The sequence below is a fragment of the Trifolium pratense genome, linkage group LG4 (assembly GCF_020283565.1).
Source record: "Trifolium pratense cultivar HEN17-A07 linkage group LG4, ARS_RC_1.1, whole genome shotgun sequence".
Taxonomy (NCBI): Eukaryota; Viridiplantae; Streptophyta; class Magnoliopsida; order Fabales; family Fabaceae; genus Trifolium; species Trifolium pratense.
The window spans coordinates 39,838,268-39,960,163 of NC_060062.1; the positions used below are offsets into that span (position 1 = coordinate 39,838,268).

The 121,896-nt window shown below is 31.7% G+C and overlaps 9 protein-coding genes, 2 long non-coding RNA genes and 1 pseudogene across 26 annotated transcripts in view; 6 read left to right on the forward strand and 6 right to left on the reverse strand.

Moving 5' to 3' along the window:
* Positions 1 to 4,402, forward strand: part of LOC123922661 (protein LATERAL ROOT PRIMORDIUM 1) — a 6,989-nt gene extending 2,587 nt beyond the window's left edge. The window contains exons 2-3 of the mRNA XM_045975355.1: positions 2,201 to 3,221; positions 3,795 to 4,402. Of these exons, the coding sequence (XP_045831311.1) occupies positions 2,201 to 3,221; positions 3,795 to 4,156 (1,383 nt within the window). The 3' untranslated portion in view covers positions 4,157 to 4,402. The remainder of the gene's footprint in view (positions 1 to 2,200; positions 3,222 to 3,794) is intronic.
* Positions 4,403 to 20,288: 15,886 nt separating this feature from the next.
* Positions 20,289 to 23,093, forward strand: LOC123924670. 2 transcript variants are annotated; one of them, XM_045977630.1, is made up of 2 exons: positions 20,289 to 20,886; positions 21,383 to 23,093. In XM_045977630.1, the coding sequence occupies exon 2, from the start codon at positions 21,446 to 21,448 to the stop codon at positions 22,769 to 22,771; it is 1,326 nt and encodes a 441-aa protein (XP_045833586.1). In that variant the 5' UTR covers positions 20,289 to 20,886; positions 21,383 to 21,445; the 3' UTR covers positions 22,772 to 23,093. The 2 variants fall into 2 exon arrangements, with proteins under 2 accessions (XP_045833586.1, XP_045833587.1); XM_045977631.1 differs by having other exon boundaries at positions 20,580 to 20,886; positions 21,390 to 23,093.
* A 1,006-nt stretch (positions 23,094 to 24,099) lies between these two features.
* On the forward strand, positions 24,100 to 24,819 carry LOC123922662 (AT-hook motif nuclear-localized protein 28-like). Its single transcript, XM_045975356.1, has one exon. The coding sequence runs from the start codon at positions 24,100 to 24,102 to the stop codon at positions 24,817 to 24,819; it is 720 nt and encodes a 239-aa protein (XP_045831312.1).
* A 29,484-nt stretch (positions 24,820 to 54,303) lies between these two features.
* On the forward strand, positions 54,304 to 59,221 carry LOC123924601 (hydroxyproline O-arabinosyltransferase RDN1). 4 transcript variants are annotated; one of them, XM_045977545.1, is made up of 11 exons: positions 54,305 to 54,627; positions 54,832 to 54,865; positions 54,938 to 55,035; positions 55,112 to 55,389; positions 56,979 to 57,046; positions 57,130 to 57,331; positions 57,435 to 57,532; positions 57,691 to 57,760; positions 57,873 to 57,944; positions 58,040 to 58,153; positions 58,886 to 59,221. In XM_045977545.1, exons 4-11 carry the CDS (start codon positions 55,159 to 55,161, stop codon positions 58,955 to 58,957), a joined length of 927 nt encoding a protein of 308 aa, XP_045833501.1. In that variant the 5' UTR covers positions 54,305 to 54,627; positions 54,832 to 54,865; positions 54,938 to 55,035; positions 55,112 to 55,158; the 3' UTR covers positions 58,958 to 59,221. The 4 variants fall into 4 exon arrangements, with proteins under 4 accessions (XP_045833500.1, XP_045833501.1, XP_045833502.1 ...); XM_045977544.1 differs by having other exon boundaries at positions 54,304 to 54,627; positions 54,938 to 55,389; XM_045977546.1 differs by having other exon boundaries at positions 54,832 to 55,035.
* A 3,345-nt stretch (positions 59,222 to 62,566) lies between these two features.
* On the reverse strand, positions 62,567 to 68,979 carry LOC123924628 (protein SMG7-like). 2 transcript variants are annotated; one of them, XM_045977575.1, is made up of 8 exons: positions 68,755 to 68,979; positions 68,240 to 68,347; positions 67,002 to 67,604; positions 66,769 to 66,891; positions 65,658 to 65,890; positions 63,629 to 65,553; positions 63,400 to 63,528; positions 62,567 to 63,167 (listed from the first exon to the last, which is right to left on the reverse strand). In XM_045977575.1, exons 2-6 carry the CDS (start codon positions 68,309 to 68,311, stop codon positions 63,651 to 63,653), a joined length of 2,934 nt encoding a protein of 977 aa, XP_045833531.1. In that variant the 5' UTR covers positions 68,312 to 68,347; positions 68,755 to 68,979; the 3' UTR covers positions 62,567 to 63,167; positions 63,400 to 63,528; positions 63,629 to 63,650. The 2 variants fall into 2 exon arrangements, with proteins under 2 accessions (XP_045833531.1, XP_045833530.1); XM_045977574.1 differs by having other exon boundaries at positions 63,400 to 63,538.
* Positions 68,980 to 73,554: 4,575 nt separating this feature from the next.
* LOC123881975 (vesicle transport protein GOT1-like) lies at positions 73,555 to 77,520 on the reverse strand. The gene is made up of 7 exons (XM_045930748.1): positions 77,352 to 77,520; positions 76,082 to 76,149; positions 74,640 to 74,731; positions 74,433 to 74,513; positions 74,243 to 74,340; positions 74,075 to 74,156; positions 73,555 to 73,863 (listed from the first exon to the last, which is right to left on the reverse strand). The coding sequence occupies exons 2-7, from the start codon at positions 76,110 to 76,112 to the stop codon at positions 73,825 to 73,827; spliced, it is 423 nt and encodes a 140-aa protein (XP_045786704.1). The 5' UTR covers positions 76,113 to 76,149; positions 77,352 to 77,520; the 3' UTR covers positions 73,555 to 73,824.
* A 3,087-nt stretch (positions 77,521 to 80,607) lies between these two features.
* LOC123920060 lies at positions 80,608 to 82,303 on the forward strand (annotated as a pseudogene).
* A 701-nt stretch (positions 82,304 to 83,004) lies between these two features.
* Positions 83,005 to 92,016, reverse strand: LOC123924708 (rho GTPase-activating protein 7-like). 7 transcript variants are annotated; one of them, XM_045977670.1, is made up of 21 exons: positions 91,270 to 92,016; positions 90,388 to 90,424; positions 89,965 to 90,041; positions 89,640 to 89,710; positions 89,332 to 89,555; positions 88,884 to 89,003; positions 88,719 to 88,796; positions 88,580 to 88,635; positions 88,419 to 88,488; positions 87,452 to 87,539; positions 87,068 to 87,311; positions 86,756 to 86,977; positions 86,011 to 86,352; positions 85,366 to 85,415; positions 85,129 to 85,189; positions 84,963 to 85,046; positions 84,555 to 84,668; positions 84,299 to 84,468; positions 84,127 to 84,196; positions 83,664 to 83,867; positions 83,005 to 83,522 (listed from the first exon to the last, which is right to left on the reverse strand). In XM_045977670.1, the coding sequence occupies exons 1-21, from the start codon at positions 91,321 to 91,323 to the stop codon at positions 83,337 to 83,339; spliced, it is 2,622 nt and encodes an 873-aa protein (XP_045833626.1). In that variant the 5' UTR covers positions 91,324 to 92,016; the 3' UTR covers positions 83,005 to 83,336. The 7 variants fall into 7 exon arrangements, with proteins under 7 accessions (XP_045833626.1, XP_045833627.1, XP_045833624.1 ...); XM_045977671.1 differs by having other exon boundaries at positions 86,011 to 86,349; positions 91,270 to 91,927; XM_045977668.1 differs by having other exon boundaries at positions 83,664 to 83,894; positions 91,270 to 91,912.
* A 7,500-nt stretch (positions 92,017 to 99,516) lies between these two features.
* LOC123919490 lies at positions 99,517 to 102,105 on the reverse strand. The gene is made up of 2 exons (XR_006813225.1): positions 101,622 to 102,105; positions 99,517 to 100,075 (listed from the first exon to the last, which is right to left on the reverse strand). It is a non-coding gene; the product is annotated as an uncharacterized LOC123919490 (long non-coding RNA).
* A 2,086-nt stretch (positions 102,106 to 104,191) lies between these two features.
* On the forward strand, positions 104,192 to 106,359 carry LOC123919493 (pentatricopeptide repeat-containing protein ELI1, chloroplastic-like). The gene has a single exon (XM_045971411.1). It carries the CDS (start codon positions 104,395 to 104,397, stop codon positions 106,291 to 106,293), a length of 1,899 nt encoding a protein of 632 aa, XP_045827367.1. The 5' UTR covers positions 104,192 to 104,394; the 3' UTR covers positions 106,294 to 106,359.
* Positions 106,360 to 106,679: 320 nt separating this feature from the next.
* On the reverse strand, positions 106,680 to 121,097 carry LOC123919491 (WD40 repeat-containing protein HOS15-like). Of its 5 annotated transcripts, XM_045971409.1 has the most exons (16): positions 120,257 to 121,097; positions 119,740 to 119,823; positions 115,350 to 115,495; positions 114,785 to 115,222; positions 114,700 to 114,736; positions 114,088 to 114,185; positions 113,930 to 113,976; positions 111,878 to 112,028; positions 111,520 to 111,583; positions 110,037 to 110,195; positions 109,800 to 109,921; positions 109,301 to 109,375; positions 109,055 to 109,108; positions 108,872 to 108,945; positions 107,424 to 107,498; positions 106,680 to 107,182 (listed from the first exon to the last, which is right to left on the reverse strand). In XM_045971409.1, the coding sequence occupies exons 1-16, from the start codon at positions 120,450 to 120,452 to the stop codon at positions 106,963 to 106,965; spliced, it is 2,040 nt and encodes a 679-aa protein (XP_045827365.1). In that variant the 5' UTR covers positions 120,453 to 121,097; the 3' UTR covers positions 106,680 to 106,962. The 5 variants fall into 5 exon arrangements, with proteins under 5 accessions (XP_045827365.1, XP_045827364.1, XP_045827363.1 ...); XM_045971408.1 differs by having other exon boundaries at positions 114,088 to 114,182; positions 114,700 to 115,222; positions 120,257 to 121,096; XM_045971407.1 differs by having other exon boundaries at positions 114,700 to 115,222; positions 120,257 to 121,095.
* On the reverse strand, positions 107,666 to 108,861 carry LOC123919494. The gene is made up of 2 exons (XR_006813226.1): positions 107,889 to 108,861; positions 107,666 to 107,829 (listed from the first exon to the last, which is right to left on the reverse strand). It is a non-coding gene; the product is annotated as an uncharacterized LOC123919494 (long non-coding RNA).
* Positions 121,098 to 121,896: the final 799 nt, after the last annotated feature.

Consider the following 121,896-nt stretch of genomic DNA (forward strand, 5'->3'; position numbering starts at 1 on the left):
CTAAATTTTTTGCAAGACATCTGGTGATTACAGCTCTTCCCAATCATTGTTGTTGAAGATCGAATTGTTGTCATTCCTATAAAATCTAGTGTCAATCATCACCCGATCAACTAACGATTGATAGGATAACTTGATATTTTAATAGTCTCTTTAAACAATAGAAGAAGTGTTCACAATAATTCGAGTTTGAATTATAATTAATATAATTATTAATTGAGCCTTATTTTTTTTATTAAATTCTAAATTATTAAAGCCAATAAAAGTTTAAACAAACTGTCAAAAAAAAATAATTAAAAGTTTAAAACAGACACATTATTATTATTATTATTATTATTATTATTATTATTATTATTAATTGGATCAAATAACATAAGGACTATAATTGAAAGTTTCTATTTTCGCTTGGAGACTCTTGCGCGAGAGGTTGACCACAAGTAAACCTGGTAGCTCAAGACATCATTTATTCAGACGTTATTTTTGTGTATCCGGTTGTGGCCGTGTTGAATCAGCTCAACACTTATTCCTTTCTTGCAGTTTTTTCGGCTCCATGTGGTCGTTGATTCAGTCTTGGATTGATTTCTCGTCGGTTGACACTCAACAGTTAACTGACCATTTTATCCAGTTTACTTTCTCTTTGGGCGGTCTTCGTGCGCGACGATATTTCCTGCCGCTCATTTGTCTCGTATGTGTGTGGATCGCGTGGAATGAAAGAAATCTGAGAGAGTAATAAATAAGTGAAATTAGACATTTAAAACATTTGAGAATTGATCAAAATTTCTTATAAAAAATACCAATTTTTTTTCTTCCAAAGTGATCTTATAAAAATGACCGGAAAGAGTAATAAATAACATAAATTTAGTAAAATTGTCTTATTATATTTTAACAACATAGTACAAAGTTTTTTAATTATCATGTTATATGTTCGAAGTTTACACCGTCAATAACAATGATTAATCTCCGTAATCGAACATTTTTTGTTTGGTCTAATTTATTGTTAATAATCACATATGTTTTTAATATAGTATGCGTTAAGATCTTGACGACATTCATTTTAAAACTAATGAACAAATTAAAACCTATTTTCCCAACCCAAATGAATTGAACTCACGCGGATAATTAATGAAATTCTTTTAGAAGGAATCATTCAAAAAAATTTAAATTTAATTTCTAATATAACTTTTAACTAAATTTACTTAATTTACAAATGAACTATAAATTATCGAAATCCTTTTTCTTTAAATATTAGAAGGTTATTAAGCCACTAAGTTTGGTTTAATTGTGAGAGATTCAGGTAATATACATATGAGGTCTTAGATTCGACTCTCATTGTCAACACGGTAAAAAAAATTAGAAAGTTAAAAAAAAACTAATTTTCTTGTAAAATAATAAAAAAAAGGGTCTTGCTAACGAGTGCATCCGAAACACTCTTTAAACATTCTATTTAAAGAAATTTTTTATTAAAATAGTTAAACATTACAATTTTCAACGTGTTACGCATTCCAATAAAAATTATATAAAAACCTTACTATTTAAGGACTTAAAAGTACCCAGAAGTATTTGCCATAAAAAATCTATTTTCACCAAGGTTGATAATTGGGGAGAGAGAGGACAAACCCATCTTGAGTTTCACTTTCCAGTAAGCCCTATTTTAGAAATAGAAAATAAAATAAGCAGCAAAGAAGTTTATGAAAGAAGAACATGTTGATAGAAGAAAATGGTCGGCAACAACAATAAAAAAATCTTTACTAAACACCACATATAGATAGATAGATAGATAGATAGAGAGAGAATTTAGAATTAGAATTAGAAAAAAGGTCGTTATTGAATTTTCTCATTCATTCACTGCTCTTCCTCACTGTTAACACTGCAACCAACACTCTTCTGTTTCCACTGGACCCTCCATCCAGAAAAACTCAGCTTCTTCTTTCTTCTCTCTCTCTCAAAAACTAACCATAACCTTTTTATCATCCAGTGGAAAAAGCCAAATTGACAGTAGTAGTAGTAGCCACAATTACAGCCCCAACAACTACAGCAGCAGCAGAACAACAACCAGAAATCATCAGAAAACAACAACAGCAGAAAATCATTAGAAAAAAAAAAAAACAAAACACATAACCATTAACTCTTGTTCCTTCTTTTCTTCTTGTTTCTTTCTTCTCACACCCCACCATATAAGATCTACACCACCCCACCTCAATAGCATCCACACTCCACATTAACAAAAAATATTATATCATTTCAGATATTTTTTTTTACATATTATCAAGTTCATAAATTAAACAAAAAAAAATTCAAGAAAAATAAGAAAAAAAAAATTATAGTTGTGGCTACTACAAGGAGATTGGCATCAGATTCAGGAGCATTTGCTGATTGGGCAGCAACTTCATCATCAACAGTCCGTGCTGCTGCTCCGGAAGATCTTTCTCTCGGTTTCAATGCGGGTCCCACCGCCGCCGGAAACGCCGGACCTTCCACCGGACCCACCACCGGGATATGGCCTGGTGGTGGTGGTGGTGGTTCCAGGTCCGTTAATTACGGACCTGAAATGGGTATGTTTGTTGTAGCACCTTCTCCTTATCATCCTCATCACCACCATCATAGCCACCATGGTAACCACCATGAAGCTATTATTTCCGATCCTCATTCTCTTAACCCCGCTACCGCTCTCGGTGTTGGGGTTATACCTTTACTAACTGCTTCTCCTCTTGATAATGAAAGACAACAACAAGGAATTCAGTTTTGGCATGAACAACAACAACAACATCAACATCATTCAAACTATTTGAAAAAACACCAAGGTTTTCTTGATCATCATATTAATACTAGTCCAACAAATTTAGTTCATCACGGTGGTGGTGGTGGTGGAGGTGGAGGAGGGTTAACTGGTTCAGGAACAAGTAGTGGTGGTGGAACAACTACATGTCAAGATTGTGGAAACCAAGCTAAGAAAGATTGTAGTAATAGAAGATGTAGAACTTGTTGTAAAAGTAGAGGTTTTGATTGCCCTACACATGTTAAGAGTACTTGGGTACCTGCTGCTAGAAGAAGGGAACGTCTTGCTTCGGCGGGGACGACGACGGTGGTTGCTGGTGGTGGTTGTTCTAGTGGTTCAACTTCTGGTGCTAAGAAACCTAGACTTATTGCTTCACAAACTACTTCTCATACTTCTACTTCTAATACTACACCTCCTAGAAGCTTTGACACTACCTCTAGCCATCAAGGTTTGTCACACTTTTTCCATTCATAATAGGTTTTCTAAAATATCAATAATACCTAATGTTTGGAATTGCAGTGAATTTGACAGAATTACGGTCATTTTGTGATTTTATTGAGAGTAGTAGGTTTTAATCAAGTGTGATTTTGCCAAACTCATCGGAAATTTCAACATACACTATGTTTTGTATCATGGTGGAAATGTCAGAATTACGATGATTCACCGTGATTTTTTAAAAACTACGCTATGTATCTGATGCAAAATCACTTCCGACATTATTCTGGCATACCCACGGCGAAACTAAACATGGACTATAAACTCTTGCATGTTTTCGTGCAGAGTTGACAATGAATTGAACCAATTAAAAATGCGAGTTTGAGATTTGATTTTATAATTAAATCGGTTTTTAAATGAACTGAAACTTGAGCTGAAAATTTTGTTGGTCGAATAAATAAGGACAAACTCTAGAAATGTATAGTAGTTTCATTTGTTTGATTTTTTTTTTTTTTTTTTTTTGTGGTGTTTAGTGAAAGAATTCAAAGGGTTTTTGTTTTTAATTTAGTTGTGTTAATTTATGCAGATGCAGGTTTCAAAGAGTCAATGCCAGGTCAAGTACGTGCACCAGCAATATTCAAGTGTGTTAGAGTAACATCAGTGGATGATGGAAAAGATGAATACGCATATCAAGCAGTAGTGAAAATTGGTGGTCATGTTTTCAAAGGTTTTCTTTATGATCATGGTGTTGAAAATAGAGAAGTTTATCCAAATCTTTCTGAGCTTCATTTAGGAGGAGGTGGTAATAATAATAATGGTGGTGCTAATAGAAATGTAGTTTCATCATCATCACCAATGTTAGATCCTTCTCATGATGTTTATGCAGCAGCTTCAAGTGGTGTTGGAGGATTACTAGGAGGTTCAGCTTATGGTAATCAAATAAATTGAATTGCATTTACTAATATATATTTAGGTGATGAAAAGGGAATTAAATTAATTAAAGTAATTAATTTTAATTTTCTTTTATATAACCTTTGTACCTTATTGCATATGTCACTATTTTTCTGAATTTTTGAACTTGGTTTTTTTAGTTCTATTCTTTGTTCTCTACCAAATTTTTCTTTGTCATGAAATCAATGATCATTCAATGACAAAGGAGAGTATCATATCAGTATATTTTAACTGTTAGACAAATAGTTTATGTACCAAATTAACTCAAAATGGAAAAGCAAAGGTCCATTATTTCACTGTTTTGAAATTTTGATATCCATAATTTAATGTAACAACTGTGTTCACTTTCCTTTTCTTTGCCAGCTAATGTTTTTGTTCATTTCATTGTTTTATATATATATATATATATTAAATTTTGCTAAAAGTTGAAATCTTCAGTGTGATCACCTTGACAAAAATCTACAGTATAAAGTATAGTACATAATAAATTTGATTATAATCTTCATATTTTATGATTTTTTATAGAGACGTCTAAAATAGTCTTTGTTCTAAAGTGAACCTTATTATTTTTATATTTTTTTAGGATTATAAATTTTATTTTTTTACTAAATATAGTAATGGTTCATCTTGAGATATTTGTGAGAGGTCTATATTAGATGAACTTTTTTTATTAATTGGAGAATTATTATTAATTAAAATGACACTAATAGTCATTTTACAACTGTCATCGAAGACTTCTGAACTCAGTCCCTTGATCTTAACATGTCTAGTTCTTATCATCGAATGAATTTGAACTTGATCGCTTGATCTTAATATGTCAAATTCTTATCACTGATTGAGCTCTGTAGTGTTCTTCGTGTTCTTCATTCAATTCGTTGTCTATATAAAAATATTTTATTTTTAAGCATGATATAGTTTATGTTATTACGGTGGATGTATCAGAATCACAGTGATCCGTCGCGAGTTTTCAAAAGCTATAAGCTACAGTGTAACTTTTGAAAAATCACGGTGGATCAACGTGATTCTGATACATCCTCTGTAATACCAAACGTACATAAGCATAGTAAACTTGGTATGTTGGGTTGATTTTTTTTTTTTTTATGAATAGTCATACTATATATGCACTATTTACATGTTTTTATATTCTAACAAATGTATATTTTATATTGTTATATACACCAATTGAATCCTATATTTAGATTGCTTTGTTATAAATTTCATAGTCTAAAAATAAATGTTTGTATATACAAGTAGTTTCTACTTTAGACTTAAGCATTATAAGTAGTTGTAATGTCACCATCATTTATATATGTCTGTCCCTTTCAATCCTTAGTTCATTGGTCTTCTCTATGCGTAAGCAGCCTGCAAAGGTTTTCTGCATTTCATCAAGACACGATGTACTCTTATTTCCAATTGTTCTTCTTTATAACTCAGACAATAACCATTACATAGATACTTTTATTTCATCATCCAACTTTTTTTAAAGCTTTGTTTTGCAATATCTTTTAGTTATTCAAGTCTGCATTTAACTCTTTTGTTTTTCCATTTTAATGCTCTCATTCTGCTTTGTTATAATAATTCTTTATGCCTTTTTACACATTCTTTGTTGACAAAAAATAGTTATTTTTTTTGTCTCTCCAAATATGTCATTAATTCCTGTAAAAAATATTTTTTGGTTTTAGGCTTCACAAATATTAAACTTTTTACTTTTTGTTCTTGTTATTCTGTTTCAGTCTCTGGAAAACTTATTCTTATTGGAATTGGTCCGTATTATATGTAACAAAAACCAATTTCATCATGAATAAATTTTCCAGTGACTAAAACAGAACACAAAATAAAAAGTGGTTTATTTGCCTGGTTTTTTTTATAGGGACTAAAAATAAATAATTTTATATTTGTTAGGACTAAAATTATATTTAAAATAAATTATCTTTGATATTGTTTGGTATGTCAATTCATCTTATCAGAATGAATTATGTCTGTGTTGCTTTCTCAGCATTTAAGTTTATATATAAGTATTGTCTGGGAAGCTGTAGTTTTTTTGTCACATGATGTTGGCTAATGGATAAAAAATAAATGATTGTCTCTATTCATTGTATATTTAGATTATCTTTTCCTCCACATGCTGCCCCCTTTTAATTGTCTAAACATAATTTATATATAGCATGTGTATTGCATTAATACTTTTTATTTTTCTTATAAAAATGTATGTCTTGTCTTTTCCTTGCTATACTATACTATATAATGATATGATTATTGTAAACTTTATGATTTACCTAGTGACATTGTATTATAATTTATATTGAGCTAGGTTTGTAATCACATTTGTGTCTTGAACCTTAGTTTTATTTTGAATTTTTTGTCTCATAATGTTGAGCTGTCCAACACTTCCTATCTTGTCATTGAAAAAGTAATCATTGAGTTTACCTTTTCATATATGGGGTATCAATTATTCTATGTCTAGTTATAAATTAACTATATAGTTAGTATTATATATTGGAAAATTGAACAAGTTGTGTTTGTGCCCTAAAACATGTGTTTGTCATGTTCATTAATGTGGGACATTTTGTTTTTCTTGTGTTTGGTTTTTGCATTGCATTTCTTGAATTTTTGTTCTTTGTTTTCTTGTCCAATGTGAATGATTAGACAAAGCTATCTTTGTATTCTTGGTGTGATCCTCTATATTTGGGGGGGTTTTAGTTGTTTTTGTTGTTGTTAGAACTTATGATGCTATACAGCTTCACATGATTGGTGTAATGATGGTTGTACATATAGGTACATGTCTCCAGTGGTGGGTACATTTCCCTTGCATTGCTCAAGTTAAAGTCACTCATTTCTTGTTAGTATGTACTTTAGTTTTTGTGCTGCTTCTTTGTGTTATGGAAGAAATTGGCTTATATTGTCTAGATTGAGATTCATTGCAATAAGGGAATCCATCCGGTCATAGCAAGTCTGGACTATCCGTTCATACGATGACTCAGTTAGTCATTTAGGATCCGATAGTCCCAACTCAATGACTGCATGGATCTAACTATTACTTGAGATTTACAGGTGAGAATGTCAGAATCACGGTAATTCATAGCTTTTGTAAAATCACCGCGGATTACCTTAATTTTGACATACCTAACTACCGTGATATCAAAGGTAGACTTGATCTAAATTTTAGACTACATTTGTTTGTTATGTTGCCAATTTTCATTCCCCTAAACATATTGTCTATGTGCAGTGCCCCAATATTTTGGGTCAGACAAGTTTATTATCATCTCTCTCTTTTTGAAGTTTCAGCTAATTAATTAATTTTGCACCCTAAAAATACATATGGAACTTTGGAATGAATGAAGCTTCTAGTTTCATTTTCATATTTCCCATTCAATGGGATTGTGCATCATTTTGAATTGACCTTCAAGATTTGGCTTGGGTAATGTTGGTGGAAATTTATGTTGTTTATACCCGGTTTATTTAATTTGGAATTTATTGGGATGGTGATGTTTTTGGGGTTGCCAACAGGTTTAGAAAAGTAGATATTATGGTGAGTAAGATAAAATTACGGTAGTTTACTATGATTTTTCGAAAGTTATACATTGTAGTTTCTTCAAAATTATGGTTAATCATCGTAATTCTTAGCTATTTACTGTAATACTAAATATATGTTAAGTTCAATTTTAGGTTTTTTTTTTAACTCGTTCAATTTTAGGTTTAAGTAAGATTAGTGTGGACTATATGATTCTAATGTGATCCCCTTCTTTTCATGGTTATATATATACATATATATTAAACTTTTATTTAATAGTTTAATTTTTGTATTTTTTGTTGAGCAACTTTTTTTGAATTTGAATCTCTTTCAATTATTATTTTTAGAAGTTTGAATGAGTAGTTTTTGTTTTATTGTGATGTTACTTTTTTCTTTATATGAATTTTTAATTTATTTTTGCTTTATTTTTTTGTTGGAATTAATTTTGAGTCTTTAATGGTAAATTTATGTTTTCAATGTTGTTGAGTGTACCATCTTTTTGGTGGAGGTAGAGTTGTTTACAGCCTAGCATGTGTGTGCGCCGAAACCAAGTTCTTTACGCTATAGTTACCAGAATTAAATACCTAGCCGTTGATTTTTTGTACTAGTTGATGAGAAATTAGGTCCTATTTTTGGACAGCTAGTTTTAAGTATAAAGGCATTTAGGGTACAAATTAATTTTGCTTCTGCATGTGACTAACGTTTAGGTCAAACCTGGAATATGTGTGTTATTCCTACAAACTGAGCTAAGCTCACGGGAACTAACGTTTAAACAACGTACACTTATTAGTGATTAGTGATAAGTTTTGTTTAATATTTATAAGTAATATATGTCTTTCATTATGCATAATTTTTTTTAAGTAGTCTGGTTGCCATAATTTCAATATTTTAAAGTGAAATAATGGAAGCACTTAGAGTTCGAAGTACGATCCCTACATATTATATGCAATATTTCTATCAATTGAACTATATTCACAAAGACTGATTATGCATAATTTTATTTTACTATTAGATTAATAAGATTTAGTTCAATAGTAACTTATTAATTTAATTGTAATACAAGTTTATGCCAGTAAAAAAAAAAAAACTTATTTCAATTATGCACTATAAACTTGGCCTAGTGGTCTAGGTACTTCTTAGAAAAGCTTTTATAATAATAATAATTCACCTTTTATAAAATAATGTTCAAGCATTATATTAGACTATTTTATATACTTCACTTTTCATGAGACATTTTTATAGTTAATAATTTGGCTTTAAAATGTTTCTGTTTCAGCCGAAAGTGTAAAGTAATGTAATATATGTTTAGTGTGTGTTCATATACTATCCTTTCTGCTAGATCTAGTAGTACACTTTGTGACCTCTAAAATCTTTGTTGTCTTTGGTTAATTAGGGCACTATCACTTCAACGTAAATATATTTTATTAAAAATATAGTTTTGCATTTTAATGATTTTTAGTCTTATTAGACGACAAGTTTTCATAATGGGCTTGTTAAAAAAAAAGTTTTCATAATGGGTATTTTTGAAAATGTTATTTTTATGATATTAAACTTGATAAAATATTTTGAACTAGCTAGCTACTTTTTTATTTATATAAAATTTCATAAAGTTATTTTATGGATATAAAGTTTGTACTCCCTCCGTCTAAAAGTATAAGTAAAATACGGGACAACCAAATTTAGTATATTTGGTCTAATATTTATACCAAATTATATTAATTTTTATAATTATATTTTTGGACGGAAGGAGTCGTAAACATTAGCTGCAGCATAGTATACTACTAGTAAGTGGAATGATGAACAGAAAAATCACTCAAAATCCGGGAGTTTTGAATTGACAATAATGTTTGTGAAGTTATGGCATTTCCATTCTCAAACTAAGGCTGCAAACAGTTCTGAAAATCTGATAATTTTCCTAGATTTCTTATATTATGAACAAAATTTCTTGCATTTCCTAAGCAAAAGTTTCCATTGTGCTCTCATGATCATAAGTGTTTGGTCCATTTCACAAAATGCTTTGCAAAAACAAAATGAAAAAGTATAGTAGTATTTCATTTCCAATGCAAATTTTTCTTGAAATAGTTGGGTTCTATCAAATTTGGGTATATGAGCACAGTCTCTATATATGGTAGACAAAGACAATAGAACCTAGCTACACAAAATATAATTCACACCTAAATACTAGGTTGTCCTATCCACTAGTAAATGACATTACATTACATGCCAAACTTCGTACAAAAAGGAAATAAGGGAGGTGCAATCATATTTTGGCTATATTATTAAGGGCAGACAGACTAACTTTCACGTGATCATATTTATGTATGTATGTAAACAAAAACATACCTTATGATTTTTCTTTCTTTAATATGTGTAAAGTTTTTAATAAAATAGTTTTGGAATAAAAAAAAAATATCAAAAAGAAGTTCATGTAGATGGTTCTTGCCTTCTAGGTTGGGCTTTGTCATGTCAATACCAATAATTAGTTGTTAATTAATGTAAGTGGTGGGGTAAGCAATATATCTAAGGATGTTAATGTTAAAGAATTTTTTTAGGGTATTTAGAGTGCAACTTGTTGGGATACAACCCCATTAGAATAATAATTGCTTCAAGTGGTAAGAGTCTTGAATCTCTTAAGTATATAATTAGAAGTTTATTCTGGTTTATGTGTATGAAGCAAATTCGGTTGAGAAAAGCGAATTTTTTTTTAAAAAAAGAATAATTATAAACCTAAATTAGAATAATTTTAACACCGCAAATAATTTAGTTAATTAATTTTTTCTGGGATACTAGTATTTTTTTTTTTTTTTTGCTAAATTTTTTGTATCTCCTACTTCACTTCAATTGACGTATCTTTTCTTGGTTACTCAATGTAGAGATTAGTCTCATAGCTGATTTGGACCGATGCTTATGAGAATCTAAGTGGAGCCAATTGGTACCAAACTAATTATGGTGCTTTCTTACCAAATAATTATTTTATTGGTTTCACTAAGCTTTCACTAATTAACACTAGTATGATATAGAAACTTTTGATTGAGGGTCCATTGAGCATCTTAGTAATATGTATTTTAAGAGTAACTCAGTATCTTAATTGTTGAGAATCAAAAATAACTTTTGGCGGGCATGTGCACCAATACTCAATTGCTACTCAAACTTTTATAGTATCAAATTCCATGCTTAATTAATTTGAATAGAATCATTGTAAAAGTTTCTTTTGGGAGGTTAGTTTATTGATTAACTTTCTAGTAATAAATTGCACTCATATGCTTCACCGTAAGAATAATAGGTCTTGCATTTCTATTGATTTTTCGATGATATATATATATATATATATATATATATATATATATATATATATATATATATATATATATATATATATATATATATATATATATATATATATGTTTGTTTTTATATTTATTTGCTATACAATCATGACTAATAATAATAATAAATATTCTAATAATGACAAATAACATTAGCAACTCTGCGGTACTCGGCTTCTGCACTGGACCGAGAGAGGGTGTGCTGGCGTTTGGCAGATCATGAGATTAAATTATCACCAAGATAAACACAGTAACCAGATGTGGAACGCCTGGTGTCTGGGCAACCAGCCCAATCTGCATCAGTGTAAGAGACCAATTTGGTGACAGAGGAGGGATACAAGTGAAGTCCGAAATCAATAGTGCCATGAATATACCGAATTATACGCTTCAGTGCTGACATATGTTGTGTTTTAGGGTCATGCATGAATAAGCAAACTTGTTGTACTGCATAAGAGATGTCAGGTCTTGTGAAAGTTAAATATTGTAATGCTCCTGCAAGACTCCGATATTCAGTTGGGTCATGACATGGATTCCCAGAAGAGCCACTGAGTTTTGCCTTGGTGTCAACTGGGGTGGGTGATGGCTTGCAAGAGGACATACCTGCTCGTTCGATAATTTCCTATGCATATTTCCTTTGAGACAACAAAAGACCACATGTATGTTTAGTGACAGATATTCCCAGAAAATAACTCAAAGGACCCAAATCCTTCATGGCAAATTCGGAGCTAAGTTAAGACATAATGGAGTCACGAAGAGCATCAGAGGAAGCCGTGAGAATTATGTCATCCACATATAGAAGAATATAAGCAGTATCAATACAATGATGATAAATGAATAAAGAGTGATCAGAGATGCTGTGAGAGAAACCTAAAGTGGCAACATAGTCGGTGAATCTTTGGTACTAGGTACGAGGTGCTTGTTTAAGACCATAAAGAGACTTTTTGAGGAGACATACATGCTCATGATACCGGGGATCACGAAATCCAGGAGGGTGGTGCATGTACACAGTTTCGTCAAGATTTCCATGCAAAAAGACATTCTTGACATCTAGTTGATGGAGACACCATGACTTGGATAATGCAATACTAAGTACTATGCGAATAGTGGCTGGTTTGACGACAGGGCTGAAAGTTACACCACAATCAACACTTGATTGTTGATTAGCACCATTACCTAGCTACAAGCCGAGCTTTGCATCGCTCAAAAGAACCATCAGATTTCTTTTTGTGCCTGAAAATCCACAAACTTCGAATAACATTAGCATTAGAGGGACAAGGAACTAACTCCCACGTCTTATTTTCAATAAGAGCATTATATTCCTCGTTCATGGCCATTTTCCAATTATGATCATTTAATGAATCAATGAGATTTGTGGGTAAGGGAGAGATAGATGGGTGGGTTGATGTATGTAGGTTGAAAAGTTTACGGGGTTTAAAAATTCCATGTTGTGTTCGGGTTGTCATTTGAGGCGAAAGAGGTGCAGGAGGGAAAATAGGTGTCTGAGTAGGTGGAGAGGAAGTGGTAGGTGTTGTTTGTGTAGATGAGGTTGATGTTTGAGCGGGAGAAGGTGTTTGAGCCGTGGGTGTAGGCTGTTGGGCTGAGGGGGGAAAGATTGTTTGGTTCGTGGTTTAATGGGGAGAAGTTTGTTGGGCTGCTGGTGATGGTGGTTGGGTGACTGTTATGTTGGGAGATGAGGTTGGTGGAGGTGTGGTATACACTTGTGAGGTAAGAAGTGGGTTTATGCCGTCATATAAGAAATTGTAGGAGCATTCATGGTGGAAAAGGGAAACGTAATTTCCTCAAAAATAACATGTTGAGAGATAATGATTTTGCGACTTGACAATTCATAACACTTATAACCTCTATGATTAGACAGATATCATAAAAAGACACATGGTGTGGATCGAGGTTGAAGTTTATTCCTAGTGGTAGAGGAAATTAAGGGATAACAAAGACATCCAAAGACTCGCAGGTGTGAATAAGACAGATCTTTTTGATAGAGAATTTTGGTGGGTGATTGAAGAGTGAGTTTCTTATTTGGAAGTATGTTGCGTAGGTAAGTGGCCATTTCAAGAGCATAATGCCAGAAAACTAGTGGAATGGAAGCATGAGCAAGCTCTGATACCATGTAAGAATAATAGGTCTTGCCTTTCTATTAATTTTCCAATGATATATATACAATGTTTGTTTCAATATTTATTTGCTATACAATCATGACTAATAATAATAATAATAATAATAATAATAATAATAATAATAATAACTATAATATTCTAATAATGACAAATAATATTCTAATATTGTCGTACAAAATTCCAAATTCTTTGCTACTAGACCTAACCATTACTGTTTACCCATCTCTTTAATTTTTCTCTTCTCCTTTTCTACTTGATGCACTTGTGAGCCACTTCTCCTTCTTTCTATCAGTCCCTTTGGTTTAGGAGTAATCATAGAACAACAATCCCTTCGATATAAGAGTACATCATAGTATCATCATCCGTTCAGATTAATACTCCCTCCATCCCTTAATATAAGCTCCTATTGGGGTTTTTCACGCATATTAAGAAAAATTGGTAGTGTAATAAATGTGTATTTTTTGGATATTACAATTACTAAATTGTCCTTGGTGAAAAGATGTATTTGTAGTTGACTTTTCGAATTTCAATGTAAAGTTTGGAAGAGTAATAATAAACGTGTCTAGGGAATTGAAAATGGGCTTATATTTAGGGACAAATTTCATCTTTAAAATAATGCTTATAAATAGGGACGGAGGGAGTAATGATCATAGTATCATAGTCTCTTTGTTTTTCTTTTGGTGGAGCATAGTCTCTTTGTTTTAAGACTGTCAAAGTATTGTTGTCCCTCATGTGGTTTAAGAGTGTTAGCTAGTACCAAATTAGAGTACTAGTCATAGTACAATATGTTATAACTTATAGTGGTGAAAACACATACAAGAGTGACCTTTGTATCGGATTAGATTGGTCTTAATTAGTGTTATATTTGAGGGTGCATTTCTAGAACGAATCTTATAGTGTTGTAGGACTCCGATATATTTGTAGTTGAACTATTTTATCCCGGGAATGTCGTGGTCAATAATCTGCTTACATTTTTGGGTAGTGCTACGAAACATTTTAAAGAGAACAACCTAATGTACGATTCATCCTCGTAATTCCTTAGGTGGTTGAAAAATTATTTTTAAAGAGTTTTTAACATAAATAACAACAATTTTAAGATTTTTTTTTTGCCATGACTATCGAAAGATTACTGGCTCAAGTTCTAGTATTGTTGACCACATCTGACCATTTTTATTTGAAGGGAATCACTTCAAACATTGGCAACAGAAAGAGTTGCTAATATTTTGAAAGAGGATGTCTCGTTGTACTTGAAATGGGTGAACAAGATTATGTTTACACATTTTTTTTGTCAAGTAATCTAATGATTATAATATTTACACAAATGTTAAATCATATTTCACGAAATCGCATGATTATGATATTATTAATAAACTTAGTGCATTAGAATCAATTTTTTTTTTTTGTTGTTAATTTTCTAGTTTAATTTTTTTATGACCTTTTTAACATTGACCGTTTAAAAGTAAAATAAAATTGTATTGTAACAAATACTATTAGTGTGCTATATGCTTATAGCTATTGTTGAATATGGCTCATTGACATAGAGAAGGTGGGTAAGGGGTGGTCAGGGGGCTGAGCAAGCGTACTTTCATTAGGCCCAACCGCTTTGCAATGGGGTCATATCAAAATTGTAGATTTGTATGCATTGACTTGTAATACTGAAAACTCTAATTCATTCACGTTATAATATGAAAGTGCAACTTCTCTGCAATTGAAGATGTAAAAACACTTTTCTGAACTACGTAACCAAACAATCGAGACCAATATTTACGGTTTACGTATTCTATTTTTCTTATGTTTAGTTGTTTTACTAAGATATGAGTTGTTAGACCTCACTCGAATAATTTTTAACTTTTAAGCAATAATTACCATCGGTATATGATAAATGGAGCTATGATCATAGAGCCTACCACTTCACAAATCAAATATACAGTGTTATGAACAACTTTTTGGTTGTTCATAGATTGAAAAGATAATTGCTAAAAACTACTAACAAATTACACTAAGTTAAAATAACTAACTTCATTCATTCATTTTGCTTGCTCATTACATGTATCCAATGTCATTATATATAGCTAACAAAGTAACCAATGACTCATCATTCTTCTAAATCATTCTAGAACATGATTAATCACCTAATTTAACTAATGCAACTTGAGCTATTATATACTACTCCGACCTCTTTTGTAAGCAAAAATTTCTTTTTGCACACTTATTAAGGAGTACCCTTTTATCTTAATTTTATGTGATGTTTCTATTGAAATTCCTAAAATGACCTTACAATATATTAAATATGCATCGGGACTTTACAATCATGTTAAAAAGTAGAACAATTAATAAGAGTACTTTTGGAAGAATAACATTAAATGAAGTTGATTTTGGTAACTTTTACTTATATTTGAGGTCAATATATTTTATTGACTTTTGCTTATAAATAAGGCCGAAGAGAGTTTTTTCTAGGGCCTATATATGATTCATTACATCTAGCTAGTCACCCGAAAGTGAAAATATCTTCATCACCATTATTGCCAACTGGCTGGAAGAAGTTTTATTTATCCTGATCCCAATTTTTTCAGATACGTACCATGCCATAGATTCAAAGCATTTTGTCTATCTTTAACTCTAATGATCAGATCTTGACCTCAATACTTGTACTCATTTTGAACAATCTGCACCTACAAAGTTTTTTAATTTATTCACAGTAAGGTTCAGTAAGGTTCAAATCAATCAATATTATCGTAAAATGAATTAGTCCGAGTGGTAAGATTTTGATCCTCTTAAGCATGTGGTTAGTCCGAGTGGTAAGATTTTGATCCTCTTAAGCATTTGGAGAAAATTTAGTTGGAAGAGGAGAATCAGTATTGTGTGCCCCACAAATTCTCCGACAGAGATTTGTCAACGTTAACGACAGTGAAAATTTGTACAAATATCATGATTAAAAAAAAGTGACGAGAAGGTCGTAACCCTAATCTCCTATGAAACTTAATTAGATATTTTAGATTGACATGTAGTACTTCTCCAAGAAATAGAATTATGTGTTTATCATATTTATGCCCCAAATCAGATCCTACACTTCTTATCAATACGATCATAGAGAAAGACTTGGATAGGTACAAACCCAAATAATATTTTATTTGAGCACACACACTAATTCAAAAATTTAAATCAAAAGTAATATATATAATCACATCAATCAAACTCATTTTATTTCTTTTCTCATTTTTGCTTGTTTATGTGAGTGTGTCTAACACCTCATATTTATATTTGTGCCTATCAAAGAATTTTCCTATTATCACATACTATTGAGTACGGGGAGATAAGCCATCTTCATATGGTATAAGAAGGAACAGCACAAAATATAGACTTGTTAATAAGCATTACCGTCATGATAAATGTCGACTCTTCCAATTGCTATAAGTTGATTAATGATTATTCATTTTCGAGATAATAAATTTGAAAATGTGTTGAGTAACCTGCTTATGTAAAATGAGAACGCTAAGATTCTATCTTTTCATACACTGTATGAAAAGAGGAAGTTTTTTCTCCCGACCCCGCCTTTCTTTTATACCCCAAAAATCCAAGTTTGAGAAAAATTTCTGCTCTGTTTCTGTACCAGTACCCATTATTTGGTCAAACTGAACCAATTGGATAGTTAACCCTCAAAACAAAAATTATATTTGTATTCTTGACACCCTAAGCTTTCCAACGAGTGGTCGTTTACTCAAATCGGACATCGTTTAGTATTTCAAATAAATTGTGGAAGTTGAGGGTCTCATGCAGAATTTATGCAGGAAATCTGGAAAAAAATTTGGAACACAATATTTTGGTTTATATTAACCGAAATTTGTTAGCATGACAAAAAAATCCGGTTCGTATAAACCGCAATACTCCCAAAGACAAAAACGGAAATTCAGGGGGTAGAAAAGAAATGCGGGGGATCGGGAGAGAAAACTTCTGAAAAGAAATGTTAAATGGATCATCTCAAATTTATATATAGAAAAGTGGTCACCCACTAAATGGGCCTAACAATTCTGTCAAATATATATTATTGGTAGGCTATTGCTATCCACACTCCCATGTGAACTCCCTGACACAGCTAGCCATAGCTCACAGCATACACTACCATGTCAAAAGTGAGGGTAAGGTTATGAAAAAAAAGGGCACTGTAAAAATTTGTTTCCAAAATAGAAGCACAGTCTAAAAAAAAATATTATCAAAAGAAAAAAATATGACAAGAGTAAGAAATTTTATTTAGAAAATTAATTTCTTCTATGCTCTGAATACCTACTAAAATTGTTACAAGAATTGATTTTTAATATGCATCAACATCTGTTATGAAAATTTAATTTAGGATAAAATGAAATATTTATGAAAATCTATGGTATCCGGGATTGTAAAAAATAGTTAAACCTATGGCTTGTGGGAATTAAGACATTTTTCTTAAATTTTTGGGCTTATGCCCTCTTCATTATAAAAAAAAGGAAAATTTCAGATTCTTAAATTTCGAACTAGTGTTTTTTGAGCAAAATCAAAACTAATTCATTTCATTAGATAATAACGAGTACAATGATACTGGTATATCATGATAAATATATGGGCTAGTATAAGATAAAGATGCTCGAGCAATACAATGAGTAACCTTATTTGCTTGCCGCCTGACATACGTCACAACATAGTTGTTATTAGTGTACAAGAGAGTTTTACATTGAGTAATGATATCACCAAGATCACTATGTGGTGAATTATGAGATGAAAGTGCATCCACAACAGTTCTACAATCTGTTTCAAAGAAAATTTGGGCCACATATAGGCCAAATGCTACATAAGGAGGTCCAGTGTTTCACAATGTCCATGAATGTTTTCTCTTCCGAACCCATGATTCTTTTTAATCCCCCAATATTCTAATTTTGTTCTTGCAGAAAAATTCGTTTCGCAGAAATTGAATTTTTTTTAGTGCAAATTCAAAGAAAAATTCGGTTTCTAAAAACCGAATTTTTTTTTCAAGGCAAAAAAAAATCCAGTTTCTAAAAACCAATTTTTTTTGCAAGGGCAAAATTAAAAATTCAACGGGTATAAAAGAAACATGGGTTCGGAAGAGAAAACATCATGTCCATCACTCATTTGTAAGAACAATATTCTTTCTTTTTTTTTTTCTTCAAAATTTTGATCTTTTAAAAATCTAAGACACACTTAACATTTTTCTTCTAAATATATATATAAATTATTTTTGTGATTGTTATAGATATATTTGGAAAATATTTAGAATTCATTTGGATGGGAAATTTTTATGAGATAATGTAATTTTAGAGGGCAATTTAATTTTTTCATTGTAGAATATTGTCTGGATGATAAATTTGGAGAATTTTTAAAATAAAAGTATTTTATTGAATTTGAGGAAGTTTAAATATCACCTAAAAACTAAGAATTTAGAACTTCTTTTTTATTTTACACAATGTGAATCTCAAACCGGTTCTTATAATTTGTTCAACTTTTATTTTTTTAATTTTAAATTCATTATAAAAATAAATCTTGAAAATGATGAAAATTAATATTTTTTACCTATAATTTGACACATAAAAAATTGATTTTTTTTTGCTTATAAATTGGGACGGAGAGAATACCCTTGGAGCATTAGTTAGCATTTCTTAAAAAGAAGCTTTGAAACGTAGGAAGTAGAATTGTTGGTAGGTAAGATATGACTTTAATAACTCATAAGTCACAATGTAATGAGGAAGGAGCAAAATGATAATAACAGTTGTTCTCCACTCTACTATGAATTAGTGGAAGAAAAATCACACATTTTGCTAATGCTATTAATAATTAATGCATGCATGGAACAATTTGAAAGTGATGTGAAATTGGTTTTTTCTTTTCTAGCTACTCCCTTTCCCCTATTTATTCATGGTTGTTTTTTTCTTGGTATCTTTTAGAAATTCTTATATGGATGCATCATGCATGTAGTGAAGGTCTATTCTAAAGGGCTTGGAAAGAAACATGCAGATTAGCAGTCAAAGGTTATGATTTATGATGTTACACCCAACAATTGCATAGAAACTTTTCACATAATTATCATTCAAATTAAGTGTGGTGAATAAATTGCCAACAAGTCATTTTTTCCTTACATAATAAATGCATGGTCGAGAAAGCTTTCCCTTATCTGAGATAAGATAGAATATGTAGATGATCGGACATTGTATGTTATTATATGATCAGAGTTCGAACCTGATTGTTCACCATAAAAAGTGAAATTCTAGTCATAAGACTACTTGACCAAATAAAAAAAAATGTAAATCATCAAACTATTTAGGATAATTATTTGCATAAATTTACTAGAATTAGTCCAAAAAAATTTATGGAGAAAAAGATTTTTGTTGTTTCTTTTATAGCCACCCAAGTTAAAAGTAGTGTAATGATATGTACATATATATACCACTAAGAAAGGTATAGTAACACCTTTTTTGTGTTGGAAACTTGAAAATGAAATCTTTTGTTAATAGTTAATCAATTAGAACTATTTTAGGAAGCTCGAATAATACACATTTCAAATTAATTTCAAATTCTATTTATTGAGCTAAAATTATAAATAGTTAAATTTTCATCTAACAATTTGATAAATTGAATGGTAAGAAAATTATGACGAATTTGATATTTTGACCACAATCAATCCAAATCCGAAAAATTATATGTGGTAAATGGTTAAGATGTAAAAAATCAAATGCAAAGAACTTTAAATATCTTTTATTTTAGTGGTTTATTATATGATGATGTTTGGTAGACAAATATTCACATCTTAAATAATTTTCAATGTTTACAAAATGCAAGACCAATTATCTAATTCATTATCTTGGTAATGCAATATTTCCACATTTGACATAAACAAACACACATGGGAGATGAAATTATCGATACAACAAAATGAAATATTAGAAAAAGATGATTATCCACTTCTAACAAACTTATTACATTACCACGATATTAAAACAATTTGGCTTTAAGCCTAAAGTCCCAAAGGTAGAATCCCATTATATTGTCTTAAAGCATAGGGATGGTATCTATTGAAAGATTGAGTGGTATATGAGTGACAATGAAGATAGTGGCAAGTGGGTCCTCTAATGCCAAATTATGCACTAGAAATACGGAAGCTGCATTGTAAGCAAAGCAAACCAAACCAAAAAAACCAAAAGAAAGAGGTACGGTGTAAATAGTAATTTTTGTCCTTGAATGTGCAAATCATTGTCTTTATAGTCCTTTGAGTATATCAAATTTTTAAAAAATATGCTTGAAAGCGTGTTTTGTTAGTCAATTTAGTCGTCGTAAATTAGTTTAGTTCTCAAATGTATCTTTTATAAATTAACTTAGTGCATAAATTTCTAACGTAAAACATATTTAGTGGCGTTTTTATAATTTTGATATATTTAAAGACTATACAGATTACTACTTACGAGTACATAACAATCAAAAGGAAAGTGGCATACAACCAAATATGTAAATCATCATGCTGTTTCTCTATTCATTTTCATGCTCCACATTTCAATTTTCACCTACTACCACAAGCTACTTTGTTCTCCATTTCCATAAAGCAAGCCACTTCTTTGAGCTTCAAGTTTCTCCTTATACCTCCCTCTCTCTCTTTTTCTCTCATTGCTTGTTCCTCAATTCATGGATTTTTCTGACAAACATCATCAACCAACAAGTTAATCTAGTAGTATACATAATGAATCATATGATCAAACACCATGTTTCTATTCATTCTACTAGGTGAGAAAATTCTTTTCATCTTCTTTTTAGTCCTTTACATACTTTATCTCTTCCCAAATTTCCATTAATTTGTAGCTTTTTTCTATGATTGAACCTTCATTTTAGTTCTTGTAATATTATAAGATTAAATTAGTCCTTCAAATTTCTAAAATAGCAATTTAGTTCCTTAAACTGAAAAAACATCATTCAACTTAGTAATTTTTTGCAAAATTTAGCACCATAATTCTAAATGTTTTATGTTTGTCTTGAATCTTGATGCAGCGATAGATGATTCAAGTTAATATGTAGATCTTTTATTGATTTTGATAGATATTTACTAAAGAAATATTTTGATGCAGGGACTAGATTAATTGATCTCTATTAAATTTTAGAGATTATATAATTTCCTATTTCGTAAATTTGGAGGATTAATTTGTTTGATGTTATAATTTTGAGGATCGAAATGCTGATTTACTCGATTTCTATAATAATTCGTTTTAATTTATGTATCTTAAAGGGTGCAGATATATTGAAGTGTGAACATTGATGATCAAATATTCAAGGCAACAAATTGGTTGGAATGGATTCATTCAATCAAAGTCATCAAAATAACAATTTTAGGTACAATTCAAATTTGAACAGAACAACTCAATTACATAATGATGATGAAGATGCAGAGTTCACAGGGCTTCTTGATATCTTTGTTCATCATGCTAGAAACATTCATAACATATGCATCTATGATAATCAAGATGTATATGCAAAATTCTCTCTTACTTACAATCCAGATGAAACTTTTTCAACAAGAATCATCAATGGAGGTGGAAAAAATCCAACATTCAATGAAAACTTGAGGATCAAGATAACTCAAATAGACGCGGTTATGAAATGTGAAATTTGGATGTTTAGTAGATCAAGAATTCACATGGAGGATCAACTTTTAGGGTTTGCTTTGGTACCGATTTCACAAATTGTTGGAAAAGGTAAAGTCACTGGAGATTATAGTCTTTCTTCAACTGATCTTTTTCATTCTCCAGCTGGAATTGTCCAATTAACACTTTCTTTAGAAACATCTTTGGTGTCAGAATCGATAAATAGTTCATCGATATCATCAGAAGTTATTTTGCTTGATAGTAAAATTTCAGAAGTTATGTTGGATCCAATTGAGTATTCAAGAATTGAATTTCCTGATATAAGTGTTGTTAAGGAGAATCAACAAATGGTTTCTGAGTATTTCAATCTTGCTTGTGTGTCAAGTAACAACAAAAATTCAACAAGTTTTCTACCTTTTCTTCATCTTGGTGCATCATCTCCTCAACTTGATGATTATGATATGATGGCTTTGAGTTCACCACATGAGAATAATCAAGTCGATTCCATCTCTCCGAATGAAAGCATTCAGAACTCCGGTTTCGTAAGCTCTACTATCACAAGCTTAAGTGATGATCGAAACTCGGCAGATTCAATTGAGAAAAAGAATCATTTAGGTGCTGAATTAGCAAATTCGGTTTCGCTTTGTCCTGATACTCCAACTTCAAAGAAAGAAGGCGAATCAAGAGATGATGAGAAAGAAGCAAAATTCTCAAACAAGGAAAAAGAATGCAAGAAGGATAGGAACTTAGAAGCTACAAAGTTTGGACAAGTTTTTAATTCTCCATTAGGGAATATTAATATTGAAGCTGAGGAATGTGCTATGCAAAAGCAAATAGTTGACATGTATATGAGGAGTATGCAACAGTTTACCGAGTCCTTGGCGAAAATGAAGCTTCCGATGGATGTTGACAAACCGGAAAGAGAAGATCGTAGTGGTGATGTGATTCAAAATCACGAGAACAAGAAGTTAGAAATTGATAATAAGAAAAAGGACGGATCACGTGTGTTTTATGGTAGTCGTGCGTTTTTCTAATCGTAATTTCAAATTGTGGTAAGCAATTACAGCCGCGGATGCAATGTAAAGAATTTCAAAGGTTCTACAACCAGTAAGTGACTGCAATTGTGGTCGCATCGGCAACATTTTTTTCACAATGTAGCCGCAACCACAATTTAAAACAACGTTTCTAATCTCTAATCATCTTTGGATGGTGAAAATTAGCAAGACATGAGCTTATGAGAGTTTATTTAGTGATAACATGAAGTACTCTTGTTTCTTTAAAAATTATTATTGCAGATTTTATTTGGTTTGGGTTTGTTGGACCTCTCCTTTTGTTGATGACAAAAATATTCTATCATCGATATGTCTTTACTCTTTATCTTTAAACTTTGTGACTATGTGTACCCAAAAAAAAGGATTGATGATTATGTGCAATTTTTCTGTAATGTAATTGTAGCAAAGTTTTTATTAATTTACTATGTCATTGAAATCAATGAGTCATGATCTTGACATGTATTGTTTAATTTTTTATTTTTTTTTGTAAATCAAATATCTTGCGCCCAATTGCAGATACTACTCCATCGAGTTTTGTGAGACTCAAATGAGTAACAAACTCTCTCTAAAAAATTTAATACTTCTGTATGCCCAAATTAGAGATCCAACCTACTAGAAGCTTGAGTCCCTTAATTACTTGATTATTTATTTTATGGTTCAATTTATGGTCGGTACATATGAAAAATATATATTCAGAGAGTCAACCCTCTTAAATGCATCCATTTGTTTACCAAAAAAGAAGAGTCACAATCATCGATTTATTTTAGTAATTTTTTCAACTATGTCAAAAAAATTAAAGTATTCTATTAAAAATTATTCCATCTAGTCTTTAATACTTCCTCTAGTCCTTATTATAAGAGATGTTTTATTTTTTAGGTTAATTGTAAAATTAATGTATTTAGAAGATAATATTGTCCAGATACACTAGTTTGACAATGAACCTAAAAAGTGAAACTTCTCTTATAATAAAGACCGGAGGGAGTATAAGAGAAAATTTGCTTTTAGGATTCATTGAAAATCTAATGCATCCGATCCATAATATAGACCAGATACATTAGATTCTTAATAAATCTAAAAAACAAGTTTTCTCTTATATCAAAGGCGGGAGTATTATTTTTCAAAATTTTTAAATATTTTAACATTTAATATTTCATATTCATTTTAAAAAAATTCATATAATTTTCCCCTTAAACGATTAGCGTTACTTTAATCTAGAACAATCCAACTTTGGCTCCCAATGGGTAAGGTGCATGCACCCTAAACTATTATAAATAGTGTACAATATGTTAGTCTATTTCTCATAACGAAAAATGGTGGGAGACAACATAGGATACATGGTCTCTACCAACAACAAGAATTTGATGATGCCAACACCATCGTCGACACAATTGTCTATTAGTAGTCGTATGGGTCTTCCTCAAGAGCCAAGGGAGGAACTTATCACATCCTCCTCCCAAAGGCCTAGAGGTAGAACCTTCGGATCTAAGAACAAGCCAAAACCATCTGTTGTAATCAAGGAGAACACAGAGACCACCATGAAAACGATTCTCATTGAAATCCCTAGTGGAGAAAAAATTGTGGAGGCTTTAATCAATTGGGCTCGAAATCATCAGTCTAGCATAACATTGTTGGAGTGTTCTGGTTTTGTCACTGACGTTACATTTATCGACTCAGTATCTCGTGCCCCTACTTTTTCCACCGAAGGAATGTTCTATATGATATCTCTATCTGGAACATACTTAAATGCCGATTGTGGTAATGTTCCTTCACGATTCATCACTAATCCCGTATTTTCCTCTTTTTCCGTATGTCTTTCTCAAGGTGGTGGAAGGATGTTAAGTGGAATTGTTGGAGGAACAATTAAGGCTGTTGATGGTATTTTGATCACTGCTGGTCTTTTGAAGAAACCCCAATTTCACAGGCTGACCACTATGTATGGAAGAATTATTGAAATTGAAGAGAGTGTTGAATCTGAATCCAACAACAATGTCACTGGAAGCACTTCACTCGCACCGTTAATTATTGACTAGCAAAAAAACTCTAAAGTGTTTCAATTTTGTTGGTTTTTGTGTGTTTTCAATGTTTGAATAAAATAAGCATAATTTCTTGTTGTATTATTGTCTTATTGAAAGGGAGAATAATAGTTAACAAATTTATGTTTCACCTTAACATGTCTTCATCATGCTACTTAATTTCCTTCATTTTTATTTATTTCGTAGTATTGAATTATTTATACATTAATTCATCGATTGAGTTCTCAAAATTATAAACCTATAGGCTTGAAACGGTGGTAAAAAAACATCTAATAATGGTTTGCTTGTTTTTAGTGGTGTGTTCGCGGCCCCTATACATTTTAGACAATATCATAGAAAAAATTCACATTTTAGATACATTGAAAGATTAATGTATCTAGACAATAGCATAGACTAAATACATCAAACTTTCAATGTATCTAAAAAGTAAAGTCTTTTTATAAGATTATAGGGAGTAATTTTTTTGGGTTATAGACTGAGATAAAGACGTAATGATTAAATACAGTCAAAGTCAATCAAAAGTCAAAAATATATGTAATGATTAAATAATTATAGTTTATCAATAAGGTACTTCATCCGGTCCTATATATAAGGAAAAATTAATTTTTTAGATTCACATTAGAATTTATGTATTTAGACAATAATGTAGTCTAAATACATCGATTCTACAATGAACTTAGTCTAAATACGAGGGAGTAATTTTTTTTTTACATTTTCAGTGCATATTAATTAAATCTTTATTTTATTTAATGTATATAATACTACTTATGGTTTTTAATACATTGATTGACTAAATGTATTTAGTCTATATTATAGATCAGATACATCAGTTACTCAATGTATCTAAAAATTAACATTTCTATTATATTAAAGTATCGTTTGACTTGACTTTTCTAGGTCTTAGAAGCTATCTGAGAGTAAGAAGTGAAAATAAGAGCTTTCAAAAAAAGCTAAAAATGTTTGGTACTTGTTGACTTTTTAGCTTCGAAAGTCTTTTATTTATGTATTTTACTCAAAAATTAAGCAACTTTTTTCTATCAAGAACTTCTTTAAAATCTGTTTGGCCTAGCTTCTCCATTTATTGAGTAATTTTTTTTAAATAAGCTAGGCCAAATGGTACTTAAGATCGGAGGGAGTATATATTAATGTAAAGTTTTATATATACAAGTGGAGTATTCGGGTTCAAACTCCGACTCCTACATATAAAATGCAACATTTTTACTAAGTTTACGAGCACTTTTTGGTTTTGTTTATATTTTTTAAGCAATAGTTTAATGATATAGAAAAATAAATAGATTATAAAAAAGGCAAGGAAAAAAAAAAAGAAAAAAGGTGTCATCTTTGTTGTTATAACAACGCCCTGGTGTATTTGGTTAGAGTGGAATGTTAGAAGTTGAATGACTAAAACCATGAATATGCAAAAAAAAAAATAAAGCTCCAAATTTAGTGGTGGATTTTTTTAAAAAAAAAATTTGAAAATTGAGAGACTATATTTTCGAATTTAGAAGTTGAATGACTAAAACCATGAATATGCAAAAAATAATGAACAAAAAAGTGCATTTAAAATTTAGTTGTTGGATACTTGCATGCAAGAAGAACTTAAGACCAAATCCAATTTAAATTTCAAAAAGATATATCTATCCTTTTGGTCTTATTAATTCCATGTGTATACTGCAAATTTAGCAATTAAAAGTAACCATTTTTAATTTTTTTTTTTCTATAGCAGTCATATTCCCTTTTCCTTGAGACATATAATATTGAAATAGACTTGAACAACTCTCCCATTACAATTTGGTTTTGTAGAGAAATTTACTTAATTATGCCAAATAATCTTTTTACAATGACAATTTCACCCCAGAAAAAAACCTCTTTTAGTTTGGAACATGAGTTTACACTCCTTAGATAATTTAATAATTATTAAAGAAAATGTATTGGTATTTATATACTCCATGCAGATTGAATTAAATAAAACAAGGGAAATTTAACAAGTGTCTTTGAGGCAGTTATTCAGAACCAAATTAACAAGGTTGTTAGAGCATCTTTATTTCTAATCTTTAAATTGAGCTTCTTAACATTATTTATATTGGTCCTATTGTGCCCAGGGACGGACCTGGAGGGGGGCAAGCAGTGGCCAAGACCCCCCTCCCCCTCATTTACATACATACATATACATAATATATCATATTATATCATATAAATGTTGAATTATTAAAAATATAATCTTTTAATTAACAAAAAATTAGTTGTTTCAAGTGGTAAGAGTTTTGAGTCTCTTAAGTAAGTGGTTAAAAGTTTGATATTTGACTCTTGCGTATGAACAAAATTCAATTGAGGGGAAGAACTCACTTTTTGTGCCCCGCATATTTCCCGGAGACGATTAGTCATTATGTCACCATTAAACAAGAACTTCATAAATATAACACAATAACATAAATAAAAAATTACATGGACAGTGCAACAGAAAAATCTACATTCATTTTTATTATTTTACTATTTTCCGGTCCCCGATGTGATAAACTTCTGGATCCGTCCCTGTGCCCACATATGATTAAACAATTCTTAATGTTAAGTACTTTGTGGATGGAACAAGATTTGTGTTGTGTGAGTTCTTTAAGAATTGTTTAATCATATGTAGTACGGTAGGACACATATAATTAAAAAGTATGTTCATAAAGAATTGTTTAATCCTATGAGGCTCAGTAGGATCCATATAAATAATGTTTAATCATATATTTAAGAATCCATAATTTTTAAGGAACTCACATAAATTTAACAACCCATAATTCTCACAATACTACATATATTTATTTTTATGCCAAACATATATTTATATTATTTGGCAAAAAAAATTAAAGGCCCATCAACAACCTCTTCCAATTGCACTAAGAAAAATACGACTTGTTGCGATCTAACTCTGAGATGACGCAGTAGCATCGTCACTAGTTTTCTTTTTTTTTTCCCTTTTGCTCTGTTCTTGTTTTTGTTTCTTTCTTTAGCATTTGTACAAAAAAAAATTGCACTAAGAAAAATAAAATAAAAACTAAAATAAAATCAGGAGTTGTTGATAGAAGCATGCAAAACAAACTCTTCCTGAAATAAGGAGTAAGTCGTACCACTCTCTCCACCACCACTTCTCTCTTCTCTCTTCTGAATATTACATCTTTTTGTTCATCTCTTTCTCTAGATTTATGGATAAAGTTTCCATTTTTGTTATTGGATTTCTCTAGATTTGTTTGTTGGATATGATTAAGTTAATTTCTCCTTATTTCCGATGATGAGAAAAAATGTTTATTTTAATTTAAGAATCAAAATCGAAAAGATCCTTGCAGGAGCAACTTTGCTTAAAAATAAATATTAAGCAATGATAAATATACTCTCTCCACCGCCAATCAAATTTAAGGATTGGTTACTTAGTCTAAGAATCTAACTAAGTCCCTTGCAAGCTCTTACATTTTAAAAAAAAATATATATTAAACTAATTAATCTAAATCCGAACTTAGCAATGAATGTGAAATCTCAACATATAGGCAGCTAGTAGAATAGTATAATGAAGTATATATTATTAGTAAGGTTTTGTTTGCAAATTTGGAGAAAAAGTGAATGGAGGGCTTTGATGGAGGAAACTAAAGAGAAAATGGACAAATATTTCATATTTTTTTAAGAGAGTACTTTTATAAGAATGATAAATATTTGACGAAAACATTCTTAGGACTAAATTCATTGAACTCAATGACACCTCATTGGATAATAGGGTAAAATATGTTTTCAGTCCTACTTTTATATTGAGTTTTGGTTTTCGTTCCTATATTTTAAAATCACTCTTTTTAATCCTCAATTAATTTTAGTTTTGGTTTTAGTCCTAAATGCTAAGTCAACTAACAGTTGACTAATGGAAGTCCACGTGGCGTCGACACGTTGGATTCCATTGACATGAGGCATCCTCCGTGGACTGCTACATCATTTTTTATTTTATTTTTTAAAAAATTAAATAATTTTTTTTGAAAAAAAATTAATAAATAACATTTTTTTGTCAATAGTAAAAACCATTTCTTTTATTTAAAATAAAAACGGAATTATTTAATCAATATTTTTAAGATAAGGACTTATTATGGTTATAATTTTGTTTGTCTTTGATGAACATGTACGAACAACCACGTCCTTGAGCTTTCGAAATCGATGGTGGAAGAGAACGGTTCGCGAGCGAGAGATCGATGGAAGAGAAAAGGTGCGAACGAGTGAGAAAGAGTGATAATAGAAAGGGGTTAGGGTTCGTTTGTTTAAATTTTTTTTATTAAATCTGTTATTTTTTTTTTAGAAAAAAATAATCAATGTTTGTTTTAAATCTAAAAAAATATTAAAAAAAACTAACGTGGCAATCAACATAAGATGCCACGTGTCAACAAAATTCAATGTGGCAACGCCACGTGTATTTTAATTAGTCAACTGTTAGTTGACTTAACATTTGAGACTAAAACCAAAACTGAAAATTAATTAAGGACTAAAAAGAGTGATTTTAAAGTATAGGAACAAAAACCAAAACTCAATATAAAAAGTAGAGACTAAAAACATATTTTACCCTAGATAATATAACCGGGAGTCATCAAATAGCAAGAGACTTAGTTAAGGTGTATGCAAAATATACTCTAATATTCGAAATGTGATTATTATTATTATAGTCATATAGTGGATTAATTCCTTCATGTGTGAGGTAGACATAATCACTCTACTATGATTGGATACTTGGATTGGACTATCCTACCAAGTTTGATGGTAATCCATGATAACATAGTGTCTTTTTTTTTTTTTTATTAACATAGTGTCTTTTTATTTTCCCTTATATTTTACTTTCTCAGCACAAACTCTTTACGGTTTAACTTCAACCTTTCAATTTATTTTAATTGAAGTTAAATGATTTGATAATTTTTTCTAAAGGCTATCAAAAGTTTTTGTTTTTATCAAAAAGGCTATCAAAAGTTTAACAATAGCTTTTGCAAAAAGATTTTTTGCATTTTTTTTGTACAAATATTTTGCATTTATTTATGTTATAAATGAGAAAGATTTTCTAAAACGGTCAACACAATTCAAACTATCTTGTGCATATATGCATTTCACCGTTTCAAAGTAAAAGTATTTGTTGTTGAAAACTTATAAGATACTGGTTTGATCTATTTTGTGCTTTTGGGCTCGATTCTTTTTGTTTTAAAAATTGTTTTTCTTGAATTGACAAAAACATGATATTCAAATAATATATTGTAATCGTTAAATAGATAAAATGCATCACCGAATAATCTATTTCTCAGTAACAATATTGTGCTTTAAAAATAACTAAAAACTTTATTCCAAAGTTTTTTTTGGTATGTCTCTTCAATGATATTTTAAGTTGTGAATGTCAATTTTTCACTAAACTTGTCTTAGATGTTAATATGAAAATATATACTAATGCAATATAAGAAAATCTTTACACATGTGAATTGTTCTTAATATATCTAGAAAAGATGAAAGACAAGATCTCGATGTTTTAATATTATCTACTAATGCAATATAAGAAAATATTTCAACATGTGAATTGTTCTTAATATAGCTAAAAATTTAACACAGTTTCAGTGTTCTATGATATTGTGTCTTTTATATTTATTTGTACTGTTCTAAAAAAATTCTAGATGTATATCTTCAAAATTCTCTAGTGAAAATAGTGATTAAAAATCACTCAAATTAAGGATGAGAAATTAAAAGATCAAAGTTCACCTCGTGGTGAAATAAGGCTTTAAATACATCCAAAAAGTTGGAAGTGGATCATGTTATCATGAGAAGCCAAATCAACAAATTTTCTGTTTGTTTGGTTGGAAGGAAAGAAAATGAGAAGAAAGGAAAATATGGAAATCGAGAAATTGAACTTGGAGTAGGGGTCTCTTTGGTTGGAAGGAAAAAAAAAGGAAGAAAGGAAAATACGGAAATTGGGGAATGAACTTGGATTAAAATTTAATTTAAGTTCATTTCTCGATTTTCATATTTTTCTTTCATTGAACTTGGATTTTCATATTTTTTCAGTTCTTTCATTCGAATCAAACGGACCATAAATCTTAGTTTATGTTCATTCATCAATTTTCTTATTTTCCTTTCTTTGCATTTTCTTTACTAAACAAACTCTTAATTTAAGTTTACTCTTCAGTTTCCGTATTTTTCTTCTTTCGCACTTTCTTTCCTTCCAACTTCAATGACCTTTTTCTTATGCTGATTTTTTGTTTTTTGTGAAATTTATATGCTTGTTCCTTGAATATTGTTCAATGACAAACTGTCTAAATCTAAATATTCCACTCATGAGTGTATTGGATTATCCTACCCAAATTGATGATGAACCAGGATAAAGATACCATGTCTTTGTCTCTCTCCCCTTATCTATTGCTACTTGCTAGCACAAACTCTTTATGGTATAACTTTAACTCTTTATGTTGTTCAACTTCAGTTATTCCATCCAATATAGGACTTTATCTCACATTTGATATATTTCAATATATCCTCTTAAATGTGAGACTCTTCATATCTGTAATCCAACACAGGCTATAATATCATTGTTGGACTGTGAAGGAGAACCTCTTTGAATTGGATCAACACATTGAGTTTAGAGCAACCACGTTAATATTTAAACATCACATCTTCACCAAAAACATTGATGTATTGAGTTTACGAGTCATCTAACTTTTATTTGTTGTTTAACCTAACTCTTTAATCTAGCTAATATATAACTTTATCCCACATTTAATATAGCTCAACAATGTTCAATAGTAAATTGTAATTTATGTTTTTGATACACTCTATAATATAATGTCGTTAGATTTCTTTTCGCGGATATTTTATTTTATATACCAAACTAGCATGGTTACTTACTATTTTTTCTATTTCGACATTTTGTTCTAATACAACGTGTGCTAGGTTTATTGTAGTTGATTGTGTAAAAAAATAGTTATTGGAACAATTTAAATTGACAATTTTTTGGGACACTTTTTGTTTTCCTTCTTCTACTTTTGCAACAAAAACAATAAAATGAAAGGAGAAGAGAAGAGAGAGTAAAAATATAATATAATGAGAGTATGAGAGAGAGTTGTCAAAAAAGTTGTCAATTTGAGTTGTTAGATTTTCTAGTATAAAGAGGCGACAAACAAATTGTGTACAACCTAAGGAGATATCCTTTTTTTTAATTTCAATTTTCAAAAGAAAGAAAGAAAATTTATGCCAAAAAAGAAAAAGAAAAGAAAACCTACTATATTTCCTTGTTAAATTTTTTATTTTAGAAAAAAAGAAAATACTTGCTGCATTTTCTACTATAATTACAATGAGTGTTACTTTTATTAAAAATAAGCGCCTATTTAGGTGACGCTCTTTGAATTTTGTCATGATCAAATTAGTCGTTTGTTTATTAGTGATATTTTTAAAGCTTGTACTCCGTAATAATTATTTTTTTACTTGGGCTCTCTTTAAAAAAAGTTGTTGTGTGAATGAAAAAAGATTTATTGGAAAAGATTAACTCTTAAATGAATTTTAATCTCTTCAAGAAATTAGTTATACCAAATAATACCTTATAGTTTATAAAAAAATTAACTGTTTTCTTTTAACAAAAAAAAAAAATAGAGATAAATAAATTTTTGGTTACGATTGTTCTACATTAATCAACAAGTGTATGTGTTTGACATAATACCTACCAATGTAAATACATTCAATTATGTCATTTCATAAATTATTGTCGATATCGATGTATTACTATTGTGTTTGGTACGTGTTTGTATGTGTTGCATAGCTAACTAGAACTCATAAATTATACATAATTAACAAAACATATTAAATTAAAGGTGAATACTCCGATATTCTAAAATTTAGTTGGATATGTATATACAAAATTCATTTTAAGTAAAATCTAAATTTATTTTAATATAAAAATTTTGCGTACCAAAGAATTATCTTAAATTAAATCTCAATAAGTATTTGAGAATTACATTTAGTGCAATTAGTGTGTCACACAGATTTGCATCTCAACTATCCGATCTCAAATAAACAACCGAGCTCATTTATAGAGATCAGATTTCCTCAATTGTTTTTTTCATTACAAAGCAAGTAGAGTGAATAGTCCTACCATTGAAATTTTAAACTTTCAATGTATGGTCAGGATTTCACTCGCTTGTCATTTGACGAGCGAGAATCCAAACTCGTCATGTATAAGTATTTTATTACCCTACAATCTAAATCATCCAATCGAAAATAAAAAGTTAAGATCATTTAAAGCGTAAAACGACGTGGAATCACTACTACGAGCGATCGGTATTCGAGACATTGAAGTTATAACAAAAAGGAATCATCTTAATTCTTAAACATAAATTATTATTATTATTATTAAATTATAACCATGTTACAAAATCCTCCAGCTTCTCTGCTGCAATATCATATCTTACATAATCATCTTAAACAAAGAGAAAATCAAGATTTTTTATTAAAAAAAAACAAAACCAAAACCAAAACAGAAAATGAGAGACATAAGCAGCAGAAGCAAAGTGACAGAAACATGGTAGCTAGATCAAGCTCAAGCAGATTTCTCAACCGGAGCAGCCTTTGGCTTCACCGGAGAAGTAGTGACAGCAGGAGGAGCAGTGGTTTTTTGTTCAGAAATGGTGGATCTTGTGGTTGTTGTTGGAGTAGTTGAAGTGGAGGATTCATCTTCAGTGATGATAGCTTGAGTTAAGTCAAAAGGTTTGGTGAAGATATCTTCGCCGGAGAATATCTCCGGTGGAATGGCTTGAGACGGTTGGCGGCGGTGGCGAGACATGGTGGTTTGGTTGGTTGGTTGGTTGGGTTTCGTACTTTGTTGTGGTTTGTTGTTTTTGGATAGAGAGAAAACAAATTGTGAAGTGATATATAAAGGGGTTTTATGGGGATGTCAAAACTATTTTTTATATTTTTTTAATATTTTTTATTTTTATTTCTATATATATTATTTGACTAGATACATTGTAGAATATTAGATGTGAATACTAATTTCAATTGGGTTTTGAATTTTTAATATATTTTTTTTGTTTAATTATTTTTATTTTATTTTTCATATATATTCTTTGACTAAATATATTAGTGAATATCTATTTTAATTAATGAGGATTTGAATATAGTTTTTAATATTAATCAGGATTTGAATATAGTTTTTTTATATTATTGTTTCATTTGATTTTCCATATATTCTTTGACCAGATACATGATCAAATACTAAATATGAATATCGATTTTAATCGGAGTTTGAATATAGTTTTTTTATTATTACTTTTTCTTTCCATATATATATCTCGACCAAATACATTGTGAAATACTAATCGAGATTTGAGTATAGATTTTTTTATTATTATTTTGGTTTTTCATATGTTCCTCGATTAGTTACATTGTTGAATAGTTTCTGATGAGTTTAGTTCAGTTGGCAGAGACATCATATTATATATGCAGGAGACAAAGTTCGAACCTCAGACACTCAACTTATTTACCTTAAGGGTGAAATTTTTAATCATTAGACTATTTTGACTCAAAATAAAGTAGGGTTAAATATGTTTTTGGTCCTTATAGTTTAACAGAATTTTTGTTTTAGTGTATGAAGTGTGTTTTCACATTTTTTTAGTCCCTGAAGTTTCTCCACTCAAGATTTTTAGTCCCTACTTTTAATCAAACTATTGTATAATTTCACATTTTTGAATGATCTTTTATATTTATGTTTATAATATTATAAGTTTATCTCCGATAAAAATTTAGATTTTTTTTTAACATATGATGAATTATTTATGAATTTTTATGTTTAAAAAATTCATATTTAATTCATCTCTTGTTAAAAAAAATTAAACTTTTGTAACAGAGATTCATGTAATGCACTAAACATGACCGTAGAAGAAAAAAAATCAAAATTTCGAATGATATGCACGAGTTGAATGAAAAATAGGGATTAAAAACCTTGGGTGAAGAAATTTCAGGGGCTAAAAAGTGTGAAAACAAACTTCAGGGACTAAAGCGAAAATTCTGTGAAACTATAGGGACCAAAAACATATTTAACCCAATAAAGTAAAACCGTGAAAGAAAGCAAAAGCTACACATGAAAACTTGTTAGTCTTTGGGCCCATTTAGATTGACGTCCTTATTTTTGAGTTTATGCGAGTTTATGCAAATAAATAAGTTCTTATGTATTATTATAAGTTTTTTTATGTAGTTTATAAGAAAAAAAACTTATAAATATATAATTTTTGTTAATGAAAACTTATAAATTAATATAAAAAATGATTTATTTGCATAAGTTATTTTAATAAGTTTAAAAATAAGTCAAATCCAAAAAGGATCTTAAGTATAATATTCCATATATCCATATATTGGTGCACGCTCTTTTAAAGTTTGGTAATCTTATTTATATACCCAAAAAAATGTAACAAGACTCTATTTGGGCAAACAAATAAGCCGGCTTATAGTGTGTAAGCTATAAGCTCTATTTGGTAACAGTCTTTATTTCATTATGAGCTTATATATTATTTTATTAGCTTATAACTTATTTTTCAAACGTTATTTCAAGTAACTTATGAGTTTATAGCTGATCATTTTTTCTTCTAATTTTACCCCTTGAAAAAAAATTAAATATTAGTAATTAAACATGTCTTTTTTTTATGTCATTTCATACTTATAAGCTAGTTCAACCGCCAATTTTACCAAACACTACAAATTCAACCAACTAGCTAATTTGCTATACGCTAAAATCTAGCTCGTAAACTATTCACTATAAGCTAGTTTGTCAGCTATCCGCCATTCTATGAATGGTGCATCTCTACACACCGGAATGGAGATTTTGATGCAGAACTTAATGATTAGGACATTTTGATGAACTTAATGTATTTAATTTATATTGTAGTCAAAAAAATTGACGGCACTACAAGAAATTTGATTTTTGGTAGCGTCTTTTTTCGTAACAAGTAGTTGTCAAAACTACCAACGACTTGTAACGAAAAAAGGCGCTGCCAAAAATCAAATTTCTTGTAATATGTGTATGAACATTTTCGAACATTTTGATAAGTATATAATGAGTAGAGCTGTAAAAAGGGCCTTAAGGGGCCGGCCCTTTAAGGGGCGGACCCACTTATTCCTGATTATTAATTTTATTTAAATTTTAAACAATTTTTCTAGTGTCGTGAACTTATTCTCTTTTTCTTCAATCAGTACTGTCCACGATCGGCACCCTAAAAAAACTGTGTTTAAAATTTAAATAAAATTAATAATCAGGAATAAGTGGGTCCGCCCCTTAAAGGGCCGGCCCCTTAAGGCCCTTTTTACAGCTCTAATAATGAGTAGGACATTTTGACGAAGGACGTTATGATATGATTATTAAATGTTTTTTTAATATTCATTTTAGTGTTCTTATAAAAAAATATTATTGCAAAAAAAAAAGAGGTGAAGTTCCTACGTATTTATCTGTGAAAACTCATTTCATGTGGAATTATCTGCGGATTTATATAGGAAAACAAGTTTTTTAGGGACTTTTTTGCGGCATTTACTGTGGTAATACCTGCGGAAATTTCCGCAAGAACGTTTGTTGCGAATCTGCTCTAATTTTTTACAGCAAATTCCGCAGGAATGTTTCCTGATGATCTCCAGATCCGTAGGAAATAATTACCCACGGAAGTATTAGCTGAGAACTAAAATCCTTAAAAAAATCTGCATGAAAACAACAAATTTTTAGTAGTATATTTTTTTATCAAACAAAGTCTAAGAAGTTAAGTAATTACTTCTGCAAATAGATCTATGAGGTTTGTACTAAAAGATTAAGAAGATGATGAAAAACCTTACTAGATAACAAATATATATTTGTACCAAAAAAGATGATCAATGTATCGATGAATATCAGAATTGTATGTTTATTTTATGAAATCGTAGATTTCTTAATTAAGTTTTAAAATTGTCAAAATACCCCGGTAAAAAAAATATAATTTATCTTCATTTTTATTTTACTCGAGTGAAATAACATCAATCCATAGGCTTAACATGAGTAATCAGTCAATTTAGTCCCTAAACTATTACTCTCTCACAAACTTAGTCCCTAAACTATTAAAAACAACTAAAAAGTCCCTAATCTATTTTTCATCCGTCACTTTAGTCCCTAAACTATCACTCTCTCACCAACTTAGTCCCTAAACTATTAAAAACAACTAAAAAGTCCCTAAACTATATTCACATCCTTCAATTTAGTCCATCATAAACATCATTTTATGATTCCTAACAAACCTGTTATAATATCTCAAGGCGCTTCTTAACACACTAGCATTGATGAAAAAAGCTAGCTCCTTACTAGTATTACCAATAACACAACCAGTCTGCAAAGATAATTCACCATACAAATGCTTGGAATTTAATAAAACTTTGTTAGCATACTACATATAATGGCACTTTTGTACCCTTTATGTCATCATTATACACACTAACACACCCCAAAATATTCCTTACAATAACAGAAGAAAAGGAATAGAAGGATAAAAAAACTCTCAGACCCGCAATAAACAAAAGATCACAACATAAACTTCAAAGGGATAAAACAAAATCACAAACCCTTATAAATTTACAAAAGTGAGAACAGAAAACATACCTGATTTTAGCGTAGTCTCTAACAAGAAAAGCAAATGCTTGAGCTTGAGAAGCTTCCGGTCCAGTGGGACTATAAAAATCACTAGGATAAGCAGTATTATTAAACCAGACAAAACAACAAGCTATAAAACCAAAAACGGTTGAATCATATCATCTTTTTTTTAATCTTTCAGTCAAAAAGTTGAATAAAAAAAATATTCTGTGTTAAAAAAAAAAAGAAAAGACAATTGCCACTTTTTTCATACTAAAGATCTCTTTCGTTCTAAATGATTATTCTGAAAGAATGAATTGAGTTCGGCAACTAGAGGTTATATTTGCGTTGCGAGAGCAAAACGGTTGTTGCCGGAGAGTGGAGTGGTTGGCGGCGAGCAGGGTGGTTGTTTTCGTTGAAGCACGTGGAAAAAGAAAGGGTGATAATATTTTAGGGTTTTATAGACAAGTTAACCGAGGACTAAATTGACGGATGAAAAATAGATTAGGGACCTTTTAGTTGTTTTTAATAGTTTAGGGACTAAGTTGGTGAGAGATTGATAGTTTAGGGACTAAATTGACGGATGAAAAATAGATTAGGGACCTTTTAGTTTTTTTAATAGTTTAGGGACTAAGTTGGTGAGAGAATGATAGTTTAGGGACTAAATTGACTGATTACTCGGCTTAACATCCAATCGGAGTTGTGAAAAATATAATTTATCTTCATTTGCATTTTACTCGAGTGAAAATAATTCTTCACATAAGTAATTAGAAACTCTTAAGAGATTCTCTCACGTCTAACCAATGTTTGTTGCTACCAGATACCATTTCAAAATGGTAATTTTGGTATGTAATTTTGAACCAAGTCAGATTCATTCATTTTCCTATACACTGAAAAGTGAAAACAAACCAAACATACAAGAAGGAAGAACAGTTTCATCCTGAGTCTTTGGAGCATGTCACAAAACGACAAAAAGAAAGTGTCCATAATTATTGATGTACGATGCGGGAAACAGGCTCTGATATTATGTTATGTTGTTTTATTTTCTTTTTGATTTATTGATCATTCATGACAATTTCCAAAAATATAAAAAGGAGACACGTGCTGCACCTGCAGACACTGATTTGAGTACACTTGTTTTTAATTTGTCTTGTTGTGTATATATTCTCACGACAAACCACAAGATCTTCAAAACCATTCTTCAATATTATCCACACAAGATAAATAAAATTTATTTATAATAAATAGTTTATTGTTTTATATCCACGTACTCATTAATGCTCTCTAGCTCGACCGTACATAAACGAATCATGAGCTTAAATACTATCAATGTGAATTGAATTTAACACAAGGATTAGACTTTCACTACAAGACAACACATTAAAGTTTCAATTTTGACAAGAGTATTGATGTTTCTTGTGGTTTTTCGCAAGGATTGTTGGTATGTGAATTGGTCTGTAATGGCGATTGATTTATTCGTCTATTTGAGATGTGAGAAGTTCATACAATATGATCTTTATTTTGCTATTTGATTTTGTGCTCGTATGCAGATTTATTGGATAGTGCATGTGGTGTATATCTGTTTATTTTGGTTTTTAGTTAGACTAATTTTGTACGTTGTATTTGGGAGAAATACTTAACAAATTTTTCTTAGGCACACTCACATAAGTAAAAATAAAATAAAGATAAAATGATTAAAGTAATAATAATTGATGTTACTATTTTATTTTTGTTTTTATTTTGATTTGTAAGTGTGTGCCTAAATGATGTGTCCAAATCATGTACATATGGAAGAATGTCTCAAAATTATAATATGTAAAATAGAAAGGAAAGAAAGTCACTAGGTTTGATCTAGTGGTGAGATGTTTGGGTAGTATGCTATAGGTCATGGGTTCGATCTTCAACTCATTATAAAAAAATGGAAAGAAAAGAAAGAAAAATATAAAGAATAAAATATAGTCTTTTGTATTACTAGTATGCTCTAAGATAGAATTTTTAATAGGATTGGATATAACGATGACTTAGTGAATGGAGTAAAAATTTACAAAATAGTTATTAAAAGGTTGAGAATTTGATTTTTTTTATTAAACGAAATGACAAATCATTAAAAAATCTCACGCGCAAAATAGAGGACCAGAGTTAGAATGATTTTTCATTTCTAATATACTATTAATATTAACCGTTTTAAAAAATAAGGTCATCACAAACTAAATATTCATCCCCGTATAGTACACATGCTTACAAACCTTAGTTAATTTTTGCCTAAAAGATAATGAATTTTAGAAATCACATGGGTTAGATAATTTATTTTCTATTATATCATTGAAGGTGTAGGTGATAAAATATAGGGTTTAAATGTAGTTTTGGTAATCTTATTTTATAAAATACACCCTCCGATTTTAAATATAAGAGAAAATATACTTTTAGATTCGTTGAGAATTTAATGTATCTGGACCATATTATGAACCAGGTACAATTTTTTTCCAAACAAGAGGAGTAGCAAAGTGCTATTACCTCAAGACATATATATATATATAGTAATTAGATAATACAAAATAGGAGGGGGACTAAACCAAAACCTCCAAATATATTAACAAAACCTAAAACTAGGTTTTCCCAATCTATGTCAGCAAAACAACTTCGAATTTGAGCAGGAATATCATACCAAATAGTCAACCTATCGATGTTGAGACTTATGTTAGCGAGACTATTTGCACATTGATTTCCTTCCCAAAGGTTCATCCAATTTTTACCGTGAGCTATTTCAATAGCTCTCATAGACATGAGTTATTATGCATAAGGAACAAACTTATGCATGGTGCATAAACAAATCTCCACCATCAAATTAAATCTAACAAATCTCCAAATGCACAATTTTTCACCCCCAAATCAACAACCTCTGAACGTCATCAGATTGCTTCGTAGTTAGTTTTAAACTAAAATCATGTCAAAACCATTGTTGTTGTGGAATTGTTTCACATTAGATGTACTTAATCACGCCAAAACCATTTTTACTGTGGAATGATTTTAGAGGGTTGTAATCCAAAATCATTTTGCTGTGAAATGATTTGGTGTGTTATTTATGCATGGTGCATAAGGAATTCGCTTATGCACCATAACGCTTCCGCTCTCATAGCTCCACAAAGCTCAGCCTTGAAAGCAGGCATCAAATCTGTATTCTCTGCAAATACACATAAACACTCAGCCTTGTGATTTTTGAAAACTCCACCACAGGAAGAGGTAGTTTTGTTTGAAGCACCATATGTTTTGCATTTCACCCAAGGATCTCCATAGGAGGTTGCCACCAAATTTCTTTGATGATCGGGGCCTTTGGAGGGTGAATTGTAACATTTAATTAAATCTTTTAAGAATCAAGAAGTCTGTGATATGGAGGAAGAGGCAACACAATTGAACTTATTTCACCCTAAACATGTATCATATGCCATGTCATTTAAAGAATGTATCAAGTTATTAAAATTAAAGGTTAAATGAAGATGGAGACCAAATGTCTGAATTTTTTAAAATAAGAGGACCAAAATTACGCAATAAAAAAATTTGAGATCAAAATTGCACATTTCGTAAAATAAGAGAACCAAAATTGTATTTTAGCCTAAATATATTTGTAAATGCTATTAAATTATGAAGTATTTACTCTTTTTTAATTTGAACTATGTCAAATATTAAATATATACATATCTACCGACCAAAATATATTTTTTAAACAAATGAGAAACCATCTACAACATCTAGATGGATTAAAATGAAAATAAAAAGAAAATACAATATAACGGGGAACATCAACCAAACTCAATTCTGTCAAAAAAAAAAAAAATCAACTAAAACTTAGTCAAACCACAATCAACCAAACAGGTATACAAACAATCCAAATAAATAATGAAACCAATTTTGACATCTGAAAGCTTGGAGCATAGTATAGTATATTGTACAAAAAGAGAACTCGTAGGTAAAACATTGTGTCACCATTTTTCACGTTCAAAGTTATCTTCTCAATTTTGAGATGTTTTTGGTCGTAAATAAACAAAATAGAAAGTCATTAGAATTAGGATTTGGAGACTCTCAATTTTGGGTTTCACCCAACTTGTTTTATACTTTTATCATGAAATGATAATATTCTTAGAATTGAGTTCTTATAATATACCCCCTCGCACACAATGTTATTGGCTTGGGCGCGGATATATATGATGGATTACACAATTAGAATTTGATAGTAAACGGTCCAGCGAATCGTAGAGTAGGCTCTGATATTATATTAGAATTGAGAGTTGAGTCTAACTCAACCCTACAACGAATCATTGAGATTGTCTTTACTTTATAAATACATATTCTGCCAGTTTCGCAACCAATATAAAACTTTCTAACAAACACGATAATACTAAATATGTTTTTTTTGGTACATAAAGGGCGCAATGCCCCAATAATAAATATGTTAAATCTTGTTATATTTGAGTTCTTCACTCCTCCATTAAGCGGAAGAATCACGTATTGTTCTAGATATGAAATTCATGATTTACATGCAAATGGGTCTTAGGCACATGCTAGAAAAAGGAACTTAAATATCTAATCAATAACAATCAATATAAGTGAAAAGCTATGATATTTCTTCATCGACATATTCTATAAAGGACTAAAAATGAATATTTTATGGTAAAAGACACATTGTGCTTTGATGTTTGACTCAAAAAAGAAGACACGTTTTTCTTTTTGAATAGTATATATATATTCTATAAAGGACTAAAAACTTTAGTTTGACACCAAATCTAACCAATTCATTTTTTTTAATCCAATGATTGTGACCAATTAACTTAAAATATCATGTAATTGTATCTCTAGAGAATTAATTTCTAATTATTTGTTTTTTTTTTCTCAATAAAATCCCTAATTCATTGTCCTCATAAAAAAAACCTAATTCACTGTGTTTAGTTTTCGATCAATATTTGTCTGAATCATTTTCTTAACTTTGTCCATCTTTTCCACGGAATTTCTTCCAGCTCTCACACGTGACCTCTCTTCTCTCGTGTACGGTACAAATTTCAATAAAGTACAAATTTTGCATCATAATTATGAATTAATTTATTTTAATTTTTTCTATCCATCTTTCTTTTGCACATCTAACCTTCATAGAGGGTAACAATATAATTCATCGCTCCACCTTGCTGATGATCGATATTTTTTTCTTAAATCAAGAAAGCTAGTAAAAATCTGGATTCTTCCAAAATGCTTCCACAATGGAATGAAAAATAAAATTAGCAATCGATCGAACCAAAAAAATGACTATATGAATTATTATTGGTACAAGATTCCAATATTTGATATGTGGTAGCAGCTGTGACTTGTGATGATGATCAAAACAAGAGATTCATAAGCATCGTTATTGTTCAAGAAAAAAACAAAGGAAGGGATATGGTCATCGGATTTTTCGGTAACAAATTAATTAAGGAGCAAATCACATAAAGGATATCATGTGAGTTTAGTAAGTTAATGATTTAAGACCTTTGGATTAACTTAAATGGATGGATTAGATTTGGTATCAAAATAAAGTTTGACACCCATATATGATCGTTAATTATTTAGATATGTGAGGTTACTTGCTTTCATTTGGATAGGCATTAATAAAATTAAATTATACTTTAGATGTAATTGATATTTTGACCAAGCTATAGACCTATAGTCACCCATTACAAGTAGGGATGGAAAAATAAAATTGTACCTGCGGATTCGTATATAAAATTTGTCACGAACATGAGGCGAATAGCTTAATAGGTATTTACCGATAAAATAAATGGATATTTTATAATTACCCTATTTAATGGATACGGATACGTGTATAATACTATTTATGTCTGTGGATATTTGTACCCGTTAATAAATTAGTAAAATTATTTAAAAAAATCTATACTTAAATATGGTTCATGTATGGGTATTGTTGTAATTTTAGCAGTAGGATTTATATATGTATGAGGATGAGGATTCATAACATTGAAAACGCTTATCCAATTTTCACATAATACATAACTACAATGACTATGTAATACTTGACCGAACTTTATAATCAAACTTCAACGTAGACAGATTATCTCAAACTCTCATGATCTATGTTGTATTTTCTGTTTTAGACTAGTGGAGGATGCTACTCATATTTTTTTTAGTTGCAATTTTGTTCAATAGGTTTTTATAAATGGCTGGGAATTGTTTTCAAATCTTACAATATGTTATGGAGGCACTTCATGCATTTTGGGAACATGATAAAATCAAAGAAAGGCATGAGAGTTACGCATTTAATTTGGTTGACCATCACTTGGTGCATTTGACGTCTCAGGAACAACATTTTATTTAGATGTGAGATTGCAAATGTGTTAACTTTAGTAGAGCAAATTAAGTTTATCTCTTTGCGGTTGTAATTTTTCTTATGTTTATTCCAACCGATGTAGTAATCTCTTACTCTGTTTGCAATGTAGTTAAGAGTTACTTCTTTTGAATTGTAAGGGATTGAGTACTCATTGTACTCCTTATAATTCATACTTTTGCTTATAAAAAAAAAAACATTGTGTTTCATTATTATGCGATTTATCATTATTGTACTCTTATTTTGCTAGGTTTATAATTAGATACATTTGCTTTGTCATAGTTAGAAAATTACAAATGAGTTAAATTTCTACAAAATTTAGTAGCATCTCCAATTAAAATAGTGTCTAGAAATAGTCATCAAATTAACAATGTGTTAAGCAATTAATATATGGTCGACATGCTGTGTTTTAAACAAACACATCAAGAAATTGACACACACAGTGGCGGAACTAGCCAAAAAAATTAGGGAGGGCTGCTATAAATATAAATCGAATATGCAAAAAAAATTACTAAAAAAAAATATCATATTGAGGGTGTGTCTAATATGGATATCTCAAAAATAGTCAAAAGGTTGACTATTACCATTTTAAATAAATAAATTTTTAAAATATATGGTGAAATATATTTTATGTCAATACATATGTAAACTTCATACTTTTTAGGCTTAAATGCAGTTTTGGCCCCCCAAGTTTCATAATTGCTTGATTTTGGTCCCCCACATTTTAATTGCTTGATTTTAACCCCCTAAGTTTCACAATTGCTTGATTTTAGCCCTCCAAGTTTCAATTGCTCGATTTTGACCCCCCAAGTTTACCCCCTTTTGCATTTGCTAGCCCCCCGTTGAATATTTTGATTAAAAATTGGTTATGTGACATTTTAAAATTAAATAAGTATTTAAAAATAAATAAATAAATTACAAATTGTTTTTTAAAAACTAAATTATAATTTTTTTTTATTATATGTAGTTTGTAAAATAATTTTGTTATATAAAAAAGTAAAAAAACATTTTATGAATTATTTTTTAAAAACTTTGTAAACTTTTTTTTAAATAAAAAATAATTATTAAACTTTTTATTAAAAAAACAATTTTTAATACATTTTTATAAAAGCAAATATTATTATTTTTTAATTAAAACATATTTTTAATTTTTTTAAAATGTCACATAAGCAATTTATAGTCAAAAAAGTCAACGGGGGGCTAGCAAATGCAAAAGGGGATAAACTTGAGGGGCCAAAATCGAGCAATTGAAACTTGAAGGGCTAAAATCAAGCAATTGTGAAACTTAGAGGGTTAAAATCAAGCAATTGAAATGTGGGGGGCCAAAATCAAGCAATTATGAAACTTGAGGGGCCAAAACTGCATTTAAGCCTACTTTTTAATTAGTTCTTGTATTTATGTTTATAATATTATATGAATCTCTCCAACAAAAATATATTTTTTTTTAACAAAAGATTGATCATACATGAATTTTTATACACTAAAACTCTATTTTAAATAAAAATTTCGAGTACTTTTTTCTCAAAAAAATATACTCGAATACTTTAACAAAATAAATTACACATTTTAAAATATGTATAAATTATTAAACAAAAAAACATTACAAGGAAGGATTTTTTCTATCATGTGCAACTTTGCACATGTTAAGAAATTTAAAATGGTAAGTTTGTATTGAAACTTGTGCATTTTATATTAAATTTATAAGTTCTTATTAAATTATTATTATTTTTCAATAAATAGCTACTATTTTTGGTTACTTTAACATGTGCAAAATTGCACATGTTAGACAAACCCTACAAATAACGCTTCAAAAAGTAAATTAAAAAGGACACATGAATAATTAATAATAGACATCTTAAATATTGAGAGGGTTTGAAACCCCCGCAAACTGAAAATACTAAAAGAATTATGAGTCTTCCAATTACAGGGGTTTGAAACCCCTGCAAGTGAAACCACACAGACTATTTAGCGGGGGTTTTAAACCGCCGCTAAATACTACACACTTGGAATGACACCGTAGATAAACATTTTAAGGTTTCGACACACTCTTATATGATTATGTTGTAAATTCCTAAAACATGTAAACTAATATTAGAAGTGGAAAAACAGTAAAAAGACCGAAAAGGGAATAAAAAATGAAAAATAAATAGCAAAACGGTATTTTCTTATATAAAAAATAAATAGCAAGATGGTAAATTGAAAAAAATGCTACCACTTTAGAGACAAAGGTCATTAACGCGGTGATGTATATGTCAGGAGCGGTTATGGTGCATAAGCGAATTCCTTATGCACCTCGCATAAATAACACACAAAACCATTCCACAATAAAATAGTTTTGGATTACAACCCTCTGGAACCATTCCACAGTAAAAATAGTTTTGGCATGATTAAGTACATCTAATGTGAAACCATTCCACAGCAAAAATGGTTTTGGCATGATTTTAGTTTAAAACTAACTACGAAGCAATCTGATGACATTCAGGGGTTGCTGTTGTTGATTTGGGGGTGGGAAATAGTGCATTTGGAGATTTGTTTGATTCAATTTGATGGTGGAGATTTGTTTATGCACCATGCATAAGTTTATTCCTTATGCATAATAACTCATGCCGTATATGTCATACACCAAAACATTTTCTTGAACTTTATCAAACATTTTCTTTTTGTGATCGCCGATCCTTCCGGTAGCTTATTTGATTATGTTGTGTTTGGATTATGTGGAATGAGCAAAATAATAGAATTTTCAAGACTAAGAAAATATACTTCACCTGATGCTAGACAAAGTCAAATCATATTCTCGTGTTCGTTAAGTCTTTTTGATTCTATGTTTTTAGTTGTGTGATGAATATGTAAACTTTTGAGATTCTTTCATGTCTTGTTTGTGCTATTATAAGGATGTTCCGTTGGTATTAATATAATATAACACATTTGGTTTTGGTTATGATGATGGCGTTTGATTATGATTATATCGTCGCATGGCCGGATATGTCATATGTTAATTATTTAGATTAGATTTAGATATTGTTGATTTATTTAATGTTTCATATGAACTAATTGACATTATAGGGATGTCAAAAAATGATTTTCTTGTATTTTTACTCGCTTTTTTATTTTACTAATGTACTTTCACATTATTCAATTGTATACTTATCTTAATTCCTTATATATAGAAAAAAAAAAAACAGTATAGTAACATTTTCCGAAAAACGCCAATTTTATTTATAATAGAGAAATTTAAATTCTCATGGAGACCATTGTAAATAGCCATAATGTTATTTTAATTAATTTTTTTTTGGTTGATAGCGAAATGGCCAAGCCATTGAAATTTCACACACATGGAGTGGAGTGACCGGAGTTCAAACCCCGGTCCCGACATCCAGCAATTTCGATATTTCTGTCAATTGAGCTAAATTTTATGGACTTATTTTAATTAATATTATAGATGGTATATTCAAATATAACTATTTTAAATTTAAATTACATAAATTTTTTTTTTTTCAAACAATACATATACAACATCAGGTTTTGTCCATACATTGACAATGTTTGGAAAAACAGGTCAGATCATAAGATTGGCGTTTATGTTCTCATATTTTAAGATGAATTTAATTTATATGCACCGTTATTTTACACATGCATTCAATTTAATTTAAAAACACATGATGTGTCATATTCATTAAACGATGTGGCAACGCATCATTGGATGTATGTGTAAAGAATTTTTACACCGAAAGTGCACAACAATTAAACTCTTTTAAGATTTTGGAAAACATTTTCCAAAATTCTCTTAGATTATATTTTTCGAAATTATTTATGGAAAATGCTTTCAAAAAAACTATTCAGCGGAAAATGTTTTTGAACAAATTTGCGCATTGGAAAACGTTTTCCGAAAAAATTTGCGCATTAAGAAACGTTTTCAAAAATAAATTTAAGAGCAAAATTTGAAATTTTGGGGTAAGGTAGAAATATGAGGGGTGAAAATAGAAAAGAAAAAACAATCAAATTAGGTTGGGCTGGCTAATGGACGACCCATTAACGTATATTTTTGGATGGATCGGGTCTAAAAAAAGCTAACTCAATTACAATTAGGTCTTTTTTGAGTTTTTTTTGCCACTCTATCAATTTTCTCGTGCGTTCTATAAAATTACCAAAATACTCGTTATCCACTACTTAAGTAATGGATGTTATTGAAGCAAAAAAAAATAGCGTATGTTATAAAAATGATAAATTTGATAAAGAAAAAAACACCCTCCTTTATACGTCTGATACTTAAGTATAGCGGAATGATAAAATAGGAAATTGGTAGAGCGCGCGAAAAGGTGGTAAGGTGACAAAAAAATCTCGTCTTTTTTTTGCCCCAATCTATTTATCCCATGTAGAATTTGGGTTGGGCCGGGATAGCCCATTGCTCTTCGGGCAGACCAACAGTTTTAGTGATTTTCTCAAAAATAATACTCATACAAACATAAAAAATTAGCATGTAATTGAAAATTTATGAATAGAAAATTTAAATATGTAAACTTAATAAAACTCGACTCTTCTGGATATTTTATAATATAAGTATTTTGATTATATATATATATATATAAAACGATTTTGGTCACCTATAGGCATGACAATGTGGTGAGTCGGGGGCAGATTTTGACTTCCACAAATTTCAAACGCATAAAGTTCGGGTTTCCCAAATCCGTCCTAATTTTCTACGGGTATGAAAAGTAGAACCCCAAACCCATATCCAACAGAATTTGGGTACGGGTATCCCCATCCCACCTCGCTTCCATATGAATTTGGATAAGTTTTGATAATTTTATTTAAAAAGCGGTAAAAGTTGAAAATTATTTGTTTTCGACAATATGACTTTTTTAAACAAAGAATATAAATAGAAAAACAACTTTATTTAATACTCAACTTAAAAATAAATACAAACATATTAATATAATTTAAGACTTTGTTTATGCATTTGTAATTTAAGAGAGATAAAATGTTATTAGACATAAGCGGGACGGGTTCGAGGTGGGTATCAATGTCCTCATTATCCACCCTACCCCCATCTTTTTAAAATCGAGAAAAATCCAAACTGAATCAACTCAATTTTTCCTCATCAAAATTGTGACGGGCGGATACCCATAAATATGAGTTATATTGCTATGTCTAGTCACGTATGAGATCAACTCAACCTTGCAACCCATGATCCTATAGCCACCGACTCCTTCCAATTTTGGTAGGAATATTTGGCGCCACCGTGCAGCTCAAAAACATAATTTTCTTGGCTTAAATGCAGTTTTAGCCTCCCTATTTTAAATAAATCGGAATTTTACCCCCTATTTTACTAAAACGGTAATTAATATCTCTATGTAACTCCAAATTTAGTGGAGTTTGATTCTGTGGAAAGCTAACTCGATTACGATCATTTTGGTACCAGTTTGGTGAATTATTGATCAAAATTGAGTTATGTGCGAAGCTTTGAAGTTGAGGCTCAGAAACAAACCGGTACCTCAATTTTGGTAACTCAATTTTGATCAATAATTCACCAAACTGGTACCAAAATGACCGTAATCGAGTTAACTTTCCACAGAATCAAACTCCACTAAATTTAGAGTTACAAAGAGAGATTAATTACTATTTTAGTAAAATAATGAAATAAAATTCTGATTTATTCAAAATAGGAGGATAAAACTCAATTTAAGCCAATTTTCTTTCAACAACCATATAAGAAATCATGAGAGCGGGTCTTTTCCATTCACATGACCATCAAGTGAAATCTTTGGCATTTGTTGAAAAATTAAAAAATATGGAGAAATTGTGTTTTATGAGTGGAGACCCCACTAGTCTCTCTCTCCCTTGTGGAATTTACTCGGTCTATTTGGCAACCAAAAAAGCTAGCTTATAGCTTATGTCTTATGGCTTATAAGTCAAAAGATCTGTTTGGTAACAGTATTTTCAGAAAGAGCTTATAGTTTATTTTATTGACTTATATCTTATTTTTCAGAAGTTATTTCAAGTAGCTTATGAGCTTATAACTTCTACCTTATCATTTTTTCTTCCAATTTTACCCTTATAATTTTATCTTATATACATTTTTATCCTTTAAAATTTATTACAATTGAAAACAAAATAAGTATTTTATATACCATATTATTTTTTTACGCTTGTCCCTATTTTTATTCCTGAATCGTTGCCGTAAGTACCCCTATATTATCACCGTTTTATTTTTATATTAGTACTACTGTATCATTACTTTTGATTTATCCTTTTATATAATGTTACTCCGTATAAGGAAATTGCTTGATATTACCCGTAGTACCTATAGTTGTTATAAAAACCTAAATAATGTTAAATTAATTTGTTTGTTATAATACCTAAAAAATGTTTTTTTACGCAATTTGTTTGTTATAAAACTTAAAAGATATATTAAATTAATAAATTTAAATAACTAAATTTGAAGTATCTTAAATATTAATTAAATATAGATTTTATAAAAAAAAATTACAAGAAGTTTTATTATATATTAAGAATGATCTTTTATGTCATTTTATGTTTATCGGTCAGTTGAACCGTTAATTTTACCAAACACTTCAGTTAGCTTATCAACCATCAGCTATAAGCTATAAGCTAGCTTATCAGCCAACCGCTATTTTTGCCAAACAGAGCCACATCGAGGAAATCCACTCTCAAGAAATCATAATCCAAATATTACATTTTGATTGTCCAACTTAACAGTAATCTTCTTCAATAAACGGGGCATGTGTTGCTTGATATCTCAATTTTTCAGTCAAGATTGTACTTCAATTCTCACTTTCAATCTCCCTATCAAGTCTTTAATTTCAATGATTTTAGCATAATTTTCCCTTATAGTCTTTTACTTTCTCTCAAAGTTGCAAACATTTCCATTAAATTGTAGGCATTAAAAGACTCACTCAAATTATCCATACTCACATCACACCTTAAATAAATAGGAAATATATGTTTACACCAAATCAACTCTTTGTAAGGACAGCTTTCATGTTTCAACCAATGATCATATGTAAGCTTCATTTACATCTTTGTTTCAACCAATGATATGTTGACTTAGTTGCTTTGCTTTGACCACCAATTAACTGATTTATCGATTATAAACTCATCTATTATCAACTAATTTATTAACTATCCACTAATTTTTATCCAACTGAGCTTTAGTTTAATTTAATAGTTGAAAAAATGAGTCCATTATAAATAAATAATATGAGAATCTTTCCTACTAATTTAAAAATTGGGCAAAGTTAAAAGAAACATAGAATAGGACAGGATTACACACACGAACAGCAATTGCAAGCATTTGAAGTGGCTTTATTGAATATTCAAAGGAGACAAATTGGAATGTGTCTATGACCGGGATTTGCGTCGTATCCATCCCAATGACCAACCTTTCCCCCACTTTCCTTCATTCCTTTTGATGCTGACCCCTACTCCCCCACCCATCACACTCACACTCATCCATTCACTTTCTTTTTTTATCAAATAAAATAATGTTCTAAAAAAAAACATATATGTAATATTTAAGAGGATCACGACCAATCGTTAGTTGGTCCGGTAATAATTGGCACTGAATTTAGTAGGGGTCACGGTTCGATCTCCGCAAAGTGTTCGGGAGGGGGATGAAACCACTTGATGCTAGAACTGACTCTCGAACCAGATTAAGCGGTCCAGTGAACCGGATATTGGTGGTGAAAACTGATAAGTGTCAAACATTAGTAAAATTATATATTTAAATATAGACACTTATTAACTTGTTTTGAAAGAAATCTATAGTAAATTTTCCCCTTTTGTGTAAATATTGTTCTTGATCAGAATATATCAATTGAATTCAATCCCAACCGTTTTGATAGGTTTTGCTGAACAAGAGAAAGAATTTTGAAGCCTTCGCTCAGCGAGCAATGGCGAGTAAAGGCAGTGTGGTCTGGCTTCGTGGCGAGCAATAGCGAGCAGCAGCTAGCAAGCATTCGCTCAACTAGCTTTGGCGAGCAGTGGCAACCAGTGCCGAGTTTGGCGGTTTAAGTGCTACGTGTCAGCAAACCTTCCTGTTAAGTAACTTGGTCGCTCAACGACCACTCTGTTCGCTCAGCAAACTTGTAATTTCTGAAAGTCTATAAATAGCCATCAGATGCGGAATTTTGAGAACACAACCACTTTTACACAGCATATTAGATAGAAAAACATATATCTAGGGTTCCAAGGAGATTTTGAAGGTGGATTCATCAAAACTTGAGAAATCAAGTGATATGTTCATTCATCTTTTCTTTCTTCATCTTTGTAAGTTAACTATGGCTATGAGTAGCTAAACTTCTCTTTGTTGGGATTAGATGTAACCTATTTATGATCATGTAATCATTTCAACTATGTTATATATGTTTTAGTTATCGATCATTATTGGTGTTATCCTTGCGTTAGATGTTATTTTAAAGATTTGAATGATATAGACATGTTATTTGAATCAAAGTTCTAGGATAATCACTTATTAAACTTCAAAGTTTAGATATAGATTTTGGTTTAATATTCACTTAAAGTATCAAAAAGTTTAATGTTATCATATCGATTGACGATTCGAGACATCGAAAGTTAATAGGTATGATAGATATCATGGCGTAATCTGGACACAGATACGTTCGACGAGTGATACGTGATGATAATGATTGGTAAATGAAATATGAATATCATTAGTTGAGATAATACTTGTGAATGAATTGGTAAAGACTAATCCCGACAAATTTTTTCATCTAAACTTTAAACAGTTTTACATCGCACTTTTTATGTTCGAAATCAAACGAATCATTTCAAAACCCGCACTTAAAATCATGGTTATTGTGAAACGGCAGTTAAATATCACACTAGTTAAATATTCTTTTAACAAAGTCACTATGTTTGATCCAGTGATGAGTAATTTTGATAGCACATATATATAGGTCCTAAGTTCGATCTTCATTGACTTCATTGTAAAAAAGAGATATATACAACTTTTAACAATGGTCGATAAAATTCCCCTAAAAATAAATCATTTGAACTAGGAGAGTTCAAACTCAAAAAAATAATTTTATGTCATTTTCTTTTTTAGGTTTTAAACCCTTTGGTTCTTAGGAAAAAGAGTCTAATAATTTAGAACTGCGAGATAAATAAAATCTTACTAAAAATTGTTTTCATCAAGAATGTTTGGTCTAGTTGTGAGGGGTTTGAGTAATACTCCCTCCGGACACATTTATAAGCAAATTTGACTTTTTTGGTACACATACATTCATTTTTCAATGTACCAAAAAAGTCAAATTTGCTTATAAATGTGTCCGGAGGGAGTATATTATAGGTACTGGGTTCGATCCCCAGCACATTGTAAACCAAAAAAAAAAAAAACTCGAGTTGTCGCTTGATAAAAATAAGCTATAAGCTAGCCGATAGCTGAAAAACTAGCTTATAACTAATAATTGATAGTTAACAACTTATAGCTGAAAAACTAGTAGAATAAAACAAAAATGTTTGACATATTTAACTGTTGTAAATACAAAATCACATAAAAGTACATCGCCAGCGGGTAGTTATTATGTTTAAAAATAAATAAATAATAAATCAAAATAATAAGGGTAAAAATGGAATAAAATGTAAAAAGTTATAAATTCATACGCTACTTAAAATAACATATCAAAAAATACCATAAACTACTCTCTCGATCCTTAATATAAGAGAAATTTTACTTTTTATGTTCAATGAGAATATCTAATATATGTAGTCCATATTACTCCCTCTAGTCCTAATTATAAGAAAAAAAATCATTTTTTAGATACATTCAAAGTTTGATGTATCTAAACTATTATATAGACTAGATACATTAAACTTTCAATGTATCTAAAAAGTTTCTCTTATAATTAGAACCTGATGGAGTATAAACAGATTTATTGGATTTGTAATCAATCAAAAAAGTAAAGTTTCTCTTATATTAAGGATTTGAAGGAGTAATTAGATAAATTTATTATCAAACACATCTATTTTTATCAAACAAACTTATAAACTATTCTAACAATAAACTTTGGGCCCGTTTGACCTAGCTTTTTTTACTTAAAAGTTAGAAGCTACGCCAAACAACAATGTTTAAAAACTATAGTAAAAAAAACAACTTTTAAATATATTATTAAATATATCTTTTAACCCTATTATAATAAAAAACAACAACTTTTAACTTTTTTTTTAAAAAAAAAAATTAAGATTTACCGAACAATTTTAACTTTAATTAAAATGCTATTATTTCTCTTTTGAATAAAAAAGAAATAATAGCTATTATTTTTAGCTATTATTTCAAAAGAATTAAGATTTACCTAAAAAATTTAACTTTAATTAAAAAACTATTATTTTTAACTTTATGATTAAAAGAGCTTCTACACCTAAAAAACTAGGCCAAATAAGCTAGCTTTTTCAACCAAAACACATACTTGGAAGTATATACCAATGACAAGGACGTCCCACGTAATCAAGTCTCACCCTTGAATTGAATGTGATACTAGATATTCCATTTCACTCCCTCTCATACTCTCATCTCATACATTATACTCTACTAATTTATTTCAATTAATTAATTTTGAAGTAACAGATTCATAATCTAACTCAAACACTCTTTACCACTTTCATTGCATTGCTTATTTTTTCAAAACCCCAAAAATCTCTTGTAACCAAAAACACCCTTCAATCCTCATATTTTCATTTCTTCAAACACTTGGTACCCATTTCTTATTTTCCTCCAAATTTTTATTTTCTTATTCAAAGTTTGAGTCTTTCCAATTGGTGTATCTTCAATTGACGCAAAAGATCAGATCTATTTATTTACGTGAGTCTTAATTCAACAATTCATTTATGTATTTATCTTTTTATTTGAGTTTCAAATTTTGGGGTTTCATAAAGTTCTGATTTTTATTGTGTTTTATTTCAATTCCATTGATTTCTGTTTTAACTGCTTTAAGGTTTGTGTCTGTGTCACATTCATTCTATGTATATGTATATGTAACTGCTTTTGTTGTTTATTTTGTTGCAGGTTTTTCTTGTGAAACAAATAACTGAAGTAAAAGGTTGTTGGTAAAGTTTTTTTTTTTTTTTCTTTCTATTGATTGCTACTATGAACTAAAGCTATGATTTTGAAGGAAAGAAGAATGGGGCAGTTTTGAAAGTTGAATTCATGCTTGAGAAAGTGAAAAAGTGAAGATTTTTAAAAATGATTGTAAAGAAAAACATGGGGAGGGTAAAGTCAATACTTATGCTGCTTATGATGTTGGGATTTTTCTTTGGAACTTATAATTTAGTGTGTATGATGATAGAACATAATAAGGCGGGAAATGATTTGGGATCATTTGATGCAAAAGGGATGGAGATTATAAACACTAAAGCGAAGTATCACGTTGCTGTGACGGCAACCGATGCGGCTTATAGTCAATGGCAATGTAGGATTATGTATTATTGGTATAAGAAAATGAAGGATATGCCTGGATCGGCTATGGGAAAGTTTACCAGAATCCTGCATTCTGGAAGGGGAGATCAGTTGATGAATGAAATTCCTACTTTTGTTGTTGATCCTCTTCCTGAAGGCTTGGATAGGGTATGCACTTTTCTTTTTCTATCTTTTTAGCTTGTTGTTTTGGTGAATTCCTAATTTAATATCAAGTAATTCAAGTTTACAAATCCACATATACAAAATAAAACTACACATCCTTTTATAAGTTGGAGAGTAGTGGGGAAGGATGAATGAATGAATGAGATAGTTGTTTCGTTAAAATAATTTATTACATAATATATATACCCAAGAGCGCTTAGATGAGATGGTGCGGGTCTCTTCTTGCTTAACCAATGTACTGGGTTCGATCTCTGGCTTGGACATGCAACAACGTTTAAACTCTTAGGGAGATTAGTCTCTGCAGTTGTGCGCATAGGATACCTGGTTTACGCAAAAAAAAAAAATAGTAAACAAAGTGTGAAATGAACATATTTTGTAGATTTAGCTGTATAAAAAGATTCACATAAAAGTGGAACAAAGAAGAGAAAGAATTACCCTCCGGATTACTTACTCGTAATCCAGGCATTATGATTGTTAGTTACTTTGTCTAATGTTATAATCATGGTTTTAAATTGCGGTGGCGGTTATGCTGCGGACCTTTTTTGAAATTGCAGTTGTGATACCGTAACATAGACCTCAATACCCTTTATATCGCGGCTGCAATTGCAGTTGCGGATCGCAATTTAAAACCATGGTTGTAGTCATTGTAAGTAGAATTCAATTTTTTCTAAAACTGGGGAGGAAATGAGAGTAAAGGGTGATTTTATTTGTTTACATGAACGGTTTTATTTGAATATCCTTAATGTTTTTGACTATTAAGACACTGGTTATTTTTTTATTTTTTTTGGTACATCACTGGTTATTTTTAACTAGTTGTTGTTTTGACATTTAGTCCTTACAATATCATATCTTTTTAGTCTGCCTTATAACGATTTTGTTCAAAAGAGGTTTTGGATTTGAAGAGTTACCTTTGCTTTTCTTTTTCTTTTTGTCATGAAATTATATTTCTGTGTTTGGAACATTTTTTGTGGTTTTTTTCTCAGTTTTAAAATAGTTGTCTTCTTGCTTTAAGTTGTTGATCTTTTTATTGATGATGGTGATTGACACGCCTAATTTTATATCTAATGTATTGTGTTGCTACTGTCAAGTCCTGATGCAGCATGTTGACTGTGTAGTGCAGCATCATGAACTGAAGTGCAGCAAGATAATATGATAATCTGCAGTAATCATTTGAGCATATATATAATCACTAATCAGATATGTGATATAATCATTTGAGCTTAGCAGAACTTGAACAAACCCTTATTTTCCGCTATCCGCAGATGACGTCAGTATTATCCCATTTGATGTGTCTTCCTGTGACTTAATTTCAAATTTTTAAATGTATTTAAGTATGACGGCTCATAAATTTCTATAAATGAGTGCCCGAATAAGCTGTTTTGGAACAGTGAGGCTCATACTTGAATGCAATCACGTTTTATATTGACGGACTATACGTTTGCAGTGACAATGCTTTGACTTAACATGTTCCAAACAATTCATAATTATCTACTACATCATGAATTTCATTACATTGTTCTTTTGATCTTTCTATATTTTTTCAAGCGGTTCATGCTCTTTTGTTTTTGGTTCAGGGTTATATTGTCCTAAATAGACCATGGGCTTTTGTTCAGTGGCTAGAGAAAGCAGAAATTGATGAAGAGTAAGTGTCATAATTTTCTAGAATTTATGTTTTTTTTTTCAAGAATGAAATCTAAGAAGAATTGCATTTTATGATTGGTGCAGATATATTCTTATGGCAGAACCTGACCACATATTTGTTAACCCTTTGCCTAATTTGGCATCAGAAAGTGAACCAGCAGGGTATCCATTTTTCTATATAAAACCAGCTGAAAATGAAAAAATTATGAGAAAATTCTATCCCAAGGAAAACGGCCCTGTTACCGATGTTGATCCTATTGGCAATTCCCCTGTAATCATCCACAAGGTGTTATAATTGTTGGTTTTTACTTTTGTTATAATTATTATCTGATTTTCTTATGAATTGCATAGTCTCTTCCTCTAAGGGTTTGATTTTTCGATATCATCAGTATTTGTTGGAGGAAATAGCTCCCACCTGGGTGAACGTTTCGTTGAGAATGAAAGATGATCCTGAGACGGATAAAGCTTTTGGATGGGTGCTTGAAATGTGAGTATTACTATATAGAAATTCGAGACGTGATGGATTTATTTATTGTTAGTTAATCTCAATTATCTAATGTTGTTTTCATTTTATAATTTCTCGTCACCAATGGTCAGTACTGATAGGCCTAACCTTCTACTACTTTAACTCTCTGTTGAGTAAAGGTATGCTTATGCTGTAGCGTCTGCATTGCATGGTATAAAGCATACTCTTCGAAAAGATTTTATGCTGCAGGTTCGAATTCTTCATGTTGTCTAGTATTTTCATTTCCTCTTCTCCCCTTTCTTTCCTTTGTTACTAAATGGGACTCATAAAGTTTGTCTCATGAATCGTTGGAATTTTTCAGCCACCTTGGGACGTAGACGTAGGGAAGAAGTTTATCATACATTTTACATATGGATGTGACTACAATTTGAAAGTGAGTCTGTTTCTACTTCCTTTTGCCTGTATCAGTGTTGCATGCTTACTTGTTCGATTATCAAGTAATTTACTGGTTATCGATTCTTCATCTAGGGGCAACTAACATATGGAAAGGTCGGAGAATGGCGTTTTGACAAGAGATCATATCTTATGGGTCCTCCACCCAAAAACATTTCCTTACCGCCTCCTGGAGTTCCTGAAAGTGTGGTAAGTAAGTCTATTCATTGCATAATAGGACAAGACTTAGTATCTTATTAAGTTTCACCTACACTACAACTAAGCGGATGGTAAATTATCAGTACCGACGACTGAGATTCTGCCATATAATTGGTGGTTGCAAACATTACCGGTGATAGTTACAATGGTTTCTTGTCTGTCCAAAATTACTTTTTTAGGGGCAATAAGGTCTGACCAATAAAGACATGGCGTCCGACCTAGCAATTTCGGCATTTCTGCCAATTGAGCTAGGATTTTTAGAATGAAGTTATATAGTTTTAGATTAAGAAGAAAAAGAAAGAATAAAGACTTTGCATGGATGTTTTCTTGATAAGCTAAGCACTACTAATCATTTTTATACTAATACATATGACTCCAAATCCTAACCAAATGAGAAGACAAATCATGATACTCCTTCTGGTCCTTTTTATAAGAGACGGTTGACTTTTTAGATTTATTGAATAATTGATGTATATGATACATCAATTATTCAATAAATCTAAAAAGTGATACGTCTCTTATAAAAAAGATAATAGGGAGTAATAATTAAAAAATATAGAAACTAAGATACTTGAAGATAATTTAAAACATTATCAAGATACAAAATATTTTCTTATCTTCTAATAACATGCATGTCTTGAATTGTTTTGCTTCTTCTTACATATGATGTGTTTATAATAATATCATGTCAATTGATAGATTCTCTAATGATATTTTTTGCAGGTGAGGCTTGTAAAGATGGTCAATGAGGCTACTGCAAACATACCTAATTGGGAATCATTAAATAGAAGCTAAGGGAAAGATAACAAAAACATAACTCCTTGTGCTGCTTCTACAAACACTAATTACATGTCAAAATAGATTAGTTTATGCAAATACAAAGGGTGTTTTTGTGCTTGCTTTGAAAATAGGATTTGTTTTTCTTTTTAGTAGCAAGTTAATTCTTTTGCATTCAAACATGTACAAGACATTTACAGTCTACCAAATATATTTTTGCCATCAGATTGCTGTCAGAATGCAATCAATGAAAAAATTTGTACTTCTTTCACCTCATCAATATTTGCTTGAATGTTGCCACTTTTCAAAAGAACTTATACATCAGCTAAAATGCATTAATATTTTGTTATCAACACATCTGGCAAGGATCAAGGGGAATCTCGTTGTTGTATAGCTCAGGTCGGAGCAACGTGCCATCAGACATTCAAGAGACACTCGATGATTGGGCATGAGTATCCAAAAGTTGTCAATGTATACTCTCGCGGTTCGGAAGGTGGCGGGGGAGGGAGGAGGACACATGGCGGGATCTATCGATAGTGAATTCCCCATACAGATAGAGGCACCTATATAAAGATACTCTGAAGGCTTCAGGATTGAGGTATCATTAGTCGAAGAAGACCCTGGCCAATCCATGTGGCCTGCTTGACGAACGTCAGTGACGAAGACCTTTACCATCGCGATACGTCCTTTGTCCTAACTACATGTGTTGCGACAACCTTTACCAAATCTGAACGATTGTCCACCACCAGATATGCCAGTCTTCAATATTCACATGAGCCCACAAGCACAAATCCTCGACGCGGAATATAATCCCCAAATACTCCAAAGACTCAAATATAATAGATAAAGGTGGTAAGACCCTTGCATAGTTCCCCAACAACATAGAGCTAGGGAAGTTCGGACTCGGTTAAGATCCGAACAACGAGGAGCACTCCACTACTAGTCCGCTTTTTATTCCTTCCAGTCTTGTAGTTAATGGTCCGTTTCCTTGAATGAGAGTTTTTACTTCTCCGACATCTTTTACTGATAAGTTTCTCCCTCATCTTTTTGCAAAAAGTCGTTCCACTGTGGTAAAGTCTCATATTGTGTCGGTCGAAGTTATAATAGTCCATTGAACCCTCTAATATGTTAGAAGATCTCGAAATGATCTTCTAGGCCACAACACAAAGAGCACTTCCAACAAGACTCATTCATCTTCTTGAGACTATCGAGAGTTGGAACATGATGAACTATTATTAATCAAAGTACCTAGTTCGGCAAATAAATAACATCTCACACATCCTCTTGTTCCCAAGAGTCCAATGTCTTTTTTGATTGGTAAACCCAACCAGCGATTTTACAACAAACGTCTTTCAACAAATGTCTTTCATTTTTCTTTATAATACAAAATTCTCCTAATTTGAAGGAACTCAAAAATTGTATTGAAGAATATTTTTGGAGTTTAATATAAATTTTTCAAGTTTAATCCATATTGTTATAATATTCTCAAAACTACAAAAAAAAAAATCATACATTTATTATCATTCTCTTCAAAAATGCATTCTTAAAAAAAATACATATAGAAAAAATCTCTACCTTTTCTTTTACTTTCCTCCCACCAAAACTCGCAAGCAAATTGTAATATTTCTCAAGTCCTTTGACTGCATAGCTTAAACTTCACTCTCACCCTTTTGACACTCCTTGGGGATTTAGGTGCAATCTCTCTTCCATATATGATGGCTATTCAATTAAAGAAGGAGAGAGAGGACCTTCCCATGATGTTTGGCTTCAATGGAAGATATATATTATGGAAAATGCTAATTGTGAGTAATATTGGTTTTTATTTATGGATATGCTATTTGAAATTGCCTCACAAATTGTATTTGTAATTAAAAATAAAACTCATTATCTGACTTACTGGAAAAATTTCTAATAATTTATTTGTCAAGAGGGAATGAATAGTCTTTATAGCGCTCTTGAAAGCGCAACTCCAAAAAAAGAAGAGGCTTCCCCGATCTCATTCCATGAAGGTGCTTTCTTTATTGATCGGTAGTTTGATGCCCAGGTTCTGCATTTTAAAAAAGTGCAGGACCAGATTGATTGGAAGAATTCGCAACTGGCCAATAATTATATCGAGCTACAAGCCCTTCTCATAAGATGTTGCAAGCTACGGGCCATAAAATGTCCGATGAAGCTTAAAGCAGACATATAAGCTAACTAAGAAGGGGGCCAATAAGCCCCTTTAAAGAAAATGCCTGTGAAAATTTGACTACTTTAGTTGTAGGTCGAAAACGGTATAATATGAACACTCTAATATTTGTTTATATATTTAATGTCATTTTTCTTATATAATATCAATTTTAACAAAGAAAATATAAATACATAAAATGTCACCTCAACACAAAATACTTAATCTACTATTTTCACCAATTCAATGACCAATATGTCAAAAAATTAGTACTCCCTCCTTTCCAAAAATGAGTGACACGGTTGACTGTTTCACATGCATAACTTTAACGATTAATATTTATAATTGTATATTAGTAGAAAAATATAGTCAAAACAATATGTATGAATAGTACACAACAATCAACTATGTCACTCAATTTGGAACGGAAGTATGTAATAGTAGTAACAACATGAAAGAATAACTCGAACATTGCGATTTTATAAAATACAAATACTGACAAGTAATTCATATGAAATGTATCTTAATTGGGTTTTTTTTTTTTTGCTAAAACAATGTTTTATTTTCTAATATATATCTAACGCTATTCAGAATGAATTTATTGACTTGGAAGAAAAATAAATAATGGCAGAAGATTTAGAGGTGCTGTCAAAGAAAAATGAATGACAACCCTGGAGCAGATCGTAACTAGATTTGGATCCTCTCCAACTTTTTGAAATTGAGAAGTGGAGAGAAATTAAATTAAAGAAATAGTGCCATATTTTTTTTCTGCCAATAATAAAATTCAGTTGAGGAGTGGAGAGAAATTAAATTAAAAATGGGAAATATAGAAGCAAAGTTAGGCTAAATTTTGCTCCCCCAAAAGAATTTGCTGATATGTATTATTTTGCATCATTAAATTCAATAAAGTTATAAATTTATAATACATCACGGACTAGGTTTCTCTCCTCAATTTCTCTAATCTCCCTCTTTGCTCTCTATCTCTTAATTTTAGTCTGTATTCATTGAAAAATAATAAACAAAACGAGATAGTGAAATTAAGAGAGATATATAGTAAGGAGAGGAGAGGAAAGAAATTGGAAGGAGAGGATCCAATTTGACACATCAGATACTAACTAAAATTCAAGATATATAAATTTAGAAGTTTAAAAAAAAAATCAATAATTGGGTTGAAATAAAGAACATAGAAAATATGTACAAAAAAAAAAAAAAAACATAGAAAATACGACATGATAGAGCATAATAGAAACTGCTCCTAACTAGTTTTTTTATAATTGGAAAAGTTTAGGTTCTGATAAACACCAAAAGGGTAATAACGTCTTGAAGCTCAAACCAATCAAAATATCTACCAGCAAAATCTTCACATCAAAAGCAAAATCTTAATTCACTCCTTATATTCGATAAGTGAATCAAATACTGGTTTACTTTTGAACATAAACAATCAAACATAGCTGCATAGATAAGAGACAACTTAATCTTATTATAGATAGATAGATACATCATATCAACATGGATGACGAAGACATCCACAGCAAACAATCCAACAAGCATTATTTATATGTAAAGTTCAAGTAAATCCTCGACTTAGAATAAAAAAGAAAAGTGAATGATATCACTTATCATGCAAACAAAATAAAAGGACCTTAATGAAGTTGAAGCCCCTAAACACAAGTAGTAATGTACTTACTCGAGCATGACCCACAACGTCATTAGCATATTCCATTATCCAACTTCAGACAACCACTTCAAACCTATCAACCTCCCCAACTAGTTTGAAGCTTTGGGGAAGAAAAAGTGCTAGCACTATATGTATCATTTGGCAGCTAGTTGATGGTAAAGTATCTTACATTAAAGGTGCACACCATTATGACATTTCCGATAAGCGAACAAACCAAATTATTTCCACCAATCCCAGAAGATAAAAGCTCCACCAAAACTGGATAATCTTTAATTAATCACCTTCTACTATCCATCCCCAACCAGAAAAGCCATTTACTTAACAAACTTCGAACTGTAAAGATGCTTTCTTATCTTTCTTTGGTCTTTAGATCTCTGTATAAACTGCAATTATTTATAAGAAAATTATGCTAGGATAAATTCACCAAGACAGTTTAGAAGTTTGACTACAGCAGTTAAAACACTAAGCAAACACAAGCACAGACAATCAGACACAAACAAGACAGAAATTTGAAAGTTCAGTGAAAGTGGGCAGGTTTGATGTCAATGATGGTACGAATTTCAAGCTGTAAAAAGTATACAATATCATCAGTATTACGAATAATTTGGTACCCACCTTTTGGAGTAGCAAGATCCTGCAACAAGTCTAGGCCAAAAAACTCCAGTAACATTCAGTGACAAGGAGCTGAGTAGGAGTTTCAAGTTTGAATGGATACAGAAGGGAGGCAGCACATCTGTAAGAATCCTTCAAGAACCTCCAATACATAACTATGTTAGTAATTCAAAAATTAAAGAAAAAAGGTATCCAACAAACAAACAGCAACAAATCCAGACTAGAAGCATACCATTAATATTCTTAAACCGACATCACACCAAGTAACGACCTGTCCAGATTGACTGTCCTTGAAATTGCTCAGGCAGTGGAGTAAAATGTTGATTTCCATTTGCGAGTGGTTGTTGTGGCTGCAGTTGCTGTTGATGATGAGCTTTTAAAAGCTCGGAAGTATGATAATCTTGCCAACCATTCTGTATGGGCCCCTGCAGTGCAGATGGAACTTGTTTTCCAGGAAAGGGAAAGGAAGCTGTCCCACTCAAAATATTGTTATTTACTTGCTGGGAATTTGATTGAGTGTAAGTAATAGGACCATTGGGGGCTAAACCTTTGGTGGATGAAGGCAACTGATATCCATCCAACCAACTGTAGTCATCCATAACGGGATTTCCATTAATTGAATCGGGAACAGTAGATTCCATGTCTAGCTTAGGAGAAACATGACTGAAGCCAGGAGGAGGTCCAAGGTGCCTAGAAGGACGGCTGACTGGAGATTTTTTCAAACCAGTTTGCAATACTGATGATGGATTCACATAAGAGTTATTCGTAATGACTCCAGAAGATGCAAAAGTATCAACATTGGATGGTATCATCAAGTCTTCAGCTTTTGAGATACCATAAAATGAGCTAGTACCAGTACTTACAGATTGCTGATTAGGAACTGTAAGTGAGGCATGGTTAAAGGTTGATACAGCTTCATGCGGTGGGAAATTAGGTTTCACAACATGCCCATTCTCCAAGAAGCCAAGACCTTCAAAAATGTTGGCCAGAGACATTCCCTCCTCTGGGCATCTTGAAGAATGTTGCTGAACTGGTTGCAAGTGTTGAGGCATCATAGAACTGACAGAAGCAGGCAAAAACATTTGATGGTTCACATCATTGGCAGTGTTAAAAGTAGGATCGACATTAAATTTTATATCCCCTCCAGAAGCTTTTGGGATAGACTCTAAGCCTTTGTGGGATGCACCTGATGAGACAACTGCCACATTGGTTCGCTTCTCGGCTATTATAGGTTTAAAAACAATAACCTCATCATCATCCTCTTCTTCCACATACTGGTGATGGTCTGGCTGAACAATACCTACCTTTGGCTTGTCTGCTGCGTTTTCTTCCAATAAATCATCTACAACAGGTATGCCAGAGACAAGAACATAATCATTTGAGATACGAGGCTCAACACCAATTATAAATTTCTTTCCCTTTGAGTCAAAATATATCATTTTCTGATCAACCCTAACAACATTCGCTAAAGCCTTTCCTGCAGCTAAAATCCTTTTTACCCGGGCTTTTCTTTCTTTTTCACCATCACTTCCAAGGGAATGCTTCCTTGAAAAATCCAAGATTGTTTGTGCAGGGAGAAGTGGAACAAATCCTCTTAACTCAAAGTCCTCCCACAAAGCAAGTCGATTTTCAGTTTCCCCTTCTTCATACTTACTCATGTTATTAAAACAAGTATCCTCTTCATCATCTTCAATAGACACAGACCCAACTGAAAGTAGTTTGTTCCAGAAGGAAATACAATGATTCCAAAATTTTGATCTAACAGTTGCTTGATTCTCATCCACATCATTGGCAGCAGCATGATTAGGATAACATGCCAACCATTCAACAAAAACCAAAATGCCTGGTAAAAGATAGCTACAAGAGGGATCCTTCACCTGGACGCATCTCTCAATTATAATACTCATCAGTTCGAAAGCTGCAGTGAATGCATTCTGAAGTAGAACAGCACGCTGTATAATTTCTTCATAAGTTTGACCTTCAGATTCCTTATTCACATTATGAACTGTGAAGATGATAATGGAAATTATTCTGACAATGGCAAGACCATTCTCAAGAGTATCCTGGCCAAAATTCAGCTCTTCATCTTGACCTGATGACAGAAGCTCACGCAGGCCAGTGCTAATAAGAGAGAGAACTTCAGTGAAAGTCTCAAGGCTACCATCATGAAAAAAAAGAAGGAAATGAGTTAGAATGTATCCATCCTCAATTGTGCAATGCATAAAAAGGTCAGTGTGTACTTCAAGAATATATATATATACCTTGTACGAGTGAACAAGATTCCATTTAGACGGATGAATCGAGTGCAGAAGGATTTGTAAGTCTCTTGTATATTGGATGCTCCTTTGTTTTTAGGACTGGCTTCCACGCCATTACCCCTTGTCACAAGTTTTGCTTCTACTTTTCCTCTTCCTCTGCCAGCTAATTGCCCAGAAGATTCCTTGACTGCGACAGCTTTAACATCACCAGAAAGCTGACAGTAACTTTGACGATTCTATCATGGTATTGTAAAAATAGTTATTAGGAAAATAAAACTATGATACCAAAAAGATCACAGGCCATATGCAATTCAAAAGATCATCAAAGAAAAAAGGTAACACCATACATTTAAGATATAAATAGACGATCAAAGTTAAGGGAAAATCCCCCCTCCACAAGCCATACTAAATAAATAGATTTTTTTTTTGTGAAAAGGTATGCTGTATTGCAGTTTTAAATAAAATCGAATATAACTACATGCTGGTTAGTAGAACTACTCGTATGACAGTAACTGAAGTCTGTTATAACAGACTCATTCTGAATATTATAACAGACTCATTCTGAATAAGCAAGGTTGTTTCAATAGCTATTGCGTAAATAAGTAGAAATACAATCAGTTACCCTCCTGATTATTACCCTCCTGATTATTAAACTATAAATGTATCTGGTCTGCATTGTAAAATGCATTAGTTCAATCCGTTATTTCCAGCAATAATATTCACTCAAACTCTCTAAGCTACAAACATTAATATTCATTTTTCAAAGTTTCTCACACTATTGATTTGAATTGCTAATAATATGCACACAACTTCTACAATCATGGCTGAAAAACATGTATACATCAATGCTAGATAAACTTGTAAGCCTGCCTGAAATTTACAGCTTACAAACTTCTAATTCATTTAGCTTTGAAAATCAACTACTAGAAGTAGAAATGACCGAACTTGAGACATCATAGTTGTATATCAATATGCAAGGAAGCTAAAAAATATCAAAGTTGAACAACAAATAAAAAAAAAACAGAACAGGATACCAACATATCAAACAGCTGAGACTTTCGAATATAAAAACGTTAAGTTAGGTGTTCCAGAATCAACTTCATGGTCGCATTACCTTCTCAAATGCAACAATTAAATTATCTCTAGCAGTTGTAAATGGACTATCCACAGCCAGACTCCGAAAATAACGATAAATAGTTGCCAGATCATCGCCAGAATATGAAGCCAACAAAGCCAGCTGAAATTGATAGATTTACAAAATTATATACAATAGTAATATACCACATCCCTAAATATGAGATGTGAAACAACCAAAAAAATCACAACAAATGCTAGAATGCCAAAAACCTGATGGTGGGGATTTCCACTTGAAGGCCAAATAGACGCAGCTTGTAAATAGTAACTAGAAGCTGCTGTGAACTCACGCTTTGTTGAATCACCTTCACCATACAATCCTTTGTAGCGAGCAAGATCACCTAAGTATATCAAACAACGATGACAAGATATCAAACTTTTCTTCATCTCAGCAGATTTCTTTCCATCTTTCTCCATCACAATCCGATTCTCTGAATCCTCAAAGTAACCAAGAGGAAGCCCATACTTTGATTTGATTTTCATGATAAGATCATGGTAAAATCCAGTTGCCTCTGAAAGGAAAGTCTTCAACTGCAGCCTTATTTTAGTTACCCGCTCAGGTCGTACAGAACCTTTCCCGCCCTGAGATGATTTTGAGCTTGCAGAAGTACGAGCAGCATTGAAATATTTCCTTAATTCTTCAATCCGTTTGTAATGCAATTGCCAAAGAGCAAACTCAATACCATTCTTCTCGGAAAAAGCGTGATCCTCGAGAATTATTGCTTCATAATTCTCACGCAACTGTGGCCAAATATTTGGATCTGACGGGACCTGTGCTTGAGCTGATATATGGCGCTTCTTCTCCAATTCAATGTTCTAAGTAAGAAAAAAATTTGAAATTACCTCGTTAAAAAATTCTTATGAAGTAATTAAAAGAAAATGTACACCACAGCATACAAATAACAAGAGTTATATGTTCTACATGGCTTCCAAAGCAAACAACAGAAAGTTGTAGGTTTTCATTTTGTCATCAATCAATTTAACATTCAAGAACTCCATAAGTGTATACCAACCAACCAGTGAGAAGCTGGTAAAAAAAGAGACAAATAAATCCAAAGTAACCAAAACACAAACGAATATAACTCATTCCTCTAAATACACAAAGAAGATAACAAGGTCTAGCACTAATTCCAAGAACCAGCCATAAAGTTGGTTATCTACCACATAGGCGGAAGAAGAAAAACACAAATCCATATAACTCATTCCTCTAAATCATCCCAATTGAACTTCATATACGCATATGACAGATAGAGTCATCTACCCATTTCAAAGAAAAATACCAATCAATATCCTCTAAATCAATCTACGGAAAAACCCTATCCTGAAATGTGTGACTTCCTATCCTATATGCAAATACCCATATAAACAAAAAAAAAAACCTAAATTGTGGTAATCACAACAATTACAAGGTTGGTACTTATTGAATCAACAAGAAAGCAAAATAGAGTTACCTTGTCAAAAAGGCGTTGTGCACGCTCCCGCGATGAAGGAGCAGACATTTTATCCATCTCTACTATCATCATCCATCAATCAAACATTCATTATTAACTAATCTCAATCTACACAAAACCAACAAATAACCAAAAAAAAATCAGTTAGTTAAAAAAATAATCAAGCTTTAATTAACTAAAACAAAACCATAATCGTTACACAAAATACACCAATTATCAAATTCAATGTAACAAACCATCATAACTAACATTCTACCATAAGTCAACAAAACAAACAATTATCATTATTTATTATAATTATAATAAAATTGTTGAAAAATAAAATAAATTAAAAAAACGCAATCGAAGAAACTACAATAGAAAACCTAAAAACTAAACCTAATAATTCGTAATTAAAAATTTTGCTCTGAATCTCTGAGGAAGAGAAATTTGATGAAATTGTGAAACGGTGCGTGATGAAAAGAAAAATAGATCGGTGAAAATGAAAGAAATTGAAGAAAAGAGGAAAATCTGACCTGTGAAATAGGATTGAAGGATCGGTGGAGAATTCGGTGATGATGGATTAGGGTAGGGTTTGGTAGAGAGAGAAAGAGAGAGAGAGAGAGAGAGAAAATGTTGTTGTATTCCGTTGAGGGTACAAAAGGGATATACTAATATTTTGGGTCTTGTGAATTTCTTTGTAGGCGGTGAATGTTGAACGACGACGTTTAGACTATGTTTTCATTTTCAGAATAAGAATCAAATCTTTGAATTTGACAAAGTATCTTCTTATACAAGTATCTCGTCTCTTTTTTTTCTTTTTTTATACTATATTTTACTCTACAAAATGATTTTTTCAAATTTATAATTTCCTTTTTTCAAATCTATAAGATAAAATGTTTAAATTTTTTTTTTATAAGATATACTCCCTCCGTCCCAAAATATAAGGGAAAATTGGTCAACTAAAGTTGATGTATCTAGTCCAAATTTTTAACCAAATACATCAACTTTCTTTGACCAATTTTCCCTTATATTTTGGGACAGAGTAGTATATTTTAAGGTAAGAATCGTACAAAAATCAGTTTACACAATGCATTTTGAATTATCGTTAGACGAAGTAATTTGATTCGCGCGGGAGGGAAATAAGATTTTTGAATTATTGTTAGTTTAGATTCGCGGAGGAAGGAAATAGACGCGCGTTTCTTTAATATATTGCTATTTTCAGCTTCTCCATTCCACGACAAATTAACAGAAAGTAAACGCATGTGGCTTGTATTTCCCTAATAGTGTTGATCGATCGTATTAACGGAAAGTAAACTTTATTGTTATATCAATGTGTATATTTTTATGATTATTTCATAAATATATTAAGAATATTATAAAAAGTTCGTAAAAAAAAACTCAAAATTTGACTTATAAGTCTAAATTTTAACTATTTTATCTTGATTTTTTAATTTAAAAAATTTATATTTAATTCATTTTATTTTAAAATATTTTAACTTTTTTATAATACTTTAAAAAAAAATTAGTAAAAAAAAATGTCTAAAAAATATTTAAAAATAATTTTCAGAAAACAAGACTAAAAGTGTGTCTAAAAAGAATGTGTTAGGACAAAATATGTCACTCTTTCTTATGAAGATGGTAAACTTATTGCAAATTACTCGCTTATGTTACATTCTATTTAAACTATTTTTTTTATTAACCCTTTAAGAGACTTCGGTGATCTATATTTGTGGTCCTTTAAATTTATTGGCATTGACTATATTGGCATCATGGCATGTCTTTATTAATTACCACATTTATAGAAGTTGCACATGTGCATTTGATGATAGTAAACAAAGCTTCTGAACCGAAAATACTCTGGAAAGTCTTTAGATTTGATCTAATGACGAGTAGAGTTGGGAATAGGCTAGGCGGCCTACAGGGGCCTTCGGCCTGGCCTGTATAAGCCTGGTCTGGCCTGATTATTAAAAATGTCATGTTTAGGTTTTGAAAACGGCCTGTTTACATAAATAGGTCAGGCTTAGGCTTCTAAAAAGGCCTACGAAGCCTGATAGGCCGGCCTGTTTATAATAATTATTATTTATATCTTATAAAAAAAATATTATTTATAATAATTATTATTTTTCGTAATCGTATTTGTTATTTTATTAGTGTTTAATTATTGTGTTAATCATATTATTAGCTTTTTCTTAATGTTGTAGAAATTATAAAAATTTAAATGTGAACTTTTTAAGGCCTGTTTAGCCTATTTAAAAAAATTATATAGAGGAGCTTTAATGTAACACAGGCTTTTAAACAGGCTACAAAACCAGGCCAGACTTTTAAAAGGCTCAGGCTAGGCCAAAAAAATTAACATTTGATAGGCCGCAGGCTCAGGCCTGAAAAAAAAATCGTAGGCCAGGCTCAGGCCTGTCAAGGCCTGGCCTGACCTGGCCTGTTCCCAACCCTAATGACGAGGGATTTAAGTAGTATTTTATAAGGGTTCGATCTCTAGCTCATTGTAAACAAAAAACAAAAATACTCATATAGATTATTTATGAATTATGGATTTATGGTTATTATTTATAGAGTGGAATATACAGGTTTGTCTGCTAGTTTAATAATAATAAATAATAATAATAATAATAAGGAAAATGTTAAATAGTGCATCCGGTGCACTACCTAAGCATACCAAAAAGGAAATTTTGTCTTGAAACTTGTGCATTCAATGCATTGAAAGTGTAAAAAGTTGTTTTTATCAATATTAACTTATATTTTATTTCTATTTTTTGTATGTTTAACAAGTGCACCGGATGCACCGTTTAACATGACCCTAATAATAATAATAATAATAATAATAATAATAATAATAATAATAATAATAATAATAATAATAATAATAATAATAATAATAATAATAATAATAATAATAATAATAATAATAATAATAATAATAATAATAATAATAATAATAATAATAATAATAATAATAATAATAATAATAATAATAATAATAATAATAATAATAATAATAATAATAATAATAATAATAATAATAATAATAATAATAATAATAATAATAATAATAATAATAATAATAATAATAATAATAATAATAATAATAATAATAATAATAATAATAATAATAATAATAATAATAATAATAATAATAATAATAATAATAATAATAATAATAATAATAATAATAATAATAATAATAATAATAATAATAATAATAATAATAATAATAATAATAATAATAATAATAATAATAATAATAATAATAATAATAATAATAATAATAATAATAATAATAATAATAATAATAATAATAATAATAATAATAATAATAATAATAATAATAATAATAATAATAATAATAATAATAATAATAATAATAATAATAATAATAATAATAATAATAATAATAATAATAATAATAATAATAATAATAATAATAATAATAATAATAATAATAATAATAATAATAATAATAATAATAATAATAATAATAATAATAATAATAATAATAATAATAATAATAATAATAATAATAATAATAATAATAATAATAATAATAATAATAATAATAATAATAATAATAATAATAATAATAATAATAATAATAATAATAATAATAATAATAATAATAATAATAATAATAATAATAATAATAATAATATAATAATAATAATAATAATAATAATAATAATAATAATAATAATAATAATAATAATAATAATAATAATAATAATAATAATAATAATAATAATAATAATAATAATAATAATAATAATAATAATAATAATAATAATAATAATAATAATAATAATAATAATAATAATAATAATAATAATAATAATAATAATAATAATAATAATAATAATAATAATAATAATAATAATAATAATAATAATAATAATAATAATAATAATAATAATAATAATAATAATAATAATAATAATAATAATAATAATAATAATAATAATAATAATAATAATAATAATAATAATAATAATAATAATAATAATAATAATAATAATAATAATAATAACAACAACAACAACAACAACAACATAGGGTCCTTGTAAGTTTACCTCATTTAGTATGATATTGCAATGTAGGGGTCGAAATTTTAACCCTGGACACTTCACTTACTTATCCTACGAATGAAATATTTAGTAACTAGATTACTTGACAAAATAATAATAAAGAAATCAAGATATTTTTTTTATTTTAATATTTCAAGCATTAGGGAATTCGAAAGATAAAAAAAGTTAGTATGAGAAAAAAATATTTCAGCTAATATTTGAATTCGAATGCTACTAAATAATTCGTCCTTAACTAAATCTCGTTAACCACATACGCTTAAGGGTCTGTTTGATCTGCTAAAAAATAAGGGACTGAACAGGACAACTCTAGTTCTACTGTGTTTGATTATAAAACTGTTTCAGGAACTAGACAAACTGGGAGGCATGGACAGGACAAAAACAAAATTTTTTGTCCCTCACTAAACCACAGCACAACTTTTTGTCCGCAGTACAAGTTGTCTAAAATACCAAAATACCATTTTATTAACCAAATATCGTATAAGACAAAAAATGTTCAATATCCCAAAAGTTTGTTCTGTGCTGTTCTGTCATGTGTTGTATTGTTCTGTCTTGTACTGTTCTGTCCCGTACTTAAACATATCAAACACACCCTTAATTTACTTTTTTTTTGTTGGTTTCTCATAAGTTCCATCCATGAAAGGTAATCATATTTCAAGTGTGTCACACATCAAATGTGAATATTTCTTCCAACTGAAATTTAAACTTTAGTTTGCCACATTTTGAGTCTAACCTTTTCTGCTAAACTATACCCCATTGGTGATTTAATTTATATACTATTAGTTGTTATGTAATCTTCAAAATAATCAGATTTTCTAAGCAATGACAAAGGAGAAATTCAATTAAAATCATTCATAAAAAGGAGAGGATCAGATGCAAGTTAAAAATTTGTCTTCTTCCAGTTGGAAGCATTAGATGCATCACAACCAAATTGCTATAATAACTCAATCAATCCATTCCATCTGAGTATCGACATATTCTCACCATAAATAGTACACCTTATACACAATATGTAAATGGAAATGAGCAACTAATAGGAAATACCAGTGAAGATGAAATGGGAATTGAAGATCAAACATTTATACTTCAAAAACTTGACAAAAGGAAATTAATTTCACATTGCTACGGTACCATCATTTCAAATCATTATACTCGTATGATAGATGTGAATATGCTTATGCCACCAATACACTTGCAAAAGGTGTGTGATCGGAATAGTAGCATAATTGGCGTAGCAGAAGTGAGTAAAGTGACAACTCCAAGAACATTGATTTTCAACAAAGCATTAGAATCAAAACGAGCTAAACAAGTAGCATAGTGAAAATTACGAAACCTTTTCCTTCTGTAATTTTCCTTTGCACTAAATGACTATCATGATAAAAATGACAATCATTTTCTACCATCAGAAGTTGATCTAAATTCACAATGTTAGATCCCCATATGAGAATATTTTCTTTACATTGACTAACAAATGTGCTTGGTAGTAGTTACATAACATTTCCAACAATTTCCGTGTTACACCGGCACTCGTTTACCTCTATAGCGGTCAAAAAACTGCAAGTGGAAAGAAAATTAGCAAGTTCAGTAGGATATTTTCCATGTCCTTTGTCACATATACTTGTGAAAAAGAAGGTGCTAAAATCAATCAGAACCAATAAGGATCTATAAAACTTCAAAGAAAATTGATTGTTTAGAATGTTAAGATGCTTCAATGACGAATTAGTTGGAAGGTAAAGAAACATTTCAATTTATCACAAAGACGTACCGATCGGATGTATGGCTGTTGAATTACCCAACCAAGAACAGGAATCTTCTGTAGAAAAACAGCCAGCGTAGGCCAGAAACCACTGCACAATATCATCCATCATTAGCTTATAGCATACTAACGTACTCTTAAACACAACATTAGAGTTTCTTTAAAATTCCACTAAACCTGAATAGTACGATGAACCCATAAGCTTCAATAATCATGCCTAAAATAGGCCATCCCAAAATGAGAATGAAGAACCCAATACCAAATGAGATTGTTCCCTTGAAGAAAAGTAAAAGGTAAGTGGGGTTATTTACCATGCAGAGAGCGCAAGACAGAAAGTGAAACAGGCAGTAAATTGATATAGAACTACCTTAAAATTACTTCGTTTCATGAAAAATTGCATAGTTGACTTCAGCCCAATGGTTAAGGACACTCCAGAAACAAACAGGATCTTATTTGAGCAACATAAAGATACCAGGGCATTAAAACAGATGTTATTAAATACTAAGAAAAAAAATAAAAATTGAAGCAACTACTTGAGCAAAAACAAGAAACTTGTCATAGAAAAAAAACTTACATTTCCCATGGCTAGCAATCCCTTGTCGAAGAAAAAGATAACCCCAAGGAAAGAGAAAAATACACCGAAGCCGGTTAATCCTAATCCAATCTCTGCATTGCATGCCAATCACATATATTAAATATAATAAGATAACACAATTGTAAAATAAGTTGACAAAATAGGATGGTAGTAGTCGCTAAATATGTGACGTAAAAAAATAACTTATACATGATTTAGTCAAAATAATGCTTCTGCCAGCCAGTATGATGAGACCATAACATAAATGCAGTAAAATGTGTCTTGAAAACTGTATCATGTTATAATCAGAACAATTATATCTTAACTTAAGCATGTGTTCTTCCACCAAGAACATAAAGAAAATCAACATGATGCATTGAGATATGAATATATGATTGAGTACATGGAACAAGCAATTAGATTATTGGTAAATTTCAATTAGCTTCATTAGGTGATGGCATTAATTTTAAAACAACAACAACTAAAAGCTTCGCTAATTGTGGCTGGCTACAACTACAAGGAACATATGACGCCATATTTCAAATAATCAATTTGAAGAAAATAGTTTCATAAAGACACAATCACAGTTGAAAGTTTTCACTATTCCTTTTGACGACATAATTGATATTGATAATCACTTTTCAGTTATAAGAGCGACTATATGTCTATTATTTATCTAGCTTTTGGCTTAAAAACTGGCAAGAACTTATGTTCTTAATTCCTCTATTTCACAGTACTTCTATATGAATTGAAACACAAAATTTCCCCTATGCATTGGCACAATGTTTGGAGTAGACACCAAGTAACCCAGAGGTTACAGGTTTATGCTGTGGAATCAGCCTTTTGCAAATACAAGGTAAGGCTGCCTATTAAAGATCACACAGTGAGTCCAATCTTCAGTCCCATCCCTTTTATTTACATGCCCACCAAATCCTTTTCCGACACACTCAAGGCACGGGGAACACAAGGTTGCATAATAGTGGAGGTTGATTTACGAAGGCAACACAAGGAGATGGTAACCAGGTATGCGCCATATTAAATAACTATGGGTACGGCTAATAGAGAATAGGTGTCAATATTGACTACGAAATATAAACTCCCCCCAAAATGAAGCACCAATTTCTTTAAATTCCACAAACTTTTTAGTTTAATCACTCTATTTTACCATTAAGAAATATGCAATTTAGGGAAAAGGAAAAAGACGAAAACATTTTTTTGTTTTCCTTCAAAAAATCATAGCTTTAAATAAATCAAAACAACATACCTCTTGCACCACATAACTGAATAGTGAATAAGAAAACTAATTTACGGAACTATAGCAAACTCAACAATAATTCATTCTTCTACACACATAAGCAATAAAGAATGTAGATAATTATTAACTCGTACAATACCATTATTGCTGATACAAGAACAAAAATATAATATCGTATTCCACTTACTTTTTCGATCATTCATCTCAAAGGAAAGCATTTTGCCAGCAATTAGATGTCCAAGCACCTTGGCTTCTCTGTAATATAAAATAACCAACTCAGTTAATACAAGAATGAGAATCGTCATCTCTATGGAAAATTCAATTCAAATATCAAACTGCAACATCAGTCAGTTACTCAACCTAAATAAATCACACCATTATGCTCTTCTCTATAAATTACAAGGATTGAATTCTCTAAGAGTACTTCCAAGCTTTTCCATATTTTGGAGTTTAGCATTAACAAATAATAACAACTAGGAAAAATTACTTTCGTGGTCCCTTAATTTTAGGTAACGATTTAGTCCTTCATCTTTTTTTTTTTACGTCATTTTAGGTCTTTTCCATATTTGGATAAGAATTTCAAGTTTCAAATATGGTTTTCTTTCCTTGTGCATTCCCAATCCATAGGTTTGAAGCTTAAAAAACCATATGCAAACATGATAAAAGGACTAAAATGGAATGAAACATAAAATAAATTAAAGAACTGTTAAGGGACTACAGGAGTAATTTTGCCTAACAACTACTAAGTTTATGACCAGTATTTTCTAAAGGTAAATTGCACCAGTCAGCACCTATTTAACCTTAATGAAAAATTCCAAGTCAATAATCCAGATAATAATCCAAACAAAGTAAAGTATCTGCATACATAGCAATAACAATCCATAGTCAACACCCAATCCATAGCTCAAAGATTGAAAGTCATTCATTGTTTTTGTGTTAAGCCTCTGGGGTAATCCAGAATTCGGCCGTAAGGTAAGTAAAGTCTAACCAAGAATTGTTCCCGCCTGGAATCGAACTCGGGTTCTCCTGAACGATTCGTCCTAGGGGGAGCTCATTAACAACTTGAGCCCAATGTCTTGGTTGAAAGCCATTCATTTTACTAACCAAACACTCACTCCAATAAAACTTACGCAATAAAAAACCAAACCCTAAAAACCAGAAATGAAGTTTTCACAGTACATCACTAAGCATAAATCAATCAAACTAATTCAAATTCGCTTCAAAGTATTGAATAGTTAAATCAATCTATCAAACTATTACCTTTACATGCAAATTTTCAGCAGAAAAAGAAAAATCCTTATAAATTGAATGTGAAATCGAAGCGAGTAATTGAGAGAAAGAGAAAGTTAGATTGGCGAAAAGAAAACAACAGTGAATATGATTGAAGCAGCGGGATCTAAAATCAATGAAATCGATCTGAAAAATAGAAACAATAGAAGTTTAAGATTTAGAGTTACCGGTGTTAGAGGAGCCTGGCGTCGCCGGAATTGGGCGGAAATAGTGGCCGGAAGTGACGGTGGTGGTGGTGGTGGTGGTGAACAATAAGAATTAATGAATTTCACAAGAGGGATTTTTTTGGTGTGATTTGTATCTGTTTCAATTTATTTAAGTGATGTTCAGTTCGTATTTAAGGAGATACAGATAAACACCAACTTATCATATTTGAACTTTTAGTTTTACCTACGCAATTTTATGTTTTTTTTTAAGCAGGCTAAAAATTCACATGAATTGGTGAAAAATTTCGTGCGTAAAAAAAATAAATAATAGATTTCGAATTCAAACTCCGACTATTATATATAAAATGTGATATTTGGATTAAGATCTCTCTATTTCCTATTCTTTCTATTTCCTCTATTATTATATTGTTTTGAAAATATAAATATATAAGTGTGATATTAAGTAGGTTCAAATATCTTTTATACTCCCTATAACATTTTAAATTTTTTTTTTACAATGTTGGCAATGAGAATCGAATCTAGAACCTCAAGCATACTACTCAAATTTCTCACTACTAGGCCAAACCTAGTGGCTTAAAACATTTAAAAACTTTGATAATAAAAAAAATTGAAAGAATGAAAAATGGAGAGAATCCTAACTCGCGATATCTCTACTAAATTTATATATTTGGTATCTGCGATTCATTTATGACATAATTTTTAAATATAAATAAATATGATGATACTAGATTTTGTACGTGGAGTACCGATACAGCGATACTCAATCATCAAAGTGTTTCTTTTTAATTTTACGGCGATAACTAATAAGAATTATTCAAATTTTCATGTCATTAAAAAATAGAGTGAAGTGAGGTGACATGGAAGAATACATAGTTGTTCTTAGTTAAAAATATAATTTTACTAGTTGAATTTTTTTCCCTATTTTATATGAATAGTCACAATCTTACCCTATGAGCTAATTTTTGAGGATGAGATCCGAACATATTTAACGAATAGTACCCAATTTAGCAAGTATAGTTTGTTTTCCCAAAAATGTGATGAATTGAAATATCTCAATCCTTAATCAAATAAGTCTGTATGAGCTCTAAGAGGTTAGCATGATGATATAACCTCGACACTTCCTTCGACAACAAATATACACTACATGAAGAGTCAAAAAAACAAATGAGTTTCTTATAACCAGAATAAAAGCATGAACGTATATGAACGTACAATAAAAGCATGAACGTACTTCTGCATGCAAAATACTGGACAAACTCACACTACTGTAAAAGCCAAATTAAAAGCTTCTCTCAAAATTCCTAACCAATCTACTATCATCCACAATTTCACATTAAAAATCATTGTGTCACTATTACCAGCATGAGTTGGCCGAACTGAAATTATTGCGGATACAAATTTCTCAAACGCTCACTGTGTCACTATTTGGATTTTTGACAAAGAAAAGAGCTTAATCGTTGTGTACTGTCGATGTAAATATTTTTTACACATACATTAAATGATACGTTGCCACATCATTTAATGAATGTGACATATTCTTTCATATTTTTCTCTTTTCTTTCCTTTCATCTTTTTATATACATTCATAAATATAAATAATTTTACAAACTTACGAAATAAATTGCTACTAGAAAAACAAAAATATATACTCTAACTCTTAAATAATAGTGATCAAAGTTATGGTATAATAGTGATCGGAGGGAGTATCCTCTAACTCATTACAATACTGTTAAAATAAAGAAGTTAAAGAGTTAAAAGTCAAGGTTCAAGTCCTGTTAAAGGTGAAAAATATTAACATTAACAACTAATTTTGGTTGTTTTAAAAAATATATATTATATGTATTACCAAAAATTATTTTGTGCCTCTTTGATTATGGGGCCCTTAGTGGTTGTTCATATCAAGTCGTGTCAAGGGCCGCCATTGTTTACGACTATTTACTATATAAATTTATTTTATCTTCATCTATCCGTTAAGCTATTTGTCTATCATGTGTCTATGGTGGAATTTATCTACAACAATAGATACCATATGTATGAATTTTTTTGTTATTTGTTATCCCTAAATTATTTATTTTAATTATATATGTATAATGAAATACTTTCTATGCATATATGTACGCATTTTATTCATTTTAAATATGTACTCTTGATTTATATTTTAACCTCAATAAACAATACTTATTCATTTTGTATTTTATGTATATGTGTATATATTAATGAATTATTTACTAAACTGTGGCTTGTAATATGACAATCTTTTTCTTTATTTTTTTTTTTTTCACAAACAATCTTTTTCTTTATTATTTCTCATATATATTAAATATCGCCGAAAAAATTCGCTGGTTAAATTTTGAATTAGCCTAATCTGCATTGAGAAGCCGATTTTGCAGTGACATGCTCTCTTGCAATGTCTCATAATGATAATATTCTCATTTAAAATAACTATCTTTTATAATATAAGCTTGTATACACAAGCAAATTCTAAACCCTAATTTGTTTTCCCTGTTTTCCCTCCATTTTATCATGTAATTTTTATTAAAAAATAATACAATTTTGTCTTGACTAGGATTCGAACCCGCAACTCTTCAATCCAAGGCAATATTTCAAACCACTATGGCAAGTATATCAATTGTGATTAAAATTATGTGCAATAATTGATAAGCACTATCAATTTTAAAAGTATATCATATCAAAATTATTGTTGACTATATTATTCATCATGAATTATTTTTATGTCTTTTCTGATCAATGATTTTTTTTCTACCAGATCATAAATTTAGAGAATAATTATCATGTGAGATTTGGAAAGTTATATATATATATATATATATATATATATATATATATATATATATATATTCTCATACTATAACACTTCCAACAATATTGAAATATATTAAAAAAAACATCTTTGACATTTCAATGTCTCCCCAATGTCTCATGTAACTTTGCTTATATCACTTTTTAAATTATTTATTATGCAGTTTATTAAATTGTAGTTTTTTAAAATTGGAAAAAGAATTTTGTCAAAAAAAAATAATGGAAAAAGAATTGATATTTTTTATAAATACCCTTTATTTCTACGTTAATGTATCCAAACATAAATCAATTCTGTTTAACTCAAGTTTAACCAAAATCAAATCTATCAAACTCAATTCTGCTAAATCAATTTTTTTTTTGCAATACAACCAAACACAACCATAATCATGTCACTAATCACATTCATTATTTTGATTTTAACATTGCAGATTTAATATTAACCGATGATCAATTGATACAATATATACTAGCAGATATTGAGATGATGTTACGTAGTTGTGGGAAGAGTTTAAAAGATTATCCTCCAATGCCTAGAGCAGACACATCATTAGTTCCTGATATACAAAATAGTTTAATACTCGACGAATTGAATTATAACAAAGCAACATAAAGTATATGACTGTTTACGTGGAAATTTGGTAAACAACCGCTGCGATTCGAACTAGCATTTTTTCTTATTGTTTGCAAAAGATTAACCTCTCGCACTACCTCATCAATGACACAATCATGACAAGAGTTAACAAAAACAAACCTGGTGTGTTTTTTTTTATGGTTATGGCGGTACAGGGAAGACATTTATCTGGAAGGCCATGTCAGTCGCATTACGCTCAAAAGGTGAGATAGTTTTAACAGTTGCCTCAAGTGAGATCGCTGCATTGCTTATACCTGGCGGTAGAACAGCACATTCAAGGTTTTGTATTCCTCTAAATGTTGACGAGTTTTCAACATGTACCATAGTTCCTAAAAGCTCTTTGGCGCTATTAATACAAAAAGCAAAGCTCATTATATGGGATGAAGCATCAATGATGCACAAACATTGTTTCGAAGCTGTTGGTCGAACTTTAAAAGATATTCTCAAGTCTGTTGATGAAAAAACTAAACACATTCCCTTCGGTGGAAAAGTTGTTGTTTTCGGCAGAGATTTTAGACAAATTCTACCAGTAATACCCAAATGTACAAGGCCAGAAGTTGTTCATGCTACTATTAATTCTTCGGTTCTTTGGAATTTTTGTGAAGTTTTAACAATGAGTAAAAACATGAGGCTTCTCGGTAGTGCTTCGAGTGCAGACGTTGAACAAAGAATATTGTTTTCTGAATGGGTTTTGGGTGTTGGCAATGGAGAATTTGGAGATGACAACGACGATGATTTAGAACTTGACATTCCATCAGATTTATTGATTCCAAATTCAGGTGATCCTCTTGCTTCTATCGTTGAAAGCAACTATCCTAAACTTTTACAAAACATGAACGATATAACGTATTTCCAAAATAGAGCTATACGAGCTCCTAAAAATTCAATAGTCGACACAATAAATGATTATATGTTGAATTTAATTCCTGACGAAGAAAAAATATATTTGACTTATGATACTTCACTCACACAAAATGTAGACGATCAAACAGTGGATGATGTTCATACTCCCGAATTTTTGAACACGATTTCTACGTCGGAATTTCCAAATCACAAGTTGAGACTTAAAGTTGGAGTTCCAGTTATGCTATTAAGGAATTTGAATCAAAAATTAGGATTATGCAATTGAACAAGACTTATTATTACGAGATTGAGAAAACATGCTCTTGAAGGAAAAATTATTTCAGGAAGTAATATTGGTGATCAGGTTTTCATACCTAGATTTTCTTTGACACCATATGACGTGAGAATTCCTTTTAAATTTCAACGGAGACAATTTCCTATAATGATTTCTTTTGCAATGACTATTAATAAGAGTCGGGGACAATCTTTAAAGCATGTTGGGATATATCTTCCGTCGCCAGTGTTTTCACATGGTCAGTTGTATGTTGCAATTTCAAGAATTACTTATATAAAAGGATTAAAAATATTGATCATCGATGATGACGGTGAAGATACAACTAAGACTTCGAATGTGGTCTATAAGGAAGTCTTCCGTAATATAACATATTTTTCTTTGTATGAATATTTATCCAAAATTATTGTTGAACTATCGTTTAATGTTATTCAACTTTTTTCATATACCTTACATTATTGAAATTATCATATCTTATTTAATCATTATATATCTTACAGCTAATCAGACCCGTGCACCGCACGGATCAATATTCTAGTTTCATTGTATAGTTATATTATATCCATGAACACTAATGAGCAAAGTATTTTGTAAAGTTCTCTTTTGTTTTTTAGCCTCATGAAATGAATTACATATTCCATTGTGTTATATTATTTCTAATTGAATCTAATGATCAAATCCAACAACTCATATTTAGCTGCAACTTCGGCAGCCAACAATGCACCGATGAGAATCCATTTCTTTCTTTGGATTATTTGAAACCAACAAAACAATCAAATCTAGAATAATATTATGGATATTCAACGTTTTATTTTCTCTCGTGTTAATAATATGTTGCAAGAGTGGAGTAAATTCCAAAATATTGCTGCTACGCCAGTTTCAGACCAACAATCTAGTTCAATTTGCATTTCGCAAAAACTGTCTGGTGGACATGTAAAATGTAACGTTGATTCTTCCTTTTCGTCTCATAATAATGAAAAATATTTATGACTAAAAAGAAGAGCATAACATAATCATTTCCATATAGATTGGCATTACTAGCAAATTGTATATTTGCATACAAAGAATTTGACAAAAAGGTTACCAATATTTCCTCATTTGAAGTTGTTTTGTTCAACAGCAAAATTCTCCAATCTATCTATTGACATAACATATAATTACACCACAAACTTCCCCTAAAGAAACAAACAAAAACTAGTGTGACCAAAATGAAAGCTTTTCATTTCAACTCCAACAACAAACTTTCACTACCAAAAGAGAAAATAAATTTCATAGGAACAAAGAAAATGAAGCAATACATGGACCACAAAGGATAAGGATACAAATATATATATGCAATGAGTCAAAGGATATACAAAATTCTTCACCAAGGATTATTATTATGTTGTTATTTAGCCAGTTAACTCCATGATGGTGATGTTGGTTTGTAGACCATGTCTTGTGAAGTTGTAGAACCATAGTTCAAGTCAAGGTTATGAAGCTGTTCCATCAACTGTGAACGCCTTTCCTTGAAAAAATCAAGACGGGTCGTTAACTCTACTAATGTTGAAGATGCTACAGATGGATGTCTACCATATTCTCCCACCTGAAACCAATTAATGAATAGTATTTTTCAGATTTATAAGAAAGGTATAAGTTATTGTATTTGTTTACCATAATAAAAATCACCTATCAAAAATGATTTTCACGAGAAGCTACTAAAGACAAGATCGACTTTAATTCTTACCTCTGCTGCCCTTGATGTGGAAGGCACTGAGCCGGAATCAACAACACCGAGCTCATCTACAGACATGCTTGTCGATGCCTCAGTGCTTTTCGAATCACTAGGACTTGAATCTATAAACGGCTTCCGAGATGGTTGCCTACTACCATTACCAGAAGCCAATACTTGTCCTTTGATATTTCTCCAATCATTACCAAGAACACTCTCCTGATGAAATGAAAAGCCAAATTTTGCCTGTGTTATATCGAAGCAAGAGTCCTCAAAACCATAAAGAATATACCATTCACGAGAAATGAACTAATTTTATCACAAAAAAGAACAAACAGTACAAGATGGATCACGAATATTTGCATGTTAATATTTACAAAAGTTGATAGAGGTGAAGATAAAACTACGAGTCTATTTTTATAAACAAACCTTTTCATTCCGAATTACTTTTATTTTTGTTTTGAGAAATAAGACATACCTCAGTCCTTTGTTTCCTTTCATGATTAACGAAGGCAAGGGTTGAATCAAAATCTTGCTGAAGAAATCTCCTGCATAAGAAAGATAACCTTACATAAGTTCACAAAGTTTTCAAATAATAACTTTTTTCCACGGAACGCTTAAAGATAACCTATGTCTGCATATATACTCACGGCTGAGGAAGATTTTGGGCATGCTGGTATCGATCACTGCCCACATCAGTAAGCGAGCCATAGTGATGCTGTCTTTGCTGATTAAGTTGATGGTGAAGTTCCGCAACCTTTTGCTTCAACCTAGCCACATCAGCTTCAGCAAGTGCAATCTCTTCTAGCTCGGCCTTTGTCTTTATATAAGTAGAATTCGTAAGATTATGTGAACTATGAAAGCAATCAAAAGGGAAGAAAAAAGAGTTTTATAAGAATAAAATACCTTTGAATCCATGCCACGTGAATTGGAAATTTGTCCCGAAGACATACTCAAACCAACCTCTAATGCAGCTCTAAGATCTCTCTCAGCTTGCAACTGTTCTTGCAATCTTGAAACCTGTTGTTTATGGAGGGACAAAAAAGGTATCAATTATTATGATCTCATTACAAGGCTTGCATAGATTGTAAATACACATGCAAAATTCATATAGAAGCCATTTTTATTTTACAATATTTCAAGCAATTTTAAGTCAAGGGTTCAATCAATTTAAAGTAGTAATAAAAGCGAAGGAGTGTCCTAGAAATCGCCTGCAGCGTAGAAAACTGACAGCAAATTGCAGGTCGAAACAGCAAATCAAATAAGTGTCACATTTCATATTGAGAAATATGTAAATATATAGAAAATGATTACATCTTGCTCAAGTGCCAAGCGCCGTTCATGAAGAGCTTGTTTCCTTCTCTCTAAGCTTGCTTGTAAAATTGCATTGCCTCTTGCCTAAAATGAAAACGCCAACTCCATTAGAGACATACCATCAACATTATGTGATATGACAAAATAAGCTAGAAAATAAGCATACCTCCTTTGCAATTCTGTGTTGCAAATCATTTTTCGCAATCTCTAGCCTCTGAATAGCAAGCCTGCGAACATCAAAAGTATTATGTTTATACTTTCTCGTGGTAAAATTACAAAGTGAGAAAAAAGCGACGTGTAAAGAAAATCGCATAATCCAAAGAAGTATCTAAAAATATTTATAAACTCTATCAAGAATCACATTCTACCAAGGAAAAGATTAGTTCAAAGCTAAGAATCTTACTCCTCTTCTCCAGAAGAATCAACTGATTCCACTGACGGTGACTTCCTTGGCTGTTTAAATCAGAAAAATTATCAGATGCTAAATATTGAAGGTAGGACCACAACTAGAAAACTAGGCAGCAAATACTAGTTTTGATCCACTGCAAACATATTATGATATTAAGTGTCTGTTGCAAATTATAAAAAAGTGATTTTGATATTCAATAATTTAGAGATTAATTTTGAAAACATAGAAGCTATTGTGTTTGTTTACCATAATGAAAACCAGTCTTGAAAAAAAGCAGTTATCGAAAAAAAATTCAAGCGAAGCTACATAAAACAGCTTCTAATTTGAAGTTGTTTTTAGAATTTTTTTTTTCCACTTTCATTTAAAAAAAATTCTATAATAAACGGATTAAAACTCCTAAAAGAGATTATTCAAAAAGAAATGTAACAAACAGGCCCTATGTCAGCATAACTTAATTGCCAGCTCATAGCAAGCGTATTATTAATGTCGCATAAAAGTCTCTTGCAACAAATGTTTCAAACAGAAAAAATAGAATTGTCCCTAAATCTAATAACAACGCGCATTCTATATTCACAATGTGAGTTTATGTCACCTATAAAGTTGTTAGAAAATAAATGGTCAAAATGATAACAAACTCACATTGCTCCTTCCCCAGAACGAAGACCGCTTAGTACTACTGAAGCTAGTGCCACCACTAGCTTTACTAGTTTGCTTTCCCGAACCTGATTGCGTCTCAATCACAGGTAAATGGTTGCCGGGGTCCATTGAAGATAAAATCTCACCCATGGAACGGTAAGATTCAGTGGAAGGCAACACAATTGGCGGATCCATCTCATCAACTGAGTTCTCATTGCCCTTTCTTTGCTTGCTTTTATCCTCAGAGAGATGGATATCAGGAACAGCATTTAGATTTGAATTTTCAGCCTTCGCATGATTACTAGTCGATGATCCAACGTCGGAATCATCTCCTCCAAATGCCTGCTGCAGGGGCATACAAAAAATTAGTAAAAGTGAACAGAAGTGGAATACTTAGGGCCAGTTTGGATCGACTCATTTGAGCTTATCTCCTGACATAAGCACCAGTGTAGGAGAGCTTATGGAAACAACTTATGACACGTCCATACGCATTTTTCAACTTATTTCCATAAGCTCACAAAGATAGCTTATGACAACAGATTATAGCTTATATATACACAGTTTGACTGTATTTTATCTTTTTATTATAGAAATAACTTATGCATTAGCACGTATGTTATGAGCTCTTATGTTATAAGCGCTTAATTAAGTTGTTTATCCAAACAAGATCTTATTTTGGTTTGATAATAAAAAGACATCAGACACAGGATTATAATAAGGGATGAAATAGGATGCGGCAGAAGATAACCTTGTAATCATAAAGATCGCTGCCAGCATAACCACTACTTTCGCTTAATTTTCCACTGTGAACACGGTCAGCATCATCATCTGTCTCTTGATCATTTTCATTCTCTGCATCATGGTAACCATTTTCTTTCACATCTATATTATCATCATCGGTCGAATCTTCAGTCCCGCTGTTTTCAACTCGAGAATCAGCTGAAATGGAACATCTCTGTATATTTTCTTCCTGAAAACATCAGATAGAAATTAGGCTCTATAGATAACAAATACAAAAGCAATTAATCAAAAGAATACAGGTTGGTTGAGAATTTCATACATCAAATACATTTTCGTACTCCTCCAACAAAGTGGTAATAATTGCTTGAGCGTTATTTGCGGCATTAGCGGCAGCAAGAAGCTGAGCGGAACTATCACCACTAGCATCAAACTCGTCCTCCAATTCACATTCTCCAGCTAACAGAGGCCGTAAGAGCAAGGGTGCCATGCATGCAGCAACAGCAGAAGCAGTCATCCTATTCTCATTAGAATGAGAAGCAATCGTGTGCATCATCTTCAAAATTCTGTGAAGGTAAGATAACAACAAGTACATAAGTTTCACAGAAACTGAGGAGAACATGAGATGTATTTTCTAGAGCCTTTTGGCAGAGAGAGAGAGAGGAGAGAGAGGAGAGAGAGAGAGAGAGAGAGAGAGAGATAGGACCTTTGTAACAAACGTCGATTTGGCTCTGGAAAGGTCTCCAATATAGCACAGCGCATTGCATTAATCCTAGCTTCCTTGCGATCAATTTCTAATAAAATAAAAATAGTAACAATGATATCAACTTCCATAAGTATAAATACTAGATCATAGACAATATGCAGTAAAGTTGACGTTTGAGGTGAGGGGAAAAAGGTAAGATTCCAAAATGAAAGTCTAGGACATAACAACACATTTGGCCTTTCGGTTTTTACCAAATCCTTCATGATAAAAATCGCTGTATAAAAAAGACACATTTTGCTTATATGAATTCATTCACTAGAACAAAAGGTGTCTTTCCCACATATACAACAACACATTAGAGAAATCGCACTAAAACGATGAGCACAGTCTAGAAATTGTGCAGAAAAGGCGCAATATATTTCTAGTACCTACAAGAATAGTTCTTGCCACGATTTATTTATCCATAACAAACATTGATAATATTTCCAAGTCCATTCCATAATTCTAATCACATGACTAATCTAGGTTGTCTCAAAATAAGTATTTTTGTTAACATAGAGTGGAATCATGTTAGGAACTTGCTACTTTATTAGAAAGAATAGGAAAAACTACGTCACACTCAGGACAAAACATCTAGAGCATGACCCAAGTGGCCCGATAACAGGTCAAATTGATCTTGGATACACTCTGATACCATCTTAAATTTTGAATTTGGACTAACTCATCCTTACAAACCAATTTGTTAGGTGAGAGATGTCGCCCACTTATGAACATCTTTCAAGCCATATCACACTGAACGTGGAATTTTGAACAGCAACCTAATAGCTAATTCGGTTATCTAACAAATCATAAGAACCAATATAAAGAGTGAAACCAAACAGAAGAATCCGCAACATTTCATAAGACTAACCATTTATTCTTAAAAAGCATATTGTTATAAAGGAAATAAACAAAAAGCTAAACTTACTATAAGCCTCCAACAAAGCAGTGCAGCATGAAGCTGGAACTGGAGAAGAGGGAAGTTCCCTTAGAACATGCTGTAAATTAACCAAGTGGAAAGTAATTCAATAAAATGCATAATCTCACATTTTTTATTCGATGACCAATTATCAAAACTAGTATTAATACCTTAACACAGTCACCAACAACATGGGCATCTTCATCTGCATCAAACTCGACCTTTCCTGGAAATATCAGTAAAAATAAGGCACTCGTCGTAAGTTTCATATTGCATACGGCATTTAAGAAATTTGTTACTACTTACTACCTTGCTCATATTCTTGAACTCTTCGATCTACTTCCTCAACGTCTGCAGACTGCCGCAGTATTCCTTCAATTTTAGTTCCTGCAAAAACATGTTTCTTGCATTTAACAGTGTTTGTCGATTGCAGTATGATCATCATGTACTGGGAGCTCTTTTTTTCACTCTTACCATATTTCTCTAGAAACCGAAGAGCTTTTTCAAGGAAAGATGGACCTCCGTCAATATCTTCCAATGCTAACAGAATCGGTCTTCCAACAACCAACGACTTAACAGGACGCTTGTCTCTCCCTGGAAGCACGAGAAGAAATATAGTGAAAATGACTTAAACAAGCTGTTTGCTATATCTATATAAAAAACTACAATAACAAAAATATGCACAAACCAATATGTATTTTTCAGCTTATTTCCCATAAGCTCTACAGGATAGCTTATGAAAACGGTTTGAATTTATTTTATTTTTCATTGCATAAATACCCTATACATAAGCACTTATATGATAAGCTTTTATGTTATAAGTGCTTAATTAGGTTGTTTATATAAACAAGGCCATATAGAAAACATTAGTTTATCAGCTTAAAAACAAGTAAACAAGATTCAATTAATGACGAGTACGAACATTGATGGAAAGACCCTTCGATGGAATCGGTTGTATCATTCCTGAAAATCCCATTGTGTCCCATAACAAGGGCGGCACTTGGTGCTTGTGCAAGGGCTTGTTCAAGAGCTGTTTTCCATTCGAACAAGTCTTCTGACGTCTCCGCCTTAAGGGTGAACGCTCGACCATCGCGCCCATCTGGAAATAATACTGTGAGCAGCTTTTTGTCTTCTCTAACAACAACACTGAAAAATAAAATTCACAATTTTAAAACAAATCATCAAAATTTAAAACCACAGCAAAATAACAAATTAAGCTACTAAACATACCTCCCTGAGTTGTTTAAGTCAATACCGCCTAATGTCAGGTTTACTTCCCCACCTCTCTGTGGAAGGGCACTCTACATAATCAATCAAAGAAAATTCAGTCGAAGATGATGGAAGAAGTAATTCCAATGTACTGATTAAAACACGAAAGCACCAAATAAGTTAAAAAAAGTATGGTATTGTTCATGGTTATCCATAAAATGTTTATACATCAAGTAAGCTTAACCGATCGCTTAGAGATTTGCAACATACAGAACAACAAAAAAGACACTAAAAATACCGAAGAAAATATCTTAAGAATGATAGGAAAGATCTGAGAGATACTAACAGGATCATTTTTGAAGAAAACCAATGATGTGCGCGTAAGTATAAACCACCGCTTCTTCCAGGACTTCCAGCCAATTCCTACAAAATAGGAAAGAATTGATGAATTCCTATATTACAACATCGACAGAAAACAGGAACTACCAACATATTAAAAACATCATTTATCCATGCTCTAATCTCGAGCCTAATGGAAAGAAACAAGCAGAATCAGGTTATAGTTCTAATAAATGGTCATCAACTATAATTGCGGCTGCGACATCAAGGTTTTAGAAGATTCTACACAACCACGATTTCAGCCACATTAGTTGCATCTGACCGTGATTTTATATAATGCAAGAACAAAGATCGGGACACGACCACAGCTATTACCAAGATTTAAAACCTTGTAAAAAGTAAATGCCGAGGACGAGATATGGATACCAACCTTTTGAAGATATGAAAAGTGGGCCACTTTTGAAAACCTGCAAAACATTAATGTGTTAGAAATAACCACAAATCAAACGATTATGACCGAAATACATACCTTAAACAAATTACCCTTAAGTGATTACCAATAGTACCACATAAGGGGAAAAAAGGAAATACTAAGATTACCATCAATCAGATTCTGTATATCTTGTTCATTCATGTCAATTACCATGTATAATTTTACTTGCTTTCCTCGTGTTTCCTACATTTGCTTTTCTACTTGTCTCACTAGTCAATCTATTTGTTTATATACTTTCATCTTCCAAACTTGTACTAACTTCTTAAATTCAACAGTTAACAGGTAAAGATGAATGTAAGGTGCTAAAACCATATTGAGTAAAATTTAACCACACTATTCATATGTTTGATTCTGCGGCACCTTCCCCAAAATCACGTGATAAACCATATTGCCGTTGAACCTTAGTTTTGAAGCTTCGATGAAATCACGATGAAAACACAAAACCAAACATATGCTAAGCTAATTATAAGCTTCTTATGTAATTAAAAATCCTAATTATAATAAAACACACTCTGCACACAGTTCCTCATCCAGCCTCAACACTTAAACAATGAAATTAAACCCGAAAAGGCGAAAACCGAAATCTCTACTCAACTTCCTTCACTTCCTTCACTCATTTGACAACATTATCAACAAAACTAACACATACACAAATCAAACCAAATGCTCCTAATTCAATCAATAAATCAACAACCCCTTATAAAATTCACAACTTCATACTCAAACTCACATCCCAATTACCTCAAAATATAAATTTTTCTCATCAAAAAAAGTAAAAAATAGTTGAATCTGATAAATTCCCTCCAAAAGAAAACATACCGTATTAGAAGCCCCAGGCCTAGGTCTCTCAAAAGCAGCTAAAGAAGCAGACATTTCCACAATTTCACTGATGAACCAACATTGTCATTGCCACTAATTTCAAAAACCATCAACCTCAAAAAGACAACATTCAAAACATCCTTAAAATTTCCAAACACCAAAAAAAACAAATCTTTGTTCCCTAATGAATCAACCCATCAAAGAGATCCAAAACCAAGCTCCAACACCAACATCAACAAAACCAAAATCACTGAGATCTAATAAAAAAGCTACAGACTTTCACTACTTAGTACTCAATGTTAACATCAGATTCACCCTTCACATCAATAAAAATCCAAACTTGTTAATACCCTTTTGAGAATAACACAAAAGGGTATAAGGGTATGTATGATGAAATGATGACCCTTCCTTTCTTGGGTGGAATTTTCTGTCACTTTCTAAGTGATTTTCTCGCAGTTTTTTCTCGATTATTGGATTAGGTGAGATGAGGAAGGAACAGTAGTTATGTTAATGTGAAAAATCAGAGAAAAATGAAAGAGGGTTCTTTGCTTTTTACCTACTTCTACACAAGAGAGTGGTTTTTGGGAAGAAGGTAGAGAGAGAAAGAAGGGTAGAGAGAGAAAGTGATAGAGAGAGAGAGAGAGTAATAGGTCTGATATAGTCAAGTTTAAGTCTTGTCAGGTAACTGACCAATGAGGAGTTGCCACGTCACCAACATTACAGGGTTAGTGGCTGTAAAAATAAATTTAATTATGAATGTTACCTAAACTTGTTTCATAAGAATGGTTGGATTTGGATTTTGGTGTGTCTTGTTTGTTGTGTTGTTAATTCAAAAATTCATCCACTTCTTTTATTTTTTTACCTTCAATATTTAAATCACTGTCTGAAAACATTAATTAAAGAATCAACCAAAATAAATATTATTTGAATTATTGATATATTTATTGATTTTTTTTTTCAAAAAAAAATTGATTTATTCTTTTTGACTCAATTTATGTACTTTTTTTTTAAAATTGGTTTATTTAATTATTAGTGGAAGACATCACATTAAAATAAGTCAAAATGAATCCAATTTTTTTGAAATAAGTCCAAAAAAAACTTAAACCTCTGCTAGGAAGATTTCATGTGCGTGTATACTCTTCACTCAGAGAGTAAGTAGAGTTGATCCAATGCATTCTCAAGAACAAACAAAACAAAGTTGGTCTAATGCAAGGTGAGAACCTAAAACTATGTGAGGCTTAAAAGTACACAAATAATAGAACTTATAGAAGGAATCCTATATATATGTTAGGCAAAAATTGGTACAATTATGAAAGATTGGTTTGAATTAAGTCCAAATATCAATTAATGATTTTGACGTCGTCAACGTTACAAATTTTGAGACATATGTATTTCTGTCAATTGAATATAATCACATTTGTATATTAATATATTTTGTCGTTTGATGTTGTTCTCATTGATTTATTTTTTTTATCAATTATTGATGTTGAAACTTTATCTCTTCTCACAACTTTCCTCTATCCTTTCTCTTCTTACCGCCTCTCTTACAACCGCCACCACCTTTCAAATCCAAATTTAGATATGGCAAGATGTAACTTGCACTTTCAGTTGAGGCGACAAGGTGTGATCCTTCATTATTCTCTACTTCACCTTTCAACTCCAATGTGGGTCATCAACCCTTCGTGGTCACTTAACAGCCGATGCGATGCCGCAGCCGGTTCACTTACCTTCTATGTTCATGGTTGTTCGCTTGGGCTTAATTTGTTAGTCACGAATGGTGTTGGTTTTCTAAACCCGGATTTGTTAAAAAAAATGGTCGGTTGGTGTTGTTAATTCGTTGTTGCGGTAGTTGTTTATGTCGTCTTGGTGTGAGAAGGATGGATGCATCTCATCTCATATCCAGATGGTTGGCATTTCCTGGATCCGTTTCTGTTCAAGACCTATCGTCAATGTGTTGGGTGTGTCGTATCTAATTCATTGCATCTTAGTTTGTTTGGCTCGAAAGAGCCTTTTCTACTTGTTGTGTTTGGGGTTAGTGGTACATGAATTCAGGGACGGAGGCAGGTTGGGTGTTGTGTGCGCACCTACCTGCACAATTTTTTTGAAAAATTTATTTATATACTTGTACTAGTTCTAGTATATTATGAGGTGTTGATATTTTAACTAGTCTTTTACATTCACTCATTATCAATTCAAAGTAACCTATCACACACAACCCACACACGTCAAATATATAAAAGGCAATTAAAAGATTTATTTTATTTAAATACAATTCAACAAACCCATTTTTTTTTGGGTGAATATTTATTTTTTAATTCTAAGTAAAAAATAGGATCCATATTTCAATAAACCACCAAATTAGTTTCTAATTTTGTAGGATGCTCTTAAATAAGTCTTAAAGATTATTACTAATATTTTAAAAAGGTTTCCGACTCTATTTTTTTAATGCAGAGGTTAAGCAAAATCAAATTACAACAAAATCACCAAGCCAAAAAGTCACGGTGCCAAAAAGAGAAGCACGTTACGTAACCCCCAAACAAAATAAGGAGTTTGAATATCACACGTAAAAACTACAAACGAAGTCCTTAAATTTCACTCTAAACCACCACCACACCTAAAGTTGAATATTAAGAATCGCAGAATCCACTTTAAAAGATTTTTAATTAAAAACTCAATTACTTAAAAAAAAAAAATTAAAACCCAATTAAGTCTCTATTAAAGATTTGTGAGGTTAAGGTTCTCGACTCTATTAAACTGAAAAATTGTTAAATATTTAACCACCGACTATGAATTAAATATCTATCTCTATATTATAACAACAACTTACTATCAACATATAGTACCTCTATTTAACCACTTACTATCAATTTAATTTATTTTATTGTTAGGGTTTGATAGTGCTTTATTGGAATTATTGCATATGATTTGAGTTCTATATATTATATATGTGTATCATTTGAACATAGTTTTAATTTGTTAAAAAAAGGAATTAAATGGAAATTTTTTTTAAAAAAAAGACAAGTTCAGACCACTCATCAATTTCTAATCCTTAAACATTTGATGTATATGAAAGTATAAAATTGGTGCCCACACTAAGAAAAATTCCTGGCTCTGGCGTGAATTTGTTCCTTAACAGACACGAATTATCACGAGTTGTTACTTCGAGGGATTAAATATATCTATTTTTTGTAAAAGTTTTTTAAAATAAACATATTATTTCTACAAACTGCAATATTTAAGAACTAAAATTATCAATAAATTAAATAGAAACTAAAATAAAAAAAAATTATTTTATAGAAATTAAAAACATATATAACTCTTTTAAATTTTGTAATTACATGTGGATAAAATAAACAGATTAATTAGAGATAATGTTGTAGGAATATCTTATTTCTTATATCTCCATGTTCATCTCCATATATCCGTGATTGCTACTTCTGTTCTGCACATGATCACTAAGCTGTAAGCTCTATGATCATTGATCAACACCTACAATAATATTGGAATAGATTATACACACAATGTATACTATATATGATTAAAAAAATTGATCAATTACTTTTTCACAACTACTGCATCTTGCTACTGCTGTAGGTATCAGCTTAATTTCATTAATAAGTGGTTTTTTAGTCAACATATAACAGTATATATTTATATATTGAAAATTAATAATACTGACTCATCGCATTGCAAAAAGTTAAATTAAAATATGTAAATAAATTGCAACAATAATTTTTTTATAATTTTTTTTTTCAAAATTATAAGCTTAATTTTATCAGGAGAGAAATGAATTTTGTTGTTCATACGTTGTGACTTGTGAAGATTTTATAATAGTTCTAAAGTCTTTGATATAAGTATATATTGTCCACATTATTAATTTTTTTTACGAAACCCACACTATTTTTAATGTGTGAAATTAAATAATTTTTTTGTAAAATTTATAAAAAAGGCATTTTTATCTTGATTTATTTATAAATAATTTCGAACTATCCAAATTAAATGGATTCACTCCTTAAAATCATCATGACAGTAAGGCAATGATACAAAAGCGCACTTCCACAATAAAAATATAAAAGTCCAATTAAAGGTAGATTGACAATGAAACATGTTTTTAAGAGTTGAATTTATAAGATAGATAACCTAATAAATTTAATGTTTAATCTCCTAACCCTTTTAAAATGTTGGCATGTGAGGGGAGAGTCTTATCGGGTTGGACCGATATATTAACCTTGATCAATTACACAAGTGATTTTTGATACTACATTTTCACCTAAAACCTTAAGGCATTAAGTTTATGGATTTTCTCACTTATAAAATGTTCAACCTAGCTCAACTCTTTTAACTATTGTGAGACTTAACTTACACTTGATCGATCTCAACATCTACCCTCAAATGCGAGTCTCTGATACTAATGTCGCGAGGGAGGAGCTTCACCGGATTGAACCGATATATTGAGCCTTTTTTTTTGTTAACTAAAACCGACATATTGAGTTTTGAACATACAAGTAACTTTTAACATTACTATTTGTATCAATTTATGGTCGGTTGAAAATGAAACATTATACATATAGATATATAGATAGATCACATAATTGTTTGTAGCTTTATACTAGGAGGGGCTGCTCCTACTATCCTTTATTATTTTTATTGTTTCATTATGAAAGGAGTCAAAGTTAAAAATCATCATTCATTTATTGAACCTTAGCTTATACTGCAACAAATCCATTAATATAAATATTAATATTAAGAATTGAAAACTAATTTGAGTCCTATTGTGGTATATGCTGCTCTGGACAATTTGTCATGTTCGGTTATAACAAGGAAAGGAAGAAAGAGTTGTTTACATTAGCCAGCCTTTGTCTTTTGGGTAGCTTTATGGAACATCACTTATCAACCACATACATTAGACACCATCAAATCAATGGTGGTCCTAATTCATTATTCATTTTCAATCTTTAAAACAATGTGCATATGTATTATGTAGTTTGTTTTCTACATATAGCCACACTACCAAACATTGCTTTGATAAGGGATCATTAATGAGAGGGTATTTTATTTTATTTTTTTAACAAAAAATATGATTCATTAAACAACCAAATTGTCTATTTGGTTAAGCTGTCTGTATTTTTAAAATGCGCATCTACTACCGTTGTTTATGAGACGCTACAATACCAAACTTTTGTACTATCGTGAATTTTCGCCACAATTTTGACAAATACGACGTAGTTTCAATTTAAGTTTGACTTGACTTGTAATGGAATCTCAAAATACTTGTAATGGATCATTGACTATCCGAAAATAGTGTGCACCTTCTTCAAGAATGAGAAGAAGGTTCAAACTTTAAGTTATTTTAATGTCTAAATTTATTCGCAAATCAAATTTGGCGCGGCCATCACTTAAACTATATCCTTGAAGTTACAATGTTGAACTTTTACGACTAAACTGACACTTTATAAACTGTCACCACCAAGTATCTTACATTCCCGATTAAATTAATAAAGATGAAAATATTATAATAACTTCGAAAATTATATTATTTTTGTAATTTCATGTTTATCTTTATATTATATAAAATGTTTATATATGGTTGGAGTACCCTTTGCAATATGGGTGTGGGTAAGGAAAAGGGATTGGACAAAGCAAGGAAGTTTGAGAATGTGGGAATAAGAACAAGCTTATATATACATATAGAGAGAGATTCTTGTCTTGTCTCATTGTCTGGTCTTTTAATGCAATGTTGTGAGAAGGACAATATCATGTGATGTGAAGAAGCATATTGTGCCTCTCTCGGTGGCATCTCGTGAATATATATACTTCCACAGTCTTCTTAAATATACTTACTTCATGGTCTCAAAAAATACATAAACCTAATGATATGTGATAGTACAATATTATAAAATGAGTTTAAAGGACACATATTGCCTGTGTAAATTAACTTTACACCGACAATCAATAAAAATGGTTCAACCTTCCATGTTATGTCAAAAAAGTAGAATGATGTGGCAAAAAATATGGTTTTGATTGATTGACGGTGTAAAATTAGATGTTATAAAACATGATGAGGGAGATATCTACCTATTTTAAAAATGTACTCGTTAATGATATGTGATACAATTTTATACCTTTTTTTTCCCTTCTTACATCTGCACAAAATCTTTACTAGTTGTTACTACTAACTACAATTGATTATTGAGATTAAGATTCAGAGTAACCAAATGCATCTTTTTGTATTTCTAAAGAGACTAATAATAGATAAACTCACATACGCGCGGTGCAAAGATGTGAGTTCGAACCTGTGTCCAAACATATCAAATGTCGATACAGTTTTTTATCATCTGGGTTGTACTTACGGAAAATCAAATGCATATTTTGAAAGACTGAAAGTATTCATATATCTATGACCAAAGTTTCATGTTAGTAAAGATTCAAAGACTGAGTGCCATACATAGCTTCGAAGCCACTGGCCACTGCAACTGCCACACAGTCAAACACATTTGTTGATTAATCGTAGAATTCTACCTTTGATTAATGGGGGATGACAATCTCTCTATTGGATTTTGGAAATCCTAAGAGGACTTGAAATTCCTATGTACATCAGTAGATTCAAACAACTGCTAAATGGAATTACAAAGCTAAACAAATTGAGATTTTGCAGGATTGGTCTTGGTGTGTGCAGCTGAAGAAAACTACAGTATATCATAAGTTTGTAAGAAAATGCTCACAACTACAAGAGTTGTATGAATATCTAAAGATTCATTCACATACCAATATTGAGGCATAGTTTCTGTAGTAAAATTGAATCATTTCACACAACTAGGAAGAACCTCATAAATTATTGTATAATTATGCATCATGAGGAGAATGGATAAATATGAATTATCAAAGTGACTATTTGTCTGAACTCTGAAAAGTCCCACATCGGTTATAACATAGCATATGTAAGTGTTTATAAGCATGCTTCACACAAGTGAATGGCCGAGTTGAGTAACTACAACTTGTAACCCAAGTGGGGGCAACAGATTGATGGAACATGGCTTTGGTTTGTCAGGTTGGGCTGGTGGGTGCACTATGCTGGCCTGCCCACTCCAAGTTGAGAGTTGGGCCATGGGATTTGGGCGAATGCTTAGATCTCTTGGTCTCTAGAATGGAGGGAACCGCATGAGGCTGGCTTCACAGAGCAGTGAACACCTCCTGCTCTTGACAGTGGAGGGATAACAGGCTGCAGCATTTCCAGTTCATATAGCCTGGTGAGCCTAGCCCATTGAACCATCACTTTTTTGCAATATAAAACGTGCTTTGCAGCAACACTATATTAACCAACCAGACATAAAATTTCTAATGCAAAAATTATACAAATAATAATAATGACTGTTGAAGGATAGAATTCACGAAATTTAGTAAACTTGAAAATATGTTAGTTTCTTGTGCTTCCAATTGTTCAAAGAATATATGTTAGTTGATGTGATAATGTGATGCAATAATATATATAGAGTATGATAATGTGATGCGCCGATGGACTAGCCAACTTGGCTTTTATTCTACCTAAAGGGATAGTTTTGTTTGATGTATGCCTTGATGGCATTAGGGAAAGCTTTGATGCGGATGTAATAGGAGTCTCCACTCCTCGCTTAGTTAGTATCTAGTTCTTTTGTTGGGCTTCGGCCCCCTTGTATTGCAATTTTTTTCCCCAAGCTTGATAGCATTACCCTAAAAAACCTGTGAAAATAATTGACGCCGATACCAAAAGTACAAGTTTACAACTCTTTGTCATAAATTGTTATATTTGAGACAATAATTTTAATTGGTGTTAGTTTGACAAAAACAAAAGAAAACATATATGTAATAAAAATCAACTATTTTTTTTTTCATTATTTATGTCAAACAAGCATTTAGATTACTAGATTGTAAAGACAAAGATGTTTGTGTTCTTATACTTCAAGAAAACGGCTTCAACTATCATTGGTGTTAGGACACTTTAAGTACATGCATACAATGCCAGAGAACTTGACACAACCGATGTGGTGAAAAAAAGGGCAACGGGACTTCTCTTGTAACGTTTTTATTTATTTTATTTTTTATAACATGATAAAAAGACAAAACAGACATTAATTTTCAAACCATTAATTAATCAGAAATGGTGCTGCTGATTATCAAATCTTATGCCACCTGGTAAGCACATTGAATTGAAAAAGTTTCATAAAAACCGCAATCACAGCTGTTTGGGTATTAAAAATGGGCATCACTTGGTCATATGATAATACTATTTCATTGCAGAAAACCAAAACAAAAAGGAACCTTTGCAAATATAAATATATAACAATGGGGCAAGCGAAGCTAAACAATCTCCCTTCATTGAGCTACGAAGGGACCCATGAAATTCAAAACTTTACCCTTACTTCTCTTAAACAAAAAGAGAAGGGAAGAACATTAATGACTATACCAAGATATAATAGTAACACTTTAAATAACTCAAAATCCCGATCATGTTCCGGTTCAATCCATTTTTTGGGGTGGTATGTAAGATAATACATAAAAGACATGATGCACAATATTTTTCCCTCAAACCTTGTAATAACTACAACCCAAAACACCAGAAATCTGCACACACGTTGACAGCCCAGCAATTGAAACAAACGGGAGTCTGCGCCACAATAGAAGCGACCTTTGCAAACTGGAGACGGTATAAAATCACACATAAATTCACTTTTCAACCCTTCACTAGAAGCAAGACGGTAGTGCAGGCCCATGGCAAACAAAAGCCAACACAACATATGCTATCACAAGTAGGATGACTATAAGAGCGACCCTGCAACATTGAAGCATTTTGTCAGCGGTTTAAGCAGCAATAAAAATCCTGAGGATCTCAATCAAAGTTAAAGATTGGTGAATTGTAATATAAGGTTTTATGAAGGCAAGACTTTGTTGTACTGCTCTAAATTAATCTAACACTAGCAAAAAGGATATTGTACTTTTATCAGACAAACACACTAAATTTACACTTATTATATTACAAATTTAGTCAAAAAAAATAAAAAGGATATTGTACTCTAATGATATAGAAGTCAGTCCAATATACAGTACAAGAATTCATTTATTTCATTTGAAACAAGAATTTAAAACATTGATTCTACTAATGTTTTTTTCCGCAAAACTTGCTTACAGTTTCCTCCGAATGCTCCTACAAAGGGCGACTGTCTTGCATATGCCAAATTGAAATTCTAAAGCTCATTCTAAGGTCAGAGTTTTTGTTTGGACAGCTTTACACAATAGGAATAAAGGATTCATACTAATACGAATTCCTCTGAGTGCTCCTAGAAAGAGAGATTGACTTGATGCAAGTTATATGCCTTCATGTTATGTGTGTCATGGGTAGATCTAAGTTTCAAACTTTGCCGCAGTTATTTCTTCATTGCTTAGCGGCGTGATAGATTTAGAATATATTTGTTTGTTGTTTTAGTAGCAGTGATGTGTACTAGTTCATCGGATCAATTTCTACTGGCTTTTGAGGTTTTAGCAAGAAGAAACATAACATCTTGTTACAGTGTGCGGTTTATGGGATAGTGTTTTTGTAAAGGAATACCCTCCTAAATCTACAAGGGTAATAACGCTTGACAAGTTGATTTGTTACGGGGTCATAGTCTTAAATTGCAGTCTACAACATCTAGGTTTTTGGGGTTTTCATGACCGCGTTGTGGCCACAATTGCAACTACATCATCCACATTTATCGGTAATTTTCTGCAATATCAAGAATCAAGATATAACTGCGATCATGACTGCAATTTGAAACTTTGTATGGAATTAATCATTCTATGGTTTCTCTTCTGGTCAGCACAAGGTTTATTAAAGTGTATCAGTATTCCGGATATGCATCGAGACAGAACAACTCTCCATTCTTTCCAACATAACTAGTTTGTCAGTACGTATATAAACAACTATTAACAGAAAAAGAGAAAGTTCTACTGGGAAATCTTTTCGGCACAATGAGAAGTTTTTACCGATACTTGAACCTAGAAGATAGAACCTCTACTCCAATCGCCACAAAACCATCACCTAAGCATAAGCTGGAGACAGTTCAATCAGAATCATCTGAAAGTCTATCAAATCATCGTATGATATCTCAGAATCTCTGAGAGTTCAGAGGAAACTAGCATCATTTCTATACATAAAAACTGAAAAATCCTATTGATTGTGCCAAGAATGATAATTAAAACAGACGAGGACAAGGTTTCACCAACAGGTTCACTCGATTCAAGAGACAAGTTCTTTCCTTATAAGCTCTACATAAAACCGGTGCTAAAAAAGAACAAACTACACAACATATTACAAACATAAATGTTAACATAGAACTTACGTGAGTTTAACATTCCTCCACCACACAGCGCTTCTAAAACGACGAGTCTGTTTCCTGAAGCGAAATGTGTTTCCTTGCATATCAGTAGTTTTATCCACCAGCAATTCCAATCTATCACCTCTATCCAGAACCTTGTCAATATTTTCTATCATGACATTTCGTACCTATCAAGAAAAAAAGAGAAAATTGAGGAAAGACAACCACAAGCACATATCTTAGTTTGACAAACATGATTCTGAATGAATGTGGTGTGTTCGGTTCTACAGTGGCCAAAATTGATTTTAGTTAAAACCAAGTTTAAGGTAAAATTATTTATGTTTAGATACATTCATGTGTAAGTGAGCAAGTTGAAGGTAAATACTAAATAGTGAATTTGAGTGAAAAAATCAAGTTTAAAGGCAAAATCTACAAATAGCTTCAAGTTAATCAATTCTATAGGCGAAATCAATTTTAATTGAGAACCCCCAAACATAGCAAACTCAATTTTAAGTCTTCTGAATCATTTTTTAGTGTAAAAATAGCGTTTGAAGGCAAACACTACAAGTTCTAGCTCAAGTTAGAATCAATTCTGTAGGAAAAAACAATTCCAATCGAGAACCCCCAAGCATACAAAAATCAATTTTAAGTCCGCAGAATCAATTTTTAGTGTAAAAATCGCATTAGAAGGAAAAAGCACATATTCTAGCTTCAGGTTAGAATCAATTCAATAGGAAAAATCAATTCTAATCAAGAACCACAAACATACCAAAATCATTTTTAACTCTACATCATCACTTTTTTACCCTCCCAAAAGTGAGTACAAACATGCACATACATATTTTGGATTGACAGTAAATTTGGCAAAATCATAACATGTCACGGTAATTTTGGCAAAAGCTGCATATTAGTAGATTAGAGCTTCAACTAAATCAATTTCGCAACACTCAGCACTAATCCAAACATGAACTTAATTTTAGAAATTAAATCAAATTAAAATTAAGTTCCGAATCAAGCAACTTCTAATTAAACTATGCAAATTCAAATTTTAATAGTGTTTTGACTTTAATTTGAAATATAATTAGATGATTAAAAATATATTTAATAACCCTATAAAATACTACTTACATTGCATATGCATGACAAAGTTGTTTCGGAAACTCTTTGAATATTTAGTCTAATATAAAAAGCCTCTTTAAAGTATAAAACAATTTAATACTTTAAAATAATTTACCATTAATTAACATGTCATCTTATTCTTATAAATTAAAGGTCAAGACAAGTATCAACCATTTTTTCATATAAGATAATAATAAGGAGATGGGAGTATAATTAAGATAAAGATAGAGAGATATAGAGAAAAATAATCCACTATATTTTCATAAAAACAAAAAATATATTAAAATAAAAATTACACTAATTTGAAGATATATAAATCAAACCCAGAAAAAATAAGATTAATAAAACAAATTTTTAATATAATAAACTAATCCACTGCACTTCTATTAATTCTATATACGTACACCTGAACGACACATTGTCTGTATTTAAATCAATTTTTATCTATCTATCTATCTATCTATCTATCTATCTATATTATAGATTCACTTGAATGAAGAAAAAAAAATAAAAAATATTTTAAAAGACACTTTTATAATCAAAGAATAATTCAACACATCTAAAAAAATTATTATTTTTAATACAATTTATTATAAAACACATTTTTTTTAAAAAAACATTCTAATCAAACCCGTGCAACGCACGGGTTGAACACCTAGTTATATATAGTAGTATGAGTATTTTGTGCTTCATTTGGTAACATTTTGAGTTTATGATGTTATTGATTAGAACATGACTCTTTTTTATTTACAAGGATACTTCTTTATATTATTGATGTTGTTTACTAATTTGAGTTATTTACAATTTAAATAAATGACAACTCTTTTTGAATTTTTACATGTCTTTATATTAGGGGATTAATTTTTAAGATTAGAACAGAGGATTCAAATTGTTTAAGACAAACATGTCTCTATTAGTGTAAATTACTTTTAGTAACATTCAATAGAAATTTCTTTTCTTCCATCCAGTGAGTTTAGCTCAATTGCTTAGTTCAATTTGCAGGAATATTATATTATATATGCAGAGTTAGTGTTCGAACTTTAGTCATCTCACTAATCGACCTTAAAAGTGAAATTTCTAGCACTAGATGACCAAAAAAATACAAAAAGATTCCGCCATATTATATAACTAAAGTGGGGTGTAGGAAAATGCTTTGACATATAAAATATGTTGTTATTGAATAACAGTTTAAAATTATTTTAAACTATATTTGGAAAATTTCTCAACGCACCCACCCACTTTCTCCCCCACTCCCCAAAAAATTCGGAAAACGTTTTCCGAATTTTTTATAGTGTAAATTTTACACTAAAAAACAGTTCGAAACGTATTTTCCGAATTTTTTTAGGTGCGCTAGGGAGTGTGGGAGAAATGTTGAGTTGCGTTGAGAAATTTTCCTATATTTGCATAATCCTATGTTCTTTTAATAAATATATCACAAACTATTTGTACTAGATAAAACCGTTAATATATCTGTTAAGATAAGACACTTAATTACGAGGTTCTTTCTTCTACATACATGAGCAATGGACGAAAATGAATCTTAAGATAAGGCTTCTTCCATAGAAGACAAAGAAGCTTCAGAATGTCGAAGCACAAAAATTTAACGTTGCTTCAAACCTTTCTTGAGGTTGTCTCTTTCTCGAACAACTATATATACATACATGGAAAGCAATAACACATGATGGCCACAACCCCAAATTTCACCACACCACCACCGCCACCACCTTCCGCCACCGCAGCGCCACCGTCCACACATTCATCACAAGTAAACACACTCGCCCTCTTAATCGACAAATCCAAATCCAAAAACCACCTACTCCAAATCCACGCAACTCTCATTCGTCGCGGCTTCGACGACCACACTATCTTAAACTTCAAACTCCAACGCCGTTACTCCGCCGTTGGCCACCTTCACTACTCCGTCACCCTCTTCAACCAAACCCGTAACCCTGACGTGTTCACATGGAGCTCAATTATCCATGCTCATACCCAATCAAATCTCAACGACGAAGCACTTTCTTACTACATTCAAATGCTTACAAACCATGTTCAACCCAATGCCTTTACCTTCTCTTCTCTTCTCAATGGAACAACCCTTCAACCCACCAAAGCTATTCACTGCCATGTCGTGAAATTCGGTTTGGGTTTCGATACTTATGTGGCAACGGGTTTAGTTGATGGTTATGCAAGAGGGGGTGATTTTGTTTCTGCGGAGAAACTGTTCGATGAAATGCCTGAGAAGAGTTTGGTTTCTTATACGACAATGCTTACATGCTACGCGAAACATGGGAAGCTCTGTGAGGCTCGGATGTTGTTTGATGAAATGGAAGGGAATAAGGATGTGGTTGTTTGGAATGTGATGATTGATGGGTATGCTCAAAATGGGTTTCCTAATGAGTGTTTGTTGCTTTTTAGAAGAATGCTTGTTGAAAAAGTTAGGCCTGATGTGATTACTTTGTTGGCTGTTCTTTCTTCTTGTGGACAGGTTGGTGCTTTGGAGAGTGGTAGATGGGTTCATTCTTATGTTAAGAATGAGAAAAATGGTGGTGTTGGAGTTGAAGTTCGTGTCGGTACTGCTTTGGTCGATATGTATTGTAAATGTGGGAGCTTGGAGGATGCAAGAAAGGTTTTTGACAAAATTGATGGTAAGGATGTTGTAGCTTGGAATTCAATGATAATGGGTTATGCTGTTAATGGGTTTAGTGAAGAAGCTTTGAAGTTGTTTTATGAGATGTGTAGTGTGGGAGTTAAACCTAGTTATGTTACTTTTATTGCACTATTGACTGCTTGTGGACATTCTGGTTTGGTTGCCAAAGGATGGGAGGTTTTCAATATGATGAAGAATGAGTATGAAATGGAACCAAGGGTTGAGCATTTTGGATGCATGGTTAGTCTTCTTGGTCGAGCCGGTCGTTTGCAAGAAGCTTATGATCTTGTGAGGAGTATGAAGATTGAACCTGATCCTATGATTTGGGGAGCGTTACTTTGGGCCTGTAGACTTCATAACAATATTTCTTTGGGAGAGGAGATAGCAGAGTTTCTTCTGAGCAATGATTTAGCTAGTTCTGGAACTTATGTTCTTCTTTCGAACATATATGCCGCTAGTGGCTACTGGGTTGGTGCAGCTAAGGTTAGAGCTTTGATGAAAGACAGTGGAGTTGAAAAGGAACCTGGTTGTAGTACAATAGAAGTTAACAACAGGATACATGAGTTTATTGCTGGTGATTTAAAACATTCTAAGAGTAAAGATATATATTTGATGCTGGAGGAGATGAATAGTTGGCTCAAGGGCAATGGTTATACTCCAAAGACAGATATTGTTTTACATGACATAGGGAAGGAGCAGAAGGAGTTATCCCTGGAAGTTCATAGCGAGAAACTTGCATTGGCGTTTGGACTTATTAGTACACGTCCAGGAACTACAATCAAGATTGTAAAGAACCTTCGTGTTTGTTTGGATTGTCATGATGTGATGAACATGATATCTAGAATCACTGGGCGCAGAATTGTAATGAGGGACCGGAATCGGTTCCACCACTTTGACAACGGTTCATGTTCATGTGGGGATTATTGGTGAACTTAATCCTTAAAATTCTTATTTCTTGAGGGACAAAAACCTAGTTGATACCATTCAGTTTTTCAATGTGTTAATATAATTAAAGGAATTGAATAATGATAAACAACAAATAAGGAACAGTTTATGTTTTTTCCTCACAAGTTCCATCACCTGAAGTAATCCCATTCTAAGTGTATACCTCTTTCAATCAGGATTAGAACCTTTCGCCACGTTCTCCAATTAAATGTTAAACATTCCCTAAAACTAAGATTGATACTAATATATAGAGCTGTTTTAGAATACCACATCACAAATCTTGTTTTATGTTTTTGAACTGAAAAATGATTAATAAAAAAACCCATCCCTTTTCCATGGAACACACTGTAATGGAAGAAATCGGCAGAATATGCAGGAAAAGGCAACTACATACACAATACTGAAGTCAAGCGATAATTATACAGGATATTGTCCGACTAAATCTGTACATTTTTGCTCTTTAAAAATATGCACTCCTACAAATTACTTTCTTCTAACAAATTACAACAGAATCCAAGAACAACAAGTTATGCCTACAAATTAAAATGGTAAACCTATCCACCAAAATACACTTCCACCAATCTAAGCTAAAGGAAGGAAAAGAAAGAATCCAATGTACCAGCCACAGGAGAACATGCATGGTGTTTCTCAGGATCACATTCTGAAATCCAAAACACAAACCGTATTATTGGCAAAACATGCAGCAATCTTGTCACCCTCCTTATTCCAACAGACCTCGAAAATGCCTCCACTGCCTGCATATGTTCGGACAATCTTGCCTTCCTTCAACGACCATATGTGCAAGGATTTGTCAAGAGACCCACTGGCTATATACTCACCATTGGGACTGAATGCAACAGAGTATACGGGATGCCTGTAAGACAATAAACATGTCAGACAAAGAAAAAAGAGAATATAGCAGAACTCCTACAAGTGAATGCATCTCATATATAGATTTATCTGCAACATTTGTTAAACTGCAAGTCGAAGGTTAAGGACTTCGAGTTGACCAGCCTCCTCCATATGTTTACAACTTTGAAGCAGAAAGAGGCTGAGAGGTGGGGGAATCTTATACTATGCTTGTTCAATATAAACCAAAGCTATTAAAATAGTACCTGTGTCCACTCAAGCTGTAGATGAGTTTCCCAAGTTCGACATCCCATAGTTTTACAGTCGAGTCAAATGAGGCACTGCACAAAAAGATGGCTATATTATTTCTAACATGAAAACAGACTGTCCAACAGTACCCAAACAAAACAAAAAGGGAAGAAAAAAAATATAGGCACCATCACATTAATAAAACTGCCAAGATGTATTTGAAAAAAGATTGAAAGCTGATAAGAGATCCAAAATATCATACATTGAAGATGTGAATTATTATTTACTGAAAAATATAACAATTACAGAAAAAGGTTCCCTGCAGTGTCGAAACTTAGCTCCTCGGAGATTTTACAGTCCCTACAAAAATTGTAAAATGCTAGTGGCTAAACTCTAATAATCAGTTCTCTTCCCCACATTCCCCTCCCTTTACATGTGTAATCCTTCCCTCTTGTAATCACACTAATCTTTGGGATTTTCACCCTGCACAAGTGTTTCTTCCTATGAGACCAGTTCCATGGATTCCATCACTGTCATCTGTTTGAATTTCAGCCTTGTCTCAAGGCTGAATCAGAAAATACTGGAAATTGACTGATGCTGATTGCAAATACCTATTTCCCTGCAGCCTCTTCTGTAGGCTGTGCACGGCTGCACGCTTATATCTTCATCCCTAAGGACCTAAAGATGACATGCAGTGCTCCAAGCATTGTACAATTATAGATTTTAGAAAGAAAAAATTTGGCAACTGGGCCTCCTTGGATACAACAAATAATTAGAAAGAGAAAGGAAAAAAAAAACCTTTCAGAATTCGGGTACATAGTCACTGAGAGGGGAGAGGATATAGAGAACAAGAGAGGAAAGAATGAGCACAACCTGCCCAGAAACAGCACTTTAGGCATCACAAAAGATACTCTAATTTTACTGCACTCCGGTTTTGCATGCAGTCACTCCTTTTTTTCTTTTACTTTCTTACCTTTCATTTTATGAACACTAATCTTTATGTTTTTGCCTTGCCCACATACTACCTCCACTGGGACTGTCTCCCAGTGGAACCCGTTAAAAACTAAAGAACAGTAATATCACAGCAACTCCATCACAATAGAATATATATATGGTACATAATTATCATTTAATTTAATTAAAAAGAACTAATATGGAGGGGCAGTCAACAAATGAGCTAAATAGTGACAAACTTTGAGCAGGCAATTACAATCAATTGGAATCAGCAAAACGCCAAAGGTAGCATTTTTATATAGTTCAGCTAACACAGCAATACAATTCAAAGCATTACACTCATCCATTTGAGATTCAGGGGGTACAGAAATAGAGAAAACAACAATTCTATATTTCGGCAGAAGCATACATAAACGTAGAGGAAAAACTTCAGTTGTTGGTTGTTTTTTATAAATAAATAAATGCATGAAATCAAGGGTAACAAACATAATGTCACCAGTAATTAACTTACCTAGCTAATACCAATTTTTTGTTAGGATTATTTGTACCCGGACCAGTGGGGCTCCATCTGATGGTATATATCTCCTACAAAAAAATAAAATTATTTAGTTTACCCAACAACACAGAATGAGTAGCTAAATTGATATGCAAACACAAAAAATTGGACATTCAAAAAATGCAAAACTCGGTGTACCTTGGAATGCTCCTTTAAATCATGAAGATACTTTTCCTGCTTCAAACTCCATATCTACAAGCAATGCATCCAACCCAAGCATAAAAAATCAAACACAGGTGTTACAAACAGTAACTTCAGAAATTACTTCATAGTTATATGTTAACGTGAAAAATAAAGCACAAGTGCAAAAGGCCCGACCAGACACAAAAATATTTATGTAACTATGAACGATATAAGATCAGTAACTAAGAAGCTAAGTAATACCTTTGCTGTGATATCATCAGAACAGGACGCCAGCAATGTGCCTGTGGGATCCCATTTGACACAGTTAACTTCCCCCTGCAAATGCAGCAAGGTCATTGGCAGATGTAAGACTAATCCAATAATTATTGCATTTTCATGAAATATCTCAAAGTAATGATTTCTGAAAAATACAGCAGACAAAAATGTTCAGATCTCTCAATCTTCAACCTCAGCAAACTATGATATAATGATACAAAATGCAACCATGCAAAGCCTACAAATTAGTTAAGTAGGACTCTACTTGATCGAAGAAAATTACAAACTGAATTCACAATCCAATTAATTCATTTAGTGCTGTCCGTTTTCGAAAGAATTCCAACTAAATAGTGGGGCAGCTAAGCTAAAGAAGTCTGGGCTCCGTCTTGAAAGTCAACACAGCTAATTTCTTTTCTTGAGAGGATTTATTCCCCTGCAATTTTATAAAAATTTGTGTTTGCAAAATAAGGTCTCAAGTATGAACCTGGTGTCCGGCAAAAGTTTGTACAGGACGGGTTTCACCAATCTTGCAGACATATATCATATTGTCAGTGGAACTTGAGGCAAAAGACGTATTGCTGCGCCAGTCAACATCAAGTGTTGGACCTAAACAAGACATCAAAAACCACAATCAGAAAATATTCATATGTATGGTTAAGAAAATTAAAGAGTTCTTTTATAGTTTTCTCCCTTGATCAAAATATACATTCAAAATTTTCACCTGAATGAAATTCAAATTGTTGTTTCCATTCCTCTGCCTTCACATCCCAAACAATCGCAGTTTGATCACAACTTCCAGTCAAGATATAATCGCCTCTCTTATTCCACTTCAGAGAGAATATTGGTCCCTTGTGTTTGCTTAATGTACTCTTCAGTTCACCTAGTCAAAGATAACCACCGCATGATCAAATTCAAAACAATGACCAATGTCTAAATCCTAAAGGCAAACTCAAATAACCAAGAGCCTGCTTAAAAACACAATAATAGGAACAATGATTTAACAAATAGGATGAGGCAACAAGATACTATAAACTTGTTTACTTAGAGAAACCCTTTTTTGTTCACATTTCCCGTTTTTGCTAATAATTTACAAAATCTCAGTTTGTTTTACTTTTCCTGGATGTTTTCAAAGATTTGTCCAAAACAGTGAAAACAATATAGTTGTTTCCACACTTATACAAATCTTTGAAAACAAAAGCAAAGTGAAAACAGAGATCACTTTTGTAATTCAAAACAACAAATGAAAACAGAAAACATTTGCTAAAATCAAATAGGCCCTAATATACCCATTCAAAGATTTATCCAGAAACAGTGAAAACAATTTAGTAGTCCCCACACTTTCCTCAACATATCTTTAAACACAATAGCAAAGTGAAAACATAGTTTCACTTCAGAAAATTTGCTAGAAGCAAATAGGCCCTAATAGAATAATTTTCTCACAATCTAGAGAGAAAGCCATACACTTAAAATGTGCATATGCAGGCAATCATAAACTACAAACTATTGATGAGAAATGTAATACATAAGATTGTGAGAATATAGATTAAAATGTAACAATTAATTAAATTAGTTTTTTAATTAAAAATAACATAAGATTAATTGCTCTCCCACCCTTTTAGTTAGAAAAAAAACGTCAGCAAGCCAATATGTGATTAACTGTTCCTTAGATAAACAACCCACAGACACAATTGACTTTTTAAAACCAAAATGGGACTATCACAGTGCTTAGTGCTGGGATGCGGAGCTCTTGCAGTGTGTAATCACTTGCTATGAAATTTCAACTGATAATAATTCCAGAAAAATCTCTTATTCATTGGTTATGCAACATTCAAACCAGCTTTTCAGGATAATGATCATTCCGGCCATCTTACTAACTCACTGAGTTCTTTCCAGCAATGTTCATCTCTTCAAAGGCTGCAACTCTCTTGAGTAGCCTTTTCCAACCATGATTTGAGGAGCCCATATTATATATTCCTTCTTGAGAGATTTATTTGTCACAAAGTAAATAATAATTTAAATTCATCTCCTTAGGTAAATTGGCCTTCCTCGGGCTTCAAAAATAGCTAAACTCCTTTGCCGACCCATTAAAATAATAACTAAAAACAGTATACCAGATATTAAGAACAAGGCATTTTTGAGTTTATCTCATCTCATACAAGTCCTCAAATGCTATTATAAAATATAAGGACGGAAAAAATGCCCACCATTAGTTGTCCAAATTCTTGCTTGCCCATCATATGAACCAGTTGCAAGAAGTGTCCCCTCCCCCTGTACAACGGACACCAAAGTAAATTCCAGGTATGAAACATTATAAGCAAATTACAGATAATAACATCAAATTTCAAGGAAGGGGGGTGTGATTTGTCCTAAATATTATATAATGTGATAAATAAGTTCAGTACAGAAGTTTATATCCTCTTCCTATTAATTTGGTGTGGGAAAAACGGGTGTGGGTGTTGCAACTTCACATGATTTTTTGTAAGTGAGTAAAATAACAGCTTTTGATTCAAACATACAAATATAAGCGTCTTGATATAAATCAGAATATGCAACGTAACTCACGTTCCAATCAAGTGTAGTGACATCTTTACTCTTTTCATTTGTTTTACCCCTGACATGCTTCAACACTAACGCATCCGGAAGGACACTCTGTGAACCAGGCTTACTTCTTCCTTCTGGTATGGCCCAAATACGAGCTGTCGAATCCCCAGACCTTAATGTTGAAATGATAATATGGTTAAGCACAAGATTATTATAAGAAATCATCTATCAGAATCCCAATCTCAAAATCACAAAACTAAAAGGGTATCATAAATCATGTATATTTATAAAAGCTTGAGAACACCAATAAAAAAGAAAAGATAAAATAGCATGATATATAATGTAAGTCATTGTATGATGTTATACAACAGTAAAGCATCTAAAAGAAGGAAAAATAAAGTCTGAATTCCTAATGACAGATAAATCATCATGTTGATTGACATAACCATGCATCTTCAGATTTTTAGTTATAATCAAATTTGAGACCTTGGGTCCAAACAAGTGCATTACGTCTCTCCCGAATATGTTGCAACTCCAGGAGAATAGGTTATTAAAAAATGTTTAGGAAACAACTACATTGAACTTGAGTGTTGGGCCTATAGATTCTATAGTAACGAGAGTAGATCAAATGGACAGCAGCCCAATCACTAGAGGCAGAGGAAGATAAAGTAAAAATTATAGACAACTATTAAGAAAGATTTAGAAGACAACGGTGTGGCTATAAACATAATTTATAAAGCTATGGGGTAGTTTGATCCATATAGCAGATCTCACCTAGTAGGATATAGTTTAGTTGTTATTGCAAATGTTTTGGAAAAAAACAAACTTCAAAAATTTATTCAGAAAAAGAAAATTAATATGATTTGTTATAGTTGATACTCATGCAACCAGGCGGCATGTCTAGCTTTCTGCAGCTGACTGTATTGTATAATTACCTGTTTTGACAGGTATAACTGACTCATTTATCTGTTATAACAGATCAGTTAAGTCTCTTAGCAGGGAATATTATAGTAATAAGGTGTTTTGATTATTCCTTTACTAACTTGTTATTACAGGCTTTCAGTTGGTTAGATAGTCGGATCTTAGGTCCCCCAGTGTATCAGTAAACATTGATCGATGTTACTTCTTTCGACATTCGGTAGAGTTTGCAGTACCAGTTTACTCAGAAATCACTCCAAGAATTTTTCTCTCCCCTTTCTCTTATTTTCTTGCACTATCTCAAGCTTGACCTTTAATATGTATTTATAGCTTTTAAAACATGAGACCTAGTGGTCAAACAAGAGACTAGAAGTTGAGAAATTGGGGAAATGAGGAACTGAGAAAATGGGATCCTCTTAGCTATCATTTCAACGACAGTAAAGATTGGGTGTTTGATGCCAATGAAATCAAAGCAATGAAAGGATTTAGCAGAAGACAGTATTTATGAAATTGCTTATATTGTATAATAATTAACACAGTGCACTTTGAAAGTTGTTTCCAGAAACACTGGCTTTTTGTAAAAATTACCCAATTGATTTGAGAATAAACCATCAATTTGGTCCCTAAATTATCAACCTCTCCAATTTAGTTACTAAACTATCAAAATATGCCCAAATTGTCCCTAAACTATTATTAATACATCAATTTAGTCCCTCAATTCTTTTAAAAACATGGGAGAAAATGATAGGTCAGGGACCAAATTGATGGTTTATTAATATTTTAGGGACCATTTAGTATATTTCTATAGTTGAGGGACCAAATTGGAGAGAGCTTGATAGTTCAGGGACCAAATCGAAGGTTTATTCATTTTATTTTCTCTTTAAAAAGACAATAGGGTTGCAGTTTCAGAAACTAAATACAAAAAACAATTATTTCAAACAGGTTTAATTATTTTGAAGGAAAAAAAACAGAATGCGGTCAGTGTCCCTCCATTAAGATGAAAGGTGATCAAAATTGGACGCCAGGAATTAGAAATTCAAGATGCAAAATAATAATATGCACATCAACTATACTTGATAGGGACTTGGGTATTTATCACATTCACATGTCCATCGTCAATACATATTTTTATGCATACAATTCAGAGATACCTACCCCGATGCAAGAAGAGATCCTGAAGGACACCAAGCACAAGCACACACCTAAATGAATGGTGAACAGGACAACTGTCAAGAGAGTTTTGCAGCATAAACAAAAGATGAAAGAAAATTTAGATGTGTACAAGCAAAAGGAGCATCAATAATACACCTCACCTCTGAAGTATGCCCTTCCAATATTGTCACATCTGAACTAGGAATTTGACGTGGCTGAGATGTTGATGTCGTACATATCTCCATTGGTTCTGGTCCTACTGAAGCAAATGAAAAAATAATCCATATTTGAAGAAAGAAAATTAACAGAGTTTGAACCAGACACTAGTTTGAATTTCCGTACACCACATACAATGAATACTCGCTAAAAGCATTTCGGGGAGAGGGGTCCAGTGGTGTAAACACTTGCATTTGCAACCACTGCAATAAATGATTTCATTGCTACACTCCGAAAGAAGAAAAAATATATTAAAAAATCAGATTTGATAGCAAATACAATATAAATGGATCAACTTTTTAGTTGTTGGACATTAAGCCATTCCAGCTTTCTAATCCAACCAAGATAATGAAGAAAGCTTATTATAAATTTTCGAAGGGGGAACCACTCAGAAACAAAATGAACAGAAAATGAAGGATAACAGAGAAAAATATAATTACATGATATTGACGTTTAGCTCAGATTATTGATCAGAAAAAACAGGTAAACACCAAACACACAACACACAACAAAGAATTGTGATATAAGTAAACAATTTCCGCTGAGCAGCAGATTACCTCCAACAGTTCCATTCACTTCATGCTTTACAGTAACCTTGTCTTGATCTCTGACCACTTCTCTGTCTGTATGCTTTGCAGTAACCTTGTCTTGATCTCTGACCACTTCTCTGTCTGTATGCTTTGCAGTAACCTTGTCTTGATCTCTGATCACTTCTCTGTCAGTATGCTTTGCAGTAACCTTGTCTTGATCTCTGATCACTTCTCTGTCAGTATGCTTTGCAGCAACCTTGTCTTGATCTCTGACCACTTCTCTGTCAGTCTTATTAACATGTTCGCGCTCCTTTGCAATTTTTACCCTCTCCTTCTCTCTATCCTTTTCAACTTCTTTCTCCCTTTGATGTCTTTCCTTTTCTCTTGCCCGTCCACGTTCAGCTTCATGCTCCTTTTCTAATTCTTTATTTCTCTCCTTCGGTAGTTTTTTCCTTTTTTCACTAACCATTTGCCTAAGTTCATGCACATCTTTTGTGATAAGATCCAAAGGTTGTAAGAATGAAAAATCTTCATCCACTTCTGCATCACACTGGCAGGCTTAAAAGAAACATTGATCAACAATGAAACCTAGGGTATGAAAGCTTAAAAAGAACTATTAAAATGGATGAATATTATGTTGATAAAAATTAAGAATGCAAAAAAAAGAGGATGCTAACATTATTCAAGTTGGCTTCCATCTCAAAGTACTGCAGTCCCTTTTGAACAAATGTAACAAGAGCACCTGTCGGTACCAAATTTCCATCAATGGGGCATTTGTTAATGGCAGCTTCATTGCCAAAAGTATAAGCAGAATGTGTGAAACCTGCAGTAGTGATGTAACACAAGTATCCAATAATAAATTAATACAGTTGCAACCTATATCGCCATTTGATAAATAAGCAAAGCATCGCATAATGGAAATAATTATTCTTTATAATTAAGTAAACAAATTACATAATATAATCAACCTCAAAAAGTTTTCCTCATTCTCACAGATGCCCTGGTCTATATTATTACCCAAGACAACATCACCAATGTATTCTTCTTCATTGTTGTCTTACAAAATCACTAGAGTTTATGTTATAATGTTTATGTTATAATAATGTGAAATTGACATAAGCATATTCGTTGTAAGAAAGTATAGAAGTACAGATTACAATAATAGCATTATTCTACAGGATACTTTCAAGGTCTAACTCTTCTAAAGGCTAAAATTATTATTATAAGATAAAAAGCACATGAACGATTTTACGTTTAGCCAACACTTCACGCAAGAGCAATTAGGACTTGAAGCGTATAAACAACTGACCCACTTAACCTGGTATAAAAATTAAAATTTAATTAAGAATGGGTTAAGAGTCCATTGGGCATGATGTATGAGAAATCAAAGGCTCGTTTTCACTATATGCCACATTCAACTTTTATATAGAAAGCATGGAGATAGCAAGGATCGAACCCCTAACCATTTGGTCGTTGGGGTTTCAATATCATGTTTAAGACTAATCTCTTAAGATGCATTTGATGCAAAATAAAAACCCAAAGAGACTTGAGGAAGAGAAAGGGAAAACAGGATGGAGGGTGGTCGAGTGAGAAAGGGAACTCAATGAAGAAAGTTATCAATAATGACTTGTTGTATAAAAAACCGATTCAGGTATTCTTTTAAACAAAATCGAACACCCCTGTAAAAGTTATTCTTAGGACACATGACAAATGTTAAATATAACAAACATTACAACGCATGTAACATGATTCTAAAAAGTACATATCATTTACAGTAACAGAGAATCTTTTGCAAATACAATTTCCAACATACATATACATAGTACATAGTCAATTACAATAAAAACATAATTAAGGATAATCTTCAAATAATCCAGCTTGCCGTGTACATCATTTTCATCCACTTTCCGTATTTCACTCGGTAAAGAGTGAAAAGCAACCAAACAACATAACCACTCTACCATCTCACTCATTATCAACGCATGTCTAAACTTCAAAAATCAAGAGTCGACATCAAAAATCAAGTCTCAATACCAAATCAAATTTTAAGTAGCAAATCTGAAACATTTCCGACCTCCTTCATCTTCAACCACCAGAAAATAAAAAAGCATGGAGGAGAGCATTTTTCAATTGCAGGGTAAAAAAGTTCCATTTCTCAACAATAGCTAACCCTTAATCAAACAATACCAACACTTGGGCACTCAAACCAGCAACAAAATGTCAACATTTAAAAAACTAAAAATCCTTCCAAAACTTCCAAAACCCCTAACAAAATGTCAACATTTAACAGTAATAGATTCAAGCAATTCCTGCATTATAGTTGATAAGCTAGCTAACAAGAGCATGTATCTTAACCAAAGCATAAATGCACCAAGAGCCTTCTGCGCCCGAATGAAACAAATTATAGTAAAATGATAGGTAGAAAATGAGCTGAAAAGTGCACTGTTTCGTTAAGAATCTAAAGCAATTTTTCCAACTTTAGAGAGCAGACCTAAGAGTAAGAAACAAGCATGGCACCATAATTTATCGTAGAGACAAAGCAACAAGCACCATAATTAACAAAACAATGCAATTCATCAAATGGCATTATTTAGCAAAAACAGAGAAAACAGAAATTTCCATGCGATGAAAACCAGTATGAAAACCAATTTGATTTTTAAACTCATAAAAAATAAAAAAGACAGTGACATACTACCAGTTAATAGTTATGCATAGCCAACTTAGACAGAATTCAATATAAATAATATTTAAAAAATAAAAAATAAAAATGTAACCATTTCATCAGACTCCTAACCATTTTTTCCTAATACTTTCTCAACTCAAATATTTTTGCATTGAAATTCTAACTTCCTCTAGCTGCTCTTCTGACATTTCCTCTAGCCGCTCTTCTACCATTTGCCTATCCATAGTGGCCATTGTATGTAGCTCATCTTCTACCATTTCCCTATCCATAGGCTCCATTTCCTCTAGCTGCTCTATTGCCAATTTCCACTCCATATCCATCAAGCAAAAAGAGTGGATCAACTTGTGATATTCATCAAGATTAGTGTACAAGACACCAAAATCCTTCATTTCAGTCAATAACTTGAGAGCACGGTCAAATTGCTGTAGCTTGCAATATCCAACAATGAGTGCATGGTACAGCAGAGCAACGGTTAACTTAGAATCCTTCTTTTTGGCTTCTTCCAAGATCTTCCTAATATGTAGCATATCATTTGAATACCAAAAACGAAACATATGATGATTACAAAAGTATAAACCTTTACTTTCCACTAGCATCAGCATCTCCAAAGCCTGTATGATTTCCCCAGCGTTAACAAGGGCAGGAATAAGTGTACTGATAGCAGATATTAAAAGATGTTCTTGACTTGTGTCTACAACGATTTTAAGGATCAACTGCTTGACTGCATCGAATTCTTTAAACCCACACAAGGCTCGGACAACAAGCCTAAACATTTCATTTTTAAAACGTAAGTCCCGATCCTCCACCAACTCAGGGATATCATTGAACATCTCGAAAGCCAGATATACAGTTTCTTTTTTTGAACAAAGTACTGTGATAGTTAAAAGTAGAAACGATCTATCTATCCATAGCGGCCAGTTAGGGTTTGTTTTAGGTTTCTCTTTTGCAGCCAGGTAGAGAGCATAGGCTTCTTTAGTCATATTGTTTTGAGCAAACCAAGATATCAAGGCAATAAGAACCGGAGCGTCATCAAGAAGGAGGGTTTCTGGATGAAGCAGCATCTTTTGACAGATAGAAGCGGCTTGGTGGGACATAATAAGCCTTGTGGCCAAAAGAGCTTCCAGTGTAAGAGTATACGTATCTCGACTCGGCACACATTGAAATACCTCAAATTTATGAAAAATTTCGAGTGCGGTCTTTCCATGGTCAAATTTCAATTGATTGTCATATAGGAGTTGATTGAGAATTTGGGTGTTAAGAAGGCCAGTCTGACAGTGGCCAATATGCTTAAGCAAGTCCCACAGAAAAAGTATGTCGTTCTTCCTTAGATGAACATTTCCACGTACTACTGCCGAAACAAGAGATTCCAGAACATGGGTAGTGATGAGATCTTTATTATTGTTACTCCTCCTCCTCCAAGCCCACTTTACAAAGTGGATAAGATTATGAGGCGAAACCTTTCGGGTTTCAATTAATTTAGTTTGAGAAGAGGTTTCAATAGTTTTGAGTACAAAGTGGTGCAGCTGTTGACGCAGAGGGTTAAAATCTATTAAATTAAGATTTGCACACACACGGTCTTTGAGATATGGTCTAGGAATACCACCGAGAAATGTCAGCGCAGTCTGGAAGTCAATGTCGTTGTCATCATCATCAGGACTAGGAGGAGGAGGAGGAGGAGAAGGTTGGGTGTATTCTTGATCATGAGAAGAGCCACCATGATGATGATCATGAGGAGGAAGGAGCAGCATCATGTTTTGACAGATAGAAGCAGCTTGGTGGATCATATCAGGACTACAAGTACTAGTATTCAAAAGAGCTTGCAGTGTAAAGTAATATGTATCATGATTTGGAACACAATGAAAGACCTGAAATTTATTGAAAACGTCAAGTGCAGCCTTTCCTTCTCCTCCGAGGGATTGTATGAGTGTATTGAGAATCGGAGCATTAAGAAGACCGGGTGGGTGATAGCGGGCAATATGGTTGAGAAAGTCCCAGAGAAAAAGTAGATCATTCTTTGTTGGACGTTGTGTGGGAGAGGTAGAGCAGCATATTGATGAAACAAGGGATTGAACAACAGAGGTAGTGATGAGGTCCTTGTTATTCTTCCAAACTAACTTTAAATAGCGGATAAGATCAGAAGGTGGAACCCTTGGGGTATGAAGTAATTTAGTTTGACAAGAGGTTTCAATAACTTTGAGTACAAAGTGTTTATCTAAATTGGTGACGTCGTCAAGGGCAGCATCAAGAGCTGAATAAATTTGGTGGCCACCCCTACTGGGAGCAGAATTACTAAGAATATTCATCACTATATGGAAATCATCTTTGGAATCTGAATTACATGATGATAACTGACATGGTATTAAATTAAAGTTAGAGAAAAAGACCTTTTTTTGTGAAGAGGAGGATGATGATAAAGAAGAACCGCTGATGTAGTTCCTGCCATGTCTTGTTCCAAACGCTATCAACCTCTGCATCGTGAAAGAAATTGTCGGATCAGAGAGTGAATGAGACCTTTAGTTTAGGATTTCAGTTTCAATCACCAGTTTAGTACTTTGCTTTTTTCCAAGTACAATTGAGGTCACACAAAATCTAACCAGAACTGAAGACCAAAAAAAAAAGTTGTCAGATCAGAGAGTGTGAGAATGGAACCAAACCAAACCAGAGACAGAGCTGCGCGGCTTGGCTAGGTTTTCAGTTTAGGGTTATCACCAGTTTGGTGTATGTACTTACCTTTCTCTTTCCGTACGTGTGAAAAGTAAAAAATCCAACCAAATAGGGAAATTTTTTTCCCTACCCCAACATTTAGTCCTTTACCCCTACAAACAAACCAATATTTCCATTTTACCCTTTTGGAAAATAAGAAAAATGGGTTTTGAACCTCAACACTTTTTCTATGTTTACCTGTAACAAGTGTAAACCGGAGCAGTTGGGAAAAAGAGTGCCGGTAAGAGTTAGAGAAGCGGCACGAGTGTAATCCGGCCAACCAACGGCGTGAGAGAGAAATAGAGAAGCGGCGGCAGCAGTGGTTGGCCGGATTCTCGACGGCGGCGGTGGTTCTTCGCTTCTCCTTCTTCTTTCTTCGATCTAATTTTTCCATTTGTTTCCTTCTATCCCCTTCTTATTCAGTTGTTATTGTTTATGTTTGTGTTTGTTGATGAGTTATGGTGGTTTTGGATGATGACGGTAATCAATGAATTGAAGGAGGTGAAATTGGAGAAGGGTGGTGGTTCTGATTATTCCATAGTCACATAATTCGTGCATCTGATGGGGAACCGCGAATTGGTTCGCGCGAACCGGTTCGCAGTTCTTTCACGAATTGGTTCCCCTAAATTCGCAGCAGAATTCGTCAAAAACAGAGTACCGAGCGAACCATGGCAAACTCGCATTTCCACACAGCAAACTCTTGTTTTCACCAGTTAACACGATTCTTATCTTCTTGGAGTATGTTTGGTTTTCTTTACAAGAATCGATTTTGTCTTCTAAAATCAACTGCAGCCATTGCATGCTGTCTTCCCATCTGAAACTTTCAGCGACAGATTCATATCCCCGCCGTGGAGACCGTCAGTGATGATTGGGTTTATGGGTTGAGGGAAATAGAAGATGAGATATTGACAATAAATGTTTATGGATCACGGAGAAGAAGATTTATGTGATGAGAGTTGGGGGTAGGAGTAACGGTAGAATGGGAGATGTAAATTTGATGTATGAAACTATTTTGAAGTTTCTGGAGAAATTGTGTGAGTTAGTGGTGTTCGGTGTCATTGAGACAGATGGTCACGTGATTTTTTTTTTTTTTAAGGTAAGAGAGGGTCACATGATTGGAGCTATATATTATATATTTTTAACATAATAGCAACAACTAATTCTGTGAGAGTTCTATTTTTTCTTTCTGCTTTACCATTCATTTCAGGGGAATATGGTGCAGTCGTTTCATGTATAATTCCATGTTGTTTATAAAATTCATTAAATAAACTAGAATTATATTCAGTTCCTCTATCACTACGTAATCTCTTAATTTTCATACTAAATTGATTTTCAATTTCATTTACAAACACTTTAAACACATCAAATGCTTCACTTTTATGTTTCATTAGATATACAAAGGTGTAATCAGAACAATCATCAATAAATGTGATAAAGTAACGTTTGTTATTTCTAGTCAAGGTTCCATCTAATTCACATATATCAGAGTGTATTAAATCCATTGGTTCAGATTCCCTAGTTACTGACTTATGTGAACTTTTTGTTATTTTTGCTTGACTACAAAATTCGCATTTTTCTAAATCATCAAATTTTAATTTTGGAATTAAGCCTAAGTGACTTAAATTAGATATTGATCGCGAATTAACATGACAAAGTCTAGAATGCCAAATATTAAAATCACACAAGGAATAAACAGAAGTAGAAATTTTATTCAAATTCAAATTGAGATCAACATTTAACTTAAACATGCCATCAGCGGCGTACCCTTTCCCAATAAAAATACCATTCTTAGTGATGGTATACAAATCAGCCCCTATAGTTTGACTAAACCCGGCCTT

Bases quoted from the DNA above. Each gene is read 5' to 3' on its own strand.
- LOC123881975 (XM_045930748.1), bottom strand. From the start codon at position 76,112: ATGCTTTCCTTTGAGATGAATGATCGAAAAA. The intron at 74,341-74,432 runs GTAGTTCTATAT...CTTTTCTTCAAG, and splicing joins TGAAACGAAGTAATTTTAAG to GGAACAATCTCATTTGGTAT. The intron at 73,864-74,074 runs GTACGTCTTTGT...TTCCACTTGCAG, and splicing joins AACAGCCATACATCCGATCG to TTTTTTGACCGCTATAGAGG.
- LOC123924628 (XM_045977575.1), bottom strand. From the start codon at position 68,311: ATGATGATAGTAGAGATGGATAAAATGTCTGCTCCTTCATCGCGGGAG. The intron at 67,605-68,239 runs GTAACTCTATTT...TTTCTTACTTAG, and splicing joins CACAACGCCTTTTTGACAAG to AACATTGAATTGGAGAAGAA. The intron at 66,892-67,001 runs GTTTTTGGCATT...TATCAATTTCAG, and splicing joins GTGGAAATCCCCACCATCAG to CTGGCTTTGTTGGCTTCATA.
- LOC123919491 (XM_045971406.1), bottom strand. From the start codon at position 119,658: ATGAATATTCTTAGTAATTCTGCTCCCAGTAGGGGTGGCCACCAAATT.
- LOC123919493 (XM_045971411.1), top strand. From the start codon at position 104,395: ATGATGGCCACAACCCCAAATTTCACCACACCACCACCGCCACCACCT.
- LOC123924708 (XM_045977664.1), bottom strand. From the start codon at position 91,323: ATGTCTGCTTCTTTAGCTGCTTTTGAGAGACCTAGGCCTGGGGCTTCT. The intron at 84,469-84,554 runs GTATTTTATTCT...ACTTATATAAAG, and splicing joins CACGTGGCATGGATTCAAAG to ACAAAGGCCGAGCTAGAAGA. The intron at 83,523-83,663 runs GTAAGAATTAAA...AATTGGTTTCAG, and splicing joins CCACATCAAGGGCAGCAGAG to GTGGGAGAATATGGTAGACA.
- LOC123922662 (XM_045975356.1), top strand. From the start codon at position 24,100: ATGGTGGGAGACAACATAGGATACATGGTCTCTACCAACAACAAGAAT.
- LOC123924670 (XM_045977630.1), top strand. From the start codon at position 21,446: ATGGATTCATTCAATCAAAGTCATCAAAATAACAATTTTAGGTACAAT.
- LOC123924601 (XM_045977544.1), top strand. From the start codon at position 55,009: ATGATTGTAAAGAAAAACATGGGGAGGGTAAAGTCAATACTTATGCTG. The intron at 57,945-58,039 runs GTGAGTCTGTTT...TTCTTCATCTAG, and splicing joins GATGTGACTACAATTTGAAA to GGGCAACTAACATATGGAAA. The intron at 58,154-58,885 runs GTAAGTAAGTCT...TATTTTTTGCAG, and splicing joins CTGGAGTTCCTGAAAGTGTG to GTGAGGCTTGTAAAGATGGT.